At 51.1% G+C, this 143,372-nt stretch overlaps 1 protein-coding gene across 3 annotated transcripts; it reads right to left on the reverse strand.

Moving 5' to 3' along the window:
• Positions 1-41,243: 41,243 nt before the first annotated feature.
• On the reverse strand, positions 41,244-100,909 carry LRFN5 (leucine rich repeat and fibronectin type III domain containing 5). 3 transcript variants are annotated; one of them, XM_035551217.1, is made up of 4 exons: positions 100,366-100,647; positions 50,058-51,465; positions 48,677-49,389; positions 41,244-41,653 (listed from the first exon to the last, which is right to left on the reverse strand). In XM_035551217.1, the coding sequence occupies exons 2-4, from the start codon at positions 51,443-51,445 to the stop codon at positions 41,550-41,552; spliced, it is 2,205 nt and encodes a 734-aa protein (XP_035407110.1). In that variant the 5' UTR covers positions 51,446-51,465; positions 100,366-100,647; the 3' UTR covers positions 41,244-41,549. The 3 variants fall into 3 exon arrangements, with proteins under 3 accessions (XP_035407110.1, XP_035407107.1, XP_035407108.1); XM_035551214.2 differs by lacking the exon at positions 41,244-41,653 and having other exon boundaries at positions 47,869-49,389; positions 100,366-100,638; XM_035551215.2 differs by lacking the exons at positions 41,244-41,653; positions 100,366-100,647 and adding an exon at positions 100,786-100,909 and having other exon boundaries at positions 47,979-49,389.
• Between the last annotated feature and the right edge of the window lie 42,463 nt (positions 100,910-143,372).

Raw genomic sequence — 143,372 nt, forward strand, 5'->3', positions numbered from 1 at the left:
CTGCAGCAGCGTCTCCCTGTGCCGCAGCGGCGCTGCCCTCCCCGTGTGGCTGCCGAGGCAGAGCCGGCTGTGGTCAGCCAGCAGGGACGGCTTGGCCAGGAAGGTGTCGGACGAGGCGGCCTTTCCCGTGTTCAGGCGTGCAGCAGCAGAAGCGCCGGTGCTACCGGAGGGCCGGCGCGTGGCGGCTGGCCCCCCTCTTGCTGTGCTCCTCCGTGCGGCTCCAGCTTCAGCCCCCGCTCGTCTGCCTCACGATGCCTCAGCCCCTCAGCTGCCCCCGGCAGCCCCCCAGGAGGTGGCTGTGCTCGCACGGCCCCGCGGCACGGCAGCACCCGCCGGCTGGCGGCCTACGGCCCCACTCCTGCAGCCGTGGCATACCACGGACAGGCCTCGAACTCTGCCGCCATGACACGCAGCCCCGCCTGCCACCTGCCTCACCTCTCCTGCTCTCCTTTCCCAGGTTGTGCCAACGCCTTAACTCTCACAAAAGTAATTCTGTAGAAACCTTCTGCTTTCTCCACATACAGGTTTGTGTGTTTTTCATTTCTTCTTAAATAAACATGTTCCCCACAAAGTGAAATCAAATCCAGACAGGAAAAAAAATAAAGTAAACAGCCTCTCCACAAACACCTTGAAGAACCCACAACTATTTGTGGTTTCTGTGATACTGGTAAGTCAGGGGGAGATGTACAGATTTATCGATTTGGTTGTTGCAGGATGATTTGTAAACATGTTCCTGGCTCAGGGCAGGCTTTCCATGGCTCTCTTGGTCTTACTTTTTGCTTTCCAAAACAGAAACAAAATAATTCAAGCCTTTGTTTGGGAAGTTTAACCTCTCATGTTCCATTCCAGCCCTTCTGCCATTCCTGGACTTTCTGGCCCACAGTTTTAATGACACAACAGCCCATTTCTCCCTGCTTTGTCTTTCATGTCCTGCCCCATTCACCTTAACTGAACATAAACAGAAGGCAGACATGTAAAAGCAGATGAACAGTGAAAAAGTCACACCTACAACTCACCTAAAATCTCCTCCTTTCAAAATTACATTCACCCACCTGCAGAATAAATTCTTCTATTGTCTTCTCAAAGCCTACATTTCTTTCAACCATGAGGCACAATTCAGCTGCTGTTGGCAGCACATCTTCCTGGCATCCTGGTAGGTGACACTGAACAGCAAGGGGGATTCAGGAGACTGACACCACCAAACACAAAAGAACACTTAATTCACAAAGGAATATGTAATACCACCACTGGTGATCAGTTGATGTTGTACCTCACAGCACCAGAAATGAGCACGTTTGTTGTTACTGCTGGGGATGGGAACTGTCTGTGGCATCTTGCAGGGACACTCCTTCATAGCAGACAGGGACATACTGGTTCTCCTAAATGTACTATGGCACAGAGTCACTGCACAAATTTCAAAAATTCAGATGCAAAATTCTTGCATTGAGGTTGTCTTCCTATTTTTGAGCTAGGACACCAGGGATGGGGATGCAGAGCCACGAACCTAGGAACCTGTTTACAAGAGAAGCTCTCCAGCACTTCACCCCAGACAAAACTGGTAGAAGGTCATGCTGCCAAGAATAAAGAAATGAAGAAAAGGTAGCTTCTTTTTCATTTGTAGCAAAAATGTGTAATAGTCTTGAAACATTCCTTGCTCCTGCTCTGTAAACCTGGGCTGACTACTTTCAAGTCATGGAAGTCCAGTCTTGCTAAACCAAGATGGAAAATGAAGTCTCACCCAAGTCTGAATAAGTTAAATTCCTCCTTCCCATATAAGATGAGCAGAGAAAAATTTCATCCAGAGAGGTTCGGCTGTGTGGGAAACCCAAGCACCTGAGCCACCAGGGAACCCCGCTCAGCAGGCACTGCCAGGCTGCCTCCACTGCCCCACTCGGGTGAGCATCCCCGCGTCACTACAATACCTCTAGAAACCTGTGGTCGGGTTTTATACAAGTAACAGCTGGAATGAGACGTGCTAAATACAGAATTTTAGATCTTCTGAGAAGAGAAAATGGATTGAAAGGAATGGGTTTCCCCACAGCTTGGGTACCCTTGCAAAGCCCATCTTCTTCCCATCTTATTTCATTTCATACTGTTTATAGCAGCTGCCTTCTGCTACCACCTTGTCAAAGCATCATTTCTGTTTACTTCTCATTGACACACAATAAACATGAAGGGTTGCAATTTTTAGCTTTTGTGTGCATTTATATGAGCATGTGATTCACTGTTCACTTATAAAAATTTTAGACCAAACTCCTCTGAATGGAGATGCTGCTTTATGTAAATGATTTGTGCATTACAAAATGGGAGAAGCAGTCTCAAGCCATTCACAAATGGTATCTGCAAATCTGGGTCCCAAAGAAGCCAATTCTGCCATCACACACAGTTTTCACCAAGCAAATCCCTCTGGCTCCGGTAGTGTTACTTACAGGTAGTGCATTGCAAGACAGTGGGGACATTGCGTCCTTGTTCTCCAAGTGCAGTATCCGAGAGCTTCACAGCCAGCCCATCCTGCACTTTTCTGCTTATCTTACACAGTCTAGGAAGTCAGAGGTCTGTCACAGGGGACGTCAGGCAGGTTGGTATAATCGCAGACCTGACACGACTGGAAATGGCAGGCACTTGGACATGAAACCATAAAGCAAACATTTACATCAGGTGAGGGCCAGACCAGGCCTAAGAGAGCACGGCATCGTATCCCACTGCTGCCACACGTGCAGCACACAAGCGAGAGCACTGATGTGCTACTGGGGGTGGAGTACTCCGGCTGCAGGGGAGGCAGCCGCAGCAGGAGCAGGGATGAATCACTGCCAGCCACCAGGATATCTAAAATGACATTAAACATCTACACGCTGTCTGAAGAATTACAAGCTGAGTACCAGGCAGCTTCCTAACTGATGCTAGCAAGCTATAGGTATGAGCTGATTCGGTTTTATCTGTTCCAAGCTAAAAAAAATGCACTGATTGCTCTGCCTGGAGATGTCAGCACAAATGTCTCACCAGGCAGAGGCAAGGGCAGGACAAGGCAGGGCAGCCCCAGCCCCCCGAGCGGCCTGGTGCAAGCAAGGAGGCTCCGGCAGCAAGCCTGGAGGAGCACTCCGGGTGACGGGTCACACCTGTGTGCTGTTGGGGAGTTTGGTTTCAAGGCTTTGCTGTTTCAGGAGAGGACTTTGTGAAGCCTCCTAGTGAGAAGCATCCTATGCCATCAAAAGCAATGCTGGCTGCTGTCCTGTCCAGCCTCAGCCCGTCCACACCGCACCCTAACGCGGCCAGGGCCAGGGCCGACAAACGGAGGCAGTCGGGAGCTCTCCTTGCCCTGCTGAAACACAAACGTGCCGCTTACATTCGGTAGCCAGGGTTGGCTTGTCCGTGTCACCCAGACCGCTTGGCTCCATACACCCCAGCCCAGGATAACCCCCATGAGCTTGGACAAGGAATGGTGAATGGAGCACAGAGGGGTGTGCAACAGACGGCGTGGTTCGGACCTGCTGTAGGAAAGATGCTTTGTATCTGTTCTCCATGATGCTTTTAAATGACATCCACAGTACTAGTTTCTAGTTGGATAAACACTGACAGAAAAGCTCTGAAATTTATTGAAAAAAGAAGACTATATAATTTGGAATAGGTAAATTAATAGAAAAATGTAAACTATGTCTCTCACTGCTTTATAATTAAACGTATGTATTCATGTCAGAGCCATCTTGGTTTCACTGCTACATCTGCACAGGGGTAGTTATAAGGCAAACTTAAGAAATCAGTACCTTTGGTGGAGGAAATGAGGAGTATTCATGTATTAAAAAAAAAAAAAAAGATTAGATTAGATTTTCCTGGCATCCATAAATGTTTCCACCCCTTTACTGGGAACATCTGAGAAATGAATTTACAAAAAACTATTTGTATAAACCACACAGAAGTATGCAAAACAGCAAATGGAGCTTGAATATTCTTGAGGTTGAAGGCATCCTCAGGGCATCCCTGCCAGCATCCTTGGGGCATTCCAGTGGAAAAAGATCTATTCTAGTCCTTGCACTATAGATTAAAAATGATAAAAGTCACTGAAAAGAGTATCTGAGGAAAAAAAATAAAAATAAAGAGCCTGCTTAATAAAATTGCACCTCTCTGCCAAGGAACAGAAACACAATAATTTAACTTATAAAATCAATTATACCATGGAAATAGCAAAGCTCATGAACACAAACTTGTCAAAAAAAAAAAAAAAGTGTTTTCACATACCATGTGAAGTAGCTGTAAAAGCAGATTGTGAGTTTTTAGAAACAAGTGGTTAGCATATGAAATCTCAGCCAGTAGTAAGCAACAGCCAAGAAGCAGTAGCATCATCACTATCATTCCTAATTTAGGAAAACATTCTTGAAGAAATTGCTTCAGCCAAATGTGTGTAACATTTGTCTCCAATTTAAATCTCACCTAAGCCAATATGTTACAGGCACACTGGGATGGAATTTGAGATCTTTGCTCTTACAACTACTGAGTTATCCTTGTCTAATCTCAGGGACCACAGTTTACAGCTATTTAATAGGATGGTGAGAAGCAGAGGATTCCTGTACCTGTGGGGACTCAGGTTGCTTTCCAGACCTTTCAGGGGCAGGGTGAAGGCTTCTGCCCCTAGAGCATCCTGCCAGCCCAGCAGAGTGTTTCTCTCTCAAAAGCTTCTGTGCCATTTGTGTCCACAAGTCTAATTCTACACACGTTGCACTGTACGAAATGGCTGCCTTAGCTCAGGATCTCAGACTGCTCAGTCTGGCTTCCAACTCCAGCTCTGGTTTTAAGAACATTCAGCAGCTTTCATATCTTCAGGACAAATTTAGATTTTTCATGCTTTATTATGGAGATTATCACATTGCGGAGCAATTAAAAATTAAGCATCAGCAACATGGCAAATATGAAAAGCCACTTTCTGTCCTGGGGACAGACAGCATTTTTCCACCAGTCCAAAAGGTTTTGGCAACATCTGGCTCCCTCTTGGAAACACAGGCCCGTGCCTCAGTGTCTCGGACAGCAGGTCTGTGGACTCCTTTCTGTTTGGATAATCCCACCTGCATATTCAGGCTGCAGGATGCTCCCTTCATCTCACTGACAAGAATCACAAGTCAGAAGCAACAGGAGCCTGCTGAAAGATGCGTGGTTCTTCCCTCTGACTGTGCTGGCCGTGATGCAAGCTTTGCCCCGGGCCAGTCTGCTTGTCAGCAGTTCTGTTATTGCCCTGGCTCTGCTCCAGCCTTGTCCAGCAGAAGGGAAGTGCAGCGCGACGCTCCTTGGGCTGGCACTCAGCAGTGGGCAAGGAATGGGTGTCAAGCACCAACATGCTGGAGTTTCTGGAGAGAGCCCTTGGCTTTTGGGATTGCTAATGCTTCCCTTGTGCAATGTGCTCACAGCCCTGTGCAGAGGAGCAGGGGACAAGCAGGAGCTAGAGCGCAGAGCCAAGGCACCGCTTCCCCAGGCAGCTCTGTGCTGCTGGGGACGCTGACAGCAGGCGGCCCAGCCCTGCCCCGCTGTGCTGCTGGTGCACGGGTGCTGGAAGCACCTGGGCCTTTGCTCCAAGTGGCCCGGTGCAGAGGTGGTGAGCTGGTAACCCCCAAACGCCATGCCAGAGCTAAAGGCACGGCCTGCGCCTTCCCCACACAGACGTCTCAGTTGTGACTGCCCACACCCCACCTCTCCTCACCTCCCACCACCACTGGAGTCCCTTTGGTCTACCTTCAGATAGTGGCATTTCAGTGAGGATCGAGAGACAAGCATTAATATGCTCATGTAGTTAAGGCAAACAATGTAAAAGGCAGTAAAATCTTTATTTGGCACAAAACTATTAGTGACAATTCACGTAATCAGACAACTGTGCATGAGAATCATGCACACATATGGAGATCAGGGAACTTAAAACCGGGAGATGCTTCACCTCCAAGGAAAACATGGTTTCGTTATGTCAGTCTTTCGTGTTTAGTTTTGCCTACCACTTTCGAGAAAAGTTATTTAAAAATACAGTGTATCCACATACCCCAAAAGAACTTAAGAATCAGGGCAGGAAACAGGTTCTCAAGTGTTAATACATATGAAGCTCTGTGCGACATAAAGTTATTAATTTGTGCAATGACTGCATAATTAATGTTTGGTCTCATCTCACTCTCTTTTAGATGTATTCCCACATTGCATAGAAGTTGTTGGCTAATGAATTAAACAGTTTGATGTTGATGAATCACAATTTTGCCTATCAATATTAAAATATTGCCAGAGGTATGCTTTTCAGTTTGGGTCATGAAAGTTTAAATTGTAATACTATCAAAAATACAGACGTGTTTTGCCAGGCTTCAGTTCAAAAGCAGATGAGTCCAAGTTTTGTTTTCAGATCTGGGATTTGGGATTTATTTTTGTTTTCTTTCTTCCATTGAAGCAATGACATGACCACAAGGTATCACGCAAAACTTTAGATTTATCTATAATAGCATCTGAAATGGAGAAATCCAGTTACATCGGAAATCTCAAGTCAAAACTAGTCTGTTCTGGTCCTTGGACTATGATTAATGTGGTAAGTGGTACCAGATGGTAAATGTTTTGAGAAGCCTCTGCACTCCAAAGAAGTGCTAATTACTTTCAAGGCTGCAGCAAGAGGATAAGAGAGGAAGAGCCGGCACCAGCCCAGCACTCACCCCGCTCAGGGCAGCAGCGGGGCTCCGCTGCCCGGACCTGCGGCGGCTCCCAGCCATCCTCACCGGCCGTCCCCATGCTCCTGCTGCAGCTCACACACCTCGGGAGCCAGCTCCTGCCTCCTGAGGAGGTAACTGCTGATCTAGAAGAGTCAATAAACTCTCATTGCTCTTCTGCATAAAAGACAGAAAATGCTGACTGGTATGGGGATAGCCACGTGTTAGTCCACCTTTTGGCATCACGATGCCACCCTGGTAACGGGCCATCCTGCGGTGCCTGTAGCTGAGTTCAGTGGCAGACAGCACTTCTCTCCACTAGATCCATGGTTAATTCCTGGGCCAGGCGGGTACTGTGATATTCTCCATGCAGAGTCATGGGCTTTGTGCACATCAGTTTTCATCAAAGGGGCTGTAAGAGGAGAAGACTATGGCTGCATAAAATGATTTAATAAGCAAAATATCTTGTCATGAGCCAAACGCTTCAGCAGGAGAGAGTAGAATACGTTATATCCCTTTCCATAATTTGGGAGACCATTAGGTCATTTTCTGTGGCAGAAGCCACCTGAACCCCACCAGGGCAGCCACCTGCATGTGTAGTCACATTTTTTAAGCTTTGGAAGACCTAAACCAGGGACCAGAAATAAAGCAGATTCAACAGTGCAAGTGCGTTTTCCTGCACTCTGCGAGTTTGGGAAGACCACAGCCTGCAGCTCCTTGTCTGAGCTACAGCTGCATCCCCTTGGCTGACTTTGCTGCAAAAGCCATTGTGGAGCTCTCGATGAAAGTGTGTGAGCTTGTGCCGTGAGAAGGAAAATATAAGCAAGGACAGAAGTCAAGTCCCTTAGTCATGACCTGCTCGAATGAGGAGCAGCAGCAGAAGAGGCACGGAGCTCCAGTGTCGGGGCCGGAGCCCAAACTCGTCTGTGCAGCAGGGTGAGACCAGCTCCACACATCACCGCCCTCCTCCCTGTTAATGCTGACAGCCCAGCCACCTCAGCACCAGCTGTTTCTGTTCTTTATTAGCCAATAAATATAATCGATGCATACCTGCAAATTACACGTAAGCCTGCTTCCAAGTCTGAGCGGTAAAAGTGCCCAGATAAAAGCCGCGTGAGAAGCAGGACTGTGGGAGGGAGCCTTCAGGGGGAGAGCAGCCGGGGGGCTCAGGCTGCAGGACCCAGACCAGAGCAGGTCTGAGCTGCAGTGCTCAGGGATATGAAACGGGCTGCAGGCCGCTCGGCTGCGGCACAGAGCCATGCCCGGGGAAGGGGAAATGGCTGGAAGCCACTGGCTGCTGGGGGACAGGCGGCTCCTCGGGGAGCCCAGCCGGCTCCTGGCTGCCAGCAGGCCGAGGTGTGCAGTTAGCTGATGGCAGCGCTGGTAGGAGAGTTGGTTTTGCTTCGATTCACTGCTGCTTCAGCAGCCGCTGATGGCACAGACCCTGCTGAGGTGGTCAAAATGCTGCAAGATCAGCTGTCCTAATGCCAGACACAGCCTCTTGTGGACTGATGCCTGCTTTCAAGGATTAAAGATGGAAAATAAATTAATAAATAAATAATAAAAAAGCCAAGATTATGGACACTAAGAAGGTATCATCACTGCCTTTCTGAAGCAAGCTTAGTATGTTGGAAGTAGACAACAACCACAAGGTAAAGAGCAGATCTGTCTCCCAAAGCAATAAGGGACTGCTATTTCATTATGAATTTCCTCCAGGGGTGAAAAATTGTAACTGCATCATGTATCACAAATAAACCACCAGCAATAAACATAAACTCTTTTTAAGGCTCAGCAGCCATCAATGTCCATGATCTTTGGCTGTTAATATTGTCATGACACACAGCAGCAATGGCTGCTTTGTGACGGGCAAGCCAAGGAGAACTTCAGGTCAGAAACATGACAGTCTGAGACTAAAGAGAAATTCAGATCTATCAGGTTGACAGCATGCAATTCACAGAGAACGTGGAGGGCTCCTTGCAACTATTTAATTTAATAGACAATAAGCAAAGGCTTATTTGGATTACATTACAAGTAGAAAGAATAAGTTTTAAAAGTCAGTCTTCTGAAAGGTCTGCTGCTTCTGTAATTTCAGTACTCAGAAGGTCACATTACAGGAAAGTCAGTGTTTCTACAGACACCGACAGAGGTGAGTGTGAAAGTGAAGTAGTTGTTAATGTACACTTAGTCTCTGTGCTACAGAGAGCAACTGCACCAGCAGCACCCTTGAAAAATGTGAATCCCCCTCCATCAAACATCAGATAAAATTCAAGCAGTCCCCATCGATACCTTGGGGATTGCAGGACCAGCCCCAAATCTCTAACAGCAAAAGCCACATATGACAAAAGGAGTCAGCCCTTTAATCTCCCAGGCATTTTTATCTCTTTCTGCAATGTATTGAAAGACCTTTTCTGTCTTGCCTGCACAGCACAGACAATGTCCAGCAGACATGAAGCCTTCCAGCACTGGCAGGGATGGGGGTATCTGACTTGCTTTGATTCCCAGCCACCAACCCAGTCTTGCCTGAGACCCAGCCATTTTTTTCAAACTTCTACCAAGAAAAGAGAAAGCAGTTACCTCTTCAGAGTGCAACAACAGCTTCTACATACTGATCCATACAATGAAATGCTGAAAATCCTAAGAATCAAAGCCTGAAGGACACTTCAATACTGTGTGCTTGCATTTGCTTTACAGCCAGCTCCCACTGCTTGGTGAGATATTTTGCAGTAGGCACTACAGCAGTCCTGAGCACTACAGGAGAGAACAGCCTGGAGAGCTTCCATAAGGGACTGTCAGACTGAAAAATGATGACAAAACATAGAGTAGCGTCACAACCAGTGATGGTTTGCCCAAACCTCCAGCAAGGCTTCTGCTCTGTGCTGCTATCAGCCAGAGACACACTCTGGCTTCTTCCAAGGGAAGGTCCATTTTGGAAAGTTACATCTCCTGGACACGGTGCTGCATAGTAGGCAGAAACCATGGTGGCCTAATTGTTGTGGAGATGACTGGTGGTAAAGAGTACCTTTGCCAAAAATGTCAGCATATGCTGTTTCCTCTAACAGGGCAGGAGCTTTACTGAACCTCCTGGTTTTGAGATTTCTGGCCTCGGCAGAGCAAAGACACTAGACAGTGGGAGAGGCAATGTGAGGAACGGAGTCTCAGCAGCATCTCTCTGATAAATCTGATTTTTTTCACTCCACTGTTGCCAGCCACACAGTTCACGGCTGTGGTGCGGGACCACAGCATGAGAGCTGGTTCCCCTGGTGCCACCTGCATCACGCTCCTGACACCACCTTCCTGATGGCCATTGGAAATGGGCCAAGTCCTTCCCAAAGCATGCCTGTGGTACCCCTGCCACCCCACAACCCCTGCACCACCACCAGCAGTGGGGAGCACAGGCCCGGCCAGTGCAGCACCGGGGCACGGGAGGCAGCGAACCGCCCCGGCTCTGCTCTGCACCCTGGAGCCGGCGGCGCTGCACCTGCGGAGCAGCCGGGGGGCGAGTCCTGCCCTCCCAGCTCCTCCGGCAGGTTTCCTTTGCTTACCACAGATGATCTTGCAATTTGTTATCAACAACCTGCTGCTTCACCAACATCACAGGGGGCTGTGCTGGCAGGGTGCTATTAGGAATACTGAGTACCTCATTCCCTCTGCAAATCCAGCTCTGCAGCAGAGACTTCTCAGCAATAGGAGTTAGTACATCTCCAAGTGTTTGACCAGGCTAACATCAGCAAACAGCTTTTAGGAGGATTAAGGATCTTTGAACTTACTCTATGGAGAATTTCAAGCCTTGAAATTCTACTCCTAAGGTTGTGCTAATTCATACAAAACTTCATATAAATCTCACAGATAGATTTAGGAGTGACAATTCAATTTTTAGTTATTTCAGGGATTACCTTTTACAGAAAGCAATAAAAACATACGTGGAGGTTGCTAGATTCTTCAGCTACATTAAGGAAACAGTTGTACTGAATACAGACTGTGCTTAGGAAAAGACCATTTCTACTCCAAACTACTCACCATCTAAGAACATCAGCTAGAAAACAATATATCAAACCAGCTTATATTTAGCATATTGACTCAAAAGAGTGTGTATTAACTAATCCTTTAAAATATCTGACCTTGTTCAACAGCACTTTATGAAATAATTTTAATAAATGAAAAGTTAATGCAAACTGTGATCATGCATAACCATAAATAGAAGCAGTTTTATAATGTGCTGTTACCAGTCATCTCAGTAGGCAGCCATGAAGACAGGGAAACAACTACATTGAGCTCAGATATTAAAGACAAGGCCAAAGAAGTGTACAAAGAGGAAAACAGGATCTTCATTAGGGCAAGAGTTTTGAAATTACTGGTGTGTGAGACCTCCCAGGGAAGAAGGTTTAACTGCCGAGTACCCCCACTCGCCAGCCAAGATGCCCATTCTCCAAATACTGGGGATTCAGCTCTGCAGTCTCCATTTGCTATTAGATATACTGAAGCTACAATTAATCCACTAGCCTAATTTATCATACAATAAAGTCTGCCAGTCGTGAATGAGTAATGAATGAACAGATTGCCCTATTGTACATTTCAGCTATCTTTTAGAGATTATCAATAATAATGTTATTGATCGCTAAATCCAAGGACACAAAGAAAGAATAAAAAGTCAAGATACAGACTCCTCTACTGGCTTTTGTTTAGCTACATCTCTAGACCACACTAGAATAAAGCCATCTCCAGTCTATACACAGAGTGGTGCCAGCTCACCAGGATCCTAGGGAAAATAATCCCTGCTGGGGGAATGGAGCCAAGTCCCCCTAGCCCCAGAGCTGCCTCCTCCATGGACCAACTCACCAGCTCTCAGATGACTAGAGACACCCAGTTTTGGTGTAAAGACCTCAAGTGATAGAGAGCCTGCTATGCCCCAGTGTGAACTGCAGTCCTGGTTAATCACAGTCAGTCATACAGACCTGTGTCTTATTTCTAGTCTGAGTTTGTCAGGTTTTAGCTTTCACTGATTGGCTTTTGCTAGACTTTATTTCTGCTAGATTAAAAGAGCTGTTAAAAGATGTTTTTATTTCTAGCTGCCAGCTCTGCAAACCTCTCCAAGGCTCTGACAGTTGAGCCAAGTTTCTCCTGGGGGTGGGGGGAAGCGTGAGCTCCAAATAATAGACTTCATATGTTAAAGTTAATCTTCAGTGACACCTGTGCAAGCAAAATGCCTTCAAAGGAATTGCTAAAATATAATTGACTGTCCGAGCAATTGGAAACAACTGCACTGAAGATGCAGGCAGAGATGATTCCAGCTCACTATTCCCACTGCACCGCGTCTGCAGCAGCAGCGGAATCAAAACATTACAGACTGGTTTTATATCACTCGGACATCAGGAAACGGCCTCCTTGAAAAGAACATGTCTTGTGAAAAGCATTCTTCTAACATGCTAATGTATCCAGCCCCCCCTGCGGAGAGATGATCCACAGCACTGAGGACGTGGCTGAGCCCTGCTCAGTTGCACCCTGCTGGTCCCCAGGGCGGTGGCGCGGTAGCACCCGCTACTGCAGCCAAGGGTCGGCATAGGGCAGGCCCCAGAGCCCCCACAATCGGCTTGGCCCTTTGCTGCCAGAAGATAAACCACGCTGATCACAGAATCATTTAGGTTGGAAAAGACCCATCAGATCATCACGCCCGGCCATTACTAACACCACCATTAAGCCCTGTCCCCAGCCCTTCCTGGTGTGCCCATCTCGGGGAAGCGGGCAGGCCCTGCGCCCGCTGCTCACCGTGCTCCCAACCCACCTGCAGCCACACAAGCACCAAACAGAGCAAACCTCTTCCCTCTGACGCTGTGATTTCCAGGTACTCATGCAGAAAAGTGCAGTGTAGCCAATTATTTTCTGCTTGTGCCACTGTGAAATGCTCTGTTCAATTGACAATTTGACCAGAAAAAACAAGCAAGGCGCGTCTTGCCCTCCCTATGCCTTTGAGAGCAAGCTCACGTTATGCACAGAGCTCTTCCGCAGCAGGGAGAAGAGAGCCTTTGAACAGAGCAAAGTGCTACCCACACCTAGAAGAAATCTTAATTGGATATAAGAAAAGATTTTGTGTATTCCGTGTAGAGGAGACTAAGCCACTTAGAAAAGGATCAAACAAATCCTCTGAAGTGGGCCAGTATCATTTGATCAGCACTTGGTGTCTTCAGATCGAGATTTTCTTTTTTTTTTTTTCTTTTTTTTCTTTTTTAGTTTGAGGAGATGCTCTACTCAAACCACAGACGGTTGGAGCCTGTTGTGTCTGCCCACACAAGAGGAGCGTGTTACCCGCTCTGCAGCAGTCACCTGCCTGCTCCCCAACCCGGGATGAGGGGTGCAGCCCTGGGCCTCAGCAGGAGAAGCACTGTGTGTCTGGCCAGGCCAACTTTATCGGCAGCCCTCGCTGCCAGGCGATGTGCTGTGCAGGAGCTGTCCCTCACCACCCATCTGCCAGCACTCAGCGCCCAGGCTTGCAGCAGCAGCACGAAGGCCCTGAGGCACGCGGCGCAGCCTCCCCAGCACGCCTCCCTCCGAAGGCCCTGCTCTCCAAACGCAAGGCACGGGGGGAGCTCCTGCAGAAATGGCCACGCTTCATGGCAAAGCCTCATCATTTCTGAGGGAGCTGGAGCGCTGTGTGAGCCCTCTTCTTCCCAGCTCAGCAGCTCAGTGTTGCTTCACAGGAAGCTTCCTGTGAGAAGCCCTCAGCTCCAGTCACCTTTGGTAGTTCCTGTCTCAAAAAGCCCGACGGAGATTGAAATCACCCACAGAGAGCAGGAAATCCCCATGCAAGTTTCATGGCTGCGAAGGTCGCTGCCCCCCTCACCCTTGCCAAGGGCTGGGCCCGACCAGCAGCCGCGGGGCCTTGGGGCGCTGCCACCAGCAGCACCAGCACGGGAGCAGTGCAGAGCCAGAGCAGCCAGCCCAGGAGAACCAGAGCTGCACTTCATGGGGCAAGGGCAGCCAAGGGGTTGCCAAGGTGAGAATCGAGCCAACGAGCTGTGGTAATAGTGACACACCAGAGCAGGGGACGTGCAGGCTGGAACTCAGCACTGGCAGAGAAGAACAAAGCAGGGTGAGCCCCTGACAATTACCCTTCTTATGTCAATGAGAGCAAACGGACTGCACTGAGAGAATTACAAAAATTCTTCTCTGCATATGTAAAAGTAAATGCATTGACTGATGGAGAGGCAGTTTTCAGTAGCTGCTCTCCCTTCTGGACACTGACAGTACAAACCACGTTCCGCCCCCAGCCCCTACTGTCACCTGCACACACACAGCTCTCAGTTGCAGAGCTCTTGTTATTTATGTATTTATTTCATACGTGCTGAGCTTGCAGCCTGGCAATCCACCCACGTATTTGTTTCACAAATGTCCTGACCCCTCCCAGGAGCTCCAATATCCTCCTGCTCTGTTGCGGCTGGGTGCTAGCAACGCCACGCATCTTCCATCAGACAATGGACTTTCTGGTGCATCTAATGCTTCTGGCTGAGAAGTGCATATTTATTTTCTAGGTGTTAGGCCCAATGGTACGTATGACTTTCTTTGGATTTAATAACGGCTAAAGCTAGATTTACATCAATCTCAAATTTGTTTTATAATTCATGTTATTAAAACACTGTACGAAAATACATCTAAGAGACACCAACAGCCAGAAGTCTCTAACAGAAGTTGAGCAGGTAAAGTTAGCAATGGAAACCTTGTCCAAGCTTTAGAGCAAAACATAGGAAGTGCTTGGACTGGGATTAAGGACTTTGTATTCCAGTGCTATTTGCCAAGACTTCTGGTATGAGATGGGCTCCCTTGTGCTGAATGCAGCAGGCATATGAATACCTGTGTAAAGCATGGTCTGCCTGCAAAGTGTCTTCATTAAAAATTTAAAAAAGAATAAAATTAAAAAGTGACAGTGGAGGTCCTTTACCATTTCTGCTCATAAGTGGGAATAGGAAAGCCACGGAATTGAGTTTGTCCAATGAGTCAGGTGCTCTTCCTCTGCCTCAGATCACAACACTGGGTTTCCGCTGCATCCTGTGCTGCAGTCCCACAATCTCACAGCACTTGTGGCAGTGCAGGGAGGCCAGGGGCTCTGAGAAGGCTGTAGGCAGCACACATCCCTGCAGAGAGAGGGTGAACACCAAAATACAGACATAGAGCTCTGGGCAATGTTCAGGAAGATCCTAAAGTTTTCCTGTGAGTTATCTGCACCAGTACTTCACCAAAAATGTACTTATTTTCTGGTTAAGAAGACTGATGAGAATAAAACAATAAAGCCATTGGAGAAAAATATTTCTCCTTTTTTCTCTCCCAGCTGCGCTTCTGTATCCATGCTTTTGGAACACTGATCTTGTCTTCCACTCACCAGTACAGAAATGGTTTGAGACAAAACACATCTGTGCAGTCCTGTGGTCGGCTCCACAGCATGTGCAATGCTCTGTGGGAGAGTGGCTCTTAGTGAGTGATGCCAGCGTGGTGCTGCTGGGAGCGAGGTGCTGGGTTTTCTCAGCGAGCATCCCTGTAGAAGCAACCTGCCACAGTCATTTCCTGTCAGCAGTACTTTCTCAGTCTTTGATGCTTTTAAGGATTTGCAGTCCCTTTGGCTCTGCTCTATTTCGTCTGGCAGAGATCGTCCCGGAGCCAAGCAGCATGGGACATTTTCCCCGTGCAGAGCAAAGGAGAGAGCTTGGCTCTGCTCCACAGACACGCATGAGCTCGGGCATCAGCAGGTGCTGTGGAGCTCGGGGATGGAGAGCTGCTGATGAGCGCATGGGGAGGTGGTCTCTGAGGAGACCGGGTGTCACCGCCGCTGCCTGCAAGGAAGAGGGGTGTCCTGTTAAGCCTCCTGTGGTGGGGACATTGCTGATAGCTGCGAGGGGCTCAACATCCCCAGGACAAGCCTGCAGCCTGAAGAATGACTCTGAAAGGTTTGGGCCCTTCTTTGATGGGGTGAGCAGCCAGGTGGGTGCAGAGATGCCCTGCGGTGGGGTGAGGCGCATGGGTGCGTTGCTGCAGCATGTCTCATACCTGCAGCGTGAGAAGAGGTGCACTGCTCTGAAAAGAGATGCTTGTGTGGCCAGTGCAGTGAGACCAGTCCTGAGGCAAAGACAAAGTCAGAGGGAAGAGAGTTGGTGATATCACTGCAAGTTATTCATGGAGGGGATGGAGGGGATGCAGCCAATCTCCCCAGTACCTTTAGGGTAACAAGGACGAGCCCAGAGCTGGGATAAATGTACTTTTTCAATGGAAAAGGGAAGCCCAATCCATGTTAGCAAGGGTTAACAAGGGCCTCCAGAACAGAAGGGACAAGGCCAGGCAAAGGTTTCATTCCCTGTCTGTGCAATGTGCCATGCCAAGGCCCCAGTAAATCGGTTATTTGTAAGAAACACTCCGGTATGGGTGTCTGTGCAGCACAGCTGTTATGCTGTATCATTATGTTAATAGTTGTGTCTGGATGCTTTTCCAAGAAAGAAAGGAAGACACGTTTCTGTATATACACTTGAAATGCAAGCCACAGCTTCAGAGCAGCACTCTGGGGTCTCCTCTTCGGAAACATTTATATGAAAAGCAATCCAACACTGGGCTTTCTCTGAAAGTGCATTCACTGAGGAGAGTGCCTCATTTACCAGTCAGCTGGAGACCAAACTCCTGTATACAGATACACTGAGTTTGGAGGCTGCTTCTTTAAAATGGCACTTTACTAGGCACAGGTGATTTTCTTTTCTTTCCTTCTTTTTGTACTGGACAATCTGTCTCTTCTTACTAATCTTAAAAACACAGAAATTGGTCCTTCCCTTCACTCACAGGATTATTAAAGTCACACTTTTCCAAACATTATTCTGGTATGAACCTGCCAAATGGCCTTAACAGCACTGAATCATAGTGCCAGTCTTGCCAAAAGTGGGCAGAAATCTTTTAAATTGCTGATTTATTATTGTTTCACCTGTGCTTTAGCTAATACACATCTGAAAATTAAGAAAGTTTCTTTTACATTACATCTGAAAATAAATCATTTTTGCTAGCTCTGTTCTCCATATGCCCGAAGACACCTGCAGGGCAATGTCTGTTTCATGTATTTTAATTTTACTGTGAATGTTATAAATATTACAAACTCCCCTTTAAAGAAATAAAATACTTCAGCACTGAATTTTCTTTCACCAGGAAGGTCACACAGCCCAGCACAGCCAGGGAATTGGCAGAAGGGTGCCCAGAGCTGCTGCGTGCCAGCAGCACCCCCCAGACACTGCTTCCCCCGTGCCTCAGTCATTTCTCTGCCTCAGCCTCCCCCAGTTTTGGCCAAGCTATGCTCAGAGGTACAAAGCCAAAGAAGCAATGTCAATTTGCACCAGAGATATATGCAGAATGCAATCTCAGCACTTTCCCTTTAGAGGAACACTCAGCTTTTGCCCCCGGGCATTAGAAGATTCACAGCAATATCAAGCAACGAGCTGCCGCTGGATCCCCCGGCCAGACTGGAACATGGATCGAGCTGAGCAGGGGCTGACATGTGTATAAAGGACGACTGCCAGGATCTTTTTTTTTTTTTTAATCATGTCAGCTTGTACAGCATCATTTCCAGATAATCATAACAAGTCCCAGCCATTGCCTATCAGTTCTCAATGCAATTAATGAGTCTCTCCTGTGGCATTAGCAAATTAAAAAGAATACATCAGCTGTCAGCTGAGCTACAGTCCCTGGCAGGACGCATGCTCGGGTACCTGCAGCTCACACTGCACAGCCTGCTCCTGGCCTGGCCCCGCCGCAGGTCTGCTCCTTCCAGCTGCTCAGCACAGGGGCACCTCAAACAGCTTGCACCAAACACCCTCCTGAGCTGGGAAAAGACTTGTTTCTTCAATGAAAAAAGATAAATAAAAATAAAACTAGTAAGGCTATAAAATAACAGATGTATATGGAGGTGCAACATCTCTCTCAAGGAATTAAGTAAATATAAAATCCCTGTGAGATTTCCCATGATGAGCTAACTAAACTCGCTAAAGTATTTCTGGTCCTGACATCATCATACGGCTCGTGGAGCCTCTCAGTCAGCAAGGAACAAACCTCGGAGCCTCTGCTGTCAGCCGCTGCCCACCACGTCAGCAGCGTTAGCAGCACAAGGGTCACCCTGGACACTTGAGCCCTCCAAAGCCTTCTCCAGACCCCCACCACATGGCCCAGGCCTGGCAGCCCCGTGCCCCGCCACTATCCAGCCCTACAGGACCCTTGCTCTCCTCCCCCCCCAGTCACAACACACTGCCGCCAGCGAGGAGCCCAGCAGCCGCACAGTGACAGCCCTGCCAACACACCGCTGCAGCTCCCGCCAGCTTCCCTGTGCTAACAGCGATGAGACACTGGCACAAAATGTACGGAAGCAACATCAGGCATCTGAATGAAAAGTAGTTACGTTCTTTTTTAGTCTTTAAACCACACAGAAAGATTTTGAATAAAATTATACAAATGCAACTTCAGGTTCAATTTCTGCAAAGCATGCGTCCCGCTGTATGTCTGCGTAGCAACGTCTGAAGATGAATAAGGGTTTTCCACGAGCACAGAGGCCAGGGAGTCCCTCTGCAGCTAAGTGCAGTTCTGGCAGCAGAGGATAAACCTGGTGTGGCATGTAAGATTTGGGATCTACCATCTGAGAGCAGCTATTTGTGAGAAACCAGTGCTTTGCCCGAGTTGGGATGCAGATTTGCCCGGGTGAGCGCACGTCTCCAGGTGCTGCAGCCGGAGCATGAGGGCACTGTGGGGGTGCTGGGGGCCGGGTCCTGGCAAGCCGAGCAGGGTGCAATGGGGAGCCACCTCCTGGCACGCTGCAGTGCCTGAGCAGTGGAGAAAGGGGAGCGAGGGGACTCGCCACGTGCAGGCTGGCATCTTGCCACTCGTCTGCCCGCTCCCCTCGCTCGTGCTGGAGGCAGCACCAGCCTCCGGGTGCACAGCAGCGGACTGCGAGCAGGTGCGTGAGGAGAGCAGCGCGTTGTGCAGCAAGCCCATGGGCTGAGCCTTTCTCTGCGTGTGTGTGGGGCAGGAAGGAGCCAGGACAGACACAGGAGCTCTCTCATCACCTCTCCTGGCAGCCGGGAAACCCTCCGCAGCCTGGCCCTGCGCTTGTTCGGCAGGGGAGTCAGTAAGCGAAGCACTGGGTCAGAAGCAATTATTCCCAGACTGATCCCATCCCATCTTCTTTGAGGCTTTATGCCCACTGCTATGACTGCTGGGAAGCGTAACGTGGACACGAGTTTTGTCCCCATTTAAATGTATTAGCTCTCATTCTTCTTGGAACCAAAACTCTGTTGTTTCTCAGATTCCACCGTGTTTGACTCACCGCGCTGTCTCTTCTGCTCTTGACAGATACAAACTGCACAGATCCATATGTCAAGCAGTTTGATGCAGTCTGATCACAGGTTTTACATCAATATGAGTGGAAAGTTGTAAAGGGTTTGCAAAACATCAGTTCTGTGACTGCGTCTGTTCCTTGTATGTACTTTACTTTGCATCTGTTTTACTATCAAAAAGTCTTCAAAAAAAACAGAACAAAAGAAAACCTCAAATGACAATTTTCCTAAACTCGTAGTTTTTACAGAAGTTAACATAAATCAGATTGTGAGAATGATTCTTCATATCCTTAACATTTTCTGTATTTTAAATCCTTTCTTCACTGAAATGCCAACAAGGGGGTGGGGGGGTAGGGAGGGAGGGAAGGAAATTTGGTGAACAAGTATGCCCCCAGTAGAAAGTACAGCTGTCACATTGAGCTCTGTAAGTCTCATTTTCTATGTTTAGGTATTCCATGTGTGTATAATCATGTAAACATGATTGTTTTCATACGATTGCAAAATAATCCTGGTGAATGGATTGCAAATATGAAGCAAAGCTGCTATGGATTCAACATAATTGCCAATGGAAATGATACGTTCTTCTCCCTTATCAGAGTACTGTGGCAGCACGGCTCTGCAGCTGTCTCATTGTGCCTTGTCCCTGCATGACTGTCTCATCCTGCCACTGTTTAACTTCCTGAGCTCAAAACATTAATCCAGCAATTAGGAAATAAGGAGTTACTTTTCTACCAAGAGAAGTGATGAAGACAAGCCCCACTCCAGGCAGATGACACAGTAATGATAACTATTGCCTTACATTAGAAGAAACAAAGGAGGAATGCCAAGATATTAAACACAGGACTTTGCAATAAGAAATTCTGGCAGATTATCTCCATTGAACAGTCATTTTCCATGTCTAAAAATCTCAGTCATTTCAAATGACAGCTGAGAGTTTTCTCTATAATGAATTCAAGGACAATTAGTTGGAATCATCCAATGAAACCTAAGATACCTCAGAGGAAGTGTTATGGCTTGCCATAAAAATATATACACTTCATTTATTATACTCAAAATCTTGTTACAGGCAAACAGGAGCGCACATCCAAGGTGCCAAGAATTTATTGCTAGTCTAATTAATGTTTTACCAGCCTAATCGAAATATGAGAACCAGTTATTATTAGTCCAGTTACAACAGCACTAACACCTACATTCCAAATTATCTAATTATTATTTTTTAAAATCATTAAAAATACAGCTAAATTCTTGCTAGGTGAGCTCCCCGGTGCTCGTGCAGCAGGGAGCTCCCCAGTGCCTGGCTGTGCCCCTGCCCTGGCCCACGGGATGCAGGGCTGCTGGCACCCCTGGGCAGCCACTTTCCACTGCCACTCATTGCAGGGTGACAGATGCTGACCCTACCTGGCATAGCTCCTTGATAGCGCTGGCAAGTAATTAACAAAAAGCAAGTTAAGCTAAAGCCAAAGCAAATTCAGGCAGCGGCCACCTAACCATCAGACAGTCGCTGCCCCACCAAAAACAAGCTCGTCATCTTGCACCATGGAAAGCCCATGCAAGGCTGGAGACTGCACCGACTTGTCAGTACAGAGCCCACAGCCCTACTCTAGCAATAGCGAATCTAAAATTAATGAGAGACTGGTTATTTTTATGAAGAAAACTGTCAGGAAAAGCCATTAAAAAATACTGAGGAAATATACTCAGGGAAGAAAGAGGTGACCAGAGAGGCAGGAGGGTACCCAGGACCCAGAGCATGCACCTCCTCTCCAACACGGTTTTGCTAGAACCAGACCCATGACCCACGCAGCACCAGCTGTGTGCAGCCAGTGGTGGAGGACAGATGCTTTTCATCCCTCCAGTCAGTCTGTACCTTAGGAATACCCATGGCAGATACAATTGCCCCTGCGGCTCCAGGCATAGGCCCTGGTCCCAGGAGGGCGCACGCAGGAGCTGCCAGGCTGCTGCTCTCCCCAGCCACGGCACAGCACTGAGCACTTCTCCCTTGTCCTCCATCACCGCCCAGAAAGGAGCAAACACCCAGTGCAAACAGGCACAGGGCTTGGGAAAGGCCAGGTAAAGACTGGCATGGTGGCTTGTGGGCATTAGCCAGCACACTGCCTGCTGGGATTTATTCACCATTAATGGCATGCGGTGTTTAAAATAACCAGCCAGGTTATTATAAGGCTCTCACATTGCCACTTCAGACTGCAATGTTTTATCTTATGCATACAGCTAATTGTAGGACCAGTTAAGAATTTTCTTTGATTTAATAATCTTCTAATCACAATATACTCAGAATCTTGGCCCAACTGTTTTGGCAGCAGCATTTCAAAGAACACGCCCTGTGCACACTGGCTTGTTATACCCAAAGCAAAGCCTTTGGAGCAGAGGCTCAGAGGAACCCCTTCAAGCCTCCCTGCCAACTACAAGCCCAGCCGGGAGCTGCCCACAAGCTCAGACTGAGCGTATAAATGTAAACTTTTGTCCTTTAAGAAATTTGTGTGGTAGAGTAGTCTTGGTAGCAAACCAACTGGATGTAAATTTTGTATTCAGTTTTTTCTTCTCCAAAATGACTCCAAAGGGATAACTAAGTTACTCCCCATTCCAGCTCGGATTTGTGACTTTCTCAGATGTCACACAGATACATTTGCCTGCCTCTGTTTTTTTCACCCCTCCAAAGGTCAGGAAACATTTTTATTCAAAGGTTACTCACGGACAGTTAAGGGACACAGCATTCTTAGCTTTTACAGCAAAGTATCTGCTCACTTGGCTGTAAGCAGGCTGGTCCCTGCCGCAGACGGGGCCGGACGGGGGACGTGGCGGTGCCTGCAGCAGGTTGGGGACGCAGTGGTCGCGGCGTGAGCCCTGGCCGAGCATGGTGCAGGTCAGGCGTCTCAAATGACCCAGCAGACACAGGTGCCTTTCTTCCAGCCCCTGTTGTTCAGACCGGACAACCTGAGCCCCCTGCTGCCTCTTCCTGGCCCCTGCCCACCGTGGGTCCCTGCTCTCCTTGTCACGCACTGCAAACATCCATCGCGTGCTCGCCAGCACCACCGGCTCCCAGCCAGAGGCCTGCAGGGGCTGCACGGGGTGCTAGGAGTACAGAGGACAAATTCAACACCCACAGTGTTTTGTCTCTCCCATCCATCACCATTTTTGCCAAGCTCGAGTCTCCTATCAGAGGCTGTGCTGGGGGAAATCTTGCTTTAGCTTAGTCAAGGCACTGAAGTCAGAAGCCTGCACATGAAAAAGCACTGCAGTGGTGATTTATTTGCTTAACACATATTGATGGGAAACATGTATTTGCAACGACTTTGGTATCAGCAAGAGCAACAGTGTGAAACCTCAGAGAACTGAACTCAAGGCTCCAGCCAACAAAGGGAGTGGAAAGAAGCAGATTCTTTTAAAACAAAATACAAATGAGCTAGTTACGCTGCTTTTGAAATAACTTGTATCATTGTCAAGGGAAGGCTCCAAGGACCCTTGCTAAAATACACAAACTGCTTCTCATGTAATCTCCATTTTTTCACTGCCTCAATGATTCTGAATAGCGTTCAAAGATGAATAATGCTAAGACCCATTTAAAGCAGAGGAAGATATACCAAATAAGAAAAACTAAATGATCTGGGAGGGTAGGGAGAAGACAGGGAGGGGGATTGAAAGAGAGAGCTGCTAGAGATGACAATTTCTTTTTTTTCCACATCAAATAGTTATATTCACCATACAGATAATCTGGAAGAGCAGAAACACCAGTTCCTCCCGCTCACTCTGTTATTTCTTAAATACAGTTATTGCTTCAAACAGGTTCACAGCTGGGGAGAAGGGAGAAAGGCTTGATATGAATAGCAGCAGGATGAGCAGTAGCCTATTCAATGGCAATTATCAGTAAAAAAAGGACCAAGCGAGAAACCCTGGCTCGGTCTGCAGGTTGTCTCCAAAGGCTCACTCTGAAGCCCGTAGGCAGCGTGCAGCAGGTTAGCCAGCAGGGGTGGATAGCAGGGGCTCCTGCTGTGGTGGTGATCCTGCACATTAACCCTTCTCCGTCTGGTGCATGGGAGCACTGCATGTCTCAGAAGCACCTTGCTGGGGCCAGGCTCAGCACGTGCTGCAAGGCAGTCACCTGGCACGGCCAGCCGTCACCATCACCCATTAGGCCAGGTGATTCGGGTAGGACTTCAGCAGGATGACAGGAGCAGCACTGAGGTTGCCCTCACACCGCATCAGGTGGCTCACTTGTCTTAACCAAAAGATCAAACTACTCAGCAGTATGCAAAGTGATATTCCCCAGCCGTCAGGGGAGGACAGAACCACACATTTCATGTAAAAGCTCTACTACCAGAGTGCTGCTGTTTCCCCACCACCACCACCTCCGGCCCCCTGGAAGCATCAGTCCATGTTTGAGAACTGACATGCATTTGCCTGGACCGAGGATGGAATGGACTTGGCTATTCTACCACGCAGGGATGGAAGCTACCAGAAAAACAGAAAACCTTGTTCCAGCCCTAGCTCCACATTAAAAATCCCAACATACGATCTGCTACACATCTCCCATCAGCTCTGCTCAGTTCTCCCAGTGACATTGCTTTTACTTTTCTGAAGGCACCACAGAGTGCCGTGCCCTGCTCTGCCCCAGGTGGGGGCTTTCACAACGCCCCCACCCCGGGCAGCCCGGCTCCTGCTGGGGGCGCAGCACGGGCACAGCCCCACTGCATGGCCAGGTCCCCAGGCAGATGGATGGCGCTGAGCCCGGGCGCTGCCGGAGCCTGGGGGGTGCTTCCCACGGGCCGCAGAGACAGGGAGCCTCCGGGGATCACTCCTCACCAGCGGGCGAGGGCTCATTAAAACAGACGTCCTGGTAACACCGTGAGGCGTGCGGAAGGAAACCACCCCAACGGAGCTCCCGCCTGGCGCTCACCGCCGCCTGCACGCACTGCGCAGCGGTCAGCGTTGCTGTGAACGGCAACGAGCACTTACTGTGACAGCCGCTGGCATTGTTTCAAGCTACAAATACACTTTATCTAAAGCAGAAGCAAAGTGAAGAATTGTAAATGGCTTTTGATAAGATCCCCACAAGAGCCTATTAAGGATGCTTAATTTTGCTCCTCAGTCGTTATTGACATAAGAGCCAAATAGAGAGAATGATTAAGATGACAGCAAATATTTCCCAAGTGGAACAGACACATCCTGAACAGCAGCTGAGGAACAGACAAAGCACAGTGAATGAACACTGACTGGTTCATAGGCTCCTGCACAATAGGCAAGTGAGACACGAAGGTCCTGTGTGCGCACAGCTTGGTGCCATTCTGCCACACCAAAAACCAACTCCTCAGTGTGACTGAATGACCCCATAGACCCAACAACCTTTAAACTGGACAAGTCACACAGGTCAGAACCAGCCAAGTGGTTATGATTTCTCTGCCAGAAAGTTTACCAGTTTACCATCATCGGCACTCATTATCATCAGCAATGGTTCGATTATGTTTAAAAAGGGGGCCCCAAAACTCACACCCTGTTTTTGTAAAACTGTTTACTTATGTCACTGTCAGCATCTAAACAATCCCAAAGTGACATACTGCGGTTGGAACTCTGAAATATAACGGAAGGAAAGCCTTTCATCAAGTGTAATGCGTGCTCTGTACACGTTCAGTAATGGGATTATTCGGCAGGGGGGTTTCTTGTTTTACTAGTCTGTAAGTGCCTACTTGTGTAAATTTGCCTTCTAAAGAAAACCACCAATTGTCTCAGTGGCTGAACTCCTCTTTTCCATACTTACTTCAGAAGGGATTGCTAGTGTGACTCAAGACACCTCTAGGGAACTTTGCAGGTGGCACAGCGGGATGAGAGACTTCATCCACTGACTCACTTCTCGCTCTGCATGCTGTGCAGAAAAGCTGCTTAATAGCAGCAAAGACAAGAGCAACAGGTTCATGAAGAGCGAGCAGGAGAGTCCCTTGGTTTGTTCTGTTTCCTTCCAGAATTGGATTTCTGTTTAGAAGTACTTTTCTTACCATGGAAGGACAGACAAGCAGGAGATGGCCCCAGAGGCAGCTGTTGAATCCCCAGCTCAGCTGGACCTGCAGCCCTCCAGATAAGCTGCCCATGCCCTACCACCTCAGGCAGTTCCCAGTTCTGCTCCAGACACTGGCCCTGCACACCCACCGTTTGTTTCCCTATACATCATAGGAAAGGAAATGTCTGCCTTGTGTCTTTCTGATTCTCAGTGTTTTTTTGTTTTGTTTTTAAGGACATTACCATATTCTTTAAGGACGTTACCATATTTCAAAGCCTTGTGTCCCAAGATGTCATTTCTGGGCGGTATGTAACCCGAGCAGGGTTACTCTCTTTCCTGAGACACCCCACCCACCTCAGCCTGCTAACCACCCCACGCCTCGCCCGGGGGAGGCACAGCAGCCAGAGCAGCAGCCCTGCAGGAGGGGAAGAAATCTGTGCATACGCTGTGAGCCTGAAGGGCCAGTGGGCCGTACCCTCACCCTGCTGCATGTAGGGACTCAGCAATAGACCTGCACCTCCTCATCATCCCCAGCAGCACACAAACCCCACTCTGCTCAGGTGTCTTTAGCTCTGCAGCCTTGTTTGTCTGGATCAGAGACACTCCATCTAGGAATCAAGCAAAGCTTTCACAAACAACTCCTAGAAATCCATCATCCCTTCTTTCCTCTATCATAACCCTGGCACACATTCCTGGGCTTTTTGTAGTTTTGCTGATGCCAGTTTTGTATCGGGGGGGTCGCCCTCATTAGGATGGGATGCAGAACTGTCTGATTCCTGCCAGCCCTGTCCATGACCGCTCACCCCACCGCAGGGCATGAGACCTGGATATTGACCTCTATGCAACGCAAGGGCAGCAGCTGAGCATCCAGCAAGCGGCCGGATCCTGCCAGACAAGGGCAGGGCTTCCCTCCACAGAGCCTTGCCCCGGAGGCGAAGGGCTGTGTTGTGCCAGCCGCTGTCGGTACTCCAGGAAAGCAGCAGCAAAGCCCCCACGTTCCTCCAGCACAAAAATACCTCCGCGTGGGCTGAGCTGTGTGAACGCTCCCATCCTAACCAGCATCTGCGCCATCACGAAAGGCAGATGAGACGAAAATAGCACTCCGCTCTCGCTGCTGCTCCACGGCTGAGCGCCAGCCGGGCAGGAGGGCTGCGTGCAGGCGTCCGGCTGCGGCACAGCAGCCCTGCACCCGGCCCCATCCTGCTGCTGTGCCTGAGCTGCACCAGGCATTGGTGTTCTGAGACAGGACTGTACAGACAGAATACTGGGGGGGGGGGGGGGAAACGGGACAGACACGACACACTGTGTTCCAGAAAACTTCAGATCTGGCATTTCATTTCTGCTCATAGGCTGAGTGCTGAGCCTGCACAGAACACCTTTGTGTTAGACCAGCAAGACCTATGGTCAGAAAGAGCAAGGAAAAGATAAAGGCAAACCCTTTACCTAAGCATGCACGCAACCCCCTCTTCTGCAAGTCTGCCTCCTGTGCTACCCTATTCCATTTTGACCTGCCCGACATAAGGACATTGCCCAAATACATTGAGAGCCATTCCTTTCGCCAGCACACTGCTGGCACGGCCCAGGCTCCACGGGGCAGTACCAATGCTGGATGCAGCCCCAAGGGCCTCCTGCAGCTCCCAGCCCTGAAGCTGGGGCTGCTTCTCCCCGGGAGGTCAGGAGCCAGGTGGGCAGCCAGAGGCCTTCCTGCGCCTCCCAGGGTCTGCACCTCCAGGCTCCCCCACTCCTCACACAGCGTTTGCTGTAGCACAGAGCGCGGTATTGGTGACACTGAACATGCGAGGGCCCCCTTAAAGCCCTTCATGGCACTTGTAGATGAGGTGCTGCATGAGTCCCACCCTGGGGGAGGCACAGGAGCAAATGTCTGCCCCAGTGCTGAGCTCACACTTCCACCCCCAAGCACCAAGAACTGCTGGCAATATTTGCCCTGCACCATGCAAACATTAAACAGAGAGCATTCATAAACTCTATCTGCCACCATGCAACATCAGCTTCTGCTGCTGTTTACTTAGAGAGGTGAAGGTAGAACATATTTAGCAGCTGGATGGGTTTTCATGACACAAAAATGCAGAAAGAGCAAAGCAGAACAAGGCGTGTGACTCACCCAACACAAGTGAACAAGATGTGCTGGCTGTGCCAGGACCAGCAGCAGTCAGAGGGGACAGTCCTGCCTGAGCCCTCCCCCACACTCAGAAGGTCAAGATTTTGCTGCTGTGTGGGCAGAAGAAAGGAAATCTGAGTCAGTATGTCTGCATAAAGCCCAGTCAGCTGCTGCATCTCTGGAGAGGAGGTGTCCGTGTGTGTGCTCGCTCTTGCCATTTCTTTCAGCTTGATGCCTGGACCAAGGTAGCCTGGCCAGGCAGCGGGGCTTGCTGTTTCCAGAGCACACAGCGCAGAGGCACATACACCATCGCATTTCCCAGACCTCAGAGAACTAGAATCAGTATAGCCCAGGTTGGAAGAGACCCCCAAGGACCATGGAGTCCAACTCTGGGCTCCACACGGGACCACTCAGGAATCAAACTGAGGGCATTCATTGTCCAGGCACTTCCTGAACTGCGCCCACCAGGCTTGGTGCCACGACCCATTTGGACCTGAAGAAACCCAGCAGCTCTCAGACTCCCCCCAGCTCAGCTCCTGCACTCCCCACACCCAGGCGGGATGCAGAACCCAGCAGCCCACGGGATGCACCCAGTCACATTCGGCAGCTGGAGGAGAAAGACCCAGCATGACAGAGCACCCACCTGTGACAGAGGGCCAAAGGCTAAGGGAGAAAAACTGACAAAAGAGTGGTTTTCGATCCTACCTACCTCCCCTAGCTGCCAGCAGCCCACGGGCTTACTGCAGTGAGGAGCATGCCAGCAGCTGCCTTAAGCAGCCGTGCTCTGGCTGAGGGAGCCACCAGCCCTCATTGAGGGTTTAACACCATAGCTTGTACCAATGCTTTTTCCAGTAATTAGTTCATAAGCTGAAGAAGACGTGCTTGTCTGGGAGGCCAAGCTAAAGACCGTTAGTTTTTTTGTAATATACTTATTTGTATTCTAGACCTTAGCAAGATATAAACACATTTATTTTGATTTTAAAAGGTTTATGATTGATAGTCTAGATTAACCCGTATTTGCATTTCTGGTAATTTTAAATTGTAATGCCAGGCACCAGAGCTGTGACTTGTCTAGGGTGATTTGTATTGAACCTTTACAGTACCAAAAAAACAATAGGGAAACTATTCTCCTCTATGTGATTATTTCTGAATGTTTCCATTTACCAAGTTCTCCCTTCAGTATCAAAAATACAGATAACTTGTGTTCTAATGCATTTGGGGATGAAGTTTGCAAGGTGCAACTATGGAGCCAAACTGCACCAAAAAACAATAACCCATTACTGCAAAAGACGACCTTCAGCTCCTCACCTGCACCACATTTTAGAAGATCTTACTTTAAGATCTACATTTCAAATCCTTGACTGGTAAGCACTAGAACGGGACTGATGACCTGCCGTTACCTACAGCAGCAGGAGCACAGCCTCTGCCACCAGCAGCAAGCAGCAGAGAACCAGGAGGTCTCTTCAGAAACACTGCCTGCCCCACTGCCCGCCTCCTCCCCCCCCCCCGCACCCCCAGCATGTTTCCAGCCAGCCTTTGCCATAGAGATAGCATTTGTGTTGCACTCCGGTCACAGGCACATCCGTGGCCACATCCCCACACAGCACTGTGCTGATGCTGCACGTGCCCAGCAGATCCAGGCACTTTGTGCAGCACTAATGAACAGTGACAGCTTTCTCCTTGGAGCCTCCCCAGCACCCTATCACATCATCAATTCTTGGCACCATAAACAAAAGTCACAGCCTTTGTAGCAGGCAGCATTAGCTGAGAGGGGCCAGTGCTGTACCTGCGCACTTTGTTGGTGCAGCACTGTCCGCACCTCCTCTAACGGCTGCACTGAGCCTGTTGTTGATTTGATGAATTCCTCTTTCTTACATCTAAAGCACTCACTGTGTTGTTCTTCCAGTGCCACCCAACAATGTTTGTTCCTAACTGCTGACACACTGCGAGAGGGGACCAGGAGAACTCACCCAATGCCACAGGCAACTAGGACAGCCAGGCACACATCCACTCTCCTCTGCAGAGCCAGAGCATCACAGGCCCTTGTCCCTTGGGTGAAGCTCTGCACACTTAATAATGCTGCCTATATCTCCAACAAAGAAACAAGATCGGTTTTAGCTCTTCTATATTGCAGGGTTTTTTTTTAGGTTCAGTTTATTGCAATGTGTCAGAAGTGTTGGGTGCAATTTGTACCCTGCTGTATCACTTTGAAGTATAACCTGCATCTTCACATACGAACTAGACTAGTTATTTGTTCATTTAATATTATGGAGTAATAGGGAAAGAAAGGATACGTGTGTGTTTCATCTTTCTATTGCATCAGCAAAATATACAAATATATTTCAACCCCATTTAAAATGCATCAAAATTCAACATAGTTACACACCATATTATCCAGCACAAATAACAGGAACTACAACACTGCGTGTTCTAAAATAGCAGTCCTCACAGTTGTGCTTTATAGCACAGTTATTCACCAGAGGACTCTGTAATTGTGGTATGTCAAATATATTCACTATTTAATGACTGCAAAAGTTTCACAGCATGCAGCTGGCAAGATACTCTGGAGCATACTGTATTGAACTGCTGTGAGAGGGCTCTGTCAGGTCACTCTGAACCCCCAGATTAGATCTTATAAAGTAAGAATCTTTCTGAGAAAGCTACCACTTTTTTTTCCTTTAAGAATGTTTCTTTTTTTAAAGTAATTACAAAATCAACATTCTTCTGAGTGCTTGCATTCCACTAATACAGTTGGCTTCAACCTGGATAATGCTAGATGCTCACATTCGATTACAAAGTTTCTCAGGTTTCAGTGAACTGCACGACAAATAATATACCTGCAGGAAAAGAAGCCTTCCTTTCCCTCTGACTGGGCTGCGAATGGTGCGGGTTTCAGCAGGAAGCACATCGGCTGTGTGTGCAGAGCGCTGCACACCTGGGCACACCGCGTGGGCACCCCACCCCGGAGAGCAGCACTCTTCCTGGAAGGAACCGAGAAGTGTGTGATTGCACTTCTGATTAGATGCAGCCAATATTCAGGAGACGTGAGAGGAATTATCTGTCCCCCCTAGACTAGAGCTAATAAATAAATCTGCCAGCCTGGAACCCTTTTCCCTGCTGCACCATCCCAGCAAGCCCAAGCCCTAGCACTGCCATCCCCCACCCACACAGAGGTGGAAAAGCAGTATGAGATCAGAGAGTAAAAACCAACAAGGACACAGGAGAAAAATCCCTCACTCCCCCTCTGTTAGAGGCAAGAACACTGCAAACAGAGTTTGGTTGGCCAGGGAATGCAGAAGGCTTCAGGAGTCCTTTACTTCTAGAACTGAATGCTAACTGGAAGCAAAACAGAGCAGCCTTAGACCGACCCATCGAGCAGGGAAACTGAGCCCAACTAACCTGAGGATAGAATCCTGGAAGGCTGCGCTGTTCTTGTACAGCAGCTTTCAGTTCTGTGAAACATCTGAAACAGCCACATACGTGCACTAAGAAGCCTGGACGCCAGCACACAAAGCCACATTGCAATGGATCGTTGGCTTCCCACAATCCATTAACCCCCCCAAAAACCCAGCAGTGCTGCACAACCGGGATTTGAGGGAGTCCTACCACCAACAGTCATACTTACAGGGAGCACAGAAGAGCTAAAAAGAAGCTGCTGAGGGAACCGCCCAGAGCACTGACCTGTGCTTGCTTTCCTGCCTGTCCTTGCAGCACAGCACCGGTGAGAGCCCCTCTCAGGCTTTGAGGCTTCTTCCCTGCCCCCAGTACCCTGCCTCCCCTGCCTCCCCCCCCGCTTCCCACATCTCTCCGAACCTCCGGGCAGGGGCTGGGGGAGTCAAGTCCCTCCCGCTGTAAGCCAAGAGCAGGTTCGGGACCTCCTGATGCAACTGAGCCGGTACAAGTCTGTGGGGCCCGATGCCATGCATCCCAGGGTCCTGAGGGAGGTGGCTGATGGAGTTGCCATGCCTCTCTCCATCCTATTTGGAAAGTCCTGGCAGTCAGGTGAAGTCCCCAGTGAATGAAAAAAGGGAAACATCACTCCCATCTTTAAAAGAGGTGAAAAGGAGGACCCAGGAGCTACAGACCCGTGAGCCTCACCTCTGTGTCTGGGAGGATCATGGAACAGATCCTCCTGGAAGCAATGTCAAGGCACATGCAGGACAAGGAGGTGATCCGAGACAGCCAACATGGCTTCACCAAGGGCAAGTCATGCCTGACCAACCTGGTGGCCTTCTGTGACTGCATCAGTTGACGAGGGAAGACCAATGAACGTCATCTACCTGGATTTCTGTAAGGCCTTTGACACGGTCCCACATGACATCCTGATCTCCAAATTGGAGAGAGATGGATCTGAAGGGTGGACCATTCGGTGGATAAGAAATTGGCTTGAAGTTTGCACCCAGAATGTGGTGGTCAATGGCTCCATGTCCAGGTGGAGGCCGGTGACAAGTGGTGTCCCTCAGGGGTCTGTCCTGGGACCGGTGCTTTTCAATATCTTCATCAATGATATAGATGATGGGATTGAGTGCACCCTCAGCAAATTGGCAGATGACACCAAGCTGAGTGGTGCAGATGATCCAACAGAAGGAAGGGATGCATCCAAAGGGACCTGGACAAGCTTGAGAAGTGGGCCCACATGAACCCAATGAGGTTCAACAAGTCCAAGTGCAGGGTGCTGCACCTGGGACAGGGTGGACATGAGCACAGACTGGGAGAAGAACCTACAGAGAGCAGCCCTGCAGAGGAGGATTGCAGGGTTCTGGTAGATGAGAAGCTCGACACAAGCCAGCAGTGTGTGCCTGCAGTCCAGCAGGCCAACTGCGTCCTGGGCTGCACCAACAGAGGGGTGGGCAGCAGGGGAGGGAGGGGATTGTGCCCCTCTGCTCTGCCCTGGCGAGGCCCCACCAGGAGCCCTGCGTCCAGGCCTGGGGCCCCCAGCACAAGGAGGATGTGGGGCTGTTAGAGTGGGTGCAGAGAAGGGCCACTAAGATGATCAAGGGGCTGGAGCACCTCTGCTATGAAGAAAGGCTGAGAGAGCTGGGGGTGTTTAGCCTGGAGAAGAGAAGGTTCTGGGGAGACCTCATTGCAGCCTTTCAATACTTATAGGGTTCTTATAAAAAGGACGGAGAGTAACTCTACTCGTGTAGAAAATGATAGGACAAGGGGGAACGGCTTTAAACTGAAAGAGGGGAGATTTAGATTGGATTTTAGGAAGAAGTTCTTTACTCAGAGGGCAATGAAGCACTGGCACAAGTTGCCCAGAGAAGCTGTGGATGCCCCATCCCTGGAGATGTTCAAGGCCAGGCTGGATGGGGCCCTGGGCAACCTGATCTAGTGGGTGGCATCCCTGCCTATGGCAGGGGGTTGGAACTAGATGATCTTTAAGGTTCCTTCCAACCCAAGCCATTCTATGATTCATGATTCAATGAATACATGTGCAGTACCTTGACTACCTGCCCCAAAAGAGAAGCAGACAAGGACATGTTTTGGGACCTCTCTACAACTTGCACTTTCCTCCCAGCAAAGGGGAGCAACCTCTCTCAGACAAGCCTGGTCCCAGAGAGCCCCTACAGTCCCAACCTCACAAACATACTCCAGCACAGCACCCTCACCCAATCATGCATGCACCTACCTTCCCCACATCCCTGCCCAACCCCAGCAGGGCTGGCTTTATACCAGATGATGGGCTGGTCTGCAGGCTAGGAGATTAGACAGCTGGTTCCTTTTATCGTTATTCTTCCAGCTGCAATAGGCACCACTCATTGGCTGGTGCTGGGCTTCATCCCCCTAAGCACATCACACCTGAGCCTACAGTGAAAATGTGTCTGTAATGCCTGCTCACTGGGGCTGTAGGCCTGTTCTCTCTGTGGTGACAGGGCAGGGTGTACTGCATACACTGCGTGCACTGCATGCACTCTGTGCGCTGCGTGTGCTGTGTGCTGCTGCCATGCCAGGGCTCGGCTTCACCCGCTTGTGGTGCCCTTGCACCCGCTGACCGAGGAACACGGGGGTTTGGCCATAGCCTGACTCCCTTGACCAGCGACCTCCAGACAGCTTGCAGAGATTTTTGTCTCACACCATTTTCTTGTTTTCTGTATCACAGAACGTGAAACCCTAGGGTAAGAGGCAGCAACGCCACCAGCACAGCACAGCCCCCCTGCCGAGGGGTGGCCTGGCCCTTTGCTCTGTGGGCACGGGGCTCCCCGGCTGCTTGCGTCCTGCGGCAGGGCCAGGCCTGGGGCAGGTGTGCTTGGGAGGCTGGCAGCGAAGCTGGATGCAGTGCACCCACCCACCCGCACCTCATACAAGGACGGCCGCAGACAGCACTGGGAGGGACAGAGCCCCCTGCTGCAGGCATGGCCGGGGGGCTTCCTTTTGTTGACGACTTGGACCCAAAGCACCTGGGCAGGACCTTAGAAGAGGGCTTCCAAGGGACTCGTGCAGGTTGTGCCAGCCTGCCCACTGTGCCCTGCAGCCTGGGGACGGCTCCTGGCCTCGCATCGCCCCAGCCACCTGTGTCCGCACAGCACCCGTGCTGCTGACAGTGACTTCTGTCCTTTGTCTTAAAAAGACGAAGACCTTTGCCACAGACCCTGCAAAAAAGGCCCGAGGTGCCTCAGTGCTGGTTTATGGCACAGAAAGATGCACTGGTGTTACCTGGCAGTCGCAGTCACCTTGAGTCACCTCCTCTCACAGGCTGCAGAATGGTCACCACAAAAGCTGCAAAGCAGTGTCATGGCCAAGCACAATGACAAGCTAATGTGAGAAAACTCTTAGTGGTATGCTTGCCCGCTCAAGAAAACTACAAAACTGCCAGCTGAAAATTTGAAATACATTGTGCGGATAGAGGTGATTGAAACGAGACCAGGGATAAGAATGGGCTGATACGCTAACAAATACAACATTTTCCACGGGATAAAAGAGGTCACATTTTGAAAATGCTTTTTCCTCTGAAGAACATGATTCCAATGTTCATTCAGACACAAGGCAGTGCAGCAGACTGACATAACAGCACTGCATACCTCTACATAGTGCCTCTACGAGCTCCCTGCTTTGTCCGTGTCCTCCTGGGGTTGCCCTCACATTGCACCTGCTGTGTCCTGCGCGTTTGGAAAAAACAGAAGGGGAACCTTTGCTGCTTCCCCTGAGGTGCAGGAACTGCTGTTCCCCAAGGGCAGTTCAGTCCCTTTGTTTGCAGGTATTTGTGTAACTTCACATCCTGGGAAGTAAACACTGAAGTGAACAGAGAATAAAAGGAACAGCAGAACTGCTGCTTTTAGTCCAGGCCACCCCCGTGGCCCTGCGCTGACTCCCAGACACAGTCACCAGGTGGGACAGGACCAGGGCCTTGGCATCTCTGCCCCAGCCCCTGCTCTGCATGAGGCCGGCTGTGGGCTCAGGCCAGGCTGCTCAGGGCGTTACTCCATCAGCTCCCCAAAACCTCCAGGATGGAGATCCTCCAGCCCCTTCCGGCCCCAAACCACGGCCTGGGACAGAGGGGAAGGTTTCTCCCCATGTCCAGCCCCACACACTCCAGCTTTGTTGTGCCCCACCCCGTAAGCGTCTGCCCAGACAGTGCGGGACCACGCGATGCCTGCCTCTCCCACAGCTTTCCCCCAGAGGCCAGGGAGAAAGGGCTAAAAGACAAGAAGCTGTTTATCTCACACACATTCAGGAAAGATACGGTGCCAGCAGTGAATTACCCACTGCAATCACATTTGTCCTCTGAGACAGTGACAGGAGGAGATCAGTCCGGGCATGGATTAGATTTGATGTATTTTAAAATTCAGTTGGATTTTAGGACTTTAAAGGTCAGACAATTTTTTAGGGATGAATACTCCTAAATAATGAAGACGAATATTAGACTACTTAGAAAAGAATGGCTGTTTAAGAGCTGTGTAATTACTGTCATTTAGAAGCATGAGCATAGATACAGCAATGGATATTATAATGTGAAATAATTCCTAAGGACTACGTTATTTCTGATGTAACTGGAAAAAGGGGTTGCGAGGTCATTAGTCTACAGTGAAATGTCTGCATCAAGGCGGGTGACAGCAGTGTGTTGACTTCCTCCTTATCTCACACATTTTTGGCTGTCTTACAGCCTCTTTTGGGAGCCTATTTGACATTCATCATCCATTGGCTTGTGTTAAAGCTGAACCAGTCCACCTCAAACACCGTGTGTATAAGACGGTTTACAGAAGAAAGTTCCCAGAAAGCATGTGGTAACTTAAAAGGTGGCCCATGGTTCAAGCATTAAGGGCCTCAGAACTGCCAGGGCGGGAGCTGGAGGGCACACCTCCTTCCTGCACCTGCAGCCCTCCGGCACACGGACAGCCAAGAGCCTGCACCCTGCGCCCCGTAACGTATGTGCAGCTGCATCCCCGGGGGCTCCCCCAAGGAACCACCTTCTGAGGTGCTTGCAGCTTCCTTGTGCTGGTGGAGGGCTTGGTGCCACCTCTCTCAAAGTGTGCTGTCACAGGCTGAGGTATGAGCCCTGGCTGGGAAGCTTTTTGATCCCAAGTCCTCACCTCACTGCCTGTGCTGGAGGTAGTTTCCCCCAGACAGCATGCATCCATCCAAGGTAAGGAGGCAGAGGGACAGGGCGAAGGGGAGGGAAAGCCTCCGGCATGCTCTCCAAGGCTTGGCCTGGGCAGGGGTAGGCAGCGGGGCAGCCAGACTGACCTCGTACTGCCACCCAAACCCCTTGCTGGGCAGGGTTTTCTGGCATGCTGTCATGGTTGTGATTGGTATTTGTGTTGCCCTGAGGCAGCCTAAAGCCCTTGTTTTCCATACGTAACTGAGCTTGCTATCCTAGGGCATAGTCCTAAAGATTTTCTGGGACATAAATACATCTTGTAGTAGATGTCATAGAAAAAAAAACGCCTGAAATGAGAGTGAGTCTGTGCAAAGTCAACCAGAAGCCACGCTAGGGTGTTGTGGCCAGCCTGGGGCCCAGCAGCAGCCGCTTCCCTGGGGATGGTCATCTGCCAGCACCCAGGAGGCTGCGAGTGTTAAGGCAGATCTGGGCAGCCTAGGGTGCTGCAGCAGCAGACGCAGTGACAGTCACAGCCCTCACAAACTCTCCCTCTTAGAGGTGGCAGTGGTGGTGGCAGTGTGACTATACACATTTTTGGCCAGTGTGCAAAATCACTACTCTCATTGTGAAGAAACAAGAGTTCAGAGAAGAATAGGAAATAGAACAGGAATAATTTCAAGGGTGATCAAAGGAGTAATAGAGAACAGCAAAATGAACACAGGTATGACTCCTGATACAGATATGCTGGTAGGAAAGTACCTAGGGTAGAAAAAAGTTATCTGTGTTATGAGGCAAAATTAGCAAAAAAGAACTGGTGCAAGTTGTAAGCAAATAAAAATGTCTGATAAATGTCTTGGAAAGATCCCTGAGGAGGATTTGCAGAGAGGAGAGATCTAACTAGGCTTTGGGCAGGGCCTGATTCATTTATTGGCAAGATTATGTGAGGCTGTTCTCTGCAATTGGAAAGGACTGGACTGCACGTGTGCAGACAGCTTTCCCAGTCCTCCTGATCCCAACAGCTGGACCATTTCTATGTTTACTTTCCACTGCTTTAATTTCCACTAGGCGTTTTTTTCATGAAGATAAATTTCTGATCTGTCTCTGTGTCCATCTTGTGGAGCTGGAAATGGCGTCCCCCCCCCACGAAGATGACGTATCCCGCACAGGACTGCCTGCAGCAGTCTGGCACACATAGACCCCATCCAACGAGGTGGGAGTGGGCCGGGGGCTGGCAGCAGCTGCCTGGTGTCTGTCTGCGGCCCATGGACAGCGTGTCTTCTCCTGGGGCCTTATGGTGAGACCCCAGGGTAAGGAGTGCCAGGAGCTCTGGCAACAGCAGCTCTCCTGGGGCCCTCCTGGAGCACATCACCACCACATCTTCTCTCCTGTTGGCTTTTGTTCGTGGGTTTTCTACACCACCACTGGAGAGCAGCCCTGAAGTGGCAATAGTCAGCAGTGCATGGCAGGAACAGGAACTCAGCCCAGGGCCCCTGGCAGGGGACTGCGGGGCTGGGGACAGCACGGGAAGGCAGCGGAGGAACGGAGCCGGGGCAGCCTGCTTGCCCTCACACACCGTGAGGGACTGATGCCACAGACAGCTTGTGAAGGTGCATAAGGAGCAAACTGCAGAGCTCACAAAACAAACTCTCCAAACTGGTGAGGGAGGAAAATATTTACTAGCATCAAAGTAACTAGTACTTAGCTGGTTCTTTGGCTATCTGTTTTCCACACACAAGGCAAAAAGCATACATCCACCATCCACCGGCACTGGACGTGTGAACAAACTGGGCAGTATTTCAGATTTCCGTGTAAGTGACCCTGGAAATCCCAGAGCTGGAGTAGCAATCAGAAGGCTGGCTTACAGCACACGTATCCTGCATGGTGCACGTCCACCTGCCCAGATGGAAACATCCCAGAGGAGTGGAGTCCTTGCTGAGCTGGGGCCAGGCCATCCTGTGCTGGATGGACAACCTGGAAGAGCTGCCTGAAGTGCCTCCATGGCCTAGTGAAGATTTCAGGAGACTTAAACAAACAAAGACTAAGCATGTTGTTTGAAGTGTCTGTTGAACTCAGTCTTGTTTGATACTAAGAATGCATACTCGACACCCACGGCTAGTGTCTGGGTGCATGCCTGCTCAGACCTGTATGCCTGGTATGGAGATTTGTGACGATGACACTCTCATCACTAAGCAAAAGGACAAACAGAGGCTTATAGAGAATGGGCTTTTAGTGGTGGGGTAACCGCTCTGCTGGGATAGCCTGGGACCTTGCTTACTAATGACTGAAAGACGCTACAGGAACAGGTCTCCTTGCGGTCCTCCTCGCACAGTGAGGTCAGGGCGATGCTCGAAGAATACTTTGCAGCCAGGATACAGCCTCCCTCCCTCTCTAAAGCACGGGGAAAGGGCACTCCAGCAATTCCCACTCCTGGAACAGGAAGAGAAGGCATTCCCATGTACAACGGCCACAGGTCCGGCTTCCCTGCTGGGCAGCAGTGCATTCATCAGTAACTCGTTAATGCTTCATCACAGCTGAGCAGGACAAGAGCCATCCTGGTGTCCCTTGGTTGCAGTAAGCACATGACAAGGCAATTCTCTCCTGCCAGCAGCAGAGAGGAGGAGGAGAAAGGCCTGTGCTAATTTGGGATTACAGCCTGGGGCGTTAGTGAGTGATGCTTGCATCAGATATGGAAAATGGAAATGTAAATCCCCACTGCAGATCTAGTCAAACCTGGGCTTCCTGCTTCCCAGGAACCAATCCTCTGTGGGCTGCTCAAGGGTTTCATTTTTCTCTGAAAACAAGTTTTTTCTTCATTTATTTTTCTCCCACTGGAAAAACAAAACAGAACAAACAAAACAAAACAGACACAACCAAAACAGAACAAGATCATGGTAAGTCTGCATACTTCTGTGAAAACAAAGTTTAATCAGAAATTTCCCAAGTAGCTGCCCTTGGTGCAGCACAGGACCGCAAGAGCAACGGCAGCCGGCAGGCTGCACGGTCCGGCTGCCTCTCGCTGGGACGCCCGGAGCACAGGGTGTGCACGGAGGTGCAGCTGGTCACGGTGTGCACGGAGGTGCCGCTGGTCACGGTGTGCACGGAGGTGCCGCTGGTCACGCTGCCAGCACCTGGGCTGCCCGAGCCTCCACCACCGGTGCGCCCTGGGGGGCTGGGGGGCTGCATCCTTGTCTGTCTTTCTCTCCACCGGTTCCCACAGCCTCCTTGTCACCTACAGAAGTGTTGTCCTGAGCTTTCTCAACCTGTTAAGAAAAGCACTTCCCAGTATTAATCCATTCACCTGCTTTGGTGAGCAGCAGTGGCAGCTGCAAGCTGCTGCCCACTGGGTGCTGTTTGGCCCTGAGGTGGCGGAGCCTGGCTGAGGGCTGCTGCCCGCTGAGGTGGCAATGCTGGCACACACATTGTCAGCTGGTGCAGCACCCGCCGGGGCCTAAGAAAATGCTGCTAGTGGGCCAGAATTATCTCTAGATTCATAAAAAGAGAAGATTGGCATGATTCTCCAGTAAGTATCCACATTCTGTTTTTCTTTAACAAGTCATTTTTGCTTGTTGATATTCCTCTAATCTCTTAATGTATGGATGAAATGCTATTAAACTACCCAAGCTAAAGCAGTCCCCCATTGCTAGCCCACCAACAGGACTATTAACGACAGTGTGCAGGTGGCAAGCTCTACTCTTCAGATATTGAAGGGTTTTTTTGCAAAATCTGATTCACAACTTCAGCAAATCTGACCACAGTGAAATCTGGATTTCTAACTAACATTGAGCTGACAGGTGGAACTTACCTTGACAATTAATTAAAAGGACATAAAAAGTAATCAGCAAGGGAAAAACAGCTCTGCTATGTGCGTGAAAGCTTGAAATTGGAGCCATTGACTGAGGGTAATAACATGGTATTAATGCGAAAGGAACTCCTGAGAGCTGATACGGTCTTTGCAGGAAGAATTTGGAGCTTGTTGGTTTAATAAGGTTTCAGCAGCTGCACAGCCTAATGCAGAATGTCAAAGAAGAAACAACCTCTCATTTCTTCTTATAACCCCATCTCTGAATCATGCTTTCACGCTGCTTGGCTGTTTCACAGACCTGGATGTCATCTGCTTCCTCCAAGAAAGGCCAGTCGTCCTCTATCTTCACCAGGGAAGTCAGCGGGGTCTGCAGTCAGAGCTGTGGTGATTTCATGGACTCAGATTCCACCAAACATTTTTTTGAAAGGTAGTTTATTTTGGACTCATCCTTTTCCAGAATTCAAACCCCAATTACACTATGCAGTAAGGAAAGGGAAGAGCAATATGTGTTGTTATTATAATCCAAGTAAAATCCAGTCTATGTGCAGTGCCAGAAAGATCCCAGGTCATGCTTCATGAAAATAAGAGCAATGAGTCCAATTCCTGATCAGAATTGATGGGTTTTCCTCTTTAAATGTCCATCTGGCATTCTAGTGCACTGGACAAAGCCCTGACCATTCATCCCCAGGGTCTGCGGGGCCGGACCAGCCCCATGCCTCCTGCACACACTCAGCCTGGAGTGCTGGGCCCCGGCCAGCCCGGGTGAGCCCGTGCCCCCGCCGCTCGCCCCGTGCAGCTCCGCGGCCCGGCTGTGTGCTTTCTGTGCTTTGGCCACCTCCGGGCAGCCTCAGCGGGTGCCCAGTGGCTGCTGATGCTCCCAGGTCAGCTCACACTTGAGCCAGGGAGATGTGGTTGTCCCTGCGGGTGCCGCAGACCCCAGGTGAGCCCCTCGGATGGGCATCTGGGCTGGTGTCCACAGCTGCACAGGGCATCAGCAGCTGCCGCTGGGAGCGGTCCCTGCCACAGAGCCCTGGGAGCTGCGGGGATGGGGCAGGGCCGCGGTGCTTGGGCAGCACCAGCACCTGCCCTCCACACAGCCAGCCCCACCGGCAATACTTACACTGGCTGTTCTTTAAAAGGTGTGGTTGATTCACTGCGTTTTTTGCTAAAGATACAATTATATCTGGAAGCCATACGGAATTCTTGATGAGAAAGAAGAAAAATAAAACCCTTCATCTTGTTTGAAAAGCAAGCCATGACGGAAAGTCTCGGTGTCATGCCGGACCAGAGCGTGCCGAAGGCGCTGGCGCAGCCACAGGCAGCCGCAGCCCCCGCAGTCCCCAGCTGCAGCCCCCGCAGTCCCCAGTTGCCCCCAGTCCCCAGCCCCCCCGAGGGCTGCCCTGACACAGGACTGGCAGCACGCCCAGGGCTGGTGCTGCAGGAGCATGGGGCACCCAAACACGGCCGCACCCCTGGGGCCCCGCACCCCCGGGGCCCCGTCCAGAGGAGAGAAACGCGGGTGCAAAAGCGGGGTTCCGGTGGTGCCCAGGGGCAGGAGGGGCTCCCCTCCCCGCTCCCAGCCCTGGGGTGGGTGAGACCCAGGCGGCTCTTCCAGGGACCAGGGGCAGAGGCGCGGGCAGTGTCCCGCCCACACCACAGGCACCGGCAGCACCACGGCACCAGCCCCACACTGCGCTCGGGGCCGCGGGCACGGGGCAGCAGCACCCACACACAGGAGGTGTCACGGCCCCGGGCACTGCCCTCCGAATCAACCCACATGCCAGCTCCGTCGTAGTAAAACATTTATTCATTAAGGTGATATAAGCTACCATGTTTACAGTTTGTGAACTCACCACTGGCAACGTTTAACATGACCGGTACTGCAGCTGTTGCCACCAAATTTTTCATCATTAGTTTTATAAAAACCTCAGACACCAGAAAAAAATGTATTTAGACTTAATGTGGCAGATGGGAGATGGGGAATCTGTGAAGTGGGGAAGAAAGTTTATCCGACACAGCCAACCTCCATGGCCTCTTGGCTTCAGCCGCGGCTTCAAGTAAGAGTTTTGATGGGAGTGAGCACGGTTCGACACATCAATCTTCACTGCGATGGAATCGTATTGTTTTCTGCCGAGTAAAAACGTCGGTGGCAACGTTTTCAGGGAGCGGAGGAGGGTAGGCGTCCTTCGGGTCAGCTTCTGTGCAAAGAGACAGAACAGAGACAGTGAGGGGACAAAGCGCAGGATCGGGCCTTTTGCCCAGCCTCAGCTGCAGCAGGAGTGCTGGCTGGCCCCTTGCTGCAAAAGGCAAATGAACAAACAAAAAACACCCACACAAAGCAAAGACCAGGTAAAGATCATTGTTCCAGAATCAGAGAATTTTCCATTTTCTAGATTAGCTTTTGCCTTCTCTGAGGTGAAGCCCTTTTCTACGATAGGGATTTCAACTCTTGGTATAGTTTCAGAAGTTTGCACAGAAGTGAAAACACCAAAAGAAAGCAGTGGATGGGCACGTGTCCAGCACTGGCCCTTGCAAGGTTTACATGCAAGTGAAAAAGTCACTATGTGGAAAACGTGCAGGTTTGTAAGTGCCCGTCACTGAGCAACCGCACCGTGTGCGCCGGAGGGAGCAGGGAGAGTAGGCGGCACAGGGGACCCCTGCTCCTCGGGGAGGCCACTGCCACGCGTGGCAGGGCTCCGGCCTCGCTGCCTGCCAGCCCCACAGCCTCACTTACCTTCGGAAACACCAGGCTGCAGCACCCACCTACCAGCCAGGCGCCCTGCTTTCAGTTCGCCCTTGCGGTCACAGCTCTCCCAGCTGCGTGAAGCCAAGCGCCGGGGCTTGGGGGGCTCCCTGCCCACCGACCCCGCAGGAAGGTTGTGCTGCCCACCACCACCCCACCCAAGGGAGCACGGGGGTGGAGAGGGCAGGTGCCAGAACCCTTAATCTTCCTTCTCATTGTCCTCTGCAAACAAAATTTCCTGTGCAGAAGAGACGGCATGGCTTGCACACAAAATTCCCAGTGACGCTGGGAGACCAAAGCTGCTCCAAGGTGGCCCTGTGGCTCCTCCCGGCCGCAGCAATGCTGCGCCTTGCAGGCTCACCCAGTGTCTCACAGGGCTCCAGCGCCAGCAGAAGTCACCCTTAAAGGGCAGCTTCAACACGACAGAGGAAATGGGCCCCCATGGTGCAGCCCCAGACAGCTAGGCAGCTGTGCTGAGCCAGCCCAGAAAGCGGCTTCAGGGCAAAGCCAGGAGTTTAATGAACGAGTGCCCGTGAGGCTCCGCGTCAGGCCAGGACATGCCGTGACTATTCCCGCACTAAAAGCTGCCCCCAGTAGCTCCCACGGGCTCGGGCAGCCCCACCAGCAAGCGTGCGCTGCACGTGCAGGAGGGCAGCAGCTCCCAGTGCACTTGCGGTGCTGGGGACACACTCCTGACCTGCGCTGCTCTAGCTACAGACTGGGGGAAAAAAGCAGGGAAATGCATCCCCTCCTCTGCTCTCCTGTCTCCAGCATGTGGCCACCCTCCTGCAGGGCTCTGTGAGCTGGGGCAAGGGGTAGCCCCTCCTGAGGTGCCCCCCAGCACTGACCAGGCTTCCCCTGGGGGACGCACATTGTGGCATCAAGGCAGGCACATGGACTTGCTCCCAATTTCCCAATTGATAACAATTGTTATCAATTATTACTAATTTCTATCAATTGGGAAGTTGATATCAATTGAATAACAACTTCAAATGGCCTGAGGGGGACACAGCTTGTTCCAGCACAACAAAAGCAGCAGAGTTCATTCTGCTTACTTCCACAGAGACAAAGTTTCAAACTCGTGCAGCCAGCAGTTTGCCATGTTTGCTTTTTTCTTTTTTAGTTGCTTTCCTTGCAAGCTAAGCTTCCTTCTTGCTAAAGCAGCAGCCTTCACGCCTGGCTCTTGTGAATAAATCAATTGTATTAAAAGCTTACTATCAGCAAGATCAGTAGGATTTGCCTTCTCTTGGCTTTGTATTACTGATGCCAGGTTGTACATGCTTTAACCCATTCAATTTCGGCCCCACTAACCTCCACACTTTTGCTTCACGGACACCTGCGTTGCTGTGAAAGCAAGGCCACAGCCACATTCAAAGAGCGACTCAGAATATGGCACATTTGTTCTTCACACTTCACAGCGTTGACTTCATCCGACATCAAAGCACACATGCCTAATGCAGCCACCTCCCCGCAGCCCTAGTGGGACAGTCAGTGCTGCTGTCCCCTCTCCGCCCTGGTGCCCCGAGGCACACGCCAGCCCTGGGGCGGGCGCAGCGGTGAGCACCGCTGACTTGCAGGGGGCGCGGGCTCAGAGGGGTGCTGCAGCAAGGCTACTTACTGGGGGCACTGGGAGCACCGGCCCAACAGGGGGCCTGGGCACCCCTCAGTGGGAGAGGTAATACAGCCACTGCCATGGGGACGATGCTTTCCTTGCAAAACACTGTTAGGCTCTAGCTGTTAACATTAGCTGTATACAGGGAAAGATTTTTGTTGTTGTTTTTGTTTTTTTTTTAAATAAAACATCAGCTGTATACAGGAAAAGTTTTTTTTTTTTTTAAATGATGGTACACACCCAATGCACCACACCTGTGACAAAGGCGCACGCTTGCACATCTGCACAGAGGAAAGGAGATGCTGCCACAGCCCACAGCTGCAGAGGCAGTCAGCGTTTTGGTGTCACAGTCAGTGCTGAACTAGAAGGCGTGCAGAAAGACATTTGCAAAAGCAAAGTACTGGAGACGTTTTCAGTAAGCAGGACCCTATTGATTTTGCTGTGTTGTGTTTTGTTTTGTTTTTTTTTTTAAACCAGAACTTTGACCTACCTTAAAATTACTTACTAAGTTACCATGGGAAAGGCATTGTGTTGTTCTGTTACTGTTGTTATTGTTGCTTTAAGAGAGCAAGAGAACATCACTTGTTACAAGCAGCACCTTAAAAGAACAGGACAATAAATTTTCTGGAGATATTGCGAGGTCGACAAATGTTGCCACTCTGCAAGCAAGACCTCTGAGATTCCAGTTTCTCCCAATTAAAAAGAAGAGAAGCAACAGTAAGTGATAACAACCGTGACCATTACTTTTGCTTGTTGGATCAATCACCGGGGACTAAAACCCACTGCCTCTCCCTGCACAGTGCCTGCTGTGGCTCTGGGTGCTGGTTTTACAGGCGACGCAGGAAGAGCTACGCTGTGCTTTTTGAAGGACACGTGAGCAGTGGGCACTGGGACAGCAGGCTGCCGCAGGACCCACGGACAGCCGGCGCTGCAGGACTGCCACCCACCAGAGCTCGGCATCGATCGGCTGGCTCGTGCTGCTTTGCAGGCGCGCAGCTGGCTCGCGTTACTCAGGACTGCAACGTGCGAGCACGAGGCAGCAACCAGCAGACCTCTGGGAAAATGCGACCAGCTCTGCTCGGCAGCGAGCACAGCTCCAGCCTCCAGCAGCTCTGCTGGGTGCAGCACCAGTGGCAGGAGACCCGCTGGGACAGGCGCTGGCGCCGCGCCACACGCCGGGCACGGCCACGGGGACGCTGGCAGAGCGGGAGCGTGCGGGAACGGGCCCTGCCACCGCCTCCCGCCGTCCCCGCCAGGATCTGCCCAGCCACCACGGGACTTGTCCCTGCAGCCACGTGGCGGCCGCCAGCACCAGCAGCACAGGGCAGAGCCTCGCAGCTGGCGAGCCCGCGGTGGGGACGGCACGACCCCGCAGCCCCCCGCGGGCATCGCCCGCCGGGCCACACGCACCTCCGCACCCCCGGCCGCCTGCCGGACCTCTGCCAGGCACCCAGCAGGCAGCCGCATCCTCCCCATTCACCTTGTCATCTATCGCAGGGCTGCACGGGTGCCTGGGGGGGGTGCTTCAAGCAAACCAGGACACGTTGCCAGAAATAAAGCCACATTTGCACCCAGAGCTGAGCAGTACCATATATTCACTGTCAAGAACATGTCCAAAACATAAGCAGAAAGCGGCACAGAAAGAAAAGCTAACACAACAAACTTTTTATCCAACAAAACCCTGCTTCTCCATCCAAACATTATTTGTACCAGACCTCCTTAACAGAACAACCATGCTCTGGAAAAGGGATTACGAGTGTATTTAGAAAGATGCAAGAGGAAGCATGTGCCAGAAACTTTAGTAGGAGTAAAACCTATTGTCAAGAAGCATCATTAAAAGGCAGCAGACCTGCAGGCCAGGTGATACCCGGAGCAGCACGGTTCCGCCTGCTGGTTTCGGTGCCGCACACCCCTTGCACAGCCCCGGGCCGGCAGAGCTCAGCCAGGAGCAGGGCCCAGCACACCAGACCCGCGTGAGTCTCAGCACGCCACCAGCGCCCCAAGCTCCCAGGGCCTGCCAGCGTGCTGGCACCAAGCACCCACAGCGGGGTACTCCTGGCTTGGATTCATTAAATGCACACTTTTGTTTCCGAAGAACTAGAAAATTTTCCAGAACGTCATTGAACAAACATACATAAATGTTATTCTTCTGATCAAGCAATATCTCAGCACTTTTTCTGCCTCTAACTGTTGGCAGCCTCTGGTTGTGCAGAACAGAAAGGACAGAATTTCCTCCTTCGCATGGCTTTCTGTGGAATCAAGCCCAAATAAAATGAAATGTCCTGCTGTGCATTTACTACAGTGGCAGTGGCACAGTGCATACCCAATGGATACTCATCTCTGACGAAGAGAGAAAGCTGCACGAGAAGAAACCTCAGCTTTCCAGGTCTAACTGTTACTGCAATATTAGCACAGAATTAAATCAAACACGGTGACATGTGGTCCTTCTAAGCTGCTTATACAAATGCACTGTGGACAGAATACTCAGCTTCAGTGTTTAGAAAATCGATTCCTTAGAGTAAAAAATTAAAAATGTGAAAATAAAGCCCCCTAAGCCCCCAGAAGCTATTAATATTTTAGCACCTTCACAAAACATTAGACACACGTCCAATTTTAGACAACATATAAAGCATTTTCATTTGATGTTTTTAAAATGCACAATTAAAACAAGTACCTCAGCAGAAACCTTTAGAGCTGTCTCCTTACCCAAGCATAAAGTGAAGGTACTACCTGCAGAGATCCAGCTCCTCAATGGAGCACTTAAGTACTCATTTTTCCCATACTTGACAATGCCTTCATTTTCAAACTACCATCACTTTGACAAATATATCACTATCTCTGGTGGTGCACTATTTTACTGGCTAATTTATGTGCATACATCCGCTCTAGAAGAATGTGATCTTCCAGAGAAATTTGGAGGGATGTTTTTAGCTTTTCCAGCAGGAAACGGGTATTCTAATTTTGAGGCTTCGTTTCCTTTCTGGTCTCTGCACTTCCAAAGAAGAGAAAGGGCTTTCTAAAAAAGAAACAGCCTCTTCTTTCCATGTGCTTTACACCACCCCCACCCAGGATCCACGCTTCCCGGACAGACAGCCAAAGCAGGGAGCGGCACACTGCAGCCAAGACCCACAGAAGGTTTTGCACGCCCCAGGGCAGAGCTGTAGCACCTCGGCAGCAGAATCCCAGAGGACTGTGAGGAGAAGGCCCCTTCCACGACAGTCCTGGGGCTGACCTGCTGCACGGATGCGCTGGCTTAGAGCCAGGACATCTTCAAGCATCTGCTTGGGTTATATTATATTTCCTTCAAGCACAAGCACAGGGGTATAAAATTTAACTATTGTATCGCTTTAATGGTCACAAAGCCTATATTAAAACCAGTATTTAGCATCTGAGAATGCACTGAAATTGCTCAGTTAAACTGTCTTTGATTTAAACACAATGACCTTACAAGTTTAATTAATAGTAATTGTAAAATTTTCTTTAGAACGAGCAGAGCAGCAGCAGCACATTTGTCATCCTCACAACGTGGGTGTTTCAACTGTTACCACTTATTGCCATATGCTTGTCTTTACACGGTGGCCTGATGCAAACTGTAGCGCTTAGAGGAAACGGGCCCCCAAAGGCCCGGAACAGATCAGGTCGCCATCACCACCCCTGCCCTCGGCGCTCGCCGAGCAGCTCCAGAGCCCACTGCTGCCCTCCCGCAGCGGCACGCGGCCCCTGCACCCACACCTGCTGCTCCGCTCGGGCTCGCTCCCCGCCATCCCGAGCTGCCAGCGCTCTCCTTGGAGCTCGACAAATTCAGTTCCCATGCAGCAAACCAAGCTTCGCACGAGCTGGGAGCAATTGGTCAGGTATTGGCCCTGGGTGCTGCTGCTGAAAGGCGGCAGTTTTCCCAGCTTTGGCACTGATACCCCGGCTCTGGGCAGAGGGGGACCCTTGCCCCAGTGCTCCCCTGTCCCACTCCTCCTCCTCCTCCTCCTCCTCCTCCTCCTCCTCGTCCTCCTTGTCCGCGCCCCAGGCAGGGCTGCGGGCGGGCAGATACCGTGAGGCCGGCTGGGTGTACCGAGTGAGTATTTTATTTTACACAAGATAACAACACAATGTTGTTGTTTCTGTACAGCATCTGCCTAAAAACAAAGGCAACACCATTGTCACGGAAAAGAAATATACAGTCTGACCATTTTAAAAAATATTTTACTGATTGATCCAGAAGTGGTTATTTGTTAGCTTGGAGGAAATTTCATTTCCTTTATAAAAGGCTTTTTCTGTGAAAACTCTCTCTTTTGTTTTCTGCTACTGCAGAACCAGGAAGCCAGTCCTAGAGTAGGGAAGGCACTGGTGCTGTATCATGCTTTTTTCACCCCTTAATTTTTTTCTTTTTTTCTTTTTTTTTAATCTCTCAATGTTGCCTTCAGTTTTGATAATAAATAAAACAAAATGGAAACTAGATAAAACCCTGTGTGCACTGGGTGGCTTATAGAGAACCCCGCATGAACAAGCCATTAATCAGCGAGACAACAGTGGACTTCCAAATCCCATTCCCTAGGAGATGGAGTTTCACACAACGTTTGGTGTTTTGTTTTTCACCGAAATAAAAAATTAAACTTAAAAAAAAAATAAAACAAAAGGCAGGTCACACAGTGCTTTCCAATATCCACTCAGAACTCGAGAAAGTTGCTTTTCCACTCTCCCCGTCAGAGCGGTCTGCCTGGGTCAGCATCCCGTTCATAGAGAGGCTGCGCCTGGAGCACAGTCCGCCCGCGCCCGGGGCGTCCAGGTGGCAGCGGCACTGCAGCAGCTCCCCGCCCAGCGACAGCCTGCGCTTGGCTCTGGACGTGGCGGCCGGCAAAGTGAGAAACTTACTTGGCTTTGATTGTGCTCTTTTGTACGTGGGGGCCCCTTTGTCAGAGTCGGGGGGACGGCTAGCTAGCTGCAGAGCAGTGGAGTTATTTCTGTTAGTGTTTTGGGACTCGATATTCGTGACAGCTTCACTCTGCGGCTCGCTGCCTGGCTTTGGCCCCGGCTTCCGCTTCTGCTTCTGGGGGGCAGAAGCGCTGGAAGTCCACGCGTGAGGCAAAGCGGAGGTAGTGGTGGCGGCGTCCTGGCCGGAGCCGGTCTCCGGCGAGGGGGCGGCGCCGTCGCTGGCAGCCTTGCAGCACTGGACGCCCTCCTCGTGCCCGACAGCCTGCTTGGACACGGACTGGGACAGCACCCCGCCGCAGCCCTGCATCTGAGCCCCGTTCGTCTGCGAGTACACGTTGCTGACCTTGGTGGCCTTCTGCTGCCCATTGTTGTTGCACACCTTGTAGCGGATCATGAGGATGATGATGAACACGAGCACGGAGGCCACGATGATCCCACCAATGATGATAATCATGGTCCCACCCAGGAACTGGGACTGCATGAAATGGCAGCGCACGTAATCCTGCTCGGTGGTGAACTGCGTGCACCCCACGACGCGGGTGGCAGTCAGCGAGGTGATCCCGTCATCGTAGATGGCCAAGACGCACAGGTCGTACACAGTCCCAGCAGCCAGGTTGTTGACCAGGAAGGTTTTGCTCGTGGGAGGTATCATTCTGGGGGATGAGGAGATTGGCGTCAACAGACATGGAAGACCCAGAGCCACCTCCCAGCCCACGTGCCGGAGTCCCCAGCCATGCTGACCCCACCAGGGCCTCGGTTCTCCCGTCCTGCCCTTCCAGTCGTCCCCACGCTGCCTTGGCTCTGGTGCGGCAGCAGGCACCACCACGCTCCCCCTGCACGGCTTCTGCTCAGCAGAGCCCCTCTTGAGAAAGACCATAGCGAAAACATAGATGAAATTAAGAAAAACACAGTTTTGAAAGGTATGACTGTTACAGCTGAGACTCAGAACAAATCCACCCAGGGGGCACAGCACATCCCCACACTGCTCCTGCACGGGCACTGCCACAGCAGCCAGGGCGCGCTCACAGGAACGCATTTACGGGCAGTGTTTTCCCTGTGTTTTCATAAAACTGAGAGTGTTAACATCCACTTAGCTCATCTAACTTTACGATCCTTTTGCTAATCAGATTACTTTAGAGGATTAGAGTCCATTTGGATTACCAAAAATAACAGCACTCAGAGCAATTGCCCTATCTGCGAGCGGAGCACCACATTACTCCTCCAGCAGGCTCGCCCCGCCAGGCGCTGGAGGAGCGGAGAGCACCCAGCTCAGAGGGGCCCTGGGCACGGGCTGGGCCGGGCCGGGCTGGCTCTGCCTTACCTGTAAACAAGGGAGTCATCGTAAGTACCGTTGTACTGGATCTGGAACATGCGTATTCCAGGTATGTTTCTTTGAAAATTGAATTTCAGCAGAGCAGTAGATGATGTTGCTTCAGCGACGACCACCTTCTTGTCTTGACTGACTTTAGTATCCCCATTGCTGCTGCTCGCATTAGAGCCTGACTTGGTGGACGTAGAGATATCCGAGGAGCCAGGGTCAGGCTCGTGGATGTGGTTAGTACTGTTCAGCAAGTGAGGGAGTTTAATTATGTGCAGGTCCACCGTCTGTGTGGCTTCCCCAGCTGGGTTGGAAGCAATGCAGGTGAAAGAGCCTGTGTCCTTCACCATCGTTATGAGGATGTCGAGCGTCCCGTTGTCGTACACCACAGACCTCGTTGCATTAGAAATAAGTTTGCCCTCGGGTGAAATCCAATGAATTGCTGGTTCTGGATCCCCCCTGGCCTTGCACCTCAGTGCTGCCCTTTGGCCCTCCAGCACCCTCAGCTCGTGGGTGTGCCTGGTAATGAGGGGAGGCTCGCACAGGAACTCCTCCTCGGGGATTGACCAGAAGTACCGGCCAGACAAGAGCTGGGGAGAAGCACATGTCTCCAGGTCATCTTCCCTGGAAAGACGCCTCAGCCACAAAAGCTCACAGTTGCAATGCAAAGGGTTTCCACCAAAGCTTAACGCAAAAGTAGAGGGGCTGATAATTCCTGAGGTTGCCAGTACCTGAGCTCGCTGGAAGAGAGGATCAGGCGGTAGCTTCTGCAGTTTGTTAGACGTGACATCTAACCTGGTCATCTTGTGGAGGTGGGAGAAGGTCCCTTTAGGAATATGATCAATCATATTGTGGTCTAGACTGAGAGTGTGCAAACTAACCATCTTCTCCACAGCATCCCAGGGGATGGTTTCCAGATTGTTGTAAGACAAATCCAATTCCTCAAGAGCTAAAACATCATCAAAAGCTGTGGAAGAAATCAGAGTCAGCTGGTTGTTGTTAAGTATCAAGTGATGAAGATTGGAGAGTCCACTGAACATGTCATTGGTGATCTTAGTCAATCGGTTGCTGTTCAAATGCAAAGCCCGCAAATTGCGCAAATCAGCAAATGCGTGAGGTGTGATAAAACTTATTGTATTCCTGGACAATGTCAGGTCCACAAGGCTGGTCATATTGGCAAAGTCTTTCCTTTTAATATTTGTAACAAAGTTGTCTGCCAGCCTTAATTCCACGGTCCTCCTGTCAATGTTTGGTGGAACAAATAAGAGCCCTTTCTTGGCACAAAGGGTCGCAAGGTTCGGAGACAAAATCTGACAGACACAGCGCTTTGGGCAGATCTGAGCTCTCACTGCTACGCCAATGAACAGCAGAAACAAAAGCAGTTTTTCCATTGTAGATTAGATTCACGAGCCTGTAAAGAAGAAAAAATGGTTGTTAATGCCCGCAAGATTAGCAAGTAAGATCATTAAAAAAAATAAAGACAAGCCATCTATGGTTAAATCATGAAACTGAGGTTCATATAACAGTCTTTCTTTCTCATCTTACTACCAGATGTCTTTATAATTGTCCATATCCTGACATAAGAGCTTCTACAGTACCTTCCAGAAGAACAACTGAGATTTTTATACGTATGGATACAGACATATACATACAGACACATACACATTTATATGCAAATGACAAAGCGGTTTGGAAGCAGTTGGTGGCACCACACGTTGCAGCAGTGGTGCTTTTTGAGCCCCTCCTGCTAGAGCTCATCCGCAGACTTGCAAAGCAGTCACCAAACTTTCAAAGATGCTCTTGACCTCATGATCTAGAGCCACTTTGTGATAATGCCATTTGCATATTGGAAAGAAGGGATGTTTCATGTGTGCTTTACGTGCTAAGCTAAAATTCTCAGTGGCCTCTAAATCATTCAATAGGTTTATAACAATTTCTACTGAACATTTAAACTCTTAATGCTATTTTCAGAACAAACCCAGAAGGAGATAATTTTATGTCATTCAAAACAAACAAACAAACAAACAAAAATGTGAATAAAGCAAGCAAACAAACAAAAAAAAAGGAAGAGAAAAAAAAGGAAAAAAACCCACAGCGATCTTAATAAAAGTGGAACATGGGCTAATTTTAGAGTATCGCTGTTTTCCCTGATGCTATAGCAGTGCCACACTCTTATCCCAGAAACCCTGACAGTTCTATTAGCCTTATCTTTTACATTGCTAGATCCAGGATCCTCACAGAGTATGAAAACAAGGAAGATAACAACCATGCCCACACCAATTAAATGAAATCGTCTGTCAGTTACTCTGCTAAAAACTCCACAAGTGCTATGCTACCAGTTTCTGAAAACCCCTTTGTCACAGCCCATTCACCGCAGTACCCGTTGGTGCATCGACAGTGGTATATTCCCAGGTATGCCTCCATGCGAAAAGTGAGAAGCATGGGCAGAAACACAGTCCTGCTGAGCAATACATATGAGTTTCAGGAGAAAAACTGCTCAGTTTTAAGCAACTGTCTTCAGCAGGACTCCACAATGGAAATGAAGCAGTCAGCTTCCTTTGGGATTGCTAAAACAATTCATACACCGACCAGATTATTCGGACACATCATCATCCTAGAAGTGTATTAACAAAAATAATGTAAAATAAAGTTTCACAGCTAACCATATGCAGGGGTCTTGAATTTTCACGGATATTTAAAGTTATTTAATATTACAACAATAATTACATCTCCTGTTGTCTAGTCTATCTATAATCAATCCACGCTGCCATGCAAACCTAAGGCGCAGAAAGGGTAAGTGAAAATACCAGTCCCCAAAACCTGCCTTTCAGCACTATTTTTTTTCTCTTTTGCTAATATTTCTCATGACTACTGACTATAACCAGTAAGCCCTCATTAAGGAAAATAACATAAAATTTAAAAAGAAGTCTTTAACTGTCAGATTTAAGTTCAAAAATGGATATGCCATGTTATTGCAGTGTTGGGAACCATCCCAACCCCCCCGGTGAAATCTCCAAACATACAGCCTCCTGATGAGTGAAGCTATTCGTGCTCAGTATGCTGCCAGCTTCAGGCAGACGGTACTCGCTCCCAGTGCTCCCCGCCACCCTGCCGGCACCCTGGGCTTTCCTTCCGTGGGACCCAGCAGAGGGTGCCTCCGAGCAGGGGAGCCCAGCTCCTGGCACCTGCCAGCACATCCGCTGTGCTGCCACGCACCAGCAACGTTTGCTGAAGAGAACTGCTATTTATCTGACAACTGGAAAAGGATATAAAAACAAATTTACTTTTTACAGCCAGCTGAGAGTGCAATTTGCTTGCTATACAATCCAACGTGGCACCAATTTATATGGGACTCCTCCAGCGGAAACTGGCCATTCTTGGGCTATAAATGCACCAATTAAATTTGTTTCCCCTTTCCGTTACCCTCACGGGAGGCAGCCTGCTCTTGTCAGAAACTGTTAAAACTTTAGAACGAAACCTTTTGCACTCTGTTGGGGATAATTTTTTGCATTAATTGTAGCAGAAAGCAAACCTCCTGGGCAGTTTAAATATATTTTGTGGGTTAAATTTTGTACCTCTTGTGTCAGCATTGTACATCGGGGTTGTTCTGCAGGAGCAAACAGAACTAAAGGACAGTTCTGACAGTGACCATGGGCTAAGGAAGCTCTGCAGAAATAACCCGCCTCGTACAACACCCCGAGCCCGCTGGGGACCACCCCCCGGAGCCACCTCCCTGAGCAACCGCTGCAGTCGCCCACCCGTTCCAGGCAGGATTTTCTCTTTTAGCCTGGATCTGGTGCACACAGATTCAAAATGAACTTTGCAGCTTAGCAGCATCCATGGCCTGACTGCTGAGGTCCCCAAACAATCCTGGCTTTGGAACACCATACTCATTTAGATTTGCTAATACAATACAGCTCATTTAGATTTGTAGCTGTGATTAAAGTAATGCGCTCAGCGTTTCTCAGATTCAGCCAAGTTCATTTTCAGAGCTACGCAGGATTAAAACAAAGTCAGCAAGGTGCATTTAAGTAAAGCAGAGGGTAAAGCTTCAGATGACAAGTTTGGAAAGACTGTTACAAACAAAACGGCGACATAAGCAAATGCAAACTTAAAGCCTACCCGCAGTGACCCTCTTCCCTATGCTGCGCAGCCCCTAGCAGAGCTGCTGCCGCTGGCCAGCCCCGCAGGTACCCTCTTTGCCCTCCGTAACTCCTGGGTCACTCGCCTCCTGTGCCAGACGGGACCTAACCCTTTTCCACCATCCTGCAACTGCTTTCACGGACAACTTATCTGAGGGCAAGCGCAGCTTCAAGCAGCCTCCCAGTTCCCAGCCTTCTTCTGACTAACTGAGCCAGTGAAACGCACTGTGCCAGCAGCCCTCCATCACTCTCGGTGCACATGGCAATGTAAATGAAGTGCTGCCTCAGTTTGACTGGAGTGGAAGCAAGCACAGATCCGTCCTACAGCTGGCTTTTCACCTGAGACCCGCACTGTGTCCAGGAGGCACCACCACACCAGCACTGCCCACGGCCAGGCCCCCCTCCTCAGCAGCTGCTGCCCCTCCTGCTGATGGAGCCATGAGGCCAGCGCTCTCCTGCCCCTTCAGGGGGGTTATTGCCAAACACACCAACACCAACCACGTCTTCACCAGGTGCCCTGTGCCGTCCCGTCCTGCCAGGGCACTGACACACAGCCTGTCCCTGGGCTGGACCTCAGCTAAGCCTCACAAACTCTGTGCACTGCTCAGGCCATTAATGTACACCAACACAATTAGCCATGGCCTTACTTAACAACCTACTGTTGGAGCAAGGCCACAGGACCAGCCCCACTCCGCCACGCCGCGGAGCTGGTGCAGGGACTGGGGGCAGCTGCTGGAGGCAGGGGTGAGCGCTTGCCCAGCTGCTCAGTGCGTGATGGCACAGGAGGCTCGGCAGGGCCGCAGCCATGGGCGGCTCGGGACGGGGGGACAAGCTGCTGACTGCCCTGACAGGCGGGCGACAGAGGCTTCAGCTTCTGGAGATCTGCGATGAGGGTCTGTGCCGAGTGCAGGACAGACGCAAAGGGAGAACGTGGAGCTGGCGCCCCACGGATGGGTAGTAGGTGATTTCACTGCTGGAGAAAGGATGACAAGGAAGTGTCAAGAGTCAAGAGCAAGCTTCAAGAGCTTGAAGACTCCCCCTTCAGAGCCCACTGCCAGGGCTGCCTGCCCTCTCCAGCACCCTCAGCCACCTCCAGGTGCCCGGACCTGCACAGCCAGCACGGCGACACAGCCATGGCCGACCCCAGGAGAGGCAGGTCCTGGGGAGCAATGCCCCGGGGAGCAGAAGCTGTGCGCGTGCTTGCAAGTGTCCCACTACACTGGGCTGGGTTAGGAAGCCCCTTCTGCAGGCCCTCTGGACACCCCCTGGCCAAGGGCAGGTCAGTGGCATAAGGATCTCAGCTCCTTTGGTCTAAACAACACTTTTGCTTTGAGTCTGCAGCTGCTCCCCTAAACAGCAATGAGGTGGGAGTGGGGCACATGGCAGCCCCAGCTTGTGGGACGTACACGGAGGAAGGGAGCCCCAACCCATGGCAGGGCACCCCCGGGCCTGCCACCCCTGCGCTGTGCCCAAAGACACCCCGACCACAGGAAGCACCGTGTGGGCACAGTCCTGCTGTGAGGGCAACGCGTGGCACTGCCAGCCAAACGCTGCTCCCATCACGTGGAGCACTTGTCCGGGCAGAGATGCTGTGTGAGCCATGATCTGTCCCTCCTTTCCCAGCACACCAAGCCTAGAGCCTTCCTCAGCAGCATCCTCCACAGCAGCCCCCTTGGGGAGCTCCTCACCTCGAAGCTGCAGCTGAGACCAGTTTCCTAGCGGTTGAAGCTCAAGGGATGAGAGCACAATGTCCTCAAGGCAGAAAAGTGCAACTGATCTGTGACAAACTCCTCTTTGCAGGGCCGCCCGGTCAGACGCGTGCCGCTACCGCCGCGGGGCGAGGCATCCCCTCTGTGGAAAGGGCTCCTCACCCTGAGGCAGCTGCATCTGGCAGCAGAACTGGCAGAGAGCAGGCCGGGATCAGGAATCCCACTCATCCCCATCCACCAGCACAGGCGCAGCATGCTGAACAACTTGCAGCAGGGCAAAGCAGGCGTCAGCAGCTCCCAGCAGCTCCCACTCCCTGTGGAGCGGGACACGGGGCGGCACAGGCTGCAGGCAGCCCAGCGCAGCCTGCAAATGCTGCCCACGGCTGCCACTCGGGGAGGGGGACACCTGACCACAGAAAAGCACTCGTGATTGCTTCTTACTTCATGTGCCCCCAGGCAGGGGCGTGGGGTGGGGGCAAGTCCAGAGCCCCAAGGTAGCACCTGTCCTGTCCCGTCCCGTCCTGTTCCGTTCCATCCTGTCCCATCTCACCCCATCCTGTCCCATCCCATCCCATCCCATCCCACCCCATCCCATCCCATCCCATCCTGTCCTGTGCTGTCCTGTGCTGTCCTGTCCCGTCCCATCCCATCCCGTCCCGTCCCGTCCCGTCCCGTCCTGTCCCGTCCCATCCCATCCCGTCCCGTGCTGCAGGCAGCTCAGCAGAGCACAGCAGCAGAGCAGCCCCCAGGCCCCAGCCCCAGCCTGGGGAGCCAGGCCTGGAGGGGAGTTCTCCATGCCCCACACTGCCCTCAAAGCTCAGGTCTGCTTTCCTCCCATGGTCCTGGTAGAAAAGCTCATGCCCCAGAAATGGGGCCGAGCCAGCACCAGCATGGTGGTTCTAAAATCCCATCGAGTCTATTGGATCTCTTGTGCTGCAGTGCGAGAAGCTGCTGTCGGCAAGCGCTGGGGGAGAAAGGAGGAGAGCAGAGAAAGGTGGGTGTATGGCTCTCCTCTGATCATGGCTAAGCCCCACGAGGGGGTCTGTCTCCACACTGAGATGTCCTAATGAAAACCATAGGTGCTGTGGGGTCCCTGCTGCTGCCCAGTGCCCAACTAGTCTTGTCAAATTGTTCCTTATCATTCGCAAGGGTTTTTTTTTAGAAGTGTCATGTAAGTTGTAATATAAATGCAAGCAAAGCTTAAAATAAAGCTATGTGTCTGTACAAGTGCTCACAAGTGCTCTAAAATCTGTGTGTCACACAAAGATGTACTGACATTTGCAGCTGAAGAACAGCACAGGATACTACAATTAATAGAAACTGCACTTGGCTTTGAATTGCCGGGCCCGTGCTGCAGCCTGCCCAGCTCCTCAGCACAGGGAGTGCACCCGGCCCTGCTCAGGATGGACGTCAGTCCAGACGTGTTTCACCACCTTGCCGAAAGCCAGCGGAGTGCTTCCTCATGAAGATGCTCTGCATCGCATGCTGTGTCATGCCAGTGACCAAGGACGAGATATTTGGGGTGATGGCTGAATCCACGGGATGCGGTGGCTTAGAAGAGAGCCACCAGCAGAAGACACGTCTCTCCAGCAGGCCCAGCGCGGCTCCCAGCCGGTCAGCACCCCGCCTGGCCCAGCTGGGTGGCTGCCCGTGCCCCCTGCCTCCCCAGCACGCCTCGCCCCTCGCACCGACAGCGGCACGGCACAGCTCATGGCTCCTCATCAGCTCTGCAAAGCATTGCCTGATTCTCCTGGCTTGCTTAAAAACATAGAAAAGAAGAAAAAGAAAACAAATGGACAAATGCTAGTTTCCTTTGAAAGTATGTACTGCTTTAATTTACTGCAAAAAGATAGGGACACCCCAGCTCCTCATGGGATGCTTGCGATTCAAGTAAAAAAGGCTCTCAAGGTTTAAATTAGTTTCATTTAGTCGATTCTTCAATTTGAGTTATTTAACGTCTACAACAAGTAACCATGAATTACAGGGGGCTCCATGGCTCACTGCCATGCAGACGCTAGAAATGTGTCTCCCTAGAGCAACAACATCGCCACCCTCCCGGTGCACACCTCCTCGGGCAGGTGCAGGCTGAGACACCACCAGCCTCCCGGCTCCCAGGGAGCCCAGCTCCGAAGCCAGGCCTTTAAAAGCAGCCCCAAGGGGTGAGCTGTGTGACAGACACCAGTTGTCCTTGCCACCTCCTGCAGAGCTCTGCCCTGGCAAGCTCATCAGAGAAGCGCTGATGTGATGGGCAACAACGCAGCTTTTCTCCCTGTGCCAGGTCTCTCCCACATGGCTTCTGGCCTCTGCACCAGGCTCCGCCGAAGCCATGCTCTGAGCACAGACTTCAGCCCTGGGCGCTGCATAACAGCACGGATGTGCCCTCACGCCGTGCTCGGCTGGGCAAGGGAACATGGGCAGACCCCAGCACCACACCTGGGTACCAGGACGCAGCCCCAGGGGGATGCTGTCACTGCGGTGTGCCCAAGGCACCCCAGCACCCGCGGGGTGGCAGGGCTGGAGCCACCCGCACCCAGGGACTGTCACACCTGCCCTGCCCCGCACGGCCAGGGCTCAGGCGCCTGCGGGGTTCAGCAGCAGCAGCTCGGATGCCTGCGTCAAAGGCCCCGAGGTGCACGTGCTACGAATGTAAACGACCGCCCATTGCTTCTAGTAGCCAATTGAGGTCATGCAAACAGCTAATGAATTTGAAATTTCTGCCTGGAGTAGATCCAGGGGACACAGGAATGAAATGGCAGGCACATCAGATTGAAATCGTTTCCTGTTCCCGATGTATGGCTTGCTGACTTTCTTCCCAGGTCTTCACTGGGAGCAATACACTTTAGCAGATTTAGTGTAGCATCTGCTGATGTGTCCAGTGCTACAAGTTTCATTTTCATATTGTGAACTAAGTAACAAAGGGAAGCAGCAGGATGCCGTAACTAATTAGCAAATGATTTCCACTGCATCTGAGTCTGTTGGGTTGTAGGTGCCGCACACAGTGAGCACATGGGAAAACTGAACACGGCACACCGCTGGCTAGTCAGAGCCAGCCGCTAACATGGTGCCTGACTCAGCCATAATCTGTCAGCACTAAGGTCATGCCAGAAGCTATTGACTGCACATCCTATCCCTCCAGGCCTCAGGAGAAGATTTTCAAGGTCTTTGCAAATGCAATTTTGTGGTGGGGAAAAAAAGTCCAGAAGCTGGTCATATTCACCTGCTCGAGATGAAGGATGAGGAAATAGCTGGCACAAGTCTTGAAAGGCATCTGGAAGCCATGCTAAAATGGGCGCATATAAATAGAGATGCTGTGAGAAGTGGCTTATGATCTGCTAAAACTACTTAAGCGGAGAACGCGGAGCTTCAATTTCACAAAGGTCAATGGTTTGTAAACATGCCTGAGTGTCTTCCTGAATCAGAAACAAAGCGCACCTAAGAAAACAGAAGCACTCGGATCAAAACGCAGTTTCCCAAGGGCCCCACGGCCGCACAGCGCAGACAGGACCCGTGCACCCCAGCAGTGCCCAGCGCTCGCAGGCCCACGGCCCTGGTGCAGCAACGGGCACTGGGGGAGCAGCGGCTGGGGGTCCCCCTGCCCTCCTGACTGCTTCTGGGTTTTGCAAGGAGGAAGGAGGGGCTGCTTTGGGGTTTGGACACTTGCAGTACTTGCTGAAGGATTTAACAGGTTAATCACCACAGGGAGGCACATTGCCAGGGAAATGCTGGAGCCAATTCTGTGTTAAATGGCTTCCAACACTGCAACAAACGCAGCTGCACCCCCCAACTTCCAGAACATTAAATTCTGCCTGCTCCACAGCCTCCCTTTTGTGTGCCTGATGCTACTGTATAGGTGGTCAGGGGCACCCCGGCGGACGGTCTCACTGTAAATGATGCAGTATAGCCCATCGCTGGAGGCAGACTGGCTAATGAGCTGTTTCGTAGCTATTCTCGCTTTCCTCCAGCCTTACGCCGCAAGCAATACACACTTGAAGTAATGCATTCTGGGAGGCAATTTTTCTCCCCGTAATGAGGTCTAAACCAGCAAGATTAAAGTGAAAAATAACATTTATTTTAATTAAAAAGATTTCTAAAGAAAGCAGAACCAGTACTAGTAAGACCTAGACTGCACTGCTCGCCGGGCTGACATCTGCAAGCAAAGCTGTCGCTGCTTCCATCACCAGTGCACAAGGCACGGTGCCGAGCACAAAAAGGAGAGCCCGTCCCTGTGCTGAGCTGGCCAGGACCTGAGCGCGTCGCCAGCAGCCCCGAGCACAGCAAACCCCCCAAGCACAGCGAACCCCTGAGCACAGAAAACTCCCGGGCCGCAGGGCTGGGAGCACGGCAGAGCCGGGCTCTGCGCCCGTCTGGTCCCTAGATCTCCAGAAGGCAAAAAGTGATGTAGGAAAGGTTCAGAGAAGGGCTCATGTCTGACATGAACGATCTCTGTGCGAGAAAAGTTCAAAGAAGGTTTTGTGAAGAGGTGGCGGAAAAGGCAGCAGCACTGGAGAATAAATGCTGCTTGCTCCGCAGGACCGGGTGGCACTGGTGCACAGAGGAGCAGCGCTGGAAGTCCTTCCTCTGCTGCTGCTGTGCCTGAGAGAGGATCCCAACCTGCACCCACTCACCTGGGCTTTCTGTGAGCATCTGCCCGCAGGCTGTGGCAGAGCTGGGAATACGGGACAGATCTTTGAGCCGAGCCACAAAGCCCCTCTCCAGTTCTGTCTGAGGCAGAAAATCACCTGTTTTTCACCAGAAAGTATAAGACCACCATACTGCAGTGTGGGCAGAAGAACTGCATCCTAGAGCTTCCAGGAGTCAGAGGCCATTTCAGCCAGCCAGCAGTAACAGCAACGAGGGGAGGGCAGAAGAGGAAGCAGGGGCGAGGGGCAGCGCAGGGCAGGCAGGCTCAGGGCCCGGCCATGCTGCCAGGCTGGGGGCCTCGCACAGACGCTGCGGCAGCTCCAGGCACTCGGCCTGGCTCTCCACCGCCCAGGGCAGCGCACGCACACTTCAGAAGGGGCATTTCAATTCCTCTGGCCCATTTTCACATGGTCAGCAAGGCAGGAAGGAGAGGAGCACACATCCCCTGGGAGCTGGTACCACGCACCAGTAGCACAGGGCACTGATGACACGGAGCAGCGTGATACCACTACATGCAGCATAGCCAAAAACAAAACCGTGAAACACCAACCACTACCAAGCAGGTAAAGCTTTGATTCACAAATACAGCACTTTTTATCCTCAGTGCACAGTAAGCCTTTCCCCAGAACAAGTGACTACACAGACTATCACAGAGTCCTTTACCGAAGCACTTACCAGTTTCCTAGATGCTTTGTTACTAAAACCCAGATCTTAAGAATATTTGCTCACGTATGATGGAAGATAGGTAGACCCAACTCTACCAGCCAGCTGTGGTGGGATACAGCTGGTGACACAGCATTGCAATGCCAAGGTGATTTGTCTGACCCAGGGAAAACCACCGTCAGACCCGAGCTGCAACCCAGAGGCATAGTGTTCACAGGGTGAAGGCCAGGGCCGAAATGGAAGTGCAGTGAAGCAAATGGAAGCAAGCTAGGAGGAGGACCTCTGGAAGGGATGCCAGCTCTTCAGGCAGGAGCCAGCTGCTGGTTACTGGGCACCACAGAAGCATCCCCTAAGGCCGGTGGTGCCACCCACGACAAGAGAGCGGCCCCAGAGGATGCAGAGCCCCCGGCTCCTGTCAGAGCAGCAGGGGCAGCCAGCACGGAGCCGCTGTCGCAGCACTGCTGGTGGGGCTGGCGGACACCAGCCCTGCACAGCGCAGCCAGGAAGCCACCGTGTGGCTTCCCTTCGACTTGCCCCGACTTTGTGACGCACCCGGATCTCCCCTGCGGTGCTGTGACAGGCAATGGTACGGAGGGGTGCGAACCACTCTCACTGCACTGCTTTAGGCACTTGGTCAGCGTGGATGTGTGCAGGTAAAGGGGACATCCTGCCGTATCCTAACTCCTAGTGCCTGAATCTGCCATATGGGCCAACACATTGTACTACTTTTTTTTTTTTTTAAGTAAGTTTCCAATTAAATGTGGTTCGGGAAGTTCAGCACATTTCAAGCCACGTGTGCAACATACATTTTCACAGAGCTGGTCAAGTGTTTTCGTTTATAAATGTACAGACACAACTCTTATCACTTACCGGTTCTCACAAACTAAGTCCTACAGCTTATTTTCCTGTGACTATTAATGGACAGCAACGTTTGTTTACCTAGCAGTTCACTCAGACTCACGCAGCCTACCTGGTGTAGGCCTTTCACAGAAAGGCCTGACTCCTCTGCTTTGGGACGAGCAGGAAGGAGTACCCTGTGACACCCAGGGTGACAAGCAGGACGGGGGGGGCAGGAGCAGAGGCGCTGGGCACGGCAGGCACTGCTCTCCCTGGCCCCAGCACCCCAGGGTCACGGCACGGTGCGGGGGGCACGTGTCCTGCTGCCACTGCTGTCCCCACAGCAGGGGAGCGCCAGACGCGTCCAGTGCCTGCCCGTTCCCTCCCAGAACACCGTCCCCAGTTGCTGTAGTCAAAGAAGGGCTGTCACCTGGACAGTACTAAAAGGTTGCTAAATCCATTATTAATGTTAATTCTACACATTTCTTAGTTGTCACTTGGCTATGGAGACAGCCAAGCAGTAAGAAACAGTTACGTGCCAGCAGAGAACTGAGGTGTTGCAGCAGTTTGGCTTTTTATTCCCTACAGTTCATCTGTTTCATGAGCAACTCTATTTCCTTAAATTGTTTGTAATCTTCAAGACAATTTGCAAGTTGTTACTTGCACTTATTTTGTCTGTTTATTTTATTATGACCCGTAAGATTAGAGTGCTTGGATATAATACTTTGTTTCAAAATCTCATCAGTGTAAAATTGGCAGAGGATGCATCAAGGGCGCGAATGTAACTGCATATTCTCGCCGCCTTGGCGTAGGTGCCCTGGGCCATGAGTCCCTGTGCTTGCAGCTCCCCAGGGGCACCTCCTGCTCCGGGCCTCTCTGCAGCCCGCCCGAGGCACGGCAGTCCTTTTCTCCACGACACAAGCTCCTGACGCCCTCTGCCCAGGCTGGAGCGAGGGCACGGACGCACAGCCCCGGCACAGCTCCCGCAGAGTGCAGCCCCTGAGCGCTCCCCGGCCCACAGCCCCCCCAAGCAGCACTGGGCGCCATGCACAGCTGGAAACGCGTCCAGGGGGCGACCGCCGCTGGATGAGGCCAGGCTGCTCCTCTCCTGACCAGCCCGGGGAGGCTCGGCCGGCCGTGGCAGCAGTGCTGCTCTCAAGCCTTCCCACAGCATTTCCAGAGATGCCGCTCACAGCACGTGCCACACAGGCAGACAGGGAGGAGACAGCAGCTGAAATACTACCGCTGCAACGAGGCGTCCTTCGTGCCGACACGCATCAGCAGATTGCTTTGGCTCCTCCAGCTGCCTCAGCCGAAAAGCAGACCTGGCCTTGGAGCAGCAAAAGGGCTGGGCTGGGGGAGGGTGAGGGGCTCCCGGCCTTGGTCCGCACTGCCAGAGCTCAGCTGCTGCAGAGCCATCTGACGAGCACCCGGACTGCTAGCAGGGGAGCGGGATTTGCTGCTCGGAGTGAGATCACCAGGACATCACATCTTGCACATCACTGCTGGATGGGGCTGACGATCACTCACTTCCAGGAAGGCAGCCCCAAACAAATACTAGGATCGTGTACACACCCACCCCTCACCGGGACGGAACCACGCTTTCTGCATGCTCTTAAATTAGCCCTGCATCCCCTGCTGCGTGGGACGTGATTACCTCAGCCTGCAGTTCCACTAATCATTTTAAAATTACTCATCCCGCCTTAATTCCCAGCCTCTCGTTGGTCGCTGACCTCAAAGGATCTTTGTGTATATTGTATCACAGTTCTGGGCAAAAAATACCTCCCCTGCGTCATCACAGTTGCTCAAGCTTATCCAGGAAATAACGGGAAATGATGCAGAGGAAAATTGGTCATTTGAGAGCAGACCCCTACAGAGAGTCACAGAAGCGCCGGACTGGGCCGGCACCTCTGGGGAGCACCTCGTTCAGCCCCCAGCAGGGTCCAGCAGGGCCACCTGCAGCACGCTGCCGGGAGCCTGTCCTCCAGACCGCACGTCCCCCCCGTGTCGCACGTGCAGCCAGAGCTGAGGAATGCAACGCCGCTGCCTCCCCCCACCCACCAAGCTCCAGCAGCTGCCCCCCGTTCACATCCCCAAGCAATGTGCAGCTATGTGATCCGTAGCGTGACTGTCCCTTATTTACTATTACAGCACTTTGTTTTAGGATTATTTCAAAGTGGAGCAGACAACACTCAAAAACGCCAAGCCCTCAAAAGGTAAAAATAATATTCCCTGTACCGATGTAAACAAAGTGTGATTCTCTGCTTATGGATAAAGGATTTACAGCAGTAACCTAGGATAATGGACACTTCAGGCAGTCTCCTCACTTCTGCTGACACAGTTTCTTCCCGAAGAGCTTATGGGAGCTCTGCATTTCTACACAGACGCGCCAGCACCTGTGCCAGCGGATGGGTTGCGGTGGCGAGGTGGAGCCCCAGCTTTGCAGCGCTGCGGGACCGGCCCCAGCACGGCACAGCTGCGGTCACAGCGGCACCGGCACAGACCCTGTGCCCTGTGCCACGCAGGTGAGGACAGGAGGAGCACAGCCAAGCAAGTCGCAGAGACTTCCAGGAATCTGGCCTGTTTTCCCTTTCTGTTCTGCTCTCCACTACTTGGTCTCTCTCTCACGCACGTTTCCCAGCAAACCGATCTGAAAACGTCTAAGCACAGTGCTGTTGCCACCAGCTGCTGCCAAGCGCACTGATGGCAGCGTGTGACAGGCACTGTCGTGGTGGTTCCTCTGCACCAGGGGGCCACCTGAGATGGCACGCGCACCGCACGCGCACCGCACAGCTGCTCAGCTGCTGCACCACTGCTGCTGGCATGTCCCTGAGAGCACGGCCAAGCACACAGCTCTGCTCCGCCACCGCGATTATGGGCTAAAATTAATGCATCTGAAATTCAATAAGTTAAATGCTGAGCAACTCATACAGGAAAGAAAACTCAGGCACGCAAAGCTGAAGCGAAGGCAGCTCATTAGGCATTTGTAGCACAGAGAAGGAGCAGAGAGTGATACATGGCGTGACTCAACACGGCGGTGTAGGAACAAGGCTGCAGCTATGTCATTTATTAATAGCTCTGCCGTAAGAAAACCCAGCGAGGCAACCACCCTCAGCCTCCTGACCACGCTGGGCTCTGGGAGGCGCTTCTCATGGGCTCTGGGACCAGCCTGAGAAGATGGGTATTTAAACCAGTACGGACAAATGAGGGCTGCTTCTGAAAGAGACGCTGGTGAACATCTCAGGGATGGCTGCAGGAGGACCAGGCACCGGGCTGCTGGACGTGGCGGTGCCCCGCAGAGCCCACCAGCCCAGCTGGGCACATGGAGGCATGGGCAGCAGCTGCCTGCCCAGGGCAGCGCCCAGCCCCGCTCATCCGTGCCCCCCAGCACCCCCAGCCCTGCTCTCCGGGTGCCTGCCGGAGGGGCAGCACCTGGGGGCACCGGCAGCCCAGCCAGCGTGCCCCTCTGCGGGCTCCCCGAGGACACGGCTGCACCTGGGTCCTGCCTGCAGCCTGCGGGTGATGTTCACCACCCTCAGCAAAGCCTCGGCAGGGCCTTCACACTGCAGCTCTTCAGGGCACTGCAGGGCTGCCTGGGCGCGTGCTGTGCCAAGCCACTGCTGCTGGGTTCGAATACTTGCTTTGCATCTCAGCACTTTACTGCAAGACGCCATGGTCACCAACATCTGCATCCCCTGATGTTCCGTCACAAGACAAAATCTCCTGTTCGGCCCCAGTTTTGTACAGGTTAGTAAACACCACGATATTCCGCTGTACTGAAACACAGCCAGCTGTGAAAACATCCAGCCAAGCGTGCCTGTGCCCCTCCTATGCCTGCATCCCTCTGAACACTCAGCTTCTGGTTTTAGGTACTCAACCTGCAGAGGAAATGGCCTCTTGGTTTCACTTTTACTGATAAAAAGTAAAGGGCGTATTCGCACTCCCATCTTGTCCATTGTACAAGCCAACGAGCTGTCTGTAGCAGTGTTATTACCTTGACTTCAAGGCACAGCTGAGAGCCTGCTTTGGCTTTTTTCTTTGTATATCCTCATTGTCCTTGAAATATAAAGGCTCCGTAATACATTTTGGTCCAGGAACAGTTTCCAGTGAAGCACTGACTTTCTGAGGCAAAACTAAACAAGTGTACATTAATAGTTATCTGTAGGCAACAGATTTATTTTTTTTTACCACCTGAATTGTCCATCACTACTGCACTAGTTTTTCTTTTTGCACGTGTTGAAAGAAGTGCACGCTGACAGAAAGCAAGCAGCCAGAGCATCCTGCTCGGTGTTCTAAGTGGTACAGGTCTGCAAACACAGCGGGCACAGACTGCTCATCTTCTCCATATCTATAAACTATCTTTTATAAATTCTTTTCTTTTCCTTTCCTCAGCCAGCAATAAGCATTCATGCAGCCATACACAATGAAGGAAGCAGAGCGCAATTTCCTTTATGACTGGTGTATTAATACGCCATGCTCAGAGGGAGTTCCCATCCTTCCAGCGGAGAAGTGCAAGGATGTATTTTGCTCTTGATCAGCCCTCGTTTGTACGAAAATTCCCTGGGCACCCAGATGAGACTGTAACCCCACTTCTCCCCCGCTACTTCTGCCTTTGCAAAGCCGACGGTTTCGGGCAAGCAAGACCGCAGCAGAGCCAGAGGGTCAGGCTGGTGGGGTCAGCTGTCCTGGCTGAGCAAGGGGCAGGGCCCGGCCCCAGGGAAACCAGGGAGCAAGCGCTTTGAGAACCTTGGTTTTTAAAGTCAGAAACACCAAGCTATTACATTTTTCAACTGCTGGGGTATTGCCATACTAAATACTACAAAAATATGCTAAATGCTGACTGTAATATCAGCATTAATTGTGCAGCTTAAAAATGTGAGCAAGTCTAAGTGAATAAAGTGAATAATTGTTTAAACAAAACAGCTTTTATCTTATCAAAACATTGTTATTGAATTGGAGTATCACGGCATTTTCAAAACTAAGTGCTTTTGCAACATCAAAACACAACAGAAACGTGAAGGGATTTGCTTTGACACTTTTCTGTCACAAAGTTTGCCAAAATCGGTGCTTTCCCACACAACGTTTCAAAAGCAATGCTGCCGCGCTCTCCCGGGGAAAACCCTTCCACGTATTTCGTTCAGCCAGCACTGCCTGCTACCTGTGCGAACGCCCTGCCACAGGCCCCGCCGGCACAGCCAGGGCTCTCACCCCAGTGCACAGGGACAGAGCCAGGACCCCCCGCCCGGCATCCCCTGAGGCCACACCAGGAGCGGATGTGCCGTGCTGTGCTGTGCTGTGCCGTGCCATGCCGTGCCGTGCTGTGCTGTGCCGTACTGTGCTGTGCCGTGCCATGCCGTGCCGTGCTGTGCTGTGCTGTGCCGTGCCATGCCGTGCCGTGCTGTGCTGTGCCGTACTGTGCTGTGCCGTGCCATGCCGTGCCGTGCTGTGCTGTGCCGTGCCAGGGCGATGCGGGGCCGGGCAGCGACCAGCACCCACCACCCAGCGCCCGGCCTGCCTGACCCCAGGACCCACCCCGGCCCCGGGCAGCGGCTGCCGGCGGGGTGCGGGAGGGAGCAGGGAGGGAGCAGGGCATCGCTCAAGTTGCTGCAAAAGGATGCAGGGAGCCAAGAAACCCATCCCAAAACAGAGCGTTTCTGAATGGCAGGAGGCCAAGGAGAAGGAAAGCTGTCACAGCCTAGGGGTTTTGGCCGAGCGGCTGCCACTTCCCCAGTACAGCGTGCATCTTGCAGGGACACGGCTCCTCCGCAGGCTGCCTTGGCACTGTGAGCGGCTCGAGGTCAGCATTGCCACGGCTTGGCAGGGCACAGACCCTCCTGGCGCCAGCAAGCAGCAGAAATCCTGGGACTATCCCAGAACATGCACTTCAGCTTCCCTTTTTTTTTTTCATACTTTAAAGGAGTTCCTTGTCTTGGAAAATGCAGGTTTGAAAACTCAGCACGAAGTGGCCATTTCGGAAATGTCCACGCAAATGCCAAAGCCTTGGCTCCGAGGCGAGGGTTAGGGACCGGAGGCACAGATGCCAGGACTTACCATGGCCAGGTACGCAGGACAAGTGCCAGCGCTGCACACCAAGCTCCTCCTGCATCCTGCCCCTCTCTGGAGCCCACCAACTCCGCCAGGTGTGGAACAGCAGCCATCGCCCGCTGGGCCGTCCCCAGCGCCCCAGGTACCAGGAAGCAGCCTCACCTCTTGCAAGAAGCTGCCTCCACTTGTGGGCTGCTCCTGGGCCCATCTGCCCCTGCCCTGCCGCCTCTGGGACCCACTGGCTGCCCCCAGACCCCAGCCCGGCCCGTGGGGACCCGGCCCCTGCCCAGCCCCAGCCAGAGCCGCTCGGCTGCCAGCTGCCGCCAAAGGAGCCCGTTCTGCTGAGGGACCAGGATGGATGGCGCTCACCAGTAATCAGCCATTAAATATTTTGCTTTATCTAGATAGTGTGCTTGTGGCCTCAGGATTTATTCACTGCTCACTGTTCAAACCTTGCTCTGGAGAGAGTTATTATCTCCTGCACTGGCTCTCCTGTTGTTGATTTCCAACAATACCGCCCGTCTTCTCAGCTCCCCCGAGGGAAGCCAACGCCGTCCCTGTTTCACATGCAGGGTCCTGACTGCCCAGACGTGGTCCTGAACCCTGGGGAAGATCCCCGCAGACGCTCGCTGCCCTCTCTGTCGCCGCTGCCCCGAGGGGCCGCGCACACTGAGGTGGGGCAGGGCCCTCGCAGCACCCAGCACCCCCGGCACCGCGCTGGCGGTGCTCCTCCGGGGCACGGCGCAAGCTCTTCTCCTGGCAAAGTCCCACTGGGAATTTTTAATTTGTGTCAAGCAAGGAAAATGGCAAAGCTCTCACCCAAACAAGTCATCAGTTTGTTTCCTAGTTAAAAATAAATTAAAGTCATCTCAGAAACTCCTGAAATACCTTGTATCAAATAAAAAAGACATTAGCTGTAGGTAGGCAATCGATAGCAATTGCTTCAGCCCAAACACAGCCCAAACACTAAAGGTGTAACATTATTATAAACTAATGAAAATAAGCGTAAGATTCGGAAATGTCTGACAACCCTACTAATAAGCAGTCATGAGGCTTTTCTGTAACACGGGGCATGCCTGAAACGAAAATGTTACAACTGTTCTTGAGAGAACAAAGTCATAGTCATTTGTCAACGCTGCAGATTTGTTTTGCTGGAATTTTAATTTCAGATTCCAAATTTCCAAAGAAAATTTCACTGAAAAACCCTCAAAATAAATTATGTTGATTTTTTTTTTTTTAAAGAAGCCTTTTGTCAAGTCCGCAGGTCAGCCCTAGGGTGAGCCCAGCGCATGTCCCCGGGCATTTCAGGGCTGATGGCGCAGGCGGCTCCAGAGCCGCTCACCCACAGGCACTCCCCAGGCCCCAGTGCGCCGACCCCAGCCCAAACCCGAGCTCAGCTACTGCCCCGCAGCCCTGCGGTGAGCGTGGCTTCTTCCCCGTCGTCACAGCTGGACAGGCATTTTCTACCTCAGTGGCTTTGACAGCAAACATCTATCCCCAAATCCAATTTTCCCATGAGGAAAATCTCATTATTTCTAGCAAAAAAAAACGATTTGCCATTCAGGAAAACAAAATGAGACATTTTGTTTCAGCTTGTTCTGACACCAATCAGAGTGTTTCATGGTGCTGAACTCCCCCAGCATGTTTTGCCTGACTGCAGCCCAGGCGCTGCTGCTGCAGACCCGCAGCCCCTCACCAGGGCGGGCAGCGTCTGGGGCGCAACGCCAGAGCCGCACTCCTGTCCCGGGGTCCTGTGACTCCTGTCACTTCTGCTCCTGCGAGCACCTCGGCGCTGTCCTGCAGGTGCCCGGTGCAGGTGCACGTGGAGAGAAGCCTGCTCCGCTCCACCAACGTGCCCTTGTGACCCCGGAGCGGGAACGACTGCAGAAACACAGACCTGTGCGTGGGACAGAGGCTCACAGACAGAAAGCCACATCCCCGCGCACTTGTGGAGCGCTCTGTGCCACGGCACGCGGTCCGACAGTGCCTCAGTCACAGACTTGACCTTCCTCCCCCGCCTGCATCCTCCCTTTTTGGAGGCCAAAGTCCTGATTCTCCTGATTCAGAAGCCCACGTTTCTGTCCCTGGCCATCTCTGTGTCACAGCCAGCAAATGTGGTGAGGAAACTCCTGACAGCACACGAACACACACACACACACAGATCTGATCAGTCCTCTTCCAAACAGCTAGAAAAGCAAATTCTATTCAGGTACCTGCAGTTACCTGGGGTAGCAGAAGGGAGCATGCAACTGCATATCCCATAAAGGAGGACACCAGAATGTCCTTGCTTCCCTCTGCACAGAGCCGAACCAGAGGCTCGGCAGGAAAATCACCCAGAAGAATCGTTCTGTCCATGGACTGCCGCAAGGCTGGCACCACCACAGAGCGACCTAAAATACATCACGCCAAATCCTGGCACTTGTCGCTGCCAGCAGATGCGTGAACAAGACAGCGGAAGCACCAAAGCCGGACTGATGCCTGCAGAGGCTCCGAGCAGTACGGCGACACAGGCAGCCGGGCACCATGCAGCACTACACGTACACCTGTGGTGCACACACCCTGCAACTGCGCTGCAAGCCACAACAACCGGTGTTCGAAACAAAACTGAAGCAGGAAAAAGAGGACTGCACACCAAAATGCTGCATCAGACTTTGCTTGGCTGGCTGAGCACTCCAGCTATAGGGCCACTGGCCATCCAGTGGGGATCATCTCCTGGAAAAAGCACTAAAACCATCTCCACCAAGTTCTGGATTCACCTTGGAGTCACTAGTTCACCCCTGGAAACTGCAAAAAGCATATGGGAAGCATTTCCTGCCTGACTCTTATGCAGGGCTTTTGGAGGACAGAAAGCTCAGATGTCGGTAGCCAAAGGTACCCCCGTGCCAAGGAACCACTCAGGGACCCCTGTGTTTGAAATGAGGCATCTGCATGAACTTCTCTGCCTGCCCCTGCACACAGGTGAACACGACACCACCAAAACCCCTGCTCCACTTTCACAGTGCAGCTCCACATAGACACAGTGCCCTTCCCTTAAATTCAGGGGGTTCATCTTTAACAACAAGGCTTCATTTTCAAAAAGTTCTGCACGTTCTCAAATTTAAATGCAGCATTTCACGTACAACAAGTATGAGCCTCATCTTTGCCTCGAGATCTAGCCCTTTATCTTCCCTCTGAGGACTACTCCAGAGCTCGTACTCAGTTCCTGACCCACTTCTGGCACCCGCCATGACTGCTCAGCCCCGTCACCGCAGCTCTCCCCAGGGACGTGGCCACCTGGGGCACCACAGACCTGTGAGCAGAGGCAGACACAGGGCCGCCTGGCAGCCGAGAGCACATAGCAGCTCTCTGAGCCCTGCCATGGAGCCAGCGGTGGGTGCCCTGCCCGCCCTGCTCAAGCACTGCTGTGCTCTCCTGCAGCAGCCCGGGCCGGCTCCTCGCGGGAGCAGATGTCCCCTGGGAGCCCAGGGACCGTGCAGCCCCGGGCAGGTGGCAGGGACCCGGGGGACCCCCGTCCCTGCACCCCGGAGGGCTTCTTTCCCTGCAGCTACTCGGGTGCTTTTTCAATTAACTGACAAGGAAGATTTGCGAGCACAGAAACACAAGCGGAGAGGCCTTGATGTGAAACCTGGAAAGCAGGAATCTGATGGCGATGTGGGGAGGGGGAAGGACTGGCCACGGGTGGGCTGCCCCTCCTTGCAGCAGGGGCAAGTCACGCTGCGGAGCAGCTCTGAGCCAGCCACGAGGTGCAGCAGGACCCCTCAAGGCATCTCTGGACAAACCCTGTCTTAAACACCGTGCTTTAGTGGGCCTCAGTGCTTGAGGGCACAGCTATACTCAGTGGGGTCAACTTCATTCATTACACACGTCAGGGAACTTTGCCCACTGAACCAAAACCTGAATCAAACCCTGGATTTCTGTCCGATCTGGTGTGCAGCTTCACATCCAGGGTAAACGTGCTCTAAAGGACGATAGACAATCCACTGCCCAGCTGGGCGTGCTCCTACACAGCTGCCTGCCTTCAGCGCCCAACAGTCTGCTCTCTTCGCGAGACGCCTGGAGAGGTGTACGCTGACCGGTAAGGGAAGAGCGCGCCTCGCTGCAGCCACACAGGGAGGGTGGCAGGGGGACGCCAGGGAGCCCCGTGACGGTGCTATCCAAACACTGTCTCTGCAACCACGGAAAATGGACACATGGAAACAGAGACCCTCCTGCCATTCCCGTGAGGAAGCAGGGAAATGATCTCTCCACTGTCCCAGGCTTCAAACACCCAAGCTCCACCACAAACCCAACCTCCACTGCACACCCAACCAAGCTCCACCATGTACCTGAGCTCCACCCAAACTTCATCATGTTCATGAGCTCCACCATGCATGTGAGCTCAACTGTGCAGCCAAGCTCCATCACACACCCAAGCTCCATCACACACCCAAGCTCCATCGCCCACCCACAGCCCCAGTGGCCCTCACAGGGGAGCGTGGCACCATGACCACAGCTGAGCTGGAGGCAGAGGCAGAGGCACCCAGTACGGTGCAGGTGAGATGTGCACTGCAGCAGCAAGGATCCAGCCCCTGCCCTGGCCGCACCGGCTGAGCTCCGCAGCACACTTCTCCCTGGCTCGGGGTGCCTGCCATCACACCCAGTGCTAGGGTATTGTCCAAGCTGGGTGGGACAGAGCAGGAGAAGGGAGAACCAGGACCTGGAGCACATCCTGCCAGGGCTGGCCAGGCGCTCATGTCCCTGTGCACTGCCGCTGTCACACCCACGGGGCCTGCTCCACCATCCCATTGCCCCACCAGCACCAGCTGGGCTGGCACCAGCTGGGCGAGGAAGCCCAGGACACACAGGAGCAGAGCCGCAGGTGGCACAGGCTGGTGACGAGGCCAAGGCATCCCTGCTGCCCAGGACCAGCGCAGGGGAACGGCATGGCCCACGCACCCTGTCCATCAGCACCGTCACCCGCTGCACGAGCACCGTGCCCGAGCGCCTCACCTGCCGCCAGACCTGCCTGCAGCTCGGGCAGGGTGCGTGGACAGCAGGAGAAACTGCGCCACCAAGGAGGGGGGTCATTAGCTCGGCATATCAAAGTAAAATGGGGGGGGTAATCATAATTCGTTTTCCAAGCCTAAGCAGTCCATAGGTTTTATTAAGTGCTGTAAAAATAACTCAGTTCTTTCACTGCCTCACTTACACAAAATCTACAAAATTAAATGAAAAATAAACTAACAATGATTTAGTCCAGATGGACATTTATTATCTTAGTATTAATATTTTGCAATCGTCGCAGGACTAACTGAGGCCAATTCTTTTCTTAGTCACTGTACTTTTACATAAACATAGAGTAAACTAAATGAGCCAAAAACAGATGAGCATTTATTAGGGTTTCCTCTACACTTGCCTCTACATTACTTAGGGATGTGAGCCATAAAGCATAAGCTGGATTTTAAGTTCTAAAGTTTAATTTAACATCAGCTAATACGAGTTGCAAACTGTAGATCTCTCTCCTGAAATAATACCTATTTAGTATCTAGGTCTAGCCTGTTAACTGGTAAATCAAAATGGATATAGTCAAATTAGCTACTGAAATGATATAAGATGTGCTGCGTCTACACCAGGCTCAAAACTTCAAAGACAAAACCAAGGAATCTCAAGGAGATAAAACATTTTTATCACAATAAAGAATGATATGCTTAGGCAGAATACATGTAATAAAAGGACAACAAGAGCTGAAATGGAAATTTGTTTTGCAGAAGCCAAGAATAGTAAATGATTTATATGCACTTATTTTAATTTATTTTCAGGCTGAGCACAATTTATCTAAAGTCATCAAAAATTAATAGGTCGTACAGAAAGGAGCTGTAATAAATTCAAACTTAGGGGCATACAGCAAGTGTATCTCTTCTCAATTGCTATTAGCACTTAACTATCTAATTAATCCACCACGTTATCTTGCCTGGAAGTCCAAGCAGTCCCCCTTCCCAGGAACCACGAACTCACGGCAGCCGCGGCAGAGCCGTGGTGCGGAGGAGCTGCGGTGCAGCGGGGTGCTCGGAGCACCCGCCCGGGCCTGATGCCGAGACAGGGCGCGGGACAGGCCCGGGGAGGGCCAACGGGCGCAGCCGGCAGAGCCCTCGCACTGCTCCCACCTCTATCCCTCTCTGGCTCTGAAATAACTCCACGTCTCACCGTCCGGGAGGTAAAATCAATTCAAATGTAGTTCAAAGCCGAGACTGCCTTAGGGCTTAGATCAATTCAAAGGGAATGTTTCAGAGCACTAACAATGTGACCCGCTCTGGCTGCTGGGATCCATCTGCAGCCTAACAGCAAGTGCCAAACCCCCACCTGAAACACCCCATGTTAAATGCCCAGAGCTTTAAGGTGACAAAACCAATTTTCCCCAACTTGTTTTAAACCACGGTTCAGAAAGAGAATTACAAACCAGGCCAGCAGTGAGCAAAAACCAGTCACAGTGCTCCTGAGCATTCCCTGCACGGCACCTCCACCACAGCAGCACGGGGTGCCCGGGGGGCACAGCTCCTGGCCCCAAACCACGGCCTCGGGTACAGCTGGGTGCCACTGCCCGACCCACCCAGCGCGTCCTCGGGCACAGAGCATTTGACGGCCCTTCCACCCCCGGTCCCTCTCCACTGGACGGGATGTGCCGGGTGGCGCCAAGGGTCAGACCTGGAGGAGACGAAGCCCAGGAAGCCCAAGAGATGAAGCTCTGGCCACAGACGGCCGGAGCCCGGATCTCCCCAACAGGTTGCACGGAGCTGCAAGGGAGGCCGCACTCACAGAAGCCCAGCGCGGAGCTGGACCCAGGAGCATGCCCGGCTGCGGCGCTGCTGGCAAGAGGAGCACAAGCACTGCCCGGCCGCAGGAGCTCAGCCGCAGCATGAAGTGGATTTAGATCCAAAAGAAATCAACAGGCATACTAAAAGGCGAATTTTCCTTTGCCTACCAAGGATGACAGTTTCAGTGAAATACTGGGACCTATATTTTTAAAAACTTGATACATCTGTCAGGTTTGGGCAATTTTGCCTAAAAGACAAACTTTCAGTGTGCCATAAGGGAGAAACTATTTTTTGCAGTCTTCCCTTTGGCTCAAAATCTGCTGCTGGGATTTTTTTCAGGAGGCAGTACTCTGCACGCTTGACAAACCTGACGGCACTAAAATACATATTTATCGTTTCCTGATATAGGGAAAAACAACAGAAGAAAGTAATGATGAGCTGCATGAGACATTAGCAGAGCTCTAGAAGCAGGGCAGATAAGCAAATTTAGGACCAGTGACAGCTTTAGGGGAAAGGCAGGAACAGAGGGCTGACCCAGGTAGAGCCCGCTGGGGGCGTGCCCCCCCCGTGCTGTCTGCCAAGGGCAGGTGAGGGGGAGCCAGCGCAGGGGCACGCAGCTGGGTGCTGCAGGCAGCAGCCCCGTCCTGGGGCACCGGGAGAAATGCTCCTGTAGGTGATACGGCAAATAACTCAGCCCACTGGAGTCACAAATAAAGGATCCCTCCCTCTCTGGGAGAGTGAATTTGCAGAGGATAACACCCTGCAGAAAGTCATTAAGCCTATCTCTGTAGTGTAATCAGGAAACCATAGACCAAGCCCGTCCTATCAGTTCATATCAGTTCTTTCCATAATTGATGGCATACTATTTAGAGGCAACAGAATAATGATGCCAAAGGGCTTAAAAACCTGGCTTGCCTCAGAGAATACATGAGGTCACTGGGTGTAGGAGAATTTATACAGAAAGCTGTGTGAGAGGGGATGCAGATAGAAAAACCTGTAGAAGCCTGTGAAACTTAAAAATTTCCTCTCAAACAAAAAAAGCCCGTGAACAGAGCTCAGGACAGGTGAGAAGAGGTTCCTGGATGTACTTAGGGACACGGAGGAGTTGTTATGTTGGTTGGTGCCCTGTGCCTGCAGTACCGCGTGAGCTCACACCAACGCACACCCAGCACGCAGCAGGTCCCCCTTCACCACGGGTGGGTCGCTGTGGGAACCATCTGCGGCTCTGAGGGACTGCAATGGGACCAACGTTCAGTGATCACGGACTGCAGCATCTATCTTACAGGCTCAGATATCCTCAGTTAAGCACCTGCCAGTCAGCTAAATGGGAAACTGTTTAAAACAGAGCTATGGCAGCTAAGAACTTGCTGTAAAATCTTGGGAGGTTTGGAGTCACCGACCCAGAGCCTAGGCTGGGTCCCGTTCCACCCAGTGGAATTTTCTGTAACTGACAGGTGAAAATGTCCTTCCCACATTTGTATTTATAAAAAATAATCCAGTACTATCTAACTGTATTTTCATAAAGAAAGAAGAAACAGGCCAGATAAAGCTCTGCAGGGCCAGGCCAGGCAGCAGGAGCAAGGGAAGCTGCCTGTGCAGAGGGGAAACATCTCGGATAGCTCCACAGACGGGCTGCAGGGACGAGGAGGTCTCGGGAAAGGGAGCAACAGGGCACAGGAGTCCCACGGCCACCCCCAGACCAGCAGGCGTGGGCAGGGCGATGCTGGAGAAGGCAGAGGTGCCCAGCGCAGGGCCAGCACCTGCCCGAGGACAGCCCTGGTCTGGGCTCTCCAGGAAAAGGGAGGACGGGAGATCACAGCTGCTGGGCACCGTGTGGTGGAGGGTGCTGGGCAAACTGGTACGGGTACAGGTACTGGAACAGGAGGGGAGCAAGGGAGGGATCAGGCCAGCGGGAGCCGACAGCACAGTTCCCCCTGGAGCCAATCATATTTGATTTTTCTATCAGTTTTCATTAGCCCCTTCCCATTCCTCGGGATTGTCCATGGTGTTCCAGGAGGTGATAAAAATAAACCTTTGCTGTCTCAGGGAGCTCCTCGACCAATTATTTTAATACTCTTGGGTACCCGTTATCCAGCTCTGCCACTTTTAAAATGCCTTACTTAAACTGTCACTTTTTAACCTTTTTCTTAGTTCCTGCAGAGGTAAAAAAAATCTCATTGTCACTGTGAGTTTGCATTTTTTTGCTTCTTTGGAAATGACAAACAGAAATAATTACTGAAAAGTCCTTTCTTTTCTGCACAGCCATTGACAATATTTCTGTCTCTGCCTAGAGTTAGGTCCATTCCTATGACAGGTCCATTCCTATGACAGGCTTTTACTGGTTTCTACGTGTAATTCTCCTTCTGCACCTGGTACCTGACCCAGGGATATTTAACATTTTAGTTAAAGAACTTCGACTGACCTCTGAAGGCATATCGATATTCAGGCACAAAAAAGAGCCTCAGCACACAGAAATTTTTCTGGGGAGTAGGACCAAGAAGCAAAGACGTGGTCTCACAAAAATGTAGCTCAGAAAATGGCAGCAAGAAAGGCGATTCCAGGAGCAGTCATGTGGATTCGCCCCAAAGGATGCCCGCGCACCCAGGGCAGGAGGAAGCCCGGCTGCTCCAGACGCAGCTCTATGTAAGTAGGTGACAAAGTAAGCGCATCATTATTTCATGTGTTAATTGGTATTTCTCCATACCACATTGCTTTACATTATAAACACTGTCGTTTAGGCTAGTCAGGATAGCATGTACACAAGTGTTTACTGGTTATTAAGCACCGAACTTTGGCTAATAAATAAATCCTACTACTTAAATCCAGGCTACTTCTTTTAATAACCCCCAACTCCAAACTTAAAAGAAACTGGATTATGGATTAATAACATCACAGAAACATAGAAAAGCTGTACAGTGATTGTTTTTATGACCTTACCTCATCTCTGAGTTACAGTTTTGAACAGTTTCTGAATCAATCTAATTATCATGGATCATTTTAATTAATCTGGGGAACGGCTTACAGAACTTTTTCCAAAAGAGAGAGAAAACTTCTTATAGGATGATTAAAAAAAAAAAAAAAAGAGGCAAGCAAAGCAGATTTCCTTTCAGCTGGACAAGATCAAAAATATTTTACAGATTTCTGGAAAAACAAAAAGAAATCCTTAGCATGCTTTCAAAGTTTCTATCCCAGAGGAATTGTTCTAAAAAGTCTTCTCCCTCCTTTTCTGCATCTTAGTGTATAAGGAAGATACCATCAAATCTGCAGCATGAGATCAAGTAAGTTTGCAGGTTTTATAGCTATCTCTTCTGTGCCAGATAATTTAATGGGTCTCTTGGTCCTAATGTTCTTAACTCAGCAATGTGTCTGAGCATTTTAGATAAGAGACACACTTAAGGCTTTGGCAAAGAAGCTTAGATTTTAATTGCTGCTTCAAAAATTGATCAACTGTGCTTCTGTTGCAAGATTTCTCTTGGCCTCATGAAATGAACACTTGATAGACGGACACCTACAACCCCACCAAAATCAAATCCATCAGTACACCAAGTCGAGGCTAATCCTGGCTAGAGTCATCAGAAATACCTAGCGTTGTAGGCATCTGTAAGCATTATATTTGCGCCACATTCCTGTTGCACTCAACTGTAGATTGGCCGTCCTAGAGCCTGCAAGGCTTCAGCAGAGCAGCTCCAGCTTTGACCACTGAGCCGCACGTCCTGCAAAGTTGCGCCGTGTCACTGCCACTTTTGATCTTCGCTCAAAGGAGACAGATTTCAGGAGATCTAGAAGCCCTTTCCCCACATCTTCCAGCCTGCCCCTGCGGCTCCCAAACTGTATCTTCATGGCTTGCAGGAGCAGCACAACAGGCTCCAGACTGAAGGTAAACGACAAACTCCCTTGCTGCATCAGGTGTAAGCAAAATTATCCAGAACTGCACCGCAACCTGCCATTTGCCAGCTCAGAAGGGCAAAATCTTTCCTTGACTTGCAAGAGGGAATTCAACGCCTGCCGCATGCCCATGCCCGCTGCCCGCTCTTCCAGCAACCCTCCCAGCCGCCGCTGGCCCAGCAGCACGCCCAGGCCTGGCCAGCAGCACGCTGTGCTGGCACTGGGGCCAGCAGCTCGGGGCCAGCCCCCTGCCAACACCACCCTCGCCCCCCTGCACTCAGCCCCGTAGGCTCGCCGTGCAGCACGGTGTGCGGGGCCAGGACCTGCAGCCCTCGCACCTTGGCAGAGTGCAGCCCCGCAGCGAAGAGGCTCCGTCAGAGCTCCACACGCAGCCCTTCGGCAGCTCAGCAGCTGCGGGGGGGCAAGGGGATGGGAAGCCTTAACTTCAGTGCCTGTGCCTTCCAATGACCAGGCCAGTGATTTTAACCTGGAGTTCGGGCTATATATTAAATGTAATAATTTTCCATTGAGTACATTTAGGTATAATTCTCTCCTATCTTAATTAGCATCAGGAAAACTACACAGTTTCCTTTTCACAAAAGGAGAAAGAACAGCATTATGCAGGAAAATGCTTGTAGAAACAGGAAACCTCAAACTTTTACCGAAGGTGAATTAGCATGACTTTACTGAAGCTAATTGAGTTATCCCTAAATTATGCACTGAAATCAAAGGAGGTACTTTGTTCTCCCTAGAATGTTCTCTTTTGAAACGCACTGCATTTTCTCATTTTTAGGCTTCCAGGCATAGGAATGCATCTTCCCGTGACGTGGTGCATGTCAGATCCTACTCATCAATCCAAGCAAGCTTCACAGAAAGAAGCTGAATGAGAAGAAGGAAAGGGGAGGACGTGCAGGAGAGCCCATCACCTCCCAAGCAGGTGGGGAGCAGCCCTGGGCATGTCACTGGCACATCCCTGGCATCTCCCTGGCGCAGGGAGCAGCACACGGCCATGACTCGCCCTTATTGGAGATCTCCTGCACCCAAGTCCTGCTGCTTAGGTGCCACTTGGATCTACATGAGAAAGTGAGAGATGAGGAGTGAAATCCAAACTGGGCTGCTGCCCGCGCAGTGCCCACAGCACCCTCTCCAGAAGCTCAGCAGAAGCTGCTCGCGGGAGCGCAGGGGCTGGGGAAGAGCTGCCCCTGCTGCACCGGGCACCGTGGGTCTGGGGTGGGGGTGAGCACAGCATACACCTGTACGAGCCTTTTTGAGCCTTGGCACCTGCAGGGCATCAAGAGGGGTGAGGAGACAGTTGGTGCCTGGAGATTAGGCAGATTTTTCATCTGTGTTTGCTATAGCAAAAAAAAGATAACAGTGTGCCCCCATCTGCACAGGCTACACAGAGATGACCAAGACAGCTGTTGAACAAGAAGGGATTTTGGTAGGGATTTTTAAACTTTTGTTTCACTCTGAACAAGAATACATCTTTTTTCTTCAAAATTACTATTGGAGAACCTGAACGCCTCTAACTGCCTGGAGGCCAACAGCACCGGCAGCTTCCTCGGCACCAAAGGCAGCACCGAAAGCGACGCAGCGGCTGGGCCTCGGCAGCCGTGGGGTGCCAGGCCCCGAGGCTTTGCGTGGCAGCTTGGGGCGCCTGACACAGCACCGCACACCTGCAGCTTCCAGGCACTCCAGGTCCAACTGAAACCAATAACCCCAGGGCAGGTTATTCAGAAATTTGTCCTAAACATATGGAAAGGACATCAAACTTGAAATAGTCTGAGCACAGCATTTTGCAGAAAACGTCTGAGGTATTTCCTCACACACAGACCGCAGAGCACCCTGACGGCAGAGCTCACCTAGTTAAACCTTAGCTCTCCCAGCCCCGAAGGCAACCTCACGCCGCCCCTTCCCCACGGCAGTGGAAGCTGCTGGGCCAGAGCCCCCAGGCAGCGCAGCGCCGTGCACGGGCAGGCAGGGGCACAGCTCGCGCCCACGCCCTCCCAGGTCGGACACCCCAAGGGCTGCTCCGCCTGTGGCAGCGCGAGGGGCCCAGCTGCACCCCACAACTGCCACACACAAGTCCCTGAGCCGCAGGGTGCTGCTCGCCCCGCAGCCTCGCCTGGCCCAGGTCTGTAACGCACTTGCAATTGCAAAGTGTGAGTTATAATGGAGAGACCAGGGGGCAGCCCACGGGCCACGCGCAGGCACTGTGCCATCCCCAGGGACAGGCAGCCACTGCTCGGCTTCCTCAGGAAAGCCTGGAGCTGGCTCCCATGCGGCCACAAGCAAGGCTGAGCAGCTGCCACGGGCAGGGAGCCACCAAGGGCCAGGAGAGCGTCAGTCACAGCGAAGACCTTGGAGAACCCAAAGACATCAAACTACCTGAAATAAACCACCCGGGAGAGGTGAGGTCTCGCATCCTCTGTAACACGGGTGACAGTGACTGTCTGCCACGGGAAGCGCAGTGGCACAGCCACAGAACTGCACATTTTGGAACAGTGTGAATGCATCACTTGCCATGGCTACTGTGAACGTACTGCAATCTTTTGCCAACATTACAACTGCTATTGCTGATTGCTGTTTTGTTCTCTAAGTTTTACTGTACTAAAGAAAGCAACAGAAAAGCAAAAGCATTATTGTTGGTCCATCCTTATCACTCCCACTGCACTGAAGCCTCTGAGATATGCAAATAATTTCTCATACGCTAAATTTTATGCTGCAAAGAACTGAAGCTAATTGTCTTTCTTGCAATAAAAGAGCCTTTTCCTGAAAATAAAATTTTATTTTAAAGAATCCAAAACTTTTTTTTCCAGCTTTGCTATTAAAGTTCTTCCATTCCAATCTGTTTTTTTTTTTCCTGATCCTTTTGTTTAATTCTACAATTAAAAACAAGAGAGGGAAAAGACAGAGAAAAACAAAATATTTCAGTTTTACAGTATTGAGTATTGAGACAGATTGGCACAGCAACACTGTGGGTTATACTTTTAATGCTCACAGGGCTGAAAATTGTTTTCAAGTTAGTTTGCCACTCAGAAGTTCAAGTACCACTAATTTTGTGAGCACATTGATGCTTCATCTCTCTCAGAAACAGGACTCTTAAGTCTTTCAAGAGATATATGCCTTCTAAAAATTACAGTTATGCTTTCTAGTCAAGGTTGCACATTTTGCTCATCAAAGAGAAGTTTTTGTAGTAATCAATGCAGTAACATTTGTTCCACATTTATTTGTCGGGTGTTGCAACAAGGGAGGAAAGATAGCTCCTTCACTGGCTGGGATGAGCCCTTCAGTCTGTGCCTCGACCCTGGCTGCCACAGACCTTGAAACACTGCAAGTCACTGAGCTGCTTCAGAGTTCAGTTCCTAATTAAAAATCACTCTTCTGCCAATTTTATTTATCTGGCTGTAAGCTCTGCAGAGCAGCACTTCTGTGAGCAGCATGTGCCATGGTGAGACTCCAGTGTGAGTGAGTGCTGTTCTGCTGTTGTATCTCAACACAGACATGGTAAACAAGTCCCAAAATCACTGATACAGCCCAACCGAAGTTCAAGGTCACAATCCTCCTGGAGAGGTCCGTCTTCAGAGAGTATCTGTCCCCAGGCTGCTGCTCCCCTCCCCGCCTCCCTCTTCACTGCACTAACTGTGGGAGATGGAGTCTCCAAGCACAGAAACCACTGAGCTTTTCTTCTTTTCATATGATTAAACTCCAAGCATCCCAGGCTGGCCGGCAAGCAGAGGAAACCCTCCATGCCCCTGCCCCTGTCACAGGCAGCATCCCCCGGCACAGTACTTGGAGCTGGGACACCTCAGCCCAGGACAGGGGCATGCCCTCGGCAGAGGAGTGGGGCCACTGGGCTGGGGAGAAGATTCCTGGTGGGAGCAGGGCTGGCGAGGCAGCAGGACACAGGACAGTCTGCAGGGGCTTGGAAGCAGCAGCCTCAAATGGGGCACGACCGTGTAGAAACAGCAGTGGCGGAGGAGGGTGCTGCGGGAGCACTGCGCACACCAGCCCAGGACCTGTCCTCTCAGCACAGCACACGGTCCCCAGGCCGCACACCACCAGCGCCACAGGGCTGCACGGCCTGCGCTCCCCGGGGCCCCAGCCCCGTCCGTCCCCGCAGCACCGCGCCCCACAGCCCCGGTGGAAACCCGGCACCTCCCCACCCCCTCTGGCAGCCCCCGCTGATTACAGCCTTCCAGAAGTGACCTTGCAGGGTTGCTGTGCTGCTCCCCCGGCAGAGAGGACTCCTCAGCCAGGGATGCCTGTCTGGACAGCAGGTGACTCTTGGGTTGGTTTTTTTTAGTCACTGAAAAACCTTCTGGGGACACGTAAATGCCCGGCAGCAGACTAGCCTCTCGCGAGTCACTGAGAGCAACCGCACTGCTCCCAGGACCAGTCGCAGGCCACAGCGAGAGCCCGGCTGGCTCCCAGGGTGACACCCAGACACCCCGCCAGCAGGTGTGCTGTGTCCCCACTGTCACCAGGACCTGCTCGGCTTTGACAGCGAAGGGCAAGGGGCGACAGTGGGCAGCAGCAGCCCAGCATCACCCTGCCGCTCTCCGAACAGCCACGACCAGAGGAAGCACCTGGAGACATCCGCGACAGCTCTGGCACTGCCCAAACCACACCGGTACTGCTTGGAGAACAGCAGCCACAAACAGGCTGTTTGAGAAACAGCAGAGAGGACAGCTGCCAGGAGCACTGCCCAGAAAAAAACAAAACCTTTTGTTCTCGGGAGTGATGCTCTTAATGCAAGAAATTACTCTCTTTCAACCTGAAGGAGAGCTAGGAAGCAAATCCCTGGGATCCTGTGCTCCAGACATCTGCCTCTGTGCCCCGGCCACTGCCTACAGAAGCTGCCAGGCTCCAGCAGAGGCTCTCTGAACCAGACTTCAGTTGGGTGTCCACAGCAGACCTCGGTAGCATGCCATGACATGCTGCATCCTAACCACGGCAGAGCAGTGGCTAGGGAAACATGGAAGTATGCTGCAGAAAATGTGAATTAGTACACCTGGCACAAGCACAGCCTTTTCTGACACACACTGACGTCTAAAGATGACATATGGGAAATGAGTTTCTAATAAAGCAGTGCAGCAGAGCCACGACACAAGACAGCTCACACCACTAGAAAAGAATAGGGCAATGCTTCATTTTGTTCCAACCATTTAAATTAGAGGAATCTGCTACTTTGCTATTTGCAATCAGTTAAACTCTCATTTACATATGCATAGAGCAAAACAAACAAACAAGTCCCAAAAGCACTGAGCAATATCTCCTAGTGATACCACGTCAGCCTTTTACACAACCTCTGAATGAGATCTGACTGGCCTTACTGTGTCTTTTTGGTGTAAAGAGCTGTCTTTATGTGCAATTTCCTTTCAACATATTGACACTCTCAGCACTTGCACCCACCATGGCACAGCTGGAAATATATTGGAAAAGACCTTTTGCAAAGCAAAGCGATTACATTTTGAAGCTGGTGTCCCTCAGTAGCTGAATCTAATGAAATAACAGAGAGGCCCATGCTCACAGCAGAAGGATCCTGCCATCAGCTCTGTCCTCGGTGATAACAGGCAGAACACGTTGATATAATGTGAAAAATTGACACTGCATGGGACATAAGCATCATCACTTCGGCAAAACCACTGAGAAGTCACGGCCTGACAAACCCGGCACATCCTGCGAGAAGGATGCCCGCCGCTGCCCGCCACATGGCCCGGGTGAGGACGCAGGAGCACATCTCCCGGCCGGCGGCACCACAGGGCACCCTCGACCTGAGCTCAGCCTCAGCTTCCACCTCCCCACAATTTCAGCCTAGCAAATTTCAGGAGGAGACCTGGCAGCGCCACATGCACAGAGGGTTGCACAAGGGCCCCTCCTGCCCTCTCATCCCCACAAGAAGCCACAAGATGTCCAGGCTGCCCTTGGAAAATGCTGCTCAGCCCTGCCCTGACACAGGCTGGGAGCACGGGTATTTTACTCTTTCCTACTCCTAGTCTGGGAGACAAGCCTAGCCCATCAGGGTCACAGATCGCTACCAAACAGCTGTTATCACTTGATGGGATGCGCTGGCAAGGCACACACAGACAGTCTCAGCCCACCTTCCCACTGCTGCTGCACAGCAGACAGCCCCCCGCCACCCAGCTGGGCTCCTGCTCGCCTGCTCCTCGCCCAAAGCCCAGCCAGGTCAGCCCCTTGGAGAGGTGAGCACCACGTGCTGCAGCCAAGCCCCAAGGGCTGGGCAGCGCCGTCCTGCGGGGGCAGTCACAGGGCCGCCATCCAGGTGTCCTGCCCGACTGATGGGACTGCCCTGCCCTGGGGAGCGGGCCAGCCCGGGGGTCCCCGGGGGCAGCGGGCGCAGTGCAGGGGTGCGCAGCTCTGGCCCTGGGCGAGCAGCCCCAGGCGCAGGAGCTCGCTGGTGGCAGGGGGAGCCGGAGCTGGGGTCAGCTCAGTCACACGCAGCCAACCCAAAATGTGGCCATACAGAAGACCCCTGCCCCAAGGGCAAGGCTCAGGGCAGGGATGCAGGGACAGGGACAGAACACCCAGATGGCCGCACACGGAGCTCCACAGTCCGGAGCGGCTGGAGCTGCTGCTCTGACACCACAGAGATGAAGCCATCGTTGCAAGGATGATAAAGTCAACTTTAAATCAAGTCAGTTATTTGGTCAGGTTGCTCGTTCCATTCCTGTCCTCATTTGCTGAGGAACTGACTTTCCTTCCATTGTTTTCTTCCCCTTCATTAATTTGTAAAAGGTATCCTCCTTCCCTTCAGCCCCTCCAACTACCATTAACTCATTCATACGCCATTATCTTTTCTGTGCAAGTGCTGGCTGGTAATTGGGAGCACTGCAGAGACTATTGTTCCAGGATGCCCAGAGGTGTTGTATTTGCAATTAATTTCCTGATGAAACAGCATCCATGCATCAACACGGACTGACATTTAGAAGCATTTAGATACCATCTTACTGCAACATGATTGTACCATATTAGTGTACAAAGCACTTTATGGGAATGAATGTCATGTCAAAGTTACAGCCTTAACTAACTGCATGTTTTAAAGAGAAGCAGCAGGGCACAGGTAAATAGAAAATAAGACATTGCATCACACAGCGATGGGAAAAGGAATAATGTCAGGACAGCTTGGCATCACCAGCATGTGAAAACTCACCCTAAACATCAAGGAATTGCTGCTAAGCTGTGATTGACCATGGAGATCCCAAGCTTCCGCTTCTGCCCTCCAAGCAAATGGGCTCAAATCTTACAATTTTGGGAAGGATTTGAAGAAGCTGCTTGAGCTTCTGAGACAGAAGCAGCACACAGAGAGGTTTACATTTCAAGTTCTGTAGCCAAAGGCGTAAGCCGCAGGGAAATGAGGTGTGCAGGGTGCTGCACGGCTGCGTGCTCCGGATGTGCACCAGCAGCCGGGGGTGCCCACGGCCGGGGGGCTCAGCCGGGGCAGCTCCCAGAGGGGACGGGGCCATGCTCCCCCCACACGGCTCCTGTCACCTCTTGCGGTGGACAACGGCATTGGAAGGACGCTGCCTGTGCCGATGGAAAAGTTGGGAAACCTGTACCTTAACCCTTTGTCTTTGAAGCCCGGTTGCTACGGTTAGCACATAAGGGCAGCAGCAGCTGGAAAATCAGCATTCATTTCCCCCTTCACCCAAAAAAGTACACGCTTTCTTCCTGTGGCAGGTTCTCCTGTAAGGAGAGCCACGATTTTGCGATGCAATATAGCACAAACTGGACAGAAACCTGCACTGCTCCCAGCCCAGCCACGCAGCGATCACTGCGCGGGGTCGAGGCCGCCCTGTCCCCAGCAGCGATGGCGGGCGGGCGCCTCTGGCTTTTCTCACCTTGGCAGGGGAACAGCTTACTGCCCAGGCTTCATTTATTTTACCATATGTGCCTAGTTTGCTGCAAAGACAGCTGCCCAGACTACTAGCAGTTTGGGGCTTTCCTCCTGGCAAACAGTAAACAAGCAAATTCCCTGCAAAGTGCAACCGAGAAAGTAAGTGCTGCAAAATATGGGCATGGCTTACAAGCCGTTCCTTGGTCCTCAGAGATTATTCTCTTGTGCTGTCGGGTGTTTATATTGTGCCAGCACTGCCAGGCTACATGAGCTGATTTTATGTCTATATTTGCATACACATATAGATAATATAGGTATTTTCTCACTGTATTTGCATTCAACACATAACGAGGTAGGCATTACCTCATCTTTGCTGCAAATTCCTCATAATCTTGTCATGGGATTGCATGGAAAACCAGAGCATGATTTTGACCAGCATCATTGTTTTGGATAGTGAAATCTACTGGTTGTTCTGGAAATCTCTGGCAGTCCAGAAACACCTTTTGCACCCACCTGGTCCCAGCTGCACGCTTGAGTTGGGCTGGCCATGTTGCATGGTACACGTCTCCCTGGGAGCAAATTGCCTTTCACGGTTTGGTCAAACTGTGCTTTCTGAGCCATGCTGAACATTAAATACCCAGCCAAGCTTGAAAACATTTCATAAACGAACACTAGTAAAAATCTTCACAAATTCTGCTGTTTTAATGACTGCTCAGGAGTAACGCACACTAGCTAGTCAGAGTCATGCAGGTACAGAGGCTGAGTGCCTGCGTGCTGGAAGCCGGGGCGAGTCAGGTCCTGCTGCCGCCCGCAGCCCTGGAGGGACACGTCTCTTGTTCCTCGGCCGGCAAAGGCGCGAGGGCAGATGCAGCTGTGCAAGACCTGGCTTTCCCTCCCAGCAGGCGGCACCAGAACAGGCAGCATGGCTCATGTGGGGGGACAGCTGTGGTCACAGTAGGTATCAGTGCTGCCTCCACACCTTACCCAAGACGGCGCCAAGTGAGCATGGCGCAAGGGGTGAGGAAATGGCTACACAGGGTCGGACTGAAGCTTTGCCTGTGCTCACCTCCTGCTACGAGCAGGAGTGGCCGGAGGCAGCTCTTAGGGAGACCGGGCATCCTGCAGAGTGACTCTCCCCTGGCTTTCCACCACCAGCTCTCTGCAAGGCAGGAGGAGCAACCAGAGGCGCAGCTATCTCAGCTTTTTAGCTCGCAGCTATTCTCTCCAGCTTTTGGCATTTTGGTTCAGAGGCCAGAAGCGAGCTTGCTGCTGAGCTGCAAAGCAGAGCTCAAGACTCTGACCTGGCTGGCATCCACATCTTGACATCAGCAGGTCAGCCTGTCATTAATTGAATTATACCTGCATTACTTAATAAACAAAGAATACTCTCCACATTATTACAATGTAATCCTTTAATTGGTTTATGAGCACAAAGTCCCACAGGGAGTGTCACAAATCCATCAGGATGCCCTGAGCACTGCATTTCTGAGCTGGCAAGATAAGAAGTGTCGCACACCGCCGTTCAGCCCTGGGCTGCGCCTGCACGGAGCCGAGCCAGCGCCCCGCGCCGCAGCCACGTGCTGCAGAGCTGCGCTGCCGGCAGCAGAGAGCCAGGCCCCATGCCAGCCCCTTCCCAGGGGACACCCCACACTGGGGAGCCCCGCTCGGGGCTGCTCCCAGGGAAACACAGTGGGACAGGACAGCACGCTCTGCCCCGAACTCCGTGTGCTCCTGCCTCTGACCCCCGTCCGGTCCATGATGTCTTACCAAAGCCAGATCTGTGCAACATCCCAGACGCACGCAGTGTGGATATCAGCTCCTTACCACCCATCATGTCACCCTGGAAATGCTCTCCTGCTACCCCACACCACTTGCTAAAATAGACACAAACCAAGGCTATGTCAGTGAAACTTAGCATGCTTAGACAAGGCACACGGAGACTACCCTAAAAGCAATAGGATATCCTGCTTCATGGCGCCCTGCGCACACAAATCTAAGTTAAGAATCCAGCCTACAGCATAAAATATCTACTTTTGTATCTTAATACTCAGCATTATTTGCAATCTCTGCACTGCTGGTCAGAACGTAAGTTGAAGATGGACACGGCACATGGCAGCGGGACAATGAGCAAGCCACTGTCCCTGCCACACTGCATGGACGCAGTCAGCACACCACCAGACGAATGGGCGCTCTGCAGAGATGTTTTGGTTTAGATTTTCTGTGTCCAGCAGTAAATTACAGAATCACAGAATCACAGAATCGTCTAGGTTGGAAGAGACCTCCAAGATCATCCAGTCCAACCTCTGTCCTAACACTAACAAGACCTCCACTAAACCATATCACTAAGGACTACATCTAAACGTCTTTTAAAGACCTCCAGGGATGGCGACTCAACCACTTCCCTGGGCAGCCCATTCCAATGCCTAACAACCCTTTCAGTAAGGAAGTTCTTCCTAATATCCAACCTAAACCTCCCCTGTCACAACTTTAGCCCATTCCCCCTTGTCCTGTCACCAGGCACGTGGGAGAATAGACCAACCCCCACCTCGCTACAGCCTCCTTTAAGGTACCTATAGAGAGCGATGAGGTCTCCCCTGAGCCTCCTCTTCTCCAGGCTGAACAATCCTAGCTCCCTCAGCCGCTCCTCGTAAGACTTGTTCTCCAGACCCCTCACCAGCTTCTTTGCCCTTCTCTGAACTCTCTCGAGCACCTCCATGTCCTTCTTGTAGCGAGGGGCCCAAAACTGAACACAGTACTCAAGCTGCGGCCTCACCAGAGCCGAGTACAGGGGGATAATCACTTCCCTAGACCTGCTGGCCACGCTGCTTCTTATACAAGCCAGGATGCTGTTGGCCTTCTTGGCCACCTGAGCACACTGCTGGCTCATATTCAGCCGACTATCAACCAATACTCCCAGGTCCTTCTCGGCCAGGCAGCTTTCCAACCACTCATCTCCCAGCCTGTAGAGCTGCTTGGGGTTGTTGCGCCCCAGGTGCAGGACCCGGCACTTGGCCTTGTTGAACTTCATACAGTTGACCTCAGCCCATCGGCCCAGCCTATCCGGATCCTCCTGCAGAGCCTTCCTGCCCTCGAGCAGATCGACACACGCACCTAACTTGGTGTCATCTGCAAACTTACTGAGGGTGCACTCGATCCCCTCATCCAGATCATCGATAAAGATATTAAAGAGGACTGGCCCCAGTACTGAGCCCTGGGGGACTGTACTAGTGACCGGCCTCCAACTGGATTTGACTCCATTCACCACAACTCTTTGGGCCCGGCTATCCAGCCAGTTTTTAACCCAACAAAGCGTACGCCAGTCCAAGCCGCAAGCAGCCAGTTTCTTGAGGAGAATGTTGTGGGAAACGGTGCCAAAAGCCTTACTGAAGTCAAGGTAGACCACATCCACAGCCTTCCCCTCATCCACCAGGCGCGTCACTTGTTCATAGAAGGAGATCAGGTTCGTCAAGCAGGACCTGCCCTTCATAAACCCATGCTGACTGGGCCTGATCGCCTGGTTGCCCTTCAAGTGCCTCGTGACGACATTCAAGATAATCTGCTCCATGAGCTTCCCTGGCACTGAGGTCAAACTAACAGGCCTATAGTTCCCCGGGTCTGCCCTCCGGCCCTTCTTGTAGATGGGCGTCACATTTGCTAGCCGCCAGTCGACTGGGACCTCCCCTGATAGCCAGGACTGCCGATAAATGATGGAAAGCGGCTCGGCCAGCTCCTCCGCCAGTTCTCTCAGTACCCTCGGGTGGAGAAACACATTGCAAGGAGAAACACATTGCACCCTCAGAGTATGATTCTCCTGATTTATGTGGTAATTGTAATGCTTGTGCCCTTCACTCTCCTCTTTTATCCTTCACCTCTCTTCACATTCCAAATATAAATCAAAGAAGCATTACTGACCATCAGGGAACCACTTGGGTATCTGGTTTCATGTACGGCCTGAATTTCAGATGGCAACTCTGCATTCTGAGAGCCTCTCGTTTTGCCAGCCAGAATTTTGCTCCTAATTATTGTTATTTATTTATTATTATTTTAGCTTTCCAGATGCAATTCAAATACAGTCACACAGTCTGTACACAGGCCTCTCTAATGCTTCTTAGTAGAAATTAAGCTTATTCAGTTGAGCTGTTTGTATCCTCCAGTGGAAGTGTGGAAGACAATAACACAACGTCTGTGAACAGCAAGGGGCTGTGATACTCAAACAGAGCTAACGCTGATCGTGTGGCTCGCCAACGTAAGCAATCAAAGGGCATTTACCTAAGCAGTTTATCTTTTACTCGTTTTTACGTATTCCACAACGCTACACTAGGAACATTCATTTATAAACTATATTCCTAATTTGTTCCCTTAGACATCTATACAGTTGTCATGCGTAACTAGCAGTCAGCTGTAACTATCCTTCTTTACCTACTACATCTTTTTCCATGGTATTTATCATGTTTTCCTTCTATGAGAAGGGAAGGACGTGGGGATTGCTTCAATACACAGAAGGTGTTTGTTTGCAGACTGCCTCTTAAATAAAACAAGTTGGAAACAGAGTGTCTGACCCAGGGCAGTAATGGGCAATAATGAATACAACAGAAATGTGAGCCCTGAGGGAAGTAACCTCCCATTTCAACAACTGCATCAAAATGTCTATAGGTCAGGCTGTTTGAACACAAAAAGCAAACTGGAGTGTGCTCCGCTTGTTTACTTACAGCGGAGCAAACAAAGCCCCTGCCCTGGACCACGGTGAGGGACGAACATCCTGCAATTCAGCTCGCCCAGCTGCCCATGAGCCCACATGCCACGCGGGGCGACGGGGCTGGTGCCCAGGGCAGTGCTGTGACCCAGGGGATGCCCTGAGACCCTGCATCCTCGCCAGGGCCAGGGCCAGGTCCTGGAGGCGACCCCACTCTCCGGCATCTGACATCCACAGGAGAGGGGCCAGTGCCCCAGGAAGAGGCCAGGCCAGCAGCCAGCTCTGCCGCCTTCTTCTCTTGCGCCCACAGCACTGGGAGCAGAGCGAGCACAGCCCCAGCGCAGGGCAGAGCCGGGCTGGTGCCCCCAGCCCCCAGCCACACCAGCTCCGCCATCACGCCCGGGGAGCAGCGCCTGGCACGCGACGAGGCACGCCCAGCACACCACCCTCGCTCTTATTCCCCATCACGCTGGGGAGTAAGTCATCACTCAACACTAATGACCAATGCTCATTTAATAAGACCACCATATGTCATGTGAAGAAATAAAAACCTCCTCCTAAGGTGGCAGCCTCTGCTGAGATGTATTTTACTGTAAATCTGCCACCCCACACAGAGAACTGCATGGCACTGCGATTTATGACTTTCTACTAAATTTTTAAAAGCCAATGTTTCACAACATGCACAGCTCTTCTAGTGTTTCTAGCAGATTCTCCAAGCAGAGCAAGTTCAGGAAACCCCTCCTCATGTCTCTGCTGCTGCCCTGGGCAGGTGTCAGCTCTGCGCCGCACCCAGCAGAGGAGCAGGTCCCAACAGCACGCTCCTGTGCATGTGGCACGGCATGTCCGGTGAAGTTAGGCATGACCTTATATTGCTGAAGTAACAAGGCTAATAACAGCCAGTAGGGCCCCGAGCCAGGCAAGACCTCAGGCATGCACTTCCTCTAGCGCTGTGCACAGTCCTACGGACTCTAAAAGGATTACTGCCACTAAACCTAGGTAAGTACGTTATGTGCTAGGCTGGATGAAGGGCTACACCGCCAGTGTGCCAGGCCTCTGTGAAGGATGCAATGAGACTGGAAACCATGCTCAGCTCTTACACCAGCCAAACTCCAATTTGGTTCCAGTGGAAGTATTCCATTTTGATGGAGCTGAAATATGAGAAGTGACTGGAGTGCTAAAGTTTTCTGATATAATGTAAAAAATAAAATAATAAAATAAAATAAAATAAAACAGCAAAATAAAATAAAACAAAACAAAAACTGCCTTATGCCACTAGAACAACACAAAAGCATTGCTCTGAATCTCTTAATTGCAAAAACAGTTGTGGGGGCTGGGCTTAAGACCCATTTAAGATGCACCATTTATGGCTGTTCACTGCAGGAAGGGGCATGGCATCTGCCTGCCACCACACACATACACTGTTAGGTGTATACCTATTTTTAACAAACCATGAGCTGAAATATCTTAGTTCTACCTGGAACATGAACAAACTTCCTTTTCTTGGACAACTGAAGACATGTAGTACAGGACTAACCATATCCCCATGGGTTTTCCACTAGCCCACAACGGGAGGGCTTCTCACTGCTTGCAGACACAGGGATACAGAGATGGGGAGGCATATGTAAGGCAACTGTTGTGATCATCTGGAGTGAGAACGGGGGCTCCGTGCAAGGGAACAAGGAGCAACTAGAAAGAAAACTGCACCCCCAGAACTGGTCACCAAGTGCATCCCTTGCCACAGGCTGGGTGACAGGGACCAAACATGGTTTGGAGTGGCCCAGTCCATCACTGCTACAGCCAGGGCACCAAACGCTGAGCAGCCCAAAGAGGGGCATCCATGTGCATGCTCTGCTCACAGAGGCTGGGCAGAGCCTTTACAGTGAAATGTCACCTGGCACACTGGTCCTCCCCACATGCACTCCACAATCCTTGTCTCCAGCACAGCACAGCTCTTTCCAGCCTGTGAGTCTGCTGCCTTCCCAAAGTTTCCCCCAGCAGAGTCATAGAATGGTTTGGGTTGGAAGGGACCTTAAAGATCATAAGGTTCCCACCTCCCTGCCATGGACAGGGACACCTTCCACTAGACCAGGCTGCTCAAAGCCCCATGACACCTGGCCTTAAACACTGCCAGAGATGGGGCATCCACAGCATCTCTGGGCAGCCCATTCCAGTGCCTCCAGACCCTCACAAAAATAAAGTTCTTCCTAACATCTAATCTAAATCTACCCTTTTTAAGTTTAAAGCCATTACTATCAGCCTTGTTCTATCACTACACCCCCTGACAAAGAGTCCCTCCCCACCTTTCCTGTAGCCCCCTTTAGGAACTGGAAGGCTCCTATAAGGCCTTCCCAGGGCCTTCTCTTCTCCAGGCTCAACACCCTAACTCTCTCAGCCTCTCTTCATAGCAGGAGAGCTCCAGCCCTCTGATCATCCTTGTGGCCTCCTCTGGATCCACTCTAACAGGGTATGCAAGAGCTGATACACAAAGAGAAGCCATGGAGTTGCATCATGGCACTGGGTTGTGCAACAAAACCTCTTTAGGAACCAAAGCCATAACCTAAGGGGCTCAAATGCTGCAGTCACAAGCTGCACTGTGAGGAAAGGTCCTCATATGGACCAACCCACACCACCTCCCCAGCCCTGCCACAGACTATCCAAGAAGATTCCTGAACAGAGCCTGCCGGGACACCCTGCAGTTGCATATGGGCAAACACCACCACAGCCTGAACTGAGGCCTGTACTGCTCTCATCTGGTTTCCTTACACCCTGGCGGAGGCAGGCGCACAGCCCTGTGTCAGTGTGGAAGGGTCCTCTCGTGGCACTCGAGACCAACGCGAGTGGCAGCGCCTGCTCAGTGGCGCCAGCACACAGCGGAGCCACGAGGAGCCCTGGCATGGCCGGGCTCAAAGGCAGTTCGGTGCAGAGCAGCTGAGTCGTGACCTGAGCAGGGGCTCTCCTGTGAAATGCGACGTCCTCAGCACAGCCACTGAGTCACAGCTGGCAAGGCGACACGTCCTGCTCGCCTTACTCAGATGTGCTCCCATGGAGCCTGGAAGGGGGCTTTACATCAAGTATTTTAAGAGTGTGTTGGTGAAAACAAAAACAATGCAGCTTTCCAGAGCACAGGCAATGCTGCCAACTGTATGTGTTTTCCTTTGCTGGGACAGACTGCATGAAATGGGTAAATTCTTAACTCTGGCTAAAACCTAGAAGAAATTCAACCCACATCTCATCCACATGTAGCAAAAAGTCTCTGAATTGCTGTTCAGTGTTGTTAGAGAAATCCCATGCCCAAATCCTAGGACCAGGAACATTGCCACCAGTGTGCTGAAAACACATTTGGGGGTTTCCTGTCTGTCGGACTTTTTCTACTACACTGCTTCTTCCTTGTACGCCTTTTCCTTACTGCTGTATTACAGCTGGTGGTCAGTCTTCATGCTATGGTAGGTAAAGCGCTGCCACACCTCCCTGCTACAGGCTCCTGTGCCAAGCTCAGGCCTCTGGTCTCTGTCCCCCTTGGCCAGGCACAGAGACTACACAAAACAAAGAATTACAATGACTTACCAAGGGAATATCAGATATGTGGCAACATAACAATGTTGAGGCAATGAAAACAGTTTTATGCCTCTAATCCAAAAAGCAATCCAACATGATCTTGACAGAGAAGCCTGAACAAAATCTTCAAAGGACAAAAAGCCATTCAACTTTAAAGCAAAGTTACCTAATCACGTGTTTTCATGGAAATGTTTTGATAGTTCCTGGTGAGAAACTTCATCTGGAAGAGCAACCTCAAAAGCAAGGCATTAGGCAAAGGTTTCGCAGCATCGGGAACCAGCTTCAAGCACTCAGAGTCACTCTGGCCACATGCTACGCAGTTAAGGAGGCCTTCACTGAGGGTTCCCATTAGCCATTTGATAAATCACCCTTTGCATTATTCAGCCAGCTCAGGACAAATATTATCTGCAGAGTGATTTAATCCCCAGGAAGATGGAAGCTGCCATGCTAGCTAGGCCAGCAGCCCCAAGGCCAGGGCCAGCAGGCAGCCAGCACCCAGGGCCTGTGTGGACGGAGCCCCCAGGGCCAGCGCTGCCATCGCCCTCTGGACCTGGCACCACCTGTACATGCTCTTGGCCAGGGACCTTCCCCCAGATCCTCCTCCCTTCAGACACCACAGACGCCACTACACACCTTTCTAAATTACAAGGTGATTTGTCAGCTAACACAGCTTCCATTGAAATCCATGTCCCCCGGTCCTTGGCCAGGCAGTGGCCTCCAGGGCCAGGCTCCTGGCACCACAACCTTTCATCACATCACAGACCTCTGGCTAACAGAGTCTGGACCTAGGATTCACCACCTCCGAGGGTGGTAAGGCACTGCAACAGGCCGCCCGGAGAAGCTGTGGATGCCCCATCCATAGGGTGTTCAAGGCCAGGCTGGGACTTGGGCAACCTTATCTAGTGGAAACTGTCCCTGCCCGTGGCAGGGGGTGGGGGTAGAACTACATGCTCTTTCAGGTCCCTTCCAACCCAAACCATTCTATGATTCTGTGATTCAAGGGGCTGGGGAGGGCACAGTGCCTGTCCTTGGACATCAGGGCATCAAACACCAGGCTCAAGACTTCTGAGAACCCTGCTTTTACATTCTCTGTGCCCCATCTCCACGCCCTATGAATACCAGTTCCTCTCACTTCCTCTACGGGCTGTCTTAGTTCTCCAAGAACCATCAGCAAGAGCTGCCACAGAAAAGAAAATTACTGTTATTACTGTTTCATGATGGGCTGCAGGCCAGACAGACAGCCACATAATCACCACAACACAATGAGGGATCCTGTTTGTTATCTGGGAATACATCAAAGGTCTCCATCCCTCTTCAGGAGCCCCACAAAACCCTCACTACTGCAGGAGAAATGCACTCATAGATATGGACTCATCATTGCAATCGCTTTTGCAGCAGGGTTACGTTGGAATATTTATGATAGCCTGGAATTAGGGCACCATCTTTTACCCCTGGGTCTGTAACACCATTTCCAATACACGACCTGGACAGCAATTATGATTACTCTCCACCTCAGTACTCGGTGAGACAGCTTCCCAGACCAGCTCCTCCACCAGCAACTGCTCCCTGGTGCGCAGCACAGCTGGGCTGGAGGGCTGGCCACGGGCTCCCCGCTCACCGTCCTCCGTCGGGAGCTGCTCGGTCAGTTAACCTGGGGAGAAGAGTCCTGCTCCCATCGCTGTGAACCCCCCTGCTGCCAGGGGCAGGCGGGTGCTCCCCTGGGTGCTGCTCTGGAGGAGGGGAGGCCCCAGCACCAAAGCACCAGCACCAAAGCACCAGCTGGCTCCCCGGGCCTGCTAGACACTCTCAGCAAAGGAGAAGGTGCTTCTTCAATATTTTGTTTCCAGAACGATGTCTCAAACTTCGGCATACCAGAAGATATACCTGACTAATTGGAAGCAAATATTTCCTTTTCATTGCAAAGTACACATATATATTTATATATATGTGATATATATATATATTTGATATATATTTATAGAAGAAGTGGTTCACTTTTAAGCAACAAAACCCTGTACTGGTTTGGATTTGGCCTTAGAGGCTTGAGCATGTCTCCAGTAGTGCTTCTGTTCAACTACATTGCTTTCTGCTATCCATCTGCACTGACAACATGCTTTTACTTCCAAAGCATTTTAGGTAACTACTTCAAGAATAATTTTTATTTAAAACACATGCAGAGACATATCTCTTAGCACGAAACTCATCAAATAGTGTCAGCAAGCACATTTTAATAGCATAATATTGAAAAGTAATTTTACTACTAGCAAGAGAAGTCTGAAGACTGCAGAGGATATATTTAGATGTGTATAAATAGACAACACTCAGCAATGTCTGGTCAAAGGAGTACAAATCTTCCCTAATGCATGGAATATGCCTGGCCCAAACGCTTCAATAGCACTTAGACAAGCCTTTTCTGTTTGGCTCAAATTCTGCCAGGCCTGTTAATAGCAGAGCTATTAGCATGATTTTCTGGACTGGTTGCTTGCTCAGAGAACATTCAAAGATTGTTCTATAAAACTGAACCTGTTACCACATCTGAAAGCATAGGAAATATTGATCAGCAATGGAAAGCCATTAGCTCTCCAGCATCTGACATATCCCCATACACCCCAGCAGGCGAACAAGCTCTCCAGGCACCTTTGGGTGCTTCATCTTCCCACTGTGCTTCCAGCTTGCAGGCACCCTTGCTTGCCAAGACCGTACCTACGGGCACACCAGCCTCTCCATGAATTCTGTGGGAAACAATGCACACTAAGCCACCTGCAGTGGCAGCAGCTCACAGGAGATCTGACCGGGGAAGATCTGTTTCCTTCTTGCCACACTGTTCTGCTACATTTCTCCTTGGGTTCCGAACCGTTTTGCACCACACACTGAGTCAGTCCCGTTGTTGCGCTGGGAGACAATCCCTGATCCTTCTTCCCCTGCCTTATGACCAAAGTCTATCTCCATTCACCTCTGTGTAGCCAAATGGAAGTCTCTCTAGATGACAAGAGTTATATGAAAAATTCAAGAAGCCCCCCTACGAAACCATCCTGAATAACACTGCAGCACAGAGTCCAGCCTTTTTCTTGATCATAAATGGAAGATAAGATCACCCAGCCCTCCCGCACTCACTGAAATAGCACAGTTTGGAGTTCATTCCTGTACCTGCATGGGTTTTAGTAAACCATCAAACTGGTAAACTACCTCAAACTCGTGCTAGATGCCTGAAATATCCAGGATATATTTCCACTGACTGCACTGCCATGATAAAACTAGTAACTGCTCTTTCAGAAATAAGCTATTATGTCAAGGGAAGCTTCTTAGTAAGGTTTGTGACTTGAGGCCTAGCTGGCAAGCTTGGGTATGCATTTTGATAGTCTTATGCATTTAAATGCATTTACTATGCATTTAAACAAATGCACAATCCCTTGAATACAGTATATATTTAGAAATTTACTTCAGAAAGGTGTTTGGGCACTGACAGCAGTCAGTTTCTTGTATGGTTCTTCTTCCAAAATTGAACCTGACACCCAGATCAGCAGAGTCCTTGTTTTGGAGCACACCAGCTCCAGTCCACCAGGACAGACCTCCAGCAGCACCGCAAAGTCCATGGGCTGGCATGAAGGTGAAGCCCATACACAGATCACAGCTTTGGGGTAATGCCTCTAAGCTAACGGGGGTCCCAGCCAGTGGCCATGAGGCACCATAAGGCATGCGCAGCCCTGAAAGTCCAGGTGGGCCCATGCTCCTGGAAACATCTGCAGACAGGATTTGTGCTGTCAGAACCAGCTGAGACCCTTCCGCAGAGCAGCAGCAGGCCCTCAGACGCACAGCTGTAACCAAAAAGGCTCAAATGACCCAGGGTGGATCCATCTCATCTCACAGGTTTGTTGTCTGGCCACGTTAGCTTGAACACATCTGGACATGCCGCACTCAGCCAAGGACAATCAGAAGGAATGCACTGACACGATGTTACTCTGAGGACACATGAAATGTAAGCATGGATGGAAAAGATGTCCGAACAGCAAGATGACCAAGGCATAGGTATCCTGGCTCCAGGACAGTCAGCTGGAGGCTGCAAGGGGCTGGACGTAGCTAGAGACACCCAACTTTCCCACGCTCAGTTTGGGGGACTGGTCAGGTTACGTTCACACCTGCAACTGAGACCAGCAAGTCGTGCTCCAGACACTCCATGCAATGACAAGCATTGCCTGTCCCAGAGACATGACAGACCAAGCTAGACAAGGAGACAAAGGTTCAGGAGAGGAAACACTGCCGTCTTGCACCACAGAAGACAATGAGAGAGGGCAGTGCTCACGTTAACTCTCATGGCAGACCTCGGTGGGCGCAGATCCTGTGCCTCCAAGCCAGCGCTGGCAAGCACCAAAGGAAGGGGCTTTCAAAAGCGCTTCCAGCCCAGTCACGCCAGTGCTCCCCTGGGTGCGGCAGCCCCAGAGCCAGCCTGGCTGTGCAGGCTCCCCCTCGCACGGGCCCCTCCTCGGCTGCGGCTGCTCCCTGGAATCAGGTTTGTTTGCTCCTGACATCAACATGGCTGCAAGGTTTCCGCTGGCTCCCCTACAACTGTTGTGCCGTCTCCCCGAATGGGAACCTTCCAGCAGCAAAAAAGGTTTCTCTTGTCCTACATTTGCTTTCCCGCAGACTAGAAGTGCACGCTACAGACAGGCAGACGGGAGGGGAAGGGACGGCAGCACACGCATATCCCGGGATCCCGGGGACAAGCGACAGCCTTCCGGGACTGAGGGGCGAGGAGCCAGGCGGGCGCCCGGGCGAGGGCAGCGGGACGGGGCGGTTCGCGGAGCCTCCCGCCGCGGGGGCAGGCGAGAAGGGGATGCCGGAGAGCCGGGCGCCTCCCCGTCCGGCCGCCTTCCCTCCGGAGCAGCTCCACACCCCCGCGGCCGCAGGAGCCGACGGGGCGGCGGCACAGCCCTCGCGGGAGCGCCCGGGGCACGGGGGGCGTCCCAGCGTGGCCGCGACCCCGCGGCGCCTCCGCCGGGCACGGGCAGCCCCGCGGGGGCGGACCCGGCGCGGCGGCGCAGAGCTCGGCCCGGCCCGGCGGTGCCGGCGCTCCCCAGGCGGCGGCAGCACCGCGCCGCGGCGCGGAGGGGGCGGCGGCCGCCGCGGCATTCGCGGCCCTGCAGCACCCCCAGCCGCGGGCGGCCGCCGGCGCCGTCCCGCGGGCAGCGGCGGGAGCGCGGCCCGGCCCGGCTCGGTTCGGCTCGGCCCGGCCCGGCCCGGCCCCGCCCGGCCCGTCCGCGGGGCGCCCGCCCCGCCCGCCCCGCGCAGCCCCGCGGCCGCCGCCCTCCCGGGAGGGGCGTCCCGGGCGCCGCCGCCAGCCCCGTCCCGGCGCCGCCCGCCGCGCTGCGGGGCCAGCCCCGCCCGGCCGGCTCGGGACCCGCCGCGGCCGCCCTCCCGCGCCCCTTCCCCCGCGGGCCGGTACCGGCGGCTGCAATGCAGATGGGGCCGGGCTCGGCCGCCCGCCCCGCGATTACCTGGTGCCTCCCGGGGAAAGACGGCGTCCGGAGCGCTCCCCCTGCAGCTGCGGCCGCGGCCAGGCTCCGGCGGGGCTTCAGGGTCTCGCGGCAGGCAGGCTGGCCGCCTCTCTGCCCTGTGCCGGCGCTCAGCAGCCGCATCCTAGAGCGGCTCCGCGGCGGCGGCTGCCGGCGGCCGGGGCGGGCAGGGCAGCCCGCGCGGACGGCCCCATGGAGCGCGGCGGCTCAGCGCGGCGCGGCCGGCGGCAGCGCACACGCACACGCGCGCAGCCCGCGCCGGGCGGGCGGGAGGCGGGGGGACGGCGCGGGGCACGCAGCGGCGCAGCCCGCCGAGCCCGCTCGCATCGCCCCGCCGCGGGCAGCCCGCTCGGCTCCGCGCCGCTCCGCGCCCGCCGGCCGGCCGGTGACCTTGCCGTGTACCTGCGCCAGGTTAATCCTCGCCGAGCGCTCTCGCTCCGCGCCCCGCTGCGTAATCCTGCGCGCCGGGGCGCCGCCGCTGGACGCACGGACGGGCGGGCGGACGGGAGGGGGGCGCGGGCGCGGGGCGCGCCGGCGGCGGCCCCGGCGCCTCCCGGGGGCAGCTACGGCGCAGCGGGCGCGCAGCGCGCAGGGGCGGCCGGCGGCAGGGCCATGCGGCTCCGCGCCGCTCCGCGCCGGGCGCGCTCAGGCGGAGCAGCCGTGGCGCCGGGCGTTGCGGCGGGGCAGGGCGGGGAGCTCGGCGCCCGCGGCTCGCCCCTCCGCCGCGGCCGCTGCGCCCATCCTCCGCGCCGCCGGCGGCCGCCCGGCCCCGGCCCCGGCCCCGGCCCCGGCCCCGGCCCCGGCCCCGGCCCCGGGCAGCCGCGCCGCTCGCTGCAGCATGGAGGCGGCCGCCGCCTCCCCCGCGCCGCGCCGCCGCGCCGGGGCGGGCTGGAGGAGCCGGGCGCCTCCCCGCCCCGCCGCACGCACGGCTGAGCCGCAGCCGCCGGCCGCCGCGCAGACGTGCCGCCGGGCGGGGGAGCGTGGGGCGCCGGCACGGGACCCGGCACCGGCACGGGACCCGGCACGGGACCCGGCACGCTTCCGCCTGCCCGCGGCCCCCGCGGCCCCGAGCGCGGCCGTGCCCACGGGCGCTGCCGCCCCCTGCCCCGGCGCGGCGGAGGGCGCGGGCTGCGGAGCGGGCGGCGGCGGCGGCGGGGGCTGTGCGGTGCCGGGCGGCGGCCGCCGCTGCTGCAGGGCGCGCGGGGAGCGAGGAGCGGAGAGAGAGGAGAGGAGAGGAGAGAAGAGGAGAGGAGAGGAGAGAAGAGAAGAGGAGAGGAGAGGAGAGAAGAGAAGAGGAGAGGAGAGGAGAGGAGAGGAGAGAAGAGGAGAGGAGAGGAGAGAAGAGGGGAGGAGAGGACGGCCGCGGCCCGTCGTGAGTGCGCGGGGGTTTCGACCTGGCCGTGCGTCCGGCAAAAGCGACCCGCAGAGTCAGCCCGCGGCGCGGGCAGCAGCAAGGCGCGGCTGCGAGGCGGCGGCGGAGGCTGAGCGCTGACCTGCATGGTGAGCGGGCCCGAACCTCGGAGGCAGCCCCGCAGCCGGGCCCGCGGAGCCGTCCTGCGAGCGCCTGGTCCGAGGGCACGGGCCCTGACACCTGACGTGGAGGAGGGGATGATCCTGGCAGGAGAAGGAGAGGCTGGGTTATCTCTGGGGTCAATAAATTCGGGAGCTTTTAGGGACTTAGAGGTTGTCGTCTGGCTCCAGAGATCCCTAACAGAGAGAAGGGTGCATCTCATGCTACGAAATGCTGGTACCTTTGCTCGGTTCTCTTTTGCGAGAAAATTTCAGTGGTGTTACAGGAGTGTCAGCAGAACAGCGTGACAAGTACTGCCTGGAAAGCCTTGAAGAGAAGCTAACGAACCTCATCAGCCTGCCGGTGACTCTGCGTTTGGAGGAAGGTGCACGCCCCGCGCCCCCTGCAACGGGCCGTCTCCTCGTTTGCCCTCCGTCGGGATAGCCCACATCCGCCTGCTCTTCTGAGGTGCCCAGGCCTGCTCGGCTTCCCTGGCTGATGCGCTCAGGATGCTGCTGTCTGCAGCTGGACCGGCACACAGGGCAGTTGCTGCTGCAGGGTGCAGGGGAGGACTCAACAACTGCACCGTGCGCTCAGAGGCAGCGGACCCAGTGCTGTTGGGATACCTTGGCATTTTGCTGCAGGTGCACGTGAGGGGAGCTCCACCCCAGAAAAGAAGAAATGCGGTGCCAGTTTTCACACCTCTCTGCTGACACTGTTCGTGCACCGGGATCCGATGTGTGGTGTCAGTGCGGGTGAGAAAAGGGAATGCAGCAGTGCTCCTAGGCTCGGGTCTGTCCGTGCAACCTGAGAAAACTGCTCTCCTTGCAACCTCTGAGGGGGAAAAGGAGTTTGTTTTTGTGGTCTTCACAGCAGCTTGTGACCGTGGTCCAGAGAGGAGTGCCCCTCCTCAGAGCAGCCGTCCTCTGCTCTTCCAGCAGCCTGTGAAGCTGCCCAGGGCCTGGCAGCCAGGCTAGGTACTCGTGGCAGCTCTCTTAAGTCAGTGTTTATCTCCAAGTCCCAGCTGCTGTTTCATGGATGTGGTTCAAGTTGTTACAGGGGCAGAGAGGCTAAAATGCTGGAGGGAGGGAATGACTAACTCTTCTTCTCCCCTAAGGGAAAGGTCATGGCAGAAAGCTGATTTTGCTGAGGTTGGCTCATGCAGTTACTCTCCCTAACATTCACTTCTATCGCTGTTGGCCTTTGGAGCTGGAGACAGTGTGTTCAGCTTTCCTCAGTCTTGTGTCCAGCCCTGCTCAGCTTTAACAGTGTGCTCTCCTCTGGAGAGAGCAGAGACAAGAAGATGCTCTGTGGTATAACGTTTGCAGTCTTGGCTGAGTTCTACCGCATTAGACAGTCTTCTCGGGCTTCCTGTTCACAGCGTTTGCTGCTCTGGCAGTCCTCTGCTGCCCCAGGAATAGGACAGCTGGCACGGTGGTGATGCCAGCTGTGCGGCTGGCATTGACAAAGGAAGCAAGTGTTTGGATATGGCTTCCCTGGCGACAGGGAAATGAAAAAGCCCTGCTAGCGGAAGCTTGCTCTCAGAGTCAGGCTTATACTGGAGGCTCCGCTGGTTTGCTACCATCCAACACAAACACACCAGGAGGACTGGTCCAGAACCGCTCTCTGAACTGGGATTGTGACAGCACAGCCCAGAAACTGCCTTCTTGCAGGCAGCTACAATAACGCCCCACACCCTCTGGCCTCAGGGGGCTGTGCAAGGGCTGCTGCAGCTTCTCTGCCAGCCTGAGGTCCATGGCGGACATGGGATTGAAGTGGCACCACTGCCTTGTTAACGTACCTGGTGGAAAACACTCCTCCGTGGAGTGTCTGGGGGCGTGGAGAGCCGGGGGTGTGCTGGGGGGGGCTCACTCCCTGCTGCATGAGAGGAACAGACAGTCCGTCTGGTCACTGCGCATGCCAGCAGTGGTGCTCCCAGAGACGCAGCATGTCTCTTCCAGTCACCTTCCACGGCCCTCGGCCTTGGCCTCGGTCTCCAGGTTGCCTTGCGGGTGCTCTCCCCTGGTAGCAGCTCCTGGGGTCTTGGTTTGAAAGCAGGGCAGCCCCTAAGGCGCGGGGATGCTCTTGGCTGTGATCTGCTTGCAGAAGGAAAAGCACTCCAGCTGCAGGAGATCAGGAGCGTCCCTTCCTGGGAGCACCGTGTTGGTGACAAGCACGGACTCGGGTCTGGAGGAGCAGTGGTTGTACAGTGACCGGCCTCTAACTGCGCTGCCCAGCGGCTGGTGCTGCTCAGCGAGCGGTCAGGCTCTGCCTGGCTGCCCCTGTCCTGGAGGCACATGCCCACCGCCAAGTGTAGCTCCATGGCCTGTTAGAGCAAAACCTCAGCTGCTTTCAGGCAGGAGCAGTCACCAGCGCGTTCTGTGCCACATCAGAGCAAGGCAAAGTGAATCCTGGGGCCGGTGTTGCTGTCTGCTGTCCTGCTGGTGCAGCTCCCACCCCGGAGCTGTTCCCCTCCCTCTGGTACCCCCTGCACTGGGGTCCCTCGCTGGGGTGCTCCTGGCTGCCCGGGGTCGGGCAGGGGGGCTGTGCCTGCACGCTCCCTACAGCGCTCAGGGCGGGCTGCGTGGAGAGAGACCTCGGTGGCCCAGGAAGGGGCCAGTCCGTGCCCGGGGTTGCCCCCGCGCGCCTGGCAGCGTGCCCCCGAGGTGGCCTGGGCACGTGTCGCCCACAGGGCTGGGGGCACACAGGGCTGCTCACCTGACCTCCGGTGTAGCTCTGGTCCCCCCGGCCTCGGGGAGCCCTCACGGCACCAGAGCTCAGCCACCGTGTGCCTTGCCCATTCCTCTTCCCCGTAAGCCTTCAGGGTGAGCTTTGTCTTACTCCAGCCTCCAAGAATAATATTAATGCTTTTTTTTCTGAAAGAGCCAATAACTTCTTAAACTCTTTCCTCCCCATGGTTTTTTCTTATTTCATCACCTTGGTCTTTTGGGGCTGAAATAACGAGATCTTTTTCAGGAAAGTGGTTCATACCAAATAATACATAGAGCTGCTCTGATGAGCTTTCTAACCCTAAAACAGCTCACAGAGCAGGGACGTACGGACTGGGCACAGTACCCCAACCAGCCAGCTGCAGGCTGGTGGCACTGTGCCCACCTCACTGCCAAGCTGGCTCCCACGCCTCCCAGACCCAGCTGTCTGCCCTCCACGGCGGCGGGTCGCAGCAGGAGCTTGTCCCTCATCAGTTCAGACCTCCTCCCTGGCTCCATGCCATAAACCCACACGCTCCTTAAAGATGCAACTGAAGCAGGTACCATCCACATGAATTGCTGCCAAACAGCTGGGCAAGCAAAACTGAACACTATTCTTGGGGTAAAAAAGGAGAAATACTTCTTTTCTAAGGTGGTGGTGGTTGTGTGCGAGTCTGGAGGAGTGACGAATTAGGCATACATCATTCTGCATTGATCAAAATGCTTTATGTTGGGAAAAAAAAATAAATTTTTCATTAGGCACCTCTGATTGTTCATACAGTGTGCTGTGTGTACACCCTAAAGGAGATCAGCAGCAGTGCAGTGTAGCAGTAACAGCAGCAGATGGGTGGCTGCAAGTTTTAGCATCCCTGCTTAAAACTTTAAGGCAAGAGGGAGTAAATGTTATTTTTTATGATAGGCTGTTGTGCCTCATCAAAAAGTATGTGGAAATTGCAGTGTTTACTCATCTTTACAAGAAGAAAATTCACTGCTTTAATCACTGAAATGTCAAGTGCAGCATTGCGTGGAGTGGATTTTCCCCTCCTCCAGAGCACTTGGGAAATGGGAAATGCTGCTGGCACAGGGCTTAGCATGAGCTTCTCCCTCCAGAAGAAGCAGTGAAGTTTGTTGCGTTGCCCGGTTTTTTGTTTCACAGGATTTTTTTTTCCTTTTCAAGTTCTTTAGTCTGTAAGATGGGGGAGCTGTTGCATTGTACAAAAACATTGCACAGACAGTTCCTCCTAGTTACTAGGTGTTGTGTCATCTCTTAAGCAGCCTGCAGCAGGAGTTCAGTAGAAGCCTGGACAGCTATGCAAGCCTGCAGCAGGCACAGAGGCTTTCTGGAACGAGGCTTATCCAATTACTGCATTCATCAGCCAATGAGGCACTGAGAGCTGTGCATAAACCTGACCCAGGCAAACGGTTGTTGGATGAGCCTCTTCCTTATAATTAGTTCTAAGTTTATTTAAGGTAGACTGGCTTTGTGTTTATGCCCAGCGTACTTTTGTTAGTGGTAAAGCATCAGCACAGATGATGCTTTACCACCAAAAGATTGATTTATTGCTCTTTGGTGTGCTTCTCTATCTGATGACAACTGGCACAGACGGTGAATCCGTCCCTGCACCTGAAAGCACCATGGAGAGGAGGGAGATTGTGGGTCTGGGTTGGTCCTCAGGCAGACTTGGTTCATCAGTTGAAACTAAATCGAGTAAAGGAGATGCTTAATAACTGAAAGCTACTTTTGTCAGGTTTTTTATCTTTTGAAAATCTTTTTGACTTAGATTTATATTCATGATTACAGTAATTGCACTGTTTGTTTGATCTTTTAACAGATTTTCTTTCTGAGAAAGAAGTAAAATAAAACACTGATGTAGTTTGGATTGTTCTTTAAATCTCATACAAGATTGTATGAAGATTTCTATCAATTGGTACCTGTCTGTCAAAAAAACGTTTAATATCTTCCAGTATTTTTAAATTTGTACATATAAACTGGAGTACTAACACATTAATACTGGACATCCAGTAGTGATCTGGCACACAAAGTAATTTTGTTTTATTATGTATGAATAATAATCCATTATGAATCCATTTTGTAACTCCGTTTTGTAAGGGATGCTGGTCCTGTGTAACATGAGCACCTCTCCCTGTACTGCAGTCCCTCAAGGTGGGACTGGCGTTAACTTGGGACAGGCACCATGGTGGTGGCTGTCACTCACAGCACAGAGGGACAAATGCCCCGTCCTGCCCGAGCCGCCAGCCCAAGTTGGAGTGTTGGGCAGGAAGGCACCAAGCGCAACAGGGAGCTGCCGCTGCGGCGGGAGGGCAGCACCGATGTGTCGGGGCTGGGGCAGAGGTGAATGTAAAACAAGGGGGCTGCTGACAACCCCAGCAATCCTGTTTTTCCAGCTGTAAAAGGACATACAGGTGTTACTGAGGCAGACACTGCCTTCAGTCTGTGAAGCCTGGTTCTTGATGCAGGCGTGGTTTTTACTGTCGCGTTTCAGCTAACAGCGGGAGGTGGGAGCCAAAATATACCAATGGTCCCCGGGGAAGGGACTTAGTGCTGCAGTGCAATGCTGCTGTGTGATGAGCTGGTATTGAGCAAAAAACAACCCTAGACTCCTTCCTCTGAGGGAGTTTAACCTGCTGGATCCAAGGGCAGAGATCACCCATCGCTGCACAAGGCTCCCTGCTGGCACACTGCACAGCACCCACATCCCCCTCAGTGCCAGACCTCATGTCGCTGCCATAGCCTGGCCCAGACCTCACCTGCCACAAGGGACCCTGCCATTTCTCTGAGCCAAGACAGGCCCACAGGGACAGGGATGATGATGGAGAAATGCAGAACACCACTCGAGGTGCCTTCATCAGAGCTGGCAGTCTTTCTACCCTGTACGTCATCAGGTGAGTGTGCTTCTGCTGCATTTAGGCAGGCAGAAGTGTTGAGTGATGTGTGCATGGGACGGGCTGCACCTGGCCATAGTGCAGGTGCCTTTGTCCTGCATCACCAGGGCTCAACACCCATCTCTGCTTATTTAACAAAGCAGAGTGGCTGAGTTAAGGATGCACTCCATTGCCTGTCACCTTCTCCCTTCTTCTGGTAGTATTTAGGTGTGCCCTTGACATTTTAATAATGTCATCCCTTAATACTTGCATTCTTTTTGGTTTGTTGTTTGCTTAGTTGCTTTTTGTTTGTTCATTTTTACTTATTTCCTGTTTGCGTTCTTTCTTATGTGATTTATATTTTCCTTGTTGAGGTGATATCTCAGCAGAAAATAGCAAAATCAGTATCACCAGCCTTCTCAAAGTCCCTTAGCATGCTTGCTGCTTCTGAAACAGCCATGTGGAGAGCTTGTTTCCATAATGAACTGAAAAACTGTTTGCTCTTCTCCCAGTTGCTGATTTAAGTGTTTTCCTTAAGCCAAGTCTTGCATGGAAAAGGGTATCCAATAATTCAAGCTGTTTGCACTGTCTTCCTTCCACATGTCCCGTCTCTTCTCTTGCATCCAAGCAACAAGCTGAGGGCACGTGTTCAGATGACTGTGATGGGAGAATGAAGAATACTAGAAATCTCGTTTATGCACACAAGCTTAATAAATAAATAAATACATTATAGTATACAATCTTTAATTTACAGTCTTTACAGTCACAGTTTAAAGCCTACAGAAGGTCACTACTGGCGTAACCACATTTAAATGAAAAAGCTAGACGAAATTTGAGTCAGTTGTCACTCTAAAATTTTCCTCTTGAATGCAGGCAAGGTCCAGATTTGTCTGATGATTTGCTCACCAAAGAAAGAATGCAATATTCCACTGGACCAGGAAAAGAAAGCAGGCTGAATGATTGTTAGGAGTAAACATCCTAAACAAGTAGAACGGAAAAAATGATAAGGTAACTAATATTTTGGGGAAGTTGCTAATTGGAAAAAAAATACACACATGCAAAAGAAGTCTGGTAATAACTGTTCAAAAGAGAGTGAGCTGGAATCTGGCATGGATCCCCACAGCTTCTGAGCTTGTTCAATTAAAATCAACACTGAATGGTTTTTCTTTCACTTCCATTACTCAAGCTGCATTCTTCAAAGGGATAGCAAATGAGTGATATGCATATGAAAGAACCATGGAGTATGAAATTACAAAATGATACAGGGTTTGGATATTTGCACTTTGAGATATTAAATCTTCTGAAGGAAAATATTTGAGCAAATTCTGAATAAAGAACCCTACAGAGGAAGAAGGAACAACTGTGAGATAAATCTAATAAGGAAGAGACTACGCAATTGCCGAGCACTATTGAATTACTTAGTTTAGCCATGACACAGTATTTCCAGTGGAGAATTTACTCCTGTCTAGTCAGGCAGCAAGCACATTTTAAAGGCCATTTGGGCCTATTTTCTATTCATGTCTGCAGTGGGGCAATCTGTGGGGTGCGCTCATGTCCTTCTCATGCAATTTCTCCTGCCACCACAGTGCCACCGAGGCATGGTTTGGGGACCACAGTGTCTGTGTCTGGTCGTGCTGGGCCTGCACTGCACGTTCAGGATCAGTCCTTCCTCCCTACACCTCTCTTCCCCACCACTCCCTCTGCTGCCCGCTCTCCTTGGGCTGCCAGCGTGCAGCACAGCAGACAGAATGCAGTCACGTTGGTCCCATCCTCGCACAATCCGCCCATGTGCAAACTGGGGGGGTGGGGGGGTGGAGGGCTAATGCTGCCTGCTGCGAAGATGTGCCTGCTTTGGTCTCACTCTGTGTGGTGGTTTCATGCTGATGGGCACCTCAGCTCCACCATGCCACTCAGTCACTCCCTCTCCTCAAAAGAACAGGGGGAGAAAATATGATGAAAAAGGGTTGAGATAAGGACAGGGAGATCACTCAGCAACTACTATCATGGGCAAAAGGGATATAAATGTAATTTATTGCCTATTACTAACAGACTAGAGCAGTGAGAACTAAAAGCAAACTAAAAACCTCTCCACCCTCCATCCACGTTCTTTCACCTCCTCCCCCCAAGTGGCACAGGGGAAGGGGGGAGTGGGGGTTGCAGTCAGTCCCTGACGCTTCATCTCCGCCACTCCTTCACGGTCCCTCTCTGCCCCTGCTCCCCGTGGGGTCCCTCCCATGGGATGCCGTCCTTCCCAAACTGACCCTGTGTGGACTTCCCACAGGCAGCAGCTCCTCAAGAACTGCTCCCACACGGCTCCGTACCACGGGGTCCATCCCCCAGGAGCAAACTGCTCCAGCACGGGTCCCCCACGGGCGGCAGCTCCCCCCAGACCCCCTGCTCCTGCGTGGGCTCCTCTCCACGGGCTGCAGCTCCGGCCCGGGGCCTGCTCCTGCGGGGGCTCTCCATGGGCCGCAGCCTCCTCCAGGCCACATCCACCTGCTCCAGCGGGGGCTCCTCCACGGGCTGCAGCGTGGAGATCTGCTCCGTGTGGGACCCATGGGTGCAGGGCGACAGCCTGCTCCACCAGGGGCCTCTCCACAGGCCGCAGGGGAACTGAAGTGCCTGGGGCACCTCCTGCCCTCCTGCTGCTCTGACCTTGGGGTCTGTGGGATTGTTTCTCTGCATTTTCTCACTCCTTTCTCACAGCTGTTGATGTGCAGAAGTTCTGTTATGTTGGTTTTTCTTTTTTCCTTTCTTAACCACCTCACAGAGGCACAACCAGTGGTGCTCATGGCTCAGCTCTGGCCAGCAGTAGGCTCTTTTTGGAGATGGCTCGAGCGGGCTCATCTCTAGTATTGGCAGCTTCTGGGCTCTGCTCACAGAGACCCTCCCTGTAGCCCTGTGCTACCAAAACCTTGCCATGTAAACCTAATGCAGTCTGCCAGCCTACTTTATTTTGAATACTATGTACAGATCAGAAGGCATTAAAAGTCATCTAATTGGCACAGAATCATCTTGTGCTTTCAGGAATATGCTGCATGCAAAGCACTTGGAAAGTTGCTTTAGAAAAATCCTAGCCCTGACAGTCTCTCTAATCACATAAGACTTCCATGCTGTGGTTAAAAATCTCAGAATGTCATGAATTGATGGTAATTAGTGATAATTGTTTCACACGCAGGCACTATATCTGACTAATAACTCCCTTTACAAGAGTCAGGGAGATCGGGGACGCCCCGGTCAGAAGCCGTCACTGCTAATTACTGGCTCACTCCTCCTGTTGCTAGCACAGGCTTCTCTGCGGAGTCTGCTGCTGGTGACTGCAGGGAGAGGGGCGCAGCCGTGCAAGAGGCTGAGCTGCCCTGGCACCACGCTGGGGCACGCAGCAGCTGGGTCGGGACGGCAAACACTGCACCCCAGGTCCCCTTCAGAGGCTGCAAACAGATTTTAGTTTCTTAAAAAAAAAAGAGGCAGGCATGTAATCCCCGTCTGAACTGCTACAGGGCACAGGCCAAGAGCCAAGAGTCTCTGTGCTGCTGATTGAAGTTCTCCTAGAGACAAATCCAGTCTGGGATGAAAAAAGCTTCGCGAGGCAAAACCCAAACAGCCCCTTGGATAAGTTGCTCCAACGACTCACTACCCTTATTGTTAAAAATGTGCATCTTAAATTTACTTTTAAATTTTCCACTGTAGTTTCCAAATATGGCAGTATATATGCGTGTGTGTGTATAGAATTTATTTAATTTATTATTTTGAGGCCTAGCCCCTAAAAATAAAGGTTTCTCAGCACTGGGTAATATATGGTAGTATGGTATGAAAGGCCATGGGAAATATCCTAATAAGGAAGGGGTCAGGAGATATTCAGAATTATATTGCTATCTCCAGAGGAGAGAGGAAAGAAACAAAACAAACAAACAACAACAACAACAACAAAAACACAACACTCTCTTCCCACTTAGGAAGCACCGTTCCCTGCAAGGCCACACATCTGCAGGCTCTTGAAATTTACACAGGTGAAGTGAGAGCGTTACCGCTGATACTGCCACAGCAGCTTGAGAAAATATGACTGCAAGGAAGGGACTGCTAATCTGAAAGGGTCAAGAAACCCTGCTAAATCGGAGGAAGCTGTTTACCAGGCTGCCTTCCCCCTCCCCTGCTAGCCCAGCCCACCCTGCTGGAGTCGCACCTTGGCCATCCCTGGGTGCAGGGAAAGAGGTCTCCCTGCTGCCAGACCCCACTCTCAAGCGCCTCGTCCCCCTGAGGTGCACGGGGTCCCACTGCGCAGGGCCCATGTTGCTGTGTCCCCTGCCCAGAGGCATGCTTGGGAAACGCTGCCCTAGCTCAGGGAGAAGTTGAAGTTTGCCTTACTGTGATGAAGGGACCTCATGGGGGACAGCAGTGATGGCGAGCACCCAGCCTCACAACAAACCCCCTGCCCTTACTGCCCAGCATGTGCCCCCACCAGCTGGAAGATGCTGGAGGAGGTTGCCCCCCCACCGCAGCTCACAAACCCCTGTCCTGCCAGCCCTGCAAAGCTGCCTGCCTCACACAGTGCTGCCCTTGAGGAGCAGGCATGAAACCACATTTCCCTGTGAATATCAAGCACTTAGATGCTCCTACTTGTATTAAAAAATGTATATGTTTTATAGAATCAAAGGACAAGATTACAAAGATACAGTACCCTTATGAAGTCAGTGAGCAATATGAATATGCAAAACAAATATGCATTCAGTACGTATAGGAACATGAAATTGTAGAGGAGGTGGGAACAGTATCTACAGAAAATGTCCTTTACACAGCAATGACCAAGCACTTCAGGTAGCTGTGTGAAATAGCAGTCATTCATACGCACTGAGTGAAAGGCAGTTCAGGAAACCTCCCCCTCTGTGCTGGAGATAATACCCTTCAGAAATGCCTTTCCCATTACAGAGACCACACTACCAAAGTCCCACCTGCACATCCCTGCCTCTCCACTCGCAGAGATCTGTGCATGTAGCTACAGCGCAGCATGAATTCTACATTGCCAATGGCAGACATAGTAATGAAAAGCATCTTCCTTTTGCAGCAGCTTCAGCGCCCTCGCAGCAGCCTTCTCAATGAGCCCACGCAGGAGCCTTTGCTTGGCACTGACCTGAAAATCTACCTATCTGCCTCATGGTAGGAGGGAGCTCAGGACTGCTGAAGGCTGAAATGTGTACGCTCAGCATAAAAACCTCTGCTCACCTTAACCCCTTGCTACCCTTCCACAGCCCTGCGCTAGCCACCGCACTGAGAGCAGATGGACCGTTTCCCCCAGCTTTCAGCCTGCTCGGGTGCCTGCCAGAGGGGCGCTCTGGTTTCTCCCCATGTCAGAGTGGCAGGTTTCTGTTCGTGCTGCAGGGCGCAGCAGTGCCAGGAGCCCACACATCAGGGAGGCAGGAGACACTGTGTGCAAATTCCTGTGCATCAGACGGGGCTGGCAGGGAGACGGAAAGTACAGATCAGGAGCTGCACTTGCACTAAGGCTCACGTATGCTTGTGCTGCTGTTCCTTAGCTGAAGAGGACACCATTTTCCATGTTAGGGCCTCTCTTTCTGGTGACTTGCCCACTGCCTGCTGTTCTCCCCAGACAGCTCAGCCCAGACTGAGTGTGGAGGTCCCCAGGTCCTTCCCCAAGGAGCTCCTCTGTCAGCACTTCCCCAGCACAGTGCGCCTCGCCTGGCCGGGGGCAATCACATTTACCTCCTCCCAGCCAAATTTAAATATGTTTGTCCTCCTGAACTCCACGCAGATTGGGTCCGTACATTATTAGGTTCAGGATAATCCTGTCTAGGAAGTCAGTCATTAAGAAAATGTTGCTGGCTGGGTAATTCTGCTGCAATTGGCTTCCCTTAAACCCAGTCTTTGTTTGATAATAGGTGTATCTACTTATCTTCAGTTGTTATTTCTTCTCAGTTTCTACTGCAGCTTTGCACACAACTAAGGACTAACTTAAAGATGCCTGTTTTGCTCTCTCGCTTCAGCCCCCACTTTCTTAAAATATAGGCCCTAGTGCATTTTTTTTCCATCTGATGATACCATCCACAATCTGACTGTTCTTAAAAACCTTGTTTCTGATCTGTCACAACAGTACCATGGGGTGTAGAGCTGGCTTTTGTGGGTAAGAAGCTCAGTGGTCTCAGCTGCTCCTCATCCCCATCAGCCACCTCTATTCCATAAACTTGCTTCCTTTCACCAGCATCTTTCTGTGCCTCTGTTCACCACCACAGGCCTTACCAAAGACATAAGCATAAAGTGAACAAGTCTGTTCTTCTGCCTTGCTCAGCTTTATTTTAATCTTGGCCCCAGCCAAAATGCAGAGAAGCCGTCTTTTTCTCATGTTGCTGAACACAATGGTTTGACACATGCTGTGTCAAAACCTATCCTTACTTTTCTTCTGGAAATTTTGCTTTCTCTAAGATTCTCACTGTCTCCAAGATGCACTTCCCTTTGCTGGATAATCTTTTTTTTCCCCAACTCTTCGCAAGTTCTCTCACTCCTTATGTTCTCTTTAAAATTGTTCATCCACTTGGGGCACCTTCACTCAAATTTTCCCTTTCATGAAGGAACATAAATAAAGCACTGCACAGCTACATTTCAGAAAGGCATTTTTTGATATCTGAGTGGGATTTTTTTTTTATACACAGTAAAGAAATAGGTACTATTGTCTCCATTTGGCTTGTTCTCTCGTAACTCCTCTCTCAAACTACATAGCAAAAGGATGTGCTGCCAGAAAAGCTTTTTACCTTCTGGAAAAGTGCAGATACTCATGAAGAAGATGTTCTCAATCAGTGCATCCAAAAATCTTCTCTCTGTATGACCACAGAAAAACCACCTTCCTTTTTGAGACTTTAAGCTTATTGAACTACTGGCCTGGTCCGGGATGGGGTTGTATTGCTGGTCACACCTGGGAGAGCTGCATTTTATTTCAAGGAGAGCACTGACTCTGAAACACCAACAATGAAAAAATTTACTTTCTCAAAAACAAACCAACAAGAGAGAGGGAGAGAGAGAGAGAGAGAGAAAGAAATCACCTTTAATCTTGCTCATCTGACTGCAAAAACATTTCTAGAGATTTCATTAACTCTACCTGATTTTAGATTAGTTTTTTAAAACAAATTTACCATTGCAATTCTGTAAGCCTATGTACATTTCCAGTAGAGGCAGAAGAGATTTTTGTCAATCCTAGTTTTATCTCCAAACATGAGAAAAACCAAAATGTGCAGGAGAGTTCACATGCAAAACGACGAGTCTCATTTCTGCTGTTTTTCCATATTTAACATAGGTTTAACGAAAAATCCGTAAAACTACCCTGCTGGCCAGATACGAATCTGCTGCAGCGGGCACGCACGAAGGCAGGCATCTCTGGAGCCCATATGCTCATGGGAGAGCAGCGCCAGCCACGCGCCAGGGGCTGCTGCCAGGGGCAGGCCCTCCCGTGTGATAAACAAAACCCATGAGCCATGCTTGCATTGGCTTTTAAGTTAAACTCCCACTGGGGCCAAAGAGTGGCAAAGAACGAGCACCTCCTTGTATCTCCTTCAGCCTGTTCTGCAGAAGAAATATGAACACAGCCAGAAGTGGAAGCAGGGTGAGGAAGAGGTGGGTGAGCAAGACTTCCTCCTTCAGTGGTGGATCTGCTTCGCTTGGCTTATAACCTCATCTGCAAATACTCTGTCAGGATGCTGAGGCACTCGTTTTATCAGCCCTGGACTTATTTCAAGCCAGCTTTCTGTCAAAAGCCAGTAATTAGATGTAATTCTTTAAATCATTAAAGTGTTTGTATAGTAAGCAATTGCCAAATTCTACATCACAATTCTACAATTAGCAATTCTACGTTGTTAATAATGAATTTAAGACTTGTGTAATAACTCTCAAGTGCTTTGATTCCTCCTGGAAAGATTATGCTTGCATTATGAACATGAGTTTATATACTGGCCAGCCATCACTAACCTGGTCCAAGTCTGAAAAGTGTTGGCATTTCCATAGCAAAGCTCAAGAGCCAGTGTCTTTTTTTTGGAATAAGGAAGCAGCAGGTCAAACCTGTAGCTGTGAGGGCAAGGACTCACAGGGAAGGTGCCATGAGGCACTGGTCCTCAAGTACATCCAGCAAGACAGAAGTAGTCCTTCTGCCAGTGGAAGGGTTTGGGAAGATGGTTGAAAACAATCTCTGAGTTTTCTTCCCTTCCTCTCTTCCAAACAGCCCCAAGTGAAATTGAAACGGACGTGCCTCCTCCCACATCCCTCTAGCATTCATTCCCAGACAGAGTCCATGTTGCTCACAGAGCACAGCGCCCACTCTGCCACTGCATGTCCCAAGAGGGCTGTGTGTGACAGAAAGATGCTGAGGACACCCAGAGTCATTCTCTGGCTTTGTTTTTCCAGACAAACTCTGAAAATTCTTCAAGGATGAAAAAATGCGTGGAAGAATCCTGTGCAAACAAACAAGGCAGCATTCTTGAGATGAATGGGACTCAAAAGACTGTTACAACCTGGCCTTATATTTTTCTTAAACAACAGCTTGTAACGACTAGATTTTCTGTTAGCTCTGCGGAATAGACTTCGTGGGCATTCTGTGGTTTATTTAAATAACCCACTAGCATTGCTAGAGTTCTTTGATGTCGAGAAGGTTGACATTGAATAAAACTTAGTTTAAGTTTTTTCCCCCCTTTCACTCTCCAAAAAAAGCAACAACAACAAATAAAAGGAATCCAGCCAGCGAGTCCTGCTTCTCCTCTCTTCTCTTCTCTTTGCTTGCTCCTCATCATACCACACACAAAATGGCAATTTCTTCCCTAAAAAATGTTTTTTGCCACCGCTCTGTACTGTTTGGGAAGGCTGGGAGATCTCATTACCTTCATGAGGTTTTCCAGGTCAGCTACGTTCAGTATCCACTGAAATGAAGGTAGAAAAAGGATCTAACTCAAAAGCTGGATGAACTGTGAGATACAAAAGCATAGCAAGCAGTTTTTGTGGTTGGTTGGCTGCCGGTTCCAAACAGGCTGCCAGGAAAAGGAGACGACGGCTGTGGCTGCGAATATGCGTGCAGCCCTTGACAGGGCGCTGCCGCTCCCGCCAGGCCCCACCACGCCAGCACTGCCTGCCCTGCCTGCCCTGCCTGCCGCAGCCTCTGGCCTGGTGGAGCTGGGACAGCAATGTCTGCATCGACCGGGGGCTGCGTCTGCTCTGCTGCTTCTTGTCCTTGCACGGGCAGCAGCCTCCAGGAGCCGCTCCAGGCTGGAGCAGTGTCGACCACCAACACACAGACGTTGCGTGGGGAGACGGGGACTCGCACAGGAGCAGAGGCGGAGGCGTGGAGACACGGACGTGAGGCAGGGCAGCGCAGGTGCGGGGTGGCGAGCTATGGGCATGGGAGACCCATGGCTGCGCACAACTCACCACCGGCGGTTACAGAAATGCACAGCTGGTGCTTCACACAGCTGGCTTTGGGGGGGGACAAGGAATAGCACCTAACACATGCAGAGGCACTGCATGGCGTGTGTTCAGGTGTAACCTGGAGCTGCAGGGCAATGGAGAAAGAGAACGTGTCAAGGTATCGGCTATAACGACAACAATACCCCGATCTCCCACACCTGCCCACAGCAGTGTGAGGATGGCCAAGCGCTGGGGACACCGGGAGCCCTGGCCGAGGGGCAGAACAACCCCTCCTTTAGCCTTGCTGACAGCCTGAGAGGAGGGAGGGGACAGCCCAGAGCTGTGAGCCTGGCGGTGCTGGAAGGTTTGGGATGATACATCCTCCAGAAAGCGTTGTGTATCTTGTGTGAGCTCATGAACCAGGCATTGCTGTTGTGGATGCTACAGGTTCACTTGAACTGAGGAGTGATTGGGTACGTTTATAATGAAATGAAAAAAAAATCCTGTATTTTTAAATACAAAACTATTTGAGCCACAAATCCTGAGAAACTGGAAGAAAGTTCTGGGGTTATATGCTTTACTCTAATCTCTTTTCCAGTTACTTGCTGTCAGCCAGTGTGCAAGTCTGTCATCTTTGCTTTTAGGTCTTTCTCATTCCTACATTATCCAAATTTTCTATTAATTTTGGTGCATTTTATGTGTTTACTAACCAAACTGTCTTTATTTTCAGGCTTCAGGATTTGATCTGCAAAGTTAGAATGTATTTTCCAGACCTATGTCCTGTTATTGCCAGCTTTAGGTTTTAGCTCCTTTCACAGTATTGCATAGTGATTTGCATAGATTTTTAGGATCTTGGGGTTTGGAGGTACATTGCTTTCTGATTCTGCTCATGCTGGATAAATTGTTACATGGACTTTGGGTTGGAAGTGGAGGTGGTTTGCATCTTCTGCTGTATCTCTCGAAGTGGAAAATGTGATTTTCTTTCCAATTTGCGGAAATAACATACTTACAGCTGATCTAAATACATAAGTAAGGTAAAGTCTATGTAGAGAGATTATATCTTTTAATAGAACCACTGATATGGTAGGAAAAGTTTCAGATCCAGAGATCTTTTGTTCCTGAAATATTGCCTGTTTTTCTCCAGCTACATCAGGTAGTAAAATAAAAGGTCCTGTCTGCTATAAATCTTCCTTGCTTATATCCTTAGAGCATCGTGGCAACAGCAGCTCTAGTGCTGTACTGTCAGACAAGCGACGTCATTTCTGTCCTCTGAGGAAAAACATGGCAGGTGTGGAATCCCAATCAATGGTTTTAAAAATAGTCTCGCAAAGCTACTTCTTATGCAACTGTTAGTTTGGTAAAGATCCCCTATAAAACAGAAATGTTTGTATTCACTTGCTTTTGATTTACATAACAATGTGTTCAGGAAGAAGCCCCTTTTACATTCGGTACTGCACTGAGCTGTTGGTAATGCGTGTAAGCCTTAAACATATTAAGGATTACTCTGGCTAATTATGTGCTTCGAGCTCTTTTCAATTGCAAGCAAGTATAAAAAGTTAAAATGCCATAAACATAAGCATTTCAGCAATTTTCTTAACAGTTACTCAAGCAAAGTTTCATTTTGCTCTAACGCGGGATACGCCTAATACAAAACCAGCTTGCTGCAGTGCCCACATAACCTTGCAGCGAGCCAGGGCGGTGCTGTGTCCCAGGCCACCTTGGTGCCCCTCAGCAGCCTCCTAGACCAGGTCTTGCCTCGCTGCACGAGTGCCAGGCGCTTCCAAGGGCCAAGGCCACAGGGGGCTGGGTCGAGCGGTGCCGGACACCTGCAGGTGAACTTCTGCACCCAGAGCCAGCTTCACGACATTGAGCGGAACTGCACAAGAGCACTTGCTCAGCAAGGCATGGTCAGCGTGCAAGCAGCAGCTGGCAGAGGCTGAAGTGCAGGCGTGGGGACACGGGTGGGCAGGGAGGCCCGGGGGGACATGGCAGGCCCGTGCCCGGCCAGCAGCACTGCAGGGAACGCAGACGGGGAGCACGGAGCTGGAGCGGCTGCCATGATCCCCATGGTGCCATCAGTGCTGCGGCCCTCGCCACGAGGAACGGCCACGGCCCTGCACGAGCAGGAGTGAGCCATGTGCAGCCCTCAAGGGGAGCCTCACAACCCTGAAACCAACATTCATCATCACAGGGATGTTATTCCAAGCTTTCAATTGCTGATATAATTAATGTAATACAAAACACACTATATAATATATCAAACAAGATCTGATACATTACATACATCAGAGAAACTATTACTTACTGAAGATTTGTTCTCCATATTTTTCTAAGCTTCACAATCCAGTTTATGAGCCACAATGTTGTTTTGTCCATTCAGGTGTCCCCTTCATGATTTATTCTTTTTTTTTTTTTCTTTTCTGTTTTTTATGCATTTATTCAATCTATCCTGCATAGTAGCGATTATTTATCTCTGGACCACATGACAGTGAACCCTGCTTGGCTGGCTTTCAGCAGTCTGGAGGTACCTCATTCATCTTTTGTTTGCCTTGAACATAAGTCATAAGCCACCGTGGCCACTTGGAAATATATCCTACTTTTCTGCAAGCTAAATATATAATTCTGCAAAACAAATACACAAATAAAGCATAAATATATATATTGATATTTTTATGAAGTTTTGATTAAATAAAAATCAAGCACTTGGGAAGATATTTCTCTTTTTTGGAAATTGTTTTCATTTCCAATCCCTCTTCACCTGCAATTTCAGGCCTCCCTTCCCTGCTTTTCCCTGTTCATTTCCAACTCTCATTTTCCCTCACTGGAAAAGGGAAAAAAAAGAATGGAGGGAGTAGAACATGAAATAAAAACACTGAAATTCTGAGCTTTGTGCTTTCTTTCAATAAAAGTGGAAAGTCATTGAGGAACATTTGTGGGACAGAATTTAGGGACTGACCAAAAGACAGGAGTGGCCTCTCTTTTACTGTAGAATTGCTTTGAATAAAACTGAAAAGAGATGTTTCCTTTCCTTATGCTGCAATGCAATATGCGCATGGCCCCAAACTGTCAGATGGGAATTAGCATCTGTTAGTTCTCATTTTAAGAGTACTTTCTTACAGCTATCATGAAGACAGGGTAGGTAGACAACTGATCAGCCAGAAATTATTGGTAACCTGTCCTCCATTAGTATTAGAAGAAGCATTATAGTTCTGATAATGACAGGACAACGGGGAATGGTTTTAAACTAAAAGAGGGGAGATTTGGATTAGAGGTTAGGAGGAAATTCTTCCCTCAGGGTGGTGAGGCACTGGCACAGGCTGCCCAGAGAAGCTGTGGATGCCCCATCCCTGGAGGTGTTCAAGGCCAGGCTGGATGGGGCCTTGGCAACCTGATCTAGCGGGTGGGATCCCTGCCCATGGCAGGGGGTTGGAGTTAGGTGATCTTTAAGGTCCCTTCCCACCCAAGCCATTCTATGGTTCTACGATTTTTATCATGGGCACACCTTATGCAAAAGCAACGCCAAGACATTATTGTGAGCATCGCTGAAATCTTAAGAGTCAAGTCACTATGAATCCAGACCTAATAGCTACAGCAAAAGCAGTTATAGTTGCTGTACACATGCTTGGTGTCGCAGCTCAGCCAAGGGAGCTGCAGGCGGATGATGCTGAGCTCAGGCAGCGCCAGCGTGACAAGCCCTGGTGCTGGGCCTGGAAAACTCAGTGCAGAGAGCATGGACTGTGACTGGCAATGACAACACCATTTCACAGGGTGACACAGCTGCCTTTCCCACCTTTTGATAGCCTGCAGATTGCAGCTGTCACTCAAAAGCACAGTAAGAATGTGTAAATCCCTTTCGACTCCGGACTCCCACCAGGGCTGCACGAAGGAGCATCCTAGGGGCACTCGCCCCTCCCTGCTCTGTCTTGCTTCGTGACGCCCTGTGCAGCCCTGAGGGAACTCCGCAGCTCACTATGGGATGGATAGCCATTCCTGGTTTGTGAAGTGCCTCACATAATTCCTAACAGAAAACACAAATCCACTGTAATTTCTAAATTAGCTCTATAATGTGTAAAGACAAGTCCAGAAGTCTTGCAGCTGTTAAAAGCGATCCATTAGGCCACTCACTTGTTCCATCCCCATGAGCCCAGTGTGCCTGCAGCCCCCCGGGTCAGGGGGCAGACCCCCACTGCTGGCAGCTCCCTGCTTGCAGAACAAGGGCCTGCGGAACAGTGTGAAGCAACAAGCTCGATGCCAGCTGCAGGTCCATATGTGAAAAACTTATTAAGAATCATAGGATTATGATATATAAATAAACTTAACACTTGCACAAGCTATGTTACTTCAACATTAATTGTTGCCATCATACGAATCATGCTTTGCTCCTCTGGAGATGGTATCCACCTGTGGAGTGTTCATGAAAGATGATAATTAACCTCAGTCTTTATGTATTACATTTAATTAACTTTACACAGTCCTGATTTTTGTGATGCACTTCTTCACAGAGGTGTTATTCGTTCACCTGCGTGGCCCCCTTCCCCACACCCCACACCCACCCTGCACTGTTGCTGTCCCAGGGAGACCCTGGCTGCCCCCCCTCTGTGCTCTCCTGTCCCGTCACCTGCTGACAGGGCCCTGGCTGCAGGAATCAAGCCCTTACTTGCTCTGGGTCCGGTGGCAGCAGGGTGCCATTGCACCCCCACTGTCACAGGGTTGCCCCCCTGCACACCAGGGCTGCTCCCACCCCCAGGTGCAGCGGCTGCTTGGACCGGGGTTGGCTTCTGCTTCTGCTCTTAACTCCTTGTTTCTCTGTGGTTCAGGTCTGATTTCTTCCCTCTAGTCCATTCATCATGAACTATGCTGCTTGTTCTTGTGGACATTTGAAGGCTTTGGGGAGGAAAAACATAAAGGTGGTGTTTTTCTTTAATTCCACACATTTGCACTCAGCTGCTGCGCGCCCTCTCAAGAGCCATGGGGGCTGCTCGGTGCTGCACGCCCATGGCCCCTGCTCTGCTGCCCGTTAGGAAGGGTTGTCGTGTGTGCTCTGGGGTCAGTGGCAAGCTCTCTCGAAATCTTAGTGTGGTGTTTCCTTCAGCTTTGTTTTTGTTTTCATAGGGTGTTCCTATGTTTGTTTCTTTTCATTGGTTGGTTTTGTTTTTTGTTTTCTTTAGGAAGTGAGCCTGTCCTTCCATCTTTTTACAACATCAAAAACAAACAAACAAACAAACAACAACAACAACAAAAAAACTCTGTAAACAGAATGCAGGACAGAAGCAATGAGAGTTTTCCCAGAGGTCTTGCACAAGTTCTGCCACAGAGGCAGCTCCCTGCAGCTTCCATTCCCCCCGAACCGCTGGGCTCACCGCTCTGGGCCATTCCTGGCCCCCTCGGGCTGTGGATGTCTCTCCAAAGGTCCCTCAGTGGTTTGCTCCAGGAGAGGCAGGGGTGGAGGCTAGGGCCTGGAGTCCCCTTGTCCCCGTGTCCTCATGCCTGGCCAGGATACGGCTGCAGGAGGGGCTGTGTTCGTGTCCCCATCCCACTCCCCCAGCTCCCAGACAGGGCTCCCGGGCCCCCAGTGCTTGGGCACCCTCATACTTACCCCTGAGGGAGTACACAAAGTCTGGAGATGATTCAGACCTATTCAGAACAGCTTCCCTTGCTACTGGGCTTCTCTTGGTCCTCTGTTTTGTGAGATCCTTCTTCACGTCTTTGTAGTCAGCTTTAAACAAACAGGATATAAATTAACTAAGTTCAATCCATTGGAACAAAAGGCAGAGAGCTAAAAGCAACTGTTCACTGTGCAGAACTAGAAATCATTTATTTTTTCTTATGAACAAAGGAAAATGTAGTCACTGGGAATACCTGACATAAGTTTAATTCTCGGAGACAGCAAAAGGTGTCTAAAAGGATGCTAAGAGTCTCCTTGAGATAGTGCTGCCTGGTTTGACTTCCTTCCTGCTTACCACTCTCTGTAGCCCCTGCTGGGCTTCCTGCAGTTGTGGTCCCACCTCACAGAGAAGGATGCCTGAGAGCTGGAAAATATACAGAGGGCAACAGTAGTGGCTTTCATATAAGAAGTAACCAAACATAATGAATCTCTTCAGCCCAAGGAAGATGTGTTTGCGTGGCTGGTATGATAGTACTCAATAAAGGGGGAAAGAAGATAAATGGAGAACTATTTTTCACTGTTTCTCACAATACATGAACAAAGCAGCACAGCAAAAATGACCACATAGTAAGTTTAAAGCATAGACACACACACACACACACAAAAAAAAGTGTTACTCCTTGAAGTGTCTCTGTTCCTTGTCCAGAAATGCATTGTTAGAGAACCGTATGTATGCAACAAATACAGATAAGTCCTCTATTTTTTTTCTTTTATGGAATAATATTGTATGGATTTGATTTTGACCACTTTTCTGTCCTGTCTCTGTCAAGTATGCCCTCTGCCAGGCTGACAGATAAATGGTTTACAGGACAATCGGGCAGTGCTGATACAGTTTCCAGCTTAGGTTACCTCAGTACATCCAATTATATGCTCAGAATTGCCACAGCTATCCGACGGGTTAGAGCAAAGAGAAGTAGCGACTTGGGATAAACCTCAGGTCATTCGCTTTAGCTACATGGTTAATGGGAATATGTGTTTCTGGAGATACTTAGCTTTCACTCACTGCTGGATGCTAAAGGCAACCGTAAGGTCAGACGTGCCAGGAGGGGAAGAGGTGCCTTGGCGCAGGAGGCAGGCCTGCGGCCGCTGTGGCAGCAGGAGCACAGCGCCAGGCCGGGCCCGTGCTGGTGCCTGCAGCGCGAAGCCCTCCCGGGGACGGGGGCGTGAGGCCTGCGCGCCCCAAACACCTGGGTGCTGCGGGAGAGGTGGCTTGGGCCTCTGCAGTAGTATAGGGATGGTTGGCCGCTTTCTCAGGGCAGTAAAAGGCTGGGAAGTCCAGGAAAAACTGCAAATGCATTCCTGAGACAAATTTTTAGCAGTGCAGCATTGATTCCACTGAGCGAGGACTACACGCTCAGCTTTGGCAGAAAACAATGCTTCTGTGCACCCTCCCTCAAGGTAAAGCCACCCGGGTTACCGGGTGTACAACTGTGTTGCTCTCTCAAAGTGGGTTTTTAGTACATGTTATCGTAGAGGGTCATTTTATTCCTGTGCAGATGTACCATTTTTCCACCATTTGCATGCTTAGACAGTGTGTGCCGGATGCTGGCACACAGCCACGTTCCGAAGCTTCTGACAAATCTTGAAGCCTTCTGATTAGCTGATACCTTTAGCATTTGTACGTATAAATCATATGGTGAGAGAGAGATAACTTTCTGAGTGAATTTCTTTGCGTACAGGAGGAATGTGTAGAATTATTTCAGCTGGAATTAATGGTTAACTCTTAAACTTGCATATATATATTTAAGAAATAAATTTAATTTACCACAGCTTGCTGTCATCCTGGAACTCCGTGCTCTCATGGGCAAATGGAAAATTGAGGAGGTAAAAATGAGTTTCAGGATCTGATGTTATAAAACTGAAAAGTTTATAGTGATTTTTAGAAAAGCCTGATATTTTGCAAAATAATTGACGCTCTCACTGGTGAACTGACTAAGCTGTTCCAGGTAACCTATAAGGGCAAGGATGTAATTTATTACCAGCTATATATTTTCAGCAAAGAAAAACCTTGTATTTGCTGAGTAGCTAAAGTTTTCAGCCTGTGTTATGATCTCAGTAAAATGTCATAGATATTGGGAAGGACATTTTGTATGTGATGAGGTTTGGTGGTCTCCATATGAATGTTATAACATGGAATTGTTTCCAAAGAAGATGAAGAGAATGAGTGGCATTTTTTCATTTAATTATTTGCCAGAATGAGTCACTAGTTTGATATCCCGAACTTTTCCTTCTAGATAATTTTCTTTTACCTTCCATCTAATTCATTCAAATTTTAACCTATTCTTTCCATAAAACTCTGAACGTGTTGATGTCCTTCAGTTACCATGGAATTTGGGGAGTTTTCCTTGTATGGAAACACCAGTAAACTTTGAGCTGCATTTGGAGCACGTGGGCCAGTGATCAGTATCTGTGACAGAGGCCATCCCTGCCTGTGACAGGCTGCCCTGGGTGCAGGGACCCAGCACAGCTCATCCACAGCCTGGCCTCGATGCCTCCATCCTGCAAAAGGGCTCCTTTTAATTGCTGTGATGGATGTTTTCAGTTTATTTCCCATATACATTAATGGTTTGGGTTCCTTGGCAGATCTCTGCCTGAGGAGTGAATTTCAGTCTATTCCTAGATATTGCAAAATTGTAATAATCCTGGGCTCTGTGTTTCCATCGGTGCCCAGAACAGATGCCTTGTTGCTCTCAGTACCCATTTGCAGGCTGGTTCAGGACTGTGGCCATTTTGTGGAGACTGCTCCTGTGCACCCTGAAAATCACAGGACACGAGAAATCATCTCCCTCATCAGCGGTTCCCACGGGTGAGCAGGTGCTGCGGCAGGGGCAGGGCTGGCCGGCCGGGTGCTCCCCTTCACAGGCTGGTGCCAGCAGTTCACAGCCCATAATGTCTGGGTGCCAGGCACCTGTACGGGTGCGGGCAGTGCCCCTCCAGCCCGTGCAGGTGTGGGGCAGGGGGCCATGCTGGGGGCTAGCTGCACTGCACCACCAGGATGCCGGAGGAGGGCTCACAGAGGCTCCACATCCAAAATGCTCTTCTTTTTCCTGTTTTGGGCAGAGCTGATAAGCAAACCTGACGCAGATCCCTTTTCTTTAATCAGGCCTGTTTCTTCTGCTACATTATTTATGACTTGTCAGAAAGAATAATAATTGCAGGATTGTTCAGTGAATTATGTGTCACGAGTAATGCACATTTACTGTTTCCTTAGTACTTCCATCTTGCTTTACTGGAAAGAACAATTTGTTGATTGCATTTAAAATAGAAAGACTGTTAAGAATCAGCACATTTAAGTCTTTTTGCTCAACCACTTCCCGTTGTTATTGTAAGATAGTAGCCCACCATCTCATGAAGACCATTTATGTGCTAGTAACCCTTGGTTGAGGATCCCCAAGGACCCTGAACTTCAGGAAGTTTTCCACAGAGATGGCAGATCCTCCAGAGAGAGAGAGGTGGAGTCCAGGGCCCGCATGGCACATGCAAGTTATCTGGAGGGCTTGCCCTGTACATTTGATGCCAGTGCATCTTTGACCCAGAGCTGCTGGTGCTTCCCTGAGCCAGCCCTGCACTGCACAAGCCCTGAGGGACAGGAGGCGCCAAGGGACAAGAGGCACATGGAGCATGTTCAGCCATGGAGCAGCTTGCCCACAGTGGTTTTGCCAACACTTCTGCCACCTCCTGTAAAACCTTTCTTAGAGAAATTTTATGATGCAAGCTCAGCATCAATTTCCCCCAGCCCACAGAGGAGCAACTAGTTTAATGAAGGTGATGCACATTTCTCCTGGCAGATTAACATTTAAGCAGTTCAGGGGAACAGACACCTGCCATTAGTACTTTTTTTTTTTTTATGTCTTGCGTCTTTCACATTGTGTCACTGTGCTGCTATAAACACTGAACCTTGGCTGGAAACATGGTGTTTTCCACTGTAATTAACCACCTTCTGACACGTGGGAATATACAGTCACAGACCCAGCTCTGTGGTCCCAGACTGTGTCTCTCACCAGGGCCCAGAGGGTGTTGCCACCCTTACGGACTGTGACTTGCAAATTTAAACCCTTACTCTTGCAGGGAGTTTGGTGAATTTCTGTTTTCAGTATTTGGGGCTTATGTATTCAGCTAGTAGATTAGGCAAGGTGAGCTTGCGCATGTAGCTCACATATCCAATTATCAGTTCTTTGACCCTGCCACAGCTGACAGTCTGCATACCTGTGCTGGCAGTGATAGCTCCCTCCTCTTCCAATGAAGCAGTGATGCATCGCTGTATTATCTTGTCTGTACTTCAGAGGTTATTAACTTATTTGAAGTCACAAGGTCACCTACACAGAGTGCAATTGGTTTTCATAAATACTTTTCATTATGCAAATTCATTATTTACAGATGCCATTAAGCTAAAGTGGATGTGAGGAACAGAGTAATAGGAACTGTGCTTTTGACACTAGGAAAAAATATTTGACAGAAATGAATTAGGGCTTGGCCAAATGAGTGAAAAGTAATTTGAAGAATGGCAATACAGGCACTTTTTGGTTAAGAGGGGACAGGGCCCTCATCTAGAGCTGAAGTTGGCACACTGCTCGCTCGGGGAGATTTTCCTCCACATCCCTGTCCCTCCTCCTGTCCCCCTAGCTGTCCCCAGTGCAGATGTGGCACCGGTACCTGCAGCCCTTTCCTCCCTACCCCTCTGCAGAGGGCTTCTTTCTGCAGGGAGGCAGGAGTACCTGCCAGATCTTCCTGCACTTGTCTGGAGATGCACTTTTCAGTACCCACATCTCTATGGAGCAAATGTATAAACCATTAAATTAATTTAATTTGAGGAAGCCTGTAGCTTCATGGTCTAGAAACTTAACCATGGTTCCCACTCCTTAAAGCAAATGTTTACTGTTCTGACCGTGCTTCTTATTTGTCTTTTGGCTTCTTATCTGCTCTTTGTGGGGGAACCAGAGTAAAACTTTTTAATTTACTCAGCACAAAAGTATCAGCTGGAGTCTTGCAAACAGGCTGTCAGACACTCAGACTGTTTTTCCTTTGCCCATGGTTGCCATTAAGTACAACTCTGGGTCCCAGGGCAGCCCCAGGGAGGACCTACCCTGACACACAATTCACGTTAAGGCAGGACACTCCATGGACATGGTCTGCAGTCCTTTACCAACAGCACTTAATGCAGGCTTGCACACTCTTTTAATACAGTGTACCGCTTCAATGGTTGTTTGTCCTATTAGCTCTTTGATGGGCCATAAGTAGGAATGAGTTCAGTAATTTCTTAGTCTGTCAGTGGTGTAAGAGCCAGCTCCTTAGCTGACCATGGACTGAATGAAGACAGCACCATTGCTGGACATGATGCTCTACTGTTCTGGTCCTGCTTGTCCCTGCCACCTTTCTTGAAATGGAGGCCGGCCCATTTAGTGCTTCTTTTTCCTTCTCCCTTCAGCTGTTGTTTGCCATACAGATATTTTCACAGCTGCTGGCAGCCATAGTTAGGTGGCCCAGGCTATCTGTTTGCCTAATTCAGGGCCCAAGATGGGTATTTTGCTGCTGACCCTACAGAGCTTGGTGTCCATCGATCCATCCTCTGGGCAGCACACAAAGCCCGTACCAGCAGGGCGTGCTGGCTGCCAGTGCCACTCGGGGTTTGCCGCCGGCCAGTCAGCCACCCTGCATCAGCACAATGAGGGAGTAAAGATGCTGTTCGTGAGCCTGAGTGAGGATGATGGAATTGTTGGTAATTCCTTGTTATTAAATCCATAATTAACTCCAGGATATTTTTGTCCTGCTGGGTGCTAGTGGATGTACTAGGAGCAATCCCTTTACCTGTTCTAGTAGTGCCCATGAGATAATTCACAACAGAAGACTGCAGGCTTTTAATCTCCAAAGGATAATAAAAAGCTCCTGTTTGGATCAATGTCACTGGTATTTCTAAAAACTTAGCAAGCAAAGAAAAAAAAAACTCTTCCCCAGTAAATCCCATCACCCATCACAGAAACATCTCACACTATCTCCTTCCGCTCTTCCCATGTGCCTTGGAAGTGTTGCAGTCAACACGCATAACAACAGCCTATGCTCAAAATCCTATTCTAAACTCTTCTTCGGGATTCACTGGAGAAACGTGAGTTCTGTGTGTGTGTGCAGATGTGCACAGGTGTATGCTCAGCTGAAGAGCTAGGCAACATCTCACTTGTTGACAAGTTTCCTCTTCATCCACAAAGCAGGACAGCGCTACTACAAGGGAGCACCTAAGGCAGAGAGGCTCCATAGCTGCCTTCAGTGAAGTGCCTTCATTTTAACCTAAACCAGTAATTCCTTCTGCCCATGCCTCCTGTGCAGCCAGCACTCACTCCCACTGTGGGACGTGCTGCCAGTGAGGTGACTTTTTATGCTTTAAGAGTCTTTTCTAATGCAAAAAGAATAGGTAATTCCCAAAGAAGCTATGAGGGAAGAAAGACGGAATTTGTTGATGTTCTTTTTTTTTCAACGAAATTGGTTCCTCTGTGGAGAACACCAGTGCAGAAATGACGACGTGGGGTGATGGGGAGCTTACCTGACCTTGGGTCTCCCTGGTCTCTGCAGCGATGCTCCCCAGCTCCTCTCCCAGATCGTGGAGCCGGTGTCACTTGCTGGGAACGCCCCCGGGCTCTGGCTGTGCCCCAGTGACTCAGGTGGGCTGCCAGGTCCCAACTTGCTCCCCTTTCTGGGAAACCACTTGGAAAGAGAGCAGCTGCCCATAAATCTCGCTAATGGTTGCAGTGGTGCTGCATGGTGGCCTTAAAACCTCTGTGGCCTCAAAGGACCGCAGCCGAGGTTTAAAGTTACATGGAAATCTACTTTCCACATTTACACGGTTTTCACCTGTAATTATAACTTCAGGCTTGACAGATAAATCACTTTTTATCACTGGAGCAGAAAACATCTTCTGCTCATTTTGATATATTGTAAGTGCAGGCAAGGTGTGTGAGTTACAAAATGCAATTTTGTCTATGAGGCTTTAAACTACAGTAGCACCACTGGGTTTTATTTAGCAACACTGAAGTCACGGCATGATGGAGGTGAGTGTTATCTTTTCCTTCATCAGTGAGTGTGTAGATTATGGGTGTATTTCCCTTTCAACCCTGCCTAATTTTATTTTAGGGATCCAAAAATACGAAGCCAAAAGTGCAATTTGATATGATGGTGATATGAAAACAAGAGCAGGGTTATTCTCTGTGCAGTTACTGACAGCATTTCTCAATGATTGCTGACAACGCCTGGCAAAGGCTGGACTGAGAGGAGTTTCTCATAATCTTCCTTAGGGTTGTAGGAGGTGGCAGCACACAAACCCTTATGTCCTTCTTCTGACCTTGAAAATGTCTGAAGAGGTTTGGGTCACAGACACAGACACAGATTTCTAGGTTGGAAGAGACCTCAAGATCATCGAGTCCAACCTCCGACCTAACACTAAGTACTCCACTAAACCATATCGCTAAGCTCTACATCTAAACGTCTTTTAAAGACCTCCAGGGATGGTGACTCCACCACCTCCCTGGGCAGCCCGTTCCAATGCTTAATAACCCTTTCGGTAAAGAAGTACTTCCTAACATCCAACCTAAAACTCCCCTGTCGCAACTTTCGCCCATTCCCCCTCGTCCTGTCACCAGGCACGTGGGAGAATAGACCAACCCCCACCTCGCTACAGACTCCTTTAAGGTAACTGTAGAGAGCGATAAGGTCGCCCCTGAGCCTCCTCTTCTCCAGGCTGAACAAGCCCAGCTCCCTCAGCCGCTCCTCGTAAGACTTGTTCTCCAGACCCCTCACCAGCTTCGTTGCCCTTCTCTGGACTCTCTCGAGCACCTCCATGTCCTTCTTGTAGCGAGGGGCCCAAAACTGAACACAGTACTCAAGCTGCAGCCTCACCAGAGCCGAGTACAGGGGGATAATCACTTCCCTAGACCTGCTGGCCACGCTGCTTCTTATACAGGCCAGGATGCTGTTGGCCTTCTTGTCCACCTGAGCACACTGCTGGCTCATATTCAGCCGACTATCAACCAATACTCCCAGGTCCTTCTCGGCCAGGCAGCTTTCCAGCCGCTCATCTCCCAGCCTGTAGCTCTGCTTGGGGTTGTTGCGCCCCAGGTGCAGGACCCGGCACTTGGCCTTGTTGAACTTCATACAGTTGACCTCAGCCCATCGGCCCAGCCTATCCAGATCCTCCTGCAGAGCCTTCCTGCCCTCGAGCAGATCGACACACGCACTTAGCTTGGTGTCATCTGCAAACTTACTGAGGGTGCACTGGACGCCCTCATCCAGATCATCGATAAAGATATTAAAGAGGACCGGCCCCAGTACCGAGCCCTGGGGGACACCACTAGTGACCAGCCTCCAACCAGATTTGACTCCATTCACCACAACTCTCTGGGCCCGGCTATCCAGCCAGTTTCTAACCCAGCGAAGCGTACGCCAGTCCAAGCCCCGAGCAGCCAGTTTCTTGAGGAGAATGTTGTGGGGAACGGTGTCAAAAGCCTTACTGAGGTCAAGGTAAACCACATCCACAGCCCTTCCCTCATCCACCAAGCGCGTCACTTTGTCATAGAAGGAGGTCAGGTTCGTCAAGCAGGACCTGCCTTTCATAAACCCATGCTGACTGGGCCTGATCGCCTGCTTGCCCTGCAAGTGCCGCGTGATGACCCTCAAGATAATCTGCTCCATAAGCTTTCCTGGCACTGAGGTCAAACTGACAGGCCTATAGTTCCCCGGGTCTGCCCTCCGGCCCTTCTTATAGATGGGCATCACATTTGCTAGCCGCCAGTCGACTGGGACCTCCCCCGATAGCCAGGACTGCCGATAAATGATGGAAAGCGGCTCGGCCAGCTCCTCCGCCAGTTCTTTCAGTACCCTCAGGTGCATCCCATCCGGCCCCATCGACTTGCGCACATCCAAGCTCCTTAGCAGGTCGCCAACCATTTCCTCATGAATAGCGAAGGCCACATCCTGCTCCCCATCCCCTTCCACCAGCTCAGGGCACTGGGTATCCAGAGAACAACCGGTATTGCCGCTAAAGACTGAGGCAAAGGCGGCATTAAGCACCTCAGCCTTTTCCTCATCCTTAGTAACTAGGTTTCCCCTCGCATCCAGTAAAGGATGGAGATTCTCCTTAGTCCTCCGTTTCGCGTTGATATATTTGTAAAAGGATTTTTTGTTGTCTTTAACGGCAGTAGCCAGGTTGAGCTCCAGATGAGCTTTGGCCTTTCTAATTTTCTCCCTGCACAGCCTCGCTACATCCTTGTAGTCCTCCTCAGTGGCCCGCCCTTTTTTCCAAAGATTATAAACCCTCTTTTTTCTGCTAAGCACAAGCCGCAACTCTCTGTTGAGCCAGGCCGGTCTTCTTCCACGCCGGCTCGTCTTTGGGCACGTGGGGATGGACCGCTCCTGTGCCGTTAAGATTTCCTTCTTGAGGAGCGCCCAGCCTTCCTGGACTCCTCTGCCCTTCAGAACCACCTCCCAAGGGACTCGGCCAACCAGCATCCTGAGCAGCTCAAAGTCAGCCCTCCGGAAGTCCAATACAGCAGTTTTACTGGTCCCCTTCCTGGCCTCGCCAAGAATAGAGAACTCTACCATTTCGTGGTCACTCTGTCCAAGACAGTTTCCGACCACCACATCTCCCACCAGTCCTTCTCTGTTTGTGAAGAGAAGGTCTAGCGGGGCACCACCCCTGGTAGGTTCACTGACCAGCTGCGTCAGGAAGCTATCTCCCACGCTCTCCAGAAACCTCCTAGACTGCTTTCTCTGTGCCGTGTTGTGTTTCCAGGATATATCCGGGAAGTTGAATTCCCCCACGAGGACAAGCGCTGACTATTTTGCAACTTCTGTCAGTTGCCTATAAAACTCCTCATCTGTCTCCTCATCCTGGTTCGGCGGTCTATAACAGACCCCGACCAGGACGCTAGCCTTGCCGGCCTTCCCGCGGATCCTAACCCACAGGGATTCGACCTTATCATTCCCAGCCTGGAGTTCCACAACATCAAAAGATTCTCTAATGTAGAGAGCCACGCCACCACCCCCTCTGTGCTGCCTGTCCCTCCTGAAGAGCTGATAGCCAGGCATTGCAGCACTCCAGTCGTGGGAGCGGTCCCACCACGTCTCCGTGATGGCAACTAAGTCGTAGCCTGCCTGCTGCACGATGGCTTCCAGCTCCTCCTGTTTGTTACCCATGCTGCGTGCATTAGTGTAGATGCACTTCAGCTGGGCCATCGCCTTCTTCCCCAGACTAGCCATTGTTTCCCCCGGCACAGCTCCAACAAGCCTTGTTTGAGCCCCGTCCCCCTTCTTACCTAGTTTAAAGCGCTCTCTATGAGCTCCGCCAGCTCCTGGCCTAGGATCCGTTTTCCCCTTGGAGATAGGGACCCTTCTGGGGCCATCAGGCCGGGTGCCGAGTAAAGCTCCCCATGGTGAAAAAACCCACAATTTCTGTGCTGGCACCAGCCTCTGAGCCACCTATTAACCACGTGAGCTTTCCATGTCCTCTCCGTGCCTCTCCCTTCCCCCGTAGGGATAGACGAAAACACCACCTGCACTCCCGCTCCCTCCACCAATCGTCCCAGCCCCCTATAGTCCTGTTTGATAGCCTTCAGGCTTCTCTTTTCAAGATCATCACTGCCAGCCTGGACTATCAAAAGCGGGTAATAGTCAGAGGGGTGAACCAGGTTTGGAAGCTTCCTGGTAACGTCTCTGACCCTGGCCCCAGGGAGGCAGCAGACTTCCCTATGTGTGGGGTCAGGCCGACAAATAGGGCCCTCCGTTCCCCTGAGGAGGGAGTCGCCCACAACAATCACCCTTCTTTCTTTCTTGGTGGAGGCAGTCCTGAGGCGTGGAGTCAACTTCCTCACCTCAGGCATCCTCCTGGGTAGGCTTCCTACCTCGTCCTCACCCACCGGTCTCTCAAGCTCCAGGGCCTCAAACCTATTGTTCAAGGGCACCTGGGAAGGCGGCGCCTAAAACAGTTGGAAACCACACCAAAAACATTTTGTTTTTCCCTTCTCCCTTGCATTATTGACCTGGCCTGAGTGATCCCTAGAAGAGGGACTGTGAATTCCCAACACCCCCAGGGTGAGCAGGAACGCTGCCACCTCTCCCTCCCCACTGGGGCCGTGGCACGGCATGGTATGGAGCTGCGGGAGGGCAGGCTGCCTCACCCTGCTCGCACTTTCTGTGCTGGTTCATGGTGCTGCAAACAGCAGGCTCTGTTAATTACACATCTAAAGTAGCGGGATACGGTTTTGCCTCAAAATTGGTAGTATTCACCACTTTTCAGTTAAAGACTTGTCTGATGTGGGACATGTGTAGTTTAATATGTTCAGTAGAAGAAACGGAGTATTGGCCTTTATAAAAATTCTTTTCAGACACATAGTATAACAGATCTTCAGGGTCAATTAATATTGCAACCCAGTGTTTCACCCTTTGTCTGGATCATAAACCAGATCTAAACAGCAGATTTCTTACAGGGCACCGATTTTGGACTGGCAAGTGGTGCAACCAAAGGCCACAGGCTGCCCAGAGGGCCCTGGGTTTTGGCCAGGTCTGGCCTCAAGTTTCTACCACAGTGCCAGGAGTTGTAGCAACACCCGTGGGGGCAGTATTCTTGCATGGAATCACCGTTGGCTGTTTGGCAGGCAGTAGGAAGGTGTGAAATGACTTATGACTCAGAAAACGGACCTGCTCATCATGCAAACCTACGTAACAGCCACCTGTGTAGGGTGCATTTCACTTTCCTTGGGGGTCTATACGTAAAATCTTACTATAATGAAGCAGTAAAAGAACAGAGCATGCTATCTGCAAAATTCTCTAAATATAGTTCAGCAATAATGCTGCTGCTTTCTGCAGATTAAAAAAATATGGACCTTGCAAATCTATAACACTAATACAATCAAATACAATCATAAGCAACATTATTCACAGTGACTTGATTAGTGAAAAACAAAGCAGAGTATGCTAATGAGATCTCTAACAGCATCTTTCTCTGTGTTTGGATGTGACACTGTATCTCTCTGAACACTTCTGTGCATCTGTTTATCTTTGCTGGACCTGTCAGTCTCGGTAAAACCAAACCTTCCCTCTGGTTCTCTCAAAATGTGCTGGCTCCAGGAGGATGAGTGTACTTTGGGGTTTCCCTCTCCAGGTCTGCAGCAGCCTGTGCCCGCCGCACCCTGGCAGCGCAGGGCTCCCCACTCCTCCTCTTAGAGAAACAATTTTGCACAGATAAAGATAGTCTCCTGTGTGCAGAGCTTGGCTTTTTGTACATGAAACATGAGCACAAGAATGCAAAGGCAATTGGAATAGTTTTGAGTTGTGAGTGTGAGTGGTGTGCACTGCTCTGAGCCTTCCCAGCTACAGAGAACTGCAACAAACATGAAGAAGTTCAAGAAGGATTTTCCCACTCAGATCAGGAAACAGCATGAAATTGTGGTCATGGGTCCAGGTGAGAGGTGGCAGCCAGGCAGCACTTCCATCCCCACTCTGGGTTTGGCATCTTTGTCTGAACTTCCTGCCAGCTTGCAGGGAAGGCTTGTGAGGGTAAAGCAAGCTAAAGGCTGCAAGTCTGCAGGAGCAGGGCTCTCCCATGGCCAAGATAGAAATGATGCCATGGGGCAAACCGGTGCCTGCAGGTCACCCCTGCCCTCCCTTCTCCAGTGCTGCGGGGCTCCACAGCACGGGGAGTTCTGCGCTAAAGCCAGGAGGTGAGGAGCGGCCAGGCACTGCAGCCGCAGCACCCAGCTGAGAAGCAGCCCCCAGGCTTCTGACACAGCCACTGCTTGGAAGAGCCTGTGATTTCCAGCCCTCTCGTCTCCAGTGCTGGACGACACCTCTGGAGGCAAGATGCATTATCACCTTCATACACCTCTGGTCTCGTTTCATTACTGTCCACATTAATGTCTGGTCTGCTTTTGGAATTGTAATAAGTTACCAGCCTCAGTGGTAGCCCTGGGCAGTGAAATAAAAGCACCCATGCAATTAAAATTGCAGGTCCTCAAAAAGGAAGAAAATCGTTCAAGCTTTCGTCACGTTACATTGTGAAAACAAACCCTGCAGCGCCAGCTTGTGCTTAGCTGCTCTGTAGAGGAGTAGCAGGGACCTCTCCGATCGCCATAATCCTCTCACACGACCAGTAAAATGCATGCTGGCTGTGAGGCGTCTCGCAAGTCGCTTGAAGGTAGAAATGATGGCTACAAATCCGGGAAATCATGTGAATTTCCTGCCATTTTCACAGCCACAACAAAGCAATCCGAAGGGACGGATGATCGAGGTTTGAAAACAGCGGGAAAACCATTTTTTGTTGCGGGCCCCAATGGCAAGGTAATGCCTCATTACCATTACAAAAACCTTTCTGTGCAAAGATAGGCGGACAGTCGTCAGCACGGCTGGAACTAAAAGCCCGCTAAGTCTTTGTAATTGGTTAATTTGCTTTATTTTACTCTGGCTAGTAGATAAAAGGAGTCAGCCCCGCAGCCCAGCCCGTTCAGAAAGCACTCGTGGTCGCCACGCGCGGGGACACACACGGTGCCGCTTTTCCCACAACAACAGCAAGCGGTAAAAAAAAAAAAAAAAAAAAAAAAAAAAAGCGTTTTAAAAAGCGCCGCTGGCCTCGCCGGGCGGGGGGCCGCGGGGTGCCCCCGGCCCCGGGTGTCGCCGTGGGGGGAGCAGGGCCCAGCGGGAGGGCACGCGTCGGGGGGCAGCACCCGGAGCAACGTGGCCGTGTCCCTGTGGGTGTGGGGGTCAGTGAAGGTGATCCCGCAGCAGCCGGTAAGCGCGTGAGATGGATTTCTTACTTGTCATTTTCCACGCTGCAGGGGGGTTCCATACCTCCCCCCAAAAACTGACTCTGAAAATCCTGGGCTTACAGTCTGTGTTTTGGAGATTACGTCGTACTTGTGCAATTCACTATGAAACGCCTGTTACGTGGTTCATTCTCCACAGAGTCCTGTATCTCAGCTGCTTGACCTGAGACCTGCATGGGTTTACAGTCTGTCCACTCAGCTCCTTCGTCCTCCTTCTTTAGAATCTTATGTAAATGATAAATACCCTTGGACCAACGTGTGTACCCATAGAACCTCCTTAAAAGCAGACTAATTTTTTGAGGATTTACAGATAACATTTAAAAATAGTTTTATGTACCCTATACCGTCTAATGATGGCATATACGAAATAGTAATTACCAGAGTAAAAATGCCACATTCAGGTCCCCATTCCAGTTAGCCCCACAAGCTGCCAAGCCCACGGATTTTTAAAGGACTTTCAGTGCCTGGAGATGCAAATAATTTGTGAAGGTGAGTTTCAAGCCATCATGAAGCAAGGAGGGAAGGCAGCCACTCCAGCTCTGCCTTCACGTAGCCCTTCAAACACAAATCCCACACAGGACTCCAGCTCAGCCTAGGTGCACTGCAGCAGGGCTGCTGCCTGCAACACACGGCACATATGACCCCGCAGGCAGATGTTACCACAACAGCAGCAAGAGCTCTGAGCAAATTAAGGGACAACTCCATCAACGTGTTCAGTCTGATTTGTTTCAAGCATTCCTACGAAATGCCTTGGAGATTAAAAACCTCTCATCAAGAAGATCAGAAAATCCTTTGCAATCTACATTGTAAATGGCAATGATCAAATGACTAATTAAAATGGAAATCTGATACGGTCTCAATCTTCTCCTGTTTATTTTCATCTTGTCAATTTGAATTTATACAAGGCACACATCTGCCTTGCAAGTCAGTAAGTAGAACTTGAAACAATCCAGATGTCCCGTTTTGAAACATTCTTCTTACTACTTCTACTCAAGTTTTACTTTTTCAGAGGAATATTATAAGAGATTATCATTTTCTAATATATTTTTTATTAGAAAATATTTTGTTTTGATATTTTGATTTTTGACAAAAGTGACTTTAAGCCCCATAGGCCTGTACCTGAGCACTGCATGTGCAGCACTGTGTGTGCATTTTATATGCCCCAAGGAGAATTTGGTGTTGCAGAAATCCAGGGAAGAAAACACTTTTATTTTCACTGTATGTTTGAGTTAATATTGGTTATAATAGTGGATCTGTCACTCTCCCTCTTAAAAGCAAGGACACAGCAAGCTATTACAGAAGAAAGAAGTGAGAGAGAACAGAACTGCCTTGCTGAGAGGAGACTTCAGTGTTCTTCAGTACTTAGTATTTTATATAGCAACTAGAGTGACACACCATGAGGGGATGTACCTGTATGGCAGACTAATGCTGGCGAGCCAAAAGTCTGTTGTTTTAGAATTAGAATAGTTCATTTGGAAAGGACCTACAAAGTTCAAGTCCAACTGCCTGACCACTTCAGGGCTAACCAAAAGTTAAAGCATTTTATCAAGGGCATTATCCAAATGCCTCTTGTTTGGTTTCCTATTTGACAGAAGGTGCCTTAATAAAATAAAAATGAGGCCATTCTTCCACTCCATCCCCACCATGCTCAGGCATGCAGGTGAAGCATGCAGCTCCATCCCTGCCCCGTGCAGAAGCAGCGATGTGCGAGCAGAAGGCCCTGCGGGGGGGAGCTGGTCCATCCGGAGCCGATGGGATACGCAGGGCACCCGCAGCCTGCAGCCACCTCATCCCCCACCAGCTTCCCCTGGGGTGCTTCGGACTCTTCAACCAATGTAAAGGTTCAAATTCTGTCAGTTACAGTTATCTGGCAGCAAGTTTTCTCCCTCCAAAAAAAATCAGCTCCCCCCCAGAATAAGGCAACCTCAGAAGTGCAGATGGAGGTGCTCCAAGGAGAGCTGTCTCCTGGTTCCCGAGGAGCAGCCGTGCATCACCCACAGAAGCCTTGACTCGTCTGATTTCTGTGATTCCTTCCAGGCTTGAGATTGGACCTTAACAGCACTGGTGAAAAATGTGGAGCTGAGGGGCCAGGGTGCCTTGAGCACCCCTGCAAAACAAAAGGGCTGCAGTGCACATCACCGAACCCAAGAAGCAACAAGAGCTGGTGCCAGCAGCAGTAAGAGCAGCCCTCTTGGCTCTGCTGTCACCCAGGGATTTACAGACAGCCCTACCTGCCTGGAGCAGCCGTGGACATGGGTGCAGCCATGGGACTGCCTGCTCTGTGGAGGTGGGGCTGGGGGGGGATGGAGGGGAAGTGGGGATAGAAACAGAGAAGTGAGGGCACCAGCCGCAGTCAGAGACCCCCTGCTGTGAGGAGATGGATGGGCAGTCTATCTCAGGTCATTCTGGAAAGAAAAGCATTTTCTGCTTCCCAAACACAGCACGAACCCTTCTAAAGAGTTTCCTGTGGCTCTAGTGCTGCATTATTCAGGCTGTCAATAAGACAATAATAACAGCACGTGCTGTGTAATTTGCAGACAACTTGATCCAGGAAGCGTCCCAACTCTGCCAAATCCGTAGATGCACAATGCAGTTGTTCCTCAGATTTTCTTTTTTTTTCTCACCCCAGTTTCCTTGTCACAGGTTACCAGGCTGCTCCACCACAGAGCATGTTCTTCTGCATTAAGCATGCAATGTGTTAATGGGCATGTCAGCTTCGCTATCAACTCCCTGTCCCTGGTGCCATTTCTCCACACAAATGCTGAGCAGTTAAGGCATTAGTGCAATTGAGTGATGAAGCCTTAATTTCCATGAAAAGATCTTAATTTGTTCTTTTCCAGACACAGAGGGAAATGCACATTCTGATGGGGACATATTTTGCTCTTTTGTGCAGTTATAAATACAAAGTACGTGGGGGCAGAGACGCTCTGCATGCTGCCGATGGCAGGGTGCTGTGGCTCAGGGAGCAGCTCCCTGGGGCGGGGATGCAGGGTGTAGGGGACGTGTCCCCTGCGCCCCTGCCTGCCCCGGCCCAGCTCCAGCAGGAGCTGCCCTCTCCCTGGTGGCTGCTCACCACCACTCCTGCCCTAAGCAAACTTCTCTTAGAAAATAACAGTGTTAAAAATACGGAGGGATAGTGTATTAACCACAGGGGAGCATGTTAACTGCATGGAACCACAGCAAGCGCAAGTAGTAACCTCAAGCCTAAATCCTCCTCCAAAAGCAACAGTGCTGGTATAATTTAAAATGGCATTTTTGGACCCATAATGCCATATTTACAGAGACCAATTGCAACAGAGATGATCAGCTGCCCGTCTAGCTTGCTGTGATAACGATTTCCCCAGATCTCCTGTCTGAGCTTTAGCAGTTATGCCACTGCCTATTTCTCAAAGTCCCTGTTTTACCTCATCCGCTCCTGAGTCATGAGCAGTTACTAGGAGTCAACTCTCATACCATTACTTTGAATTGTTGAACAATTACAATATTGGAGCATAATTAGTTCCCCTGATCCTTTTTAGTTGTTGGCAGCTGATCTCAACAAACATGCAATGCTGGCAAATCATCCCTCTGTTTCGTTATGTATGCGTGCACCCCCACACAGCCATGGACAAGTGCACACGCTGCAGTGCTGGAGAGCCCCAGAAGTCAGAGGTGGCTGAGGAGAAGCAAGTGTGATGAGATCAGCAGGGGATTTTGGAGCTCACAGGCTATAAAAGCAAAGAGAGAAAACTTAGAAGTAAAAAAGTATTTTGACCACATGTACCCTTACCAGGAAGAGGAGAATACCTCCCACCAAGTACTTGGAGGTGACCCAGCCTTGAGTGGCACTGTGCTAAGAACGGAGGTACCATCTCCCAAATTCTGCTCAGTATTAGAAAGAAGAAAAAGTTAATATGCTTAAGCAGAGCTGAGAACAAGTAGCTTTGGTTTAACAATATGAGAAATCTGAGAATCATTTAAAATGTAAGCAGTTAAATTGTTCTTGAGCTCATCAAAGGACAGCAAAGCCAGGAAAGTTTTATGAATGTGCCACATCAAAAATAAGTAGAAATGCAGTAACTCACCTCTAGAACCAGCATATGAGCATATGTCTAGGCATTTCAAACTAACATGTACAAACAAATGTAATTTGGATGTATGGGACAGTAAGGTCTTCTAAGGTGGTGGGAGAGCGCAGCAACACTGCTGAAGCACTGGTCCACAACTACCAGCATAAGTGCAAGCCAGTGCTGTGAGGTGGTCACAGAAAAGGCAAATCCAGCCCTGAGATACATTCAGGGCAGCATTGCCATTTCAGATGGAGATGTTTTAAAACTACCGTGTGTCTCACTAGTAAAGCTTAGGGCAGGCACTCACTGGCAAAACAAGTCAAGCCAAAACAATTAAAAAAACAAAAGCTATCCAGGGGAGGATAAAAAGGAGAAACGGAAGCAGAACTTTTCCAACTCCCGTGCCTGCCTTTGTGGCTGTGTGACCTGGCAGCCCCGCTAGCCCCGGGTGCAGGGCACCGTGCCGCCAGTCAGGATGACGGGAGCACGAGGCAGAGCTTGCTGGGACCTCGCCAGGGCCATGCCGCGGGTCACTGTGGGCCACATCCCAGCTGGCAAGAGAAGAGGTGACATTAAAAAATAATCAGCATTCACTGATAGACTGAGCAGACTCAAAGCTTGCATAAGCAGTAAGATGAAAAGCAGCAGGAAAAAGTAAATTAATAGAAACCCCATGGGCAGCAGAGTTGATTCTATGACCAGGCACAAGGTAAGAACATATTGACAGTTCTCTAAGACTAATTATTAACAAAAAGCGAGAGCAGCCATGTGGTAAGGAGGTTTCCTCAAATCTCTTCCAAATGAAAAAGCAAGGTACTGAAGAACAGTGGAAAGGTCTGGTACTAACGAATGCGTTAAGTAAAAGAAGATGAAAAAAATAGACTTTGATTCTTCTTTGTTGCCAAAGAACTGTGGGGAGATGTTACAAACAGTTCAGAACTTCTGTTTTGTGAATTTCATCAAAACAAAGGCTGGTTTTGTGGAAAAAACTGTTCTGCTTTATGATGCTGGAGTGGGGTGGGTTTGGGATAGTTTGGAAATAGGTAAATGAGAGCACCAGCTGAATGTGCAGTGGGTGGTATGGCTTCACATGCAGCAGGGTGCGATCACACAAGTGCTGAGCATCCTCCGAACCCTGCGGGGGGCTGAGGCAGTAGGTGGGACTGGGACGACTTGGTAGGCTGTGACCTTCACACAAGGACTGCAGATGTCAGACTTCTCGGGTGGGAGGGGGGCAAATGACTTGTCCTCTTCACCTCTCTTGGTGCTAGCCAGCAGTGTGGCAGAGGCAAGACCCAGAAATGTCTGGTGTACAGCTCTGCCTGTCTCGAAGGAAGACTGCATTGTGCCTTGCACAGGTGAGCTCTGCCCCACAAATGGAGGTTGGGGTGCTAAAATGAAACCTCTGCAAACCCACATTTTCACTCCTGGGGATTTGCAAGCTTTCTTTATAAGACTGAACAGTCTGCTGAGAAAGTTATGCTCTGGAGCAAAGCAGACTTGTAGGGGTGAACCCCCCAGCACAGGCGGACAAGGCGCTGCAGTGGGGACTACTAACAGCTGCTGCTCAGGAGCCATCCCTCACCTCGGTGGGAGAAGGGCCCCACTGCAGAAAGCACCGTGGCCCTTCTGCTGAGTGAGCATCACCGCCGTGCACCTGAGGAGGTCCCAGAGGCTGACAGCTGCCACTCCCATCCCTAAAGCTGGATCCATGCCTGTATCTGGGGCTGAATGAAGCTTGGAATGAGTTTCTAGAGAAAAGCTGAAGTGCAAGCCTTACAGCAAGGCCTTGCACAGGTGAGTGATGGGCACAGCCTTCAGTGTGGGCTTACTCGCAGTTGCTGGCTTACTCTATTGTAAAAGATGCATAAACATATACAGCCCCCTGCAAACAGGCCTGGATCAAAAAAATGCCCTCCAGTTCTTCAAAAGAGAAAATGAGCCAGCTGTGCCAGGGATTTAAATGCCTTTCAACAGGAGCTGGCTGCCCAGGCGAGTGGGCTGTGCAGGTTCAGCAGGGATGGCCCGTGCAGGGACATGAGGTCTGAAGGGGTGGGGGGTCCTCAGTGGATGCCTGGGGGGCCCGGGGAGCACTAAGCCCCACAGGCTGGGCCATCCCCACCAGCAGGCACCCAGCTGTGGTGGGAACAGGCAGGCATGGCTGGCTGCGGGCGGTGCCCACACTGTCACACAGCAGGACACAGGCTCAGGTTAAATGCCACCAGCTACCCGAGCATGAGCAGAGTGCCTTGGCCAAGGGGATATACAAGGCACAGCTTGGGTCCTGTGCTCTCCCGGCAAGGACAAAACTAGCAGGAGGTACATGAGGCACAAAACATTCCCACTTGGGTGCCTCTTTCCCTCCTGGCACCTTCAGGTGGGAGAACAATTGGGACAAGCAGTGTAATGCTGCCACCTGATTGGACTGACAGATTCCTGTCTATCTGTCTGCAGCCAGAGAAACAAACCTCTCCCTCTGTAGGTGGATAACAGCTCACTCTGATATTACCAGTAGACAAATACTCTTGCAAGAAGAATTAAAAAATAAAATGAATGAATTCAATTATTTGATGAGATGTACTAGCATGCAGTGATGAGTAATAGCCCCTAGAAATAATACACCTGCTCTAAGTAGCTAAGCAAAGGAAACACATGCTTGGGTATGATGATACAAAGTTCAGAAGGAGAGACCCCTTTTTCACAAAGTGCCCCAAGATGGATTCACCCTTGGTTACACCAGGTTTTTGTTTCACTGAATTGATACAGATGGGAACCCCAAAAGCCTCTTATCTTCTAATTGCTTAATATGCTGTTTGTGAGGTTTGGATGTGCTATTTACATCTCCAAACAAATTACAAAGTGATTTCCCAAGATAGCTAATATCTAGTTCATTATAATTTAATGCTCAGTCACAGGGTCCCTTGAAGCATGAAACAAGAACAGTTCATCTGCTCGTGGCAACACCGCACCCTTCCAGATCACGCCATG

This window comes from Cygnus atratus, chromosome 5 (genome assembly GCF_013377495.2).
Source record: "Cygnus atratus isolate AKBS03 ecotype Queensland, Australia chromosome 5, CAtr_DNAZoo_HiC_assembly, whole genome shotgun sequence".
Taxonomy (NCBI): Eukaryota; Metazoa; Chordata; class Aves; order Anseriformes; family Anatidae; genus Cygnus; species Cygnus atratus.

Excerpts from the sequence above, each read along its gene's own strand:
- LRFN5 (XM_035551214.2), bottom strand. The coding sequence starts at position 51,445 with ATGGAAAAACTGCTTTTGTTTCTGCTGTTCATTGGCGTAGCAGTGAGA. Across the intron at positions 49,390-50,057 it reads GATGACTCCCTTGTTTACAG|AATGATACCTCCCACGAGCA; the intron begins GTAAGGCAGAGC and ends CTCATCCCCCAG.